This window comes from Crotalus tigris, unplaced genomic scaffold (genome assembly GCF_016545835.1).
Source record: "Crotalus tigris isolate CLP2741 ecotype Arizona unplaced genomic scaffold, ASM1654583v1 scf7180000024338.4412243, whole genome shotgun sequence".
NCBI classification, from domain to species: Eukaryota; Metazoa; Chordata; class Lepidosauria; order Squamata; family Viperidae; genus Crotalus; species Crotalus tigris.
In genome coordinates, this window is record NW_024100508.1 from 1,716,554 (window position 1) to 1,860,732 (window position 144,179).

A 144,179-nucleotide genomic window follows, 5' to 3' on the forward strand; every position below is an offset into this window, starting at 1 on the left:
AATCAGACTTTGACTCCTGCGCCAAGGTTGTGCATGTCATTGTCTAAAGGACCTCTATCCTCAAACCACTGCCAGTTCTTTTTAGCATTAGAATCAGTTTTATTAGAAATGTATGGAATCCAATCAATCTGGCTTAGCTAAACATCCTTTTCCTCTTAAATTATGTATTTCCAAAAATTAAAACAAAAACAAACCAGTTGGACCCAAAATAATGCTGAAGGACAGAAGAAGAGCTTTCTCTGCAAAATTAAAACATTCTGATTTAGGATTTTTGTACATCTTTCCACTGATTTGGATTGTAAATTTTAAAAAATATTATAACGAGAGCAGTCCCTATGAAATACAGAAAAACATCCCAGCAAAGCCAAGGTGCAAAAAAACAAACAAAAACAAAAAACAAACAAACAAAAAAACTCAACTCCACAAACCCAAAGGGTAAATCAATGCTTTGTCAACACAACAGATGAAATGAATCTTTTAAGGTATCTTCTGGATGCTGTTTTGGAGAATATCCTTCATCCCATTTTGTTGGCTTAACTTCTAACTCCAAATAAGCCAGAGATTTTTCAGAGAAAATGCTGACAAAAGAAAAACGCCAGGAGAACTTAGCTGGGACAGTCCAACCCCCCCCCCCCCAAAGAACATCCTCCAGCATCTCCCTTTTTTAGTTTTGCCAAATGGTAAGGCAAGACTTGACATCACACCCAGTAGGACTCCCTCCCAGTTCAGTGTTGCTTTAGCACACATTTTAAAGTGGGGATGGAGGAATAAAAAGATTCTCTAAAAACTTTAGAAATACCAAGTTATTGACAGGAGAAAGCTCAAGCTGTTTCCTTTGCTGAGAGTTTCTGCAGTGCATGACCAAGAAACCATCCTTGAGAGCAATACAAGAAAATAGGTAAATAACCCAGAGATACCTTTCACAAGCCTTCCTCATAATAGCAACAGAATTCAGAGCAGCTGTTAAACGCCCCTCATAACAGATCTTCTCTTTAAGATTCTAACCTGACCCGTGTCTCCTTTTAAATAAAAGCTTGGAAAGCACACCACTTCCCCCATTTTTAATACTATAAGCCTTCTAACTGTGACAGCCATGGTATAGGAGACAATCTGCTCTTCCACTAGATTAAATTGGATCATAGTGGATTACAATCCACTAGATTAATGGATCAAAGTACCCAACCTTCTGATATAAATTCATGCATATCTGCAATTGGAGATCCAGGTTGCTATGAGACATGGTTCATTCATTTTTAGTATTGCATTTCAATAATGTATTCTGGATGCTCAAAGGCCTTTTAATTTAATAAACAGAACACATTTTTTAACATACATTTTGCTAAGAGAGTGAACAAGTAGGGACTTGAACATGTATTGGTTCCTAGTCCCAATATTTTAATCATTGTATCATATTGGTTTGCATATCGTTTAACAGGAAGCAGTGGATAATTGATTCTGCATCCCAGTTAAACTTAGTCTACTTGGGAGACTTCGAGGTTTTAATACCCATCCTCAACTCAGGTTTTCGGAAACCTAAAATCTTCCTTTATCTAGGTAGTGGTTCTTCACAAATATCCATGATTCAATCCATCCAGCAACATGTTCGGACATACTGAACTATACGGGTTAGATCTCTATAATGTGCTAGGTTTGTTGAGGATCTGACAATTCAACAAAAGTCACATTTTCCAGCTATCCATGCTATTAATACATTATTAATCAGCATAGATTGTAAACATCCCCTGTGGGAACTGGTAGAACATCCAAGGCACAAGACATCACCATAATAAATCAGGGATTTATAAATGCACTAAAAGATGAAGATGAGACTGATTTTATCAAAAGCATCTAAGTCCCCAAAGCTTTCACTGCAATGAACTCATTAAACTTTGAGATGGCATTAAGATTGGAGTTGGCTTTTGCTACAGCCGATTATTCTGGCTATGTTTCAGGAAGAACATCACAATTAAGAACTTTGATGAAGTACAGCTCTGATTCTACTATTCTGATCTAGCATTTATTTGAGTAAAATTTGGAGAATGCGTCTGAAGAACAACAATTGCTCCCTCAACCATCTTGAAGGGGGTCCCACCTTACAAGCCCCACTTACCTGTTAGATGTACACCAGCCAACTCTAACCTGTTCTGCAAGATACAATACACTCAGCATGGCCTTTATACATTTATGAAGGAGGTGGGAGCAAAAGGGTCAGAGAACAGGACTGGATTTTCTGGCTTAAAAGCTGGATGGACCAGCAACCAAGATTGGTGTCCTCCTGTTTTTGCCTATTCAGTTATTCCTGCCCCATCCAGGAATAGTTGTCTGATTGACTCTCCACTATCATTTCCAGCATAGGGAGATTCAATAGAAAAGAAAGAATTAACTCCTAAAGATTTTTTTAGAGGTCTGCAAGGCAGATAGATAAGAAAAAGGGGGCTCATTTCATACATTGTATTAAGAATTTGCATGATTTGCTGTGTTGCAAACTAGCTAACTGCTGTTTAATCTATTATGAAAACCCATTGGGTGCATTTGATTTATGATTTGGTTTGCTGTGGAACTTTCCAAACTGGTTAATTAAAACATAGTTCAGTTAACCAAGAATAAATGAGTGATACTAAAATAAGTAGGTTTTTTTTAATTTAAAGGCAAATTTTGAGTCGGGGTATTGTGGTTTATGAAGCAATGTTATAATTTATGGTTTAGCAATATGTGTAAACCTAGTTTCTAAGGTTTGCTTAAAAATGGGATTAAACAATAGTTTAGCATAATGTGTGAACTCAGCAAATTTCAAAGGGTTGAGAGTCAAATTAAGAGCCTGAGCAAGAATTGTAAGAGGTAATAATAGTAATAGTAATAGTAATAGTAATAACAACAACAACAATAATGTTGGAAGGGACCTTGGAGGTCATCTAGTCCAACCCCCTGCTCAGGCAGGAAACCCTATACCATTTCAGACAAATGGCTGTCCAGTCTCTTCTTAAAAACTTCCAGTGTTGGAGCATTCACAGCTTCTGGAGGCAGGTTGTTCCACTGATTAATTGTTCTAACTGTCAGGAAATTTCTCCTTAGTTCTAGGTTGCTTCTCTCTTTTGTTAGTTTCCATCCATTGCTTCTTGTTCTTCAGATGCTTTGGAGAATAATTTGACTTCCTCTTCTTTGGGGCAGCCCCTGAGATATTGGAAGGCTGCTATCATGTCCCCCCTCATCCTTCTCTTCATTAAACTAGACATACCCAATTCCAGCAGCCTTTCCTTATATGCTTTAGCCTCCAGTCCCCTAATCATCTTTATTGCTCTTCTCTGTACTCTTTCTAGAGTCTCAACATCTTTTTTACATCATGGTGACCAAAACTGGATGCAGTATTCCAAGTGTGGCCTTACCAAGGCATTGTAAAGTGGTATTAATACTTGACGTGATCTTGATTCTATCCCTCTGTTAATGCAGCCCAGCACTGTGTTGGCCTTTTTGGCAGCTGCAGCACACTGCTGGCTCATATTTAATAATAATAGTAACAACAACAACAACAACAACAACAACAACAACAACAACAACAATAATAATAATAATAATAATAATAATAATAATAATAAATTGGAAGAGACCTTGGAGGTCATCGAGTCCAACCCCCTGCTCAGGCAGAAACCCTACACCATTTCAGACAAATGGCTGTCCAGTCTCTTCTTAAAAACTTCCAGTGTTGGAGCATTCACCACTTCTGGAGGCAGGTTGTTCCATTGGTTAATTGTTCTAACTGTCAGGAAGTTTCTCCTAAGTTGCTTCTCTCCTTGATCAGTTTCCATCCGTTGCTTCTCGTCCTGCCTTCAGGTGCCTTGGAAAATAGCTTGACTCCCTCTTCTTTGTGGCAGTCCCTGAGATATTGGAACACTGCTATCATGTCCCCCCTCATCCTTCTCTTCATTAAACTAGACATACCAAATTCCAGCAACCGTTCCTTATATGTTTTAGCCTCCAATCCCCTAATCATCTTTGTTGCTCTTCTCTGTACTCTTTCTAGAGTCTCAGCATCTTTTTTACATTGTGGTGACCAAAACTGGATGCAGTATTCCAAGTGTGGCCTTACTAAGGTGTTGTAAAGCGGTATTAATACTTCACGTGATCTTGATTCTATCCCTCTGTTAATGCAGCCCAGCACTGTGTTGGCTTTTTTGGCAGCTGCAGCACACTGCTGGCTCATATTTAAGTGATTGTCCACTAGGACTCTAAGATCCCTCTCACAGTTACTACTATTGAGCAAGGTACCCCCTATACTATACCTGTACATTTGGTTTTTCTTGCCAAAATGTTGAACCTTACTTTTTTCACCATTGAATTTCATTTTGTTAGATAGCGCCCAGTATTCAAGTCTGTCCAGATCCTCCTGTATCCTAAGCCTGTCTTCTGGAGTGTTGGCTATTCCTGCCAGCTTGGTGTCATCTGCAAATTTGATGATTTCCCCATCTATCCCCTCGTCCAAATCATTGATGATGTTGAAGAGCACTGGGCCCAGAACAGAGCCCTGGGGCACCCCACTACACACTTCCCTCCATATAGATGCAGTTCCATTGAGGACCACACACTGAGTATGGTCGGTCAGCCAGCTACGGATCCATCTGGTGGTGATGCTGTCTAACCCACATTTTTCTATCTTATCAAGTAGTAGGTTGTGATCTACTTTATCAAATGCCTTACTGAAGTCCAAGTAAATGATAGTTAATAGCTAGCTAGAAAATGGTTGACAAGAAATGCTAGCTAGCATTTCCTTATCTTTCTCTAGTTTGCATTATTCGCTTTCATACTGTCAGAGGAAAAGATCTCAAAAAGAGAATTTATTAACTTGTTTTCCATGCCCAGAAATCTTAGTTAGCATTTCTATTAGGAAGAAATTATGTAGGTTGTAGACCAACATCTGTACAGCTGTTGTTTTACTTCCTTAAAAAGTGAGGCAGTTAGTTATTTTTAATCAATATATAACTGTATTTGTCCATTTCATGTTTTGAATGTGTGACAATGAGAGATAACATGCTAATTTTTCCCATATTTGTTATAAGTTATCTCAAATTGTTTTTTTTAATGTGGAAAGACAGCTAAACATATGCTGTTAAAAATCCAAATGCATAGTTTTATTATGTACTGTATTAAAAGTATTTTTATACTCGTGAAAGGAAAAAAAACCTTAATAATTCTTTCTGAATAAATCAAACATATTTCTTTGATAGTCAATTAAAATAAAGACTGTTTCTGCTGGGACATTCTTAGTAAAAGGAAGAACTGTGACCTTTGCAGTAGATGGTGAAAGATTGTGGTTGGCACACATTTCTCCGCAGGAACAGAGTGCGGAACCAGGTAGCATAGGAATTGAGGAAATGAGACTTGTTCACGGGTACGATGACACGAGTAGAAATGGTAGTGAGGAAAGTAGTGGTCAGAGCAAGGACAAGGAAGAACAGAAAATTGGCCTGGTAACTAGGACAATGGAATAAGAATAAGGAACTAACACAGTGGTCAGTTCCAGGAATAGGGAGCTGATCCAGAGGTCAGTCCCGAGAAAGGGAAATGGGATGGCTATTGGGTGTCACCAGAATGCTAAAGATGGGCACAGTGTTAAGGTATAAAGCTTACTTCAAAGATTTAGGTGTTGCCACCTGGCCCAGCTGTCACACTTAATGATTGCTTGTCCATTTGGTCCTTATTGCAATAAGTTGTTGAAATGTAAGTACTAAATTCATGCGTCAAATTTAAATAAACCTCTGGATCCTAAAGTGAGAATTTTGTTGTGTGTTGTCTCTTGTTTCTCTTTAACAAGTTTTTCCCCTGACATACTGTATCATCAAGCTCTGGGCAATATACAAGACTTTGGAGTGGGAATTCTTCAAACATAATTTAATATTCATCAACTCAAAATTCTTTCCAGATTTTATTGGCAAACAGCTAAATTTTTACATTGAGATGGAACAATATATTGAAACTCTAACTGTGAAGATACTTCATAGCCAAATAATGTGCTCCCCTCATGAGATTAACATTTCATTTATTTACAGTATGTTTCCTGTCTTTTTGAAAGTGAAAATCAAAATAATAAAACTAAGATTCACTTTAAAGGTTGAATAGATTTATCGGGGGGGGGGGGAGGAATAAGGGACTCGTGTAAGAGGGGAAAATAGAGTCAATAACCTCTCTTTAATTTATTCAAGAATTAGAGCTAGTAAAATATAAAGAGTAGACCTATAGGAATCAAGACTTTAAAGCAGGAGTATCTAACCTTGGCAACTTTAAGACCTGTGAACTTCAACTCCCAGAAATCCCCATGCTGACCAGGGAATTCTGGGAGTTAGTCAACAAATCTTAAAGTTGCCTTGCCTCACTGAAGTGAACTTCTCAATGTTTCAACAATTTGGAAAACACTAGGTTGAAAAAGACTATCTTGGAGAAGCAGATCTTTCATAATTTTAGCTAATAGACCATCCTGGTTTCTCAGTGTATTGAATGTTTGCCTTCCCCCACAAACACATACAGAGTTTTGCCAGCCTTAGTGTGACATGTTTGTTCATACATACCCCAGTCACTTTTCTGCAAACAGGCTTTTCTTGCTTATGGATGAATCATCAGACATACAATGCAAAGGTTTGTATGCTCCCTATCATTTAGGAAAAATCCGTTTTTACAAATATTGGCAGGAATGACCTTTATAGATTGATACCTTGATATTATGATCTCAAGCTAGTAGATTGGCCTTGAAGAATCCTGGGTTCATGTCCACCTCATTATAAGTGATAGGACACTTGCTAAATTGTCTAAAATTGTAAAGGAATATCAAGCCAATGTTGCAAATGTGAAAAGAAGTGATTTATTTACTTATGTTTATCCTGTTTTTATTATTTATACAAATAACTGTCAAGGTTCCAATTGATGAACCCAACCAAGCAAACTACCTTCAAGACATTCTGATCTTTTAATGTAAAACTTTATTAAGTACATCACTTTGGCACTAATGAAAGCAAAACCAGCTCTGTCAAGACCCCTCCCAAACTCATATAGTAAAAGCGTTGAATTCTCTCTCCTCCCTCTGGGTCAGGTCACCTTGCTCAATCAAGTGGAAAAATATTGTGAAAGCATCTCTAGGTCTGGCCAGACATCTAGTGTAACGTCCTTGAGTCTTACGGTCTGGCTTCTTAATCTTTGAAGTCTGCATTCCGAACCTCTCTCCTCTCCCCAAGTTTGTTGGCAAGCTGAGAATCGCACCAGCAAAACTGTGCTTTGAAACTTGACAATAACTCAAGGTGGTGAACCTATTCAACACATCTCCCTCTTCCAATTTTTTGCATTACAAAAATCCCATGAGGTCAGTTGGGCTGAAAGAGAGTGACTGGCCCAAAGTCACCAGCAGGCTTTCATGGCTGAGGCAGGACTTGAACTCATGATCTCCTGCTTTCTAACTTGGAGCCTTAGCCACTAGACCAAACCGGCTTTTTAAAAATCACACGTGTGATTTTTATCACACAAGTGTACTTGAGAAAAAAAAAACACAAAAACGACTTGGGTACAAATGCATTCAGTAATGCAGAAGATACAGTAAACTAATCTGATGTTGAAAGCAGAATTATTCCTATTGGATTTTATGGACAAGGAATTAGAAAAGAAATACTGGAAATTAGTACTGTATAATATGGTAATTCCTTTGGTAGCCTATCCAAAAATCTTTCCTAAAAATGGCAGGAAAGAAATATTTTCTACTGGGCAACAGTTGAATTTCATTCCATAGACTGATGACTGTTTAGATGGTAATGAGGACTTACTCCAGATGTATGGAGCAATGCTGTGATTGTAGTTTTAGATCCTCTCTGCTCCTAGGTCTGAATGGGTCCCTGGATATCTCTTCTCAGTACCTATCCTTCTGGTGCCACTAATAGATGCTGATTCTGCCAAATACTTTATCTCAAATCTCTAGCATTTGAAGTGCCAACCATGTTTAACCATAAGGGCCATTGTTGTTATTTTGGAACAACAGCTACATTCCCCATGCTTTCTGGCATGGTATGGAGTCAATGTCTCGGGACGCCCTTTCGTATTTTCTCCAACCAAGCACTCTGTGCACAGCCAAGCAACTATGCCTAGCTGCCACTTGTTTCCACAATCTCTAAAGAGTAGGACTCTCAGATGAATTAAAATGGCAGACAGACTCAACTATTCAGGACTATCTACAGGGTTTTTTTCCCAGTGGACAAATGGCTCCAACAGAAGGGCTTGGGCTTAGCGGCAAACACCTATGATGAGTATGGCTCTGCGTTAATTGGTTAGACAGCAGGCAACTTTTAAGATGGGTGGGCTTCAACTCCCAGAATTCCCCAGCCAGCATGGAGTTGAAGCCCACCCATCTTAAAATATGCCAACGTTGAGAAACACTGTTCTATAGACTAAGTTGCCCATCACAACCTAAAGCTAAGGAAAGATATTGCGGGTCTCTGATTTAACCCCAATATCTAATGCCAATTTTTAGGTGGGAAAAAGCAACAATTTAGAACAAACCACATCTTTATTTGAAGAGCTGGACTTTTATAAGATCACCTATGTTTTGTTTACCTAGAACCCTCTCAAGAGATCTTGCACAGATGTGCCACATGGCTAGACTACGATCGCAACAAGCATCCCTTTCCTTGGAAAGGAACGTGTTCATTTTTCTGAGGTCCCTTTTGAGAAACACAGGGATTTGCTGTTTTTAAATGTTCAGCATTTGGAATTGAACATAGGACTTACCTTCATCAACTAGCATGTCCGATATGGTTTTGAAAGCACTAATTGTATGATACTTGATCAAGGATTGGTGAATCATATACCATGACTGGAGGTTAATGGTTTTAAAGCTCAAAGGTTGTTGAAGATAATGTCCAGAATATAATTTCACCGAGATATGCTGATTTCAATTTCAAGACTTTTCAGTCACCTGTTTAGAGATTGTCCCTCATTTCAGATTTGACCAAACCATGAATTGCCATGGGCTCCAAATTAGGTTTACACAAACTATGATTCAGTTGAAGCAATCAGAGTTTATACTAATGAATAAGGGAGAAAGGAAAAATAGAGAACCATGAAGCAGGCTAGACAAATAGAAATTTAAACGCTTAAAGAATAAGAGTGTTGTAAAACAGTTTTTCTCAAATTTTCCTTCGGCTGATGTACTGTATTCCTTTAAAAAGGCTTGAAAACCTGATAATCAATCAATGAAAAATGTGTGCTGCTTCATGTCCTTTCTCCAGATACACTCATTTTAAAAGCCTTTTTTCAAACATCCACACTTTTTGCTGCAAAATCACCCAAACAATTTTTTATCTGCCTGTTTTCTCTTAATAATGTATGCAGATTTTTCCTCAAAGAAGGGATCGTTACATCTGTACAGGAAACTAAATTGTGTAAAATGGTGCAAAAGCTTTAGATGGATTGGGTTTCTCTTCCATTTTCCTTAAAATCATGACAGCCACATATTGTTTAGGTAGAAAGAGAGCCCAAATGTTTTCCAGAAGTGAACTGGTCTTCTGAAGTTCTCCTCTGAACTTCTTCTGCATCCTAGACCAATAGACCAATCTCCCTCACCCCCCCCCAATTTACAGGCAGTCCTCGACTTACGACCACAACTGAGCCCTAAATTTATGTTGCTAAGTGAGACATTTGTTAAGTGAATTTTGCCCCATTTTACGACATTTCTTGCCACAGTTGCTAAGTGAATCATTGCAGTTGTTAAGTTAGTAACCTGGTTGTTAAGTGAGTCTAGCTTCCCCGTTGACTTTGCTCGTCAGAAGGTTGCAAAAGATGATCACATGATACAGGAATAGTGCAACCATCATAAATATGAACCGGTTGCCAAGCATCCAAATTTTGATCATGTGACCATGGGGATGCTACAACAATCGTGTGAAAAACGGTAATACGTCACTTTTCTCAGTGAACAGTCACTAAATGAACTGTTGTAAGTTGAGGACTATCTGTATTTCTGTTTCCCAGCCACCTCCAGCCCCCCAATTTTTCTTGTTTCATTGAAAAGTCCAGGTCCAGCACCATGCTTAGAGAAGTGACAATATTTTATTAGTTTGGTGGGAGGGCTGGCAGTTGAATTCCATCTCCTGCTTTGTCTTTCTGACGTTGCCTTTTGATTCCAAAAACCTCAGCTTAAAAACAAACAAGATCTAAAAGCTAAACAGGGCAGGGCACGACAAGGTGACTATGAAACATAGAAGAAGACATTCAAGGCAGAAATCCTGACATTCTTTTTTCCTCAAAGATGGAGTATGCCGGTGGTAAGGGGTGAGGGCCTCCCACACCTGCAGATTTTTGAGTCTGGAAATAACTTTCCTCAACTATGTGAAAATGAAAAAAAGAATGGATCCCTTTTATCTCTCCAATGTGATTCTTAGCCCAGTGATTTCTATGCCTGTCCATACAAATTATCCCAGCCTCACTAAAGAAGTGCTGTGTTTGCATTCACCGGATATACAAGTAAGTTAAGCATAGGTTTTATCACCATCTGTTAGGGATGCTTCAATGTGAGTTTCCACACACAGCAAGTTTGAATGGTCCCTTCCAAATTTTGATGGCTCTCCAATTTGGCCGTCCTCCAGTTGTGTGGATTTCAACTCCCAGAGTACTCAGCAATGTTGCCTACCCCAGGCTTAGGGGATTCTGGGGCACCCAGATAGGAGAAGGCTGGATTATGGCTTAAGGGGAACCAAGATAAAAGCATCTCTAAGGTTACCTCTTCTAAGTGATCTCAGGAATGTTGTTAGTAAAGGTATCTTCCTTGGTCCAACTCCCCCCCTCCCCAAAATAGCAAAATGGTTCAGTCCAAAGGCAGCAATAGGACAATTACTCCACACCAGTCTGTCTAGTAATTGCTAGGAATTACAGATCATTTGGCAGAGATGGCACCAGAGATGGTCCAATTGGTCTCCTACCTTCTCCCATTTGGGATTGCTGAGATGGTTGATCTCAGAAGGTACTTTTGCAAAGTGATCAAGACATGTGGCAAATTGCTACTGGAAGAAAAACTTCCCACTGTAAGAAACAAAACAACAACAAACAAGCATATATGCTTATGAGCTTAGCCCTATAATGGAACTTAACTTCCCAGCTTCAGAATTTCTGGGCCAGGGAAAGGATCAGCCTTATGGGCTGTGCTCACACAAGAAGCTTAATTTTGTTCCTGAATTAACCTGTTTTTTGGGCTTGCGCAAATTGCCGAACTGTAAAATGATGAGTCACACAACTTGTGACCAAAAACAAATCAACTAACAACTTAAAACAGCTTAGCATATTGTGTGAATTCAGCTGCTGTTAGGTTTGTAACTGGAGTAGTTAACTCAACAGTGTGAACGTAGCCAAAGTCTGTTTCAGCAAACCTGCTTTTATGCTTTACGTAGTGCGAGGAGGGAAGTAGAAGAAGATACATGTCTATGCAGAAAAAGAGCTTCAATCTTTGTATCTCCCCTCTCCAAACTAGTCAAGTAAAGTGCTGATGGATGTTAACCTATCCCAATCTACTCAGCCTTTAGCTGGCTTTCTAATAAATTAGGTGCAAGGAGTGAAGAGTTCAGTGTAGTAAGGAAGCAGAAGATAAACAGAGATAGAAAAAGGCAAGCAAGTGAAGGGGGAATCAGGTTTCTATGTCAGAGGCAAGCTAGGTTAGCAATGGGCAATTCTTCCGTGCAATGGTACCCCTTGTCTGACAGGTATGCTGGAAGTGTTCCATTTTCCAACAAAATCCTGAAAAGTGGAGTCACAAATGTGTGCCATGGAATATGTAGGGTCTGCTGCTTTGTGGAAAACCTTGTGATGAGTGTTTCTAGGGGCTTGGAAGTGATGTCTGGCTGTGGGGATATTGAGTTATGGGCTATCATTTTAACATAAGATTTGGCTCTAGGTGAGTTAGGAAGATGCACACATGAAAGACCCATGATCAATGAATACTGGTTACTGATTGGAACATACGAATTTTAAGAGTGTATGATGTGATGTTTAGTGCCCCTATAATTCCATGATGATTCTGTAGATTCAACTGTTTCTCTTCACAACATGCAGTTACCCATTGGGATGAGTTGGCTTAAAATACAAGGGAAGAAACCTGGCACTGGCTGTTTGGTGGGAATGCCTCGGTTCACACAACATGCTGAACTAGATGACTGAATTAACCAATGTGGTGGGTTTCCACAGCACATCAAATCAGAAAACTAACCAAATCGGATGTGTTTGCCCAACATGCTAAGCTATTAAAAAACACAATGCAAGATTAAAATGAACCCAGCTTAGTGCTTCAGCAAAGGTAGCCCCTAGGTTTGTAACAAAGCTGTTTAAGCATGTTGTGTGAACGCAACCATGGTGTGCATGTTGATATAGGCATTTAGACCTTGTGAAGTGAAATCGAAGAAGTGGGAGAAATGGCAAGTAGAAGGCTAGTAGCAGTAGCTAGAAAGCCCAGAAAGTGTGAAGCAGGATGGCAAATGGAAGAACAAAAACAAGGCGGATGAGATGGTAGGAGCAAAGCTCAGACGGGGCACAGAAAAAGAGAAGGGCTCTGAGTGAAAAAACACCCCTCTCCTGTTCTACATGCCAACCCCTCCATCCACATGGTCATGCCCACCACCCCAATCATGCCACAAGCCCCAACCCCAAGGAACTCAGTTCATCTCCTCAAAGAATTTGTACGTGGGGTTTTCATAGCCATGGTTTTGCATTTTGCTCAACTGCCGCTCCTCTGGGCTAACCATGGGATCCACCTGCCAGAGGGGGAACAGAAAAAAAGAAAAGAGTTAATTAAATTAAGCAATGGGGCTCCAGCAAGCTTCTACCAACATGCCTGTAACTCAGGATGCTGATCAGTAGAGCTCTTAAGGATATGAGTTGAATTGAATTGAAATGAAATGAATACATTCTTTGGCCAAGTGTGATTAGACACACAAAGTATTTCTCTCCGGGGCAGAAGTATGCATTCAAAGTAACAGAATAATGATAATCATAATGATATGCCAATATCATCTGCCAAGCAAAAACAACCAGATCGACATGCGTAGGCTTCAAGCTAATTACTTTGTTATATCCTGCCTATAATATAGAAATCTCCCCAGACTCTCAGCCTTTGCCTGGGAATGGATAGACAAAGCTCTATGCAGTTTAAGGGGAGATCATTTCTGGATCTCTTACACCTGTGCAAGGATTGGAAGCTAATTCCTCACTTGAGACCTCCGCACTGCCTGGCTGTGTATTTCCCAAAACCATTCCAGTCAATTTCCCTGATTCTTAGAAATGCTTTTCATTGGCTCCCTATCCAAGCTTGTGTTCCTTTCTTGCTGATATCATTTAATGCAGTGGTTCTCAACCTGTGGGTTGCGACCCTTTTGGGGTCATACGAGCCTTTCACAGGGGTCGCCTAAGACCATCGGAAAATACATATTTCCGATGGTCTTAGGCAGGGCTTGTCAACCACCTTCTCTCCCTCCCCCCCCTCCGCTCCACCTCACTTGTTTGTGGAAAATATGCTGCTTGGCGGCAGTCTGCACGAACTCTACCAACTGTGTCCCGCAGGGGGCGCATGAAGAGCGCAGGCGCAGAGCAAGGCCCCGCCCTCCCCAGAGACTCATTGTGCAGCAACCGGATTGACTTTTTCTCGTGCACGCAGATCAGCGAAGGGGAGGCTGCCGCAGCACCCAACTCCTGCGCCCGTCAGCCAGGAGGTCTGGCGACGGCTGCCAGTCTTCTTTGCCACCCCTCCCGTCCTCGACTCCTCCGCCCATTCATGTCGAGCCCGCTGGGGCTTGACAGGGAGAGAGGGAGGGAAGGAGGAAGGGACTCCTCCTCTCCTAAGCTTCAAAGCACGATCGGCTTCCCAAGGGTGCCACAATCCTCATGAAAACGGGGGGGGGAGGAGCAAAGGGGGCGAGAAAGCTCGTGACGGGCTCAAAGGAGCACCTGTCAGCGTTGGTGACAAGAAATTCCCCACAAACCCAGGGAAGGGGTGGAGAAAAGGAGCCCCCTTTGGGAGGAAACCACCACCTTCTTCTCCTTGGCTTTGCGTTCTTCTGTTTCTCGACAGCTGGGCTGCCGAGCCTCTGCTGGCTGGAACTTCCTTTCCTTCCCTCCCTCTTGGTCTCTTCTTCCTTCCCTCCCTCTCCCATTGTCCCTCCCTCCCTCCCTTCCTTTCCTTCGCCTCCCTCTTTGTCCCTCCTTCGCCTCCCTCTCTCCCCTTGTTCCTTCCTTCCTTCCTTTCCTTCGCCTCCCTCTTTGTCCCTCCTTCCCTCCCTCTTTCCCCTTGTCCCTTCCATCCTTCCTTCCTTCCCTCTTGTCCAGGATCGGGGCGAACCTCTACAGCTGATCTGCGCTTTTGCAGAGCAGCCAAGAAGCAGGTCAGCTATAACAACAGGCCGCTTGCTAATTTAGCAGAAGCGCAAATCAGCTGTAGCCCGGCGCTGATCCTGGGGCTTCTGCTAACTTAGCAAGCGGCTTGTTTTCTGGTGAAGCTGAGCAAGTGAGCTGGGCGGAGCTCTCCTCTGCCTCTGGCAGCCTGTCCCCTCCCCTTGTCCCTTCCTGGGCACGGAGGGGGGGAGGAAGGAAGGGACGAAGAGGGAGGGAAGTAAGGGACAATGAGAGAGGGAAGGAAGGAAGGAACAATGGAAGGAAGGTAAGGAAGGAAGGGACAAAGAAGGAAGGAAGGAAGGAAGGAACTAAGAGGGAGGGAAAGGAAGGAAAGAAGGAAGGGACAATGGGAAAGAGGAAGGGAAGGAGGAAGAGACTAAGGGAGGTGAAGGAAAGGAAGAAGGAAGGAAGGGACAATTGGAGAGAGGGAAGGAAGAAGGAAGAGACTAAGAAGGAGGTGAAGAAAAGGAAGGAAAGAAGGAAGGGATAATGGGAAAGAGGGAGGGAAGGAGGAAGAGACTAAGGGAGGTGAAGGAAAGGAAGGAAAGAAGGAAGGAAGGGACAATGGGAGAGGGAGGGAAGAAGAAACTAAGAACGAGGTGAAGGAAAGGAAGAAAAGAAGGAAGGGACAATGGGAGAGGGAGGGAAAGAGGAAGAGACTAAGAGGAAGGTGAAGGAAAGGAAGAAAAGAAGGAAGGAAGGGATAAGGGGAGAGAAGGGAGGGAAGGCAGGCAGGCAGGCACCCACCCTAGTCCCATCCCAGAGACCCACAGATTCCCCCCCACAGGCACTCTGCAACCTGAGTGATCAGCTGGCCACGCCCTCTGGCCATTGATCACGTGACCCTGGGACACTATGAACGTCGTAAGTATGAATCAGTTGTCAAGCATCTGAATGTAAATCACATGACCCTGGGGATGCTACAACAATCATAAGTGTGAAAAATAATCATAATTTGCTTTTTCAGTGCTGTTGTAACTTCAGTCACTAAGCGAATTGTTGTAAGTTGAGGACTACCTATACTTTCCCATTTTTTTTCCTTTTTTTTTGGTCAGGTTTTTGATACCCCACCCCCCCCGGCCAGCTGGATGGGGGGCTGGGGGTCACCACAACATGAGGAACTGTATTAAAGGGTCACGGCATTATGAAGGTTGAGAATCACTGATTTAATGGAATCTCTTCTCCTGGGTGTCTGCAGAACAATGCACCAAGGAAAAAGCTACAATAGCCCCAGTTCTAAGGAAGCCACCATGTGCAATGCATCAGGACAGCAGACTGTGCTCTCCTCCACATGATACTGCTCCCAGATAGATAAAGTGGAGAGTGGAGAAAACCTGATGTGAGCAAAAGGATTTAGAAGTTTTATATAATTTGAAATTCTTCTCAAAACCTGCAATCCCTGAAATTTGACTGCTCCCCAAGAGCAGATAGCTTCCCCCCCCCCAAAGGTACCTCAACAATGCCGTGACTGATGGTCCCATATGGCTTTCGTCGAACCATCAGGAGGCTGATGATAATCACCATGGCAACAGCCACTGCTACGATGAGGAGGCCAATCAGGGCCCCTCGGTTGATGGTTACCAAGGTGTCAGGCTCCTGTGGAAAAACAGTCAGTCTGATTTTAGGACAATCTTCATGTTTGCTAAAAAAGACACCTTGTTTCTACAGTGGTGTAGAATGATGGAAGAAAAGACTTCCTCCAGACTTTTGACAAAAGACACACATGCAGTAATTATAATTATTGCTTTTCCAACCTGCTGGAATGGATACTCCACCTGTTTAAACACCACCAGAGATATTAAGAAATGAAATCTGAGTTCAAATCCCAATGCAGAGATTAAAGAATTCTGCCCAATGATATTATACAGATTGTCTAAATCAGGGATGTCCAACCTTGGCAACTTTATTGTGGACTTCAACTCCCAGAATTCCCCAGCCAGCAGGTGTCTAAACATCTGCAACTAAATACATTTGGCAGATAATTCAGTTTTTTTTCCCCCAACGTTTGCCTTGGTAACAAAATATTGCTTCTGGAGCACAGGATGGGGGTGCAATGGGGTGGGGTGACCTGGTACTGTAATATTACGAGAAAATGTCTGGATCCCTTGAAAGAAATAAAAGAACAGATGTGTGCTTATGGCTAGAGTATTCAATCAACCGCAAAAGAGCCACACAGGCGGATTTACTGACAGATTGGGTTATCTGAAGCTGAAAGTGGTTACAAAATGAGGTTTAAGAGAAAAGCTATGTTAAAAAAATATATTTTTTCTTCTGGATGAAGAGCAAGTCTATTTCAATGGCTCTGCCATAATTTTTCTCCTTAAACCCAGAGTTTAGAATATCAAGACAGAACCATCTTTCTCCCATGCCAGTTTATTAATAACTGCTGGATGGAATTATTCATCACACCTTGCCAGTAATATAGATGTGATGAATAATTCCATTCATTTAGTGACCGCTTAAAGTTACAACTGCAGCCTTCGCTGCATGTTTGTGGGACTATCGGTAAAAAAAAAAAAAGTTCCATCAAACTTTCTAACTTCTCGCAAGATCTCATGAGAAATTAGAAAGTCTGATGAAACTTTTTTTTTTTACAGATAGTCCCACAAACACGTGGCGAAGGCAGAGAAGCGAACGGAGAAACGGAATGAACAGAGAAACGGAATGAACGGAGCTGAAAGGCAGGTTAGTAAAAAAAAACACTTGGGGGAGGTGGCATCTGGGCGGGGGTGAGCCCAGCAATCTTACCCTGCACGACTTCGGCAGGTGTCTGGAAGAGGGAGGGAAGCAACTGGTTTACTACCATGCTAGTGCTGCCGCGTTGCTTCTCTACTCCATGCACAGGCCCCGCCTCACCCCTTGCATGGAGTGCCCTGCTCCCGCTGTTCCCCCCACCCCCAAGTGGCACCTTCTTTCCAGCTCCTACGCATCACCTCCTCTGCTGTGTAGGACTAAAAATAAAGTTCAATCAATCAATTCCAACTTTTCAGATCCTTCCCCCCCCCCAAGAAGTTGAAATTGATTGATTGATTGAACTTTTTTTTTTTTTTTTTTTGCACATGGCAGTGGAGGTCTAAAGCGAAAAGGTTTTATAAAACCTAGCTTAAAAAGCCACTTGCCCAGGGAGATTTTGATGCAGGTTGCTCATGGACGGGACTTAAGGCCTTGGACTGGGGTGACGGCGCATGTGCCCACAGAGAGGGCTCTGCGTGCCACCTGTGGCATGTTCGCCACCACAGCCCTATTTTGTCAGCTTCTACCTGTTTGCTCATTTTTTTTTCATCTGGTGGTATTAAATTGCATGCATTTGAATTGTTATTACAAACTGCCTGGAGGAACTGAATGCAACTGTATACTGTGCTAAAATGAAAAAAAAAGAAAGAAACTGGTTTTATATTGGGTGGAGGCCACATGCTGAGATTGCACTTAATTTTTGGAGAAAGGGGATGTGGGAATTTCTTTCAAACTCCCAAGAGTTCTACAATTTCAGTTTTGGGTGGTCTGATTTGCTTCTACTACTTCTAAGTGTAGTAACAAGACTACCATGTGCATTAAGGCTAGAGAAGAAGAGAGGAAAAGTTATAAAGTGCGTTTCTTCAATCTGGTAACTTTCAGATATTCCAACCTCATAATGTCAGCCAACATGGTCACTGCCTGTGGGGACCAGGAGTCAAAGTCCAGGAAAATATGAGGTACAGAATGCTTTAGAGCAGGGGTCTTCAAACTTGGCCCTTTTATGACTTGTGGACTTCAACTCACAGAATTCCTCAGCCAGCATTCTGGGAGTTGAAATCCACAAGTCATAAAAGGGCCAAGTTTGAAGACCCCAGCTTTAGAGGCTTTGGAGAATCCATAAAGATTAATCACCAGGGAATAGAGTAAGTTATTCTAAACCAGTGTTTCTCAACCTTGGCAGGGGAATTCTGGGAGTTGAAGTCCACACATCTTCAAACTGCCAAGGTTTAGAAACACTGCTCTAAAATATAGAATGTCTTTTGTCTATAGTAGTGTTTCTCAACCTGGGCAACCTTAAGATGTGTGGACTTCAACTCCCAGAATTGAATTCTGGGACCTGAAGTCCACACACCTTAAAGTTGCTGAAGTTGAGAAATATTGATCTGTAGCAAAGGTAGGCACCCTGTTTAGGCCCTGGCCTGTCTGGACTGCAGGAACCCAACATCCATCTCCCCTTCTTAACCCCTTTGGAGTTTTCTTCCTCAAAATGATGCTGTGGACGTGTTAAAGTTCTCCAAAACCCAAGTTGAAGTCCATGAGTCATAAAAGAGCAAAGGTTGCCTATCCCTGCCCAAGGCACTAATTTTGCTCTGAAGATGCCAACCCCACAATAAATTAAACAGAAATGGGATATTTCAACCTTATTGAATCCTAGATTCAGCTGGCTTTATTCTATAATCCTTGTTTCAGTTTCAGATACAGTTCACTATGCTGTCTTACAAATATTTATCCTGGTATGTTTATTTATTTATTTATTTATTTATTTACGAGACTTATATACCGCTTTAAGTGCAAGCACTCTCTAAGCAGTGTACACCAGTAAGCAATATATATATATATATATATATATATATATATATATATATATATATATATATATATATATGTATATATATATTTACATTGCCCCCAACAATCTGGGTCCTCATTTTACCTACCCCGGAAGGATGGAAGGCTGAGTCAACCTTGAGCCGGTGAGATTTGAACCGCCGACCTGCTGAACACAGTCAGCTAAAGTGGCCTGCAGTACTGCACTCTAACTGCTCGCCACCTCGGCTCATGTTTCTATCAATATGGAGAAATTGCTACTTTACTTTACAGAAGCAGTTTGCCTCACTTTTAATCTGCTTCTCAACCATCTGAATTCTGAAATGACGACGGTTTGCTTGCTACCTCAGCTCTCACCTGTGACAGGAAGTTATGATTTATTCATAAAGCTGTGGTCGGGATAAAGCCTGAGGAATCTGTGCACAAAAGGCACTGCTTCTTTTTAAGGAGAAAGGGATTAGCAACTATTACGACAAGCATTGCCAAGTTCAGGAGTAATTGAAATAAGCTTTTGATCCCTGCAGCATTTGTTAAATATTCACAGCAGATAGAGAACTGGATTTCTTCTTACGCCCCAGGACACTGTTACAAACAATCTGCCTTCATCTGTTCAGTTGTGTATGATTTTCAGAGACTTTAGAGATTACAAATAATGCTTACGTTAATATTTCCACTTGGGGCATCTGTAATTCAGATGTAAAATGCTGCGTGGGTCTGAAGGAGCTCTAAAAACACTGTTTTTCATGCCGATTTGTTGTATTTGGCATTTTAGCTTGTTGAAAACAACTTCCAATCTCACAAACACTCAACCAAAGTACCAAAGCTTGCAGTTTGTTGCCTCTCTGGATTTTGCAGAGAACAAAGCTGTGATTATAGCTCCTAATGTTTGTTTTTCATAGAGAGAAGTGGTTTCTACCTCTTATTTCTTCTCCCAACTCCCTATTATTCTTATAGGTCCATAAATCAGAGAAAATACTTATTCTTCTGACACCGTTAAAAGAAAACCATAAGCAATGAAGTGGAATGGGATATGAAGCAGAGATGACCTCAGGCATGGAAAGAATGATGATTTAAAAAAAAAAAGATGAAATCTCCCTAGGATAAATTTTCTTTTGGAGGGAATTTTGAGATGCAAACCAGTCTCTTCTACTTCCTGTTGAATAATCCAATGCCAGTGATTATTGGGGAGAAAAGAAGCTGAATTAACAATCAACCACCAGAAGACGGAGGCCAAGTATAGTCAGTTTTATGTTACAACAGATGTATGCAGGGCACAGAGTCAACTGACACCAGTGGGGATCTGGAATTAAACATACAACTGAGGGAATAGTAAAGATATTAGACAAAACACACATAACAATTTGATGAGGTAAAGATCATCATTTTTTTTCACAGAGGAAGCCCTGTTTTGAATCCTAGAGAAGGAAAGATGATCTGTACAAAACATGATTTCAAGAATCAGTCCCTGATAAATGAGAGACAATAATGAAAAGGCTAATGGGCAGCAGTATGTACTTATTTCCTTGGGCTCAAATGAAGAACTCGACATCTATGGGAGAGATCCATGACTTTCTATAGGGATGGGCCATATTTTGTTACTGCTGTCAGGTCTACATGTATATGTATATAGTATGTCTAGTCTAGAGAAAAGAAGGACTAGGGGTGACATAATAGCAATGTTCCAATATTTGAGGGGCTGTCACAAAGAAGAGGGCGTCAACCTATTCTCCAAAGCACCAGAAGGCAAGACATGAAGCAATGGATGGAAACTAATTAAGGAGAGAACTAACCTAGAACTAAGGAAAAAAATCCTGACAATGAGAACAATAAACCAGTGAAACGGTTTGCCTTCAGAAGTTGTGGGTGCTCCATCACTGAAGGCTTTTAAGAAGAGACTGAACAGCCATTTGTCTGGAATGGTATAAGGTCTCTTGCTCAAGCAGGGGGCTGGACTAGACGATATCCAAGGTCCCTTCCCACTCTGATATTCTGTTATTCTATTTACTCTACATTTTCAGTATCGTAAGTTGGAAGGCCACCCACAACTATTAATGAAGGTCAAGACATCCATCAAAAATAAGATACAACTACTACTGATAGTATATTTAATCTGGTTTTAGAAGCAGTATCTTTTTCAATTTCAAAAAAAAAAACAGAACCATGCAATAATGCTTATATTTTTACTGGATAAAAATGACTTTCTTTTGAGTGCTGGCCATTATCAGAACAAGGATCTGATAATAAATAAGCATTTGATCAAATCCATCTCCTTTTCCTTAAGTTCTTTATTTTCAGGTTTTGCAGAAGCTGCTCCTGTAATTAATTCTCCATTTAAAACCGACTTTGTCACTTGATTGATTACAACCTCTCCAAATTTCATGCCCTCCAGGCATGTGGGTCTTCAGCTTCACAAAACCAAACTGGCTGGGAATTTCTAAGCTCTGGATGTTCAGCATTGCTGGAGGACACCAAAGCTGGGGAAGCCCAATTTAATATATTTATGAACTGCTTTGAGAAGGCTCCAAATATGCATATGGATATGAAAATCTATTTTCTCTGCATTTTGCAACTCAGCTTTGAATAGCCTTGAAGCTTTTCCTTTATCCTGGAGCTATTAATTCCCCACTTCTACTCTAGCTACACTTTCTATAATGGCTGAGCAAGCTGGATTTTGAAGCTTTATATATATTTACTAGATTTAAGCATCACCTTTCTACTGCAAGCACTCAAGATAATTAAAACTGATGGCTTCAAACTGGTCCTGTTTACTTCCAATTCAGCCAAATGTAGAGCTTGACATGAAAGTCACAAATATCTGTAGCTCCCAACACCTACAATTGTTGTTTAAATGTAAAATTATAAATCATCCATTAAGAAGAAATATGCTAAAAAAATGTCCACAAACCTAGCCACAACTTGACAAATTTGAGCTTGCCTACACTTCTTCAAAGACAGTTTCAAAGAAAACATTAGAGTGACTAAATAGAATTTAAAAAGTATGTCCCTTAGGAAAAGAAAATTAAAGCTATTGCCCATGTGGGGAAAAATCCTCAAAGAATTGAAATACTATCAGTTGAAACATAATAAAATGCCTAATAAGGTTGGGCCAAGAAAGAAAAAAGAAAATATAATCTAGATAGAGGTATAAAAGCCAAGGAGAAGAATGTTAAAAGGATTGCATTAGAAGCAGGAAGCTTGCCAGATATAATGGTTTGTGTCATTAGACCATCAAGATGTAAAAAGAGCACTTAGGGAAGACAGAAATATTATGGAGAATTTAAATGACTGCTTTGCATCTGCCCAAGACAAAGCCAAGGTTGGCAAAATAGATCCAATTTTTTTCCACTAAGGCAATAAATCTGAAGAAGTGACACAAACAGAATCATCTTTAGAAGACACTTTAGAACAAACAGATAGATTAAACTCATAAATCACTAGTAGCAGATGGAATTCTCCCAAGAGTCCCAAAATAACACATAATACAAGCTAGCTGTAACACCCAATTCAAGACAGGTGATTGTGCCTTGCTGTTGAGAAAAGGAAGAAGCAAAAAAACAAAACACTATACCTCAGAATTATTACACAGTTGAACAGCACCTGCCAAAGAGATGCTAGGCACTGCCATTCAATCTGCTTTTGTGAAGAGAGAGAGAAGAACATCTGAAATGAACTGAAGTAGTAACTTCCCAGTCAAAAGCTGGTGATGTCAAATATCTGCTTGGCCTGTAACTGTGCACAGTGCCAACTTTGAAAATGAGCATGATTGTGGCCATTTTCCCTATTCATTTTCAGTTGACACATTGAAGGGGGGAGAGGGGATTGCCAGGTGATTCGCTAGTCAAAATAATCTTTTGTCCCATGGGAACCAAGGTCATTGGCTACTCCTGAGACTGCTGGCTGGGCATTTTCGTGCAAAGCCCGCCAAGAAGATGTATTGGGGAATGTAGTTGGTTGCACAGTTTTAGAGATGGGATTTCTTAACTTTGTATTGGGGGAACTGTTACGTGTGTCTTCAAACTTGCTGATACTTTGTAACTAATAAATATGTTCTTTGAGGAATTTCCAAGCCTCAAAGTACTGCTTTATTTGTCTCTGTCTGTCGGAACCATGACAACAAGCTTGCTTAAATCCACCTTGCTCCAAAACAAAACAAAACAAATGCTAATTGGTGTATCTCTGAAAACCCCAGGCACCCGAAGCTGATTTCATTGATGAAGGCTGGCAGCAGTGGGACTTACTACGTGACCTCTCTTGTATGTATAGTATGCTACTATGAATATTCACACAGCCACAAACAAAAAGGAAATGATGCTTGGAATTAGTGGCTGAAGAGGGATTAAATTGAGGCATGTTGGTGATCTAAAATATACAGATGTAAGCAAAGCAGTCCCTTCAAGCCACTACACAGAAAGTTGTAGCCAAGTCTTTTTCAAGGCAAGCTGAATTCCTTCATGGTTGTGTCTGTATAGTTTTGTACAGTTCATCAACAGCACTGAGGAGGCTACCTAGTTTGGTAATGAAACATCTGCATGAAAACCCCACCAAGCTCAGAGAGCATCAAGAACCCCACAGTTCAATCCTGAGCTATAAATAGTCTCTTTATTCCCGTATAGTTCTCTTGACAACAATATGGAAACGGTTGGCACTGCCTTTTTCTACACTGTTTCCTCAATTCCCAGGTTATTCTACAGCGATGGCATTTTCTGGTGGACTTCCACCCAAGTGTGAACCAGATCCCATTCCAATTAGCTTCCTGAAATCAGCTAGGACTGCTTAGATGCTGCAGTCAAACTGGCATTTACATATGTTTGTTATGAAGTCTAATCAGATGTGAATGAATGCACAAGATATGTCTCCATACAGAAATATTCTTGCAATGGGGATTCTAAATCTAAACATCCTCTTTTTCCTCCATGTGAGGATACTATTTGTGTAGATCAGCCAACTATGCTGGCTGGGGAATTCTGAGAATTGAAATCCATAGGTCTTAAAGTTGCCAAGTTTGGGAAACCCTAATGTAGATGATACTGTATATTATTAAAAGTGACCAGAATGTATGAAACTGCCTTATAGAACTAGTGAAAGGAGCACTGCAGCCAACCTTATTGATTTTGTTCTTGCTGTTTTGATTATTAGTGCATTTTCAGGAATAAGGAGATTCATACGTGGTTGGAAAAGATGACTAAAATACAGATAGAATTTAAACCAGTATTGTTTCTGTTAGGAATACTAGGAGCCAAGTATGAGAAGGAGAATTCGTATTTAATATTGCATATACTGACAGCAGCGAGAATAGCATTTGCCCAATACTGGAAAAATGATAATTTACCAACTGAAGAGATCCTAGTTAAGAAAATTTTAAAATGTGCAGTAATGGATAGATTAACTTTAGAGATTAAAGAGAAAGAAGACTCAGTTTATTTCAAAACATGGGATAATTTTTACCAATGGTTAGCAAAACAAACTAGTGAGAAATGAATGTGATACGTTATCGTGAATACATACCAGTAAGATGAATGATACGTATTGACTAACTGATACTGTTTAGGATTATCATTTCTCATATTCATTATAGCTACTTATTATTATGTTAATTAGTGTTATTGAACATATGTATCTGGACATTAGTCTGTTTGCTAAAGTTTGAAGATTTATTTATTTATTTATTTATTTATGAGACTTATATACCGCTTTAAGTGCAAGCACTCTCTAAGCGGTGTACACCAGTAAGCAATGTATATATATATTTACATTGCCCCCAACAATCTGGGTCCTCATTTTACCTACCCCGGAAGGATGGAAGGCTGAGTCAACCTTGAGCCGGTGAGATTTGAACCGCTGACCTGCTGAACACAGTCAGCTAAAGTGGCCTGCAGTACTGCACCCTAACTGCTGCGCCACCTCGGCTCATGATGGAAGATGTTAATGGGGGCAACCCCATTGTTGTTCCCATCCCTCTCCCAATCCCAATCCTGATTCCCATCCCGAACCCCAACTCCCAGAATGACCCTATCCCTTCCCCAACCTTATAAAACTTAATAAAACTTTATAAAGAGGAATAAGGAGATGGCGCAATAACTTTTATAGAATTTGTCTTGTCCTTTTAGCTAGTTGTCCAGCTTGGGCCCAATAGATGAAGACAACCACATAGACAGGATAAGACAAACACAGAAGAGGTGACCTACTCAAGGATGGGGGTTCATTTTCAGGGTGGCTCATTCATTATTTAAATTCAAAAACCAAAAAAATAAAAACAAACCCAAACCTACCAAGTTTTTCCACACTTAAAGTTTCACTTCACTTTTACACACAATGAACTGGAGAGAACCTGAGAGAACCCGAGTTTTGCCTATTATCTTTTATGTTCTTATTTTTTTTTTAAATAAAGGTTTCTATATGAAGAACATTTCGCACAATTCTCTGGTCCGAGTTGGATGTAAATTTTTCCACGGTTAGATTAGGTTGGGGCTTTATACTAAAATCAATGCAAAAAGCCTTGTTGCATTTGGCCTTAGTTTTAACTATTTGTCTCCTGCTTCCAAAAGATTAAAGGCTTAAAAACCCCTTCCACTGCCAAAGTTGGATTCTAGTCTAGATTGGGCACCCCTGCCATCTACGTTGATGTAGTTTTTAAATGCTATGTACTAAATCAGGGATGAGCAATGTAAGCCCCACAGGCAGTGCATTCATAGTGAGATCCCCTGAGAAGCTGCTGCTGAAAGTGAGCAGGGAGCCATTGCCATATCTAGTCTGGTTCTTAGATTGAAGAAGCAGACTTTGGGTTATGAATGAATAACAGAGTTAGCAGGGACCTTGGGGGTCTTCTTGTCCAACCCCCTGCTCAAGCAGAAAACCCTCTACCATTTCAGACAAATGTTTGTTCAATCTCTTCTTAAAAGCCTCCAGTGTTGGAGCATTCACAACTTCTGGAGGCAGGTTGTTCCATTGATAAATTGTTCTAACTGTCAGGAATTTTCTCCTTAGTTCTAGGTTACTTCTTGCCTTGATTAGTTACTATCCATTGCTTCTTGTCCTGCCTTCAGGTGCTTTGGAGAATAGCTTGACTCCCTCTTCTTTGGGGCAGCCCCTCAAATGTTGGAAGACTGCTATCATGTACCCCCTCGTCCTTCTCTTCACTAAACTAGACATACCCAATTCCTGCAACCATTCTTCATATGTTTTAGCCTCCAGGCCCCTAATCATCTTTGTCGTCTTCTCTACAATCTTTCTAGAGTCTCATCAAAACTGGATGCAGTATTCCAAGGGTGGTCTTACCAGGGCATCATAAAGTAATATTAACACTTCACAGGATCTTGATTCTATCCCTCTATTAATGCAGTCTAGGACTGTGTTGTCTTTTTTTGACCAGGCAGACATGACTCACAAGGAAGATTAGGGGACCTGAAGCCTACTTGATAGGTGGAAGGGAATGTGCCTTGAAAGCTACTTACCAGTTCATCCCGTTGGATTTCTTGGGACTTGTATACCATGCCTTTGACATCTGAGGCAGACACATTGACCTGTAGGATGGATGGGGGATGGTTTTTGATTTAGGTTATACAATCAGGGGGATGCAAAGCTGGATGGGTAATCCAGCAACATTATCTTCCTCTTAGTGCAAAATCATTCCAGTCACAATTGCAATCTAATCCTTTACAGAGTGCGTAGCTCCTTTACTCCAATATGTAACCTAAATAGAGAAGCATTTTCCTCTTTCAAGTTGGAACATGGGGAAACATGGCCTGGTCCTCCACATAATGGGAAAATGGCAATGCATCAACCTTCACAAGACAGCAATTATTCATTTGAAAGCACACTCATCTCCATCATCTCCTTGAACATAGCAAAGTTAATTCATGGAAAACAGATGGGCTCAGGACATATCATTGCATATAAAAAAAAGGGCCAGGCTTTGAACTACCACCTCAGCAACGAACAATCCTGAACAGGATTTGCACCTCACACAGTGTCTGCCGGGACTCCATGTATAAATGCGGCATAGTATTCTCCCCTCACTATGACTGGGGTCCCATGTCAAACTGTAGATCACATTGTGACCAATTGTAAGCTGAGGGCATATACCTGTCCAGTATTTGTTTTATTTTTAATATAAACGATGCTGCACTTCAATAGTTAGATGGGCTAGACCAGTGGTGGCGAACCTATGGCACGGGTGCCAGAGGCGGCACTCGGAGTTCTCTGGGGGCATGCGCGCTGTTGCCCCAGTCCGAGGCCTTCAGCTGGGTTTTATAAAACCCTTTTCGCTTTAGGCCTCCGCTGCCATGTGCAAAAACAGTTGGCAGTTACCACCGCAGCAATGCCCACCCAATTGGCCATGCCCAGCCAATGGGCCACACCCAGCCGGCACTCAACGATGCATAAGTGGGTTTTGGGTTGCAGTTTGGGCACTTGGTCTCTAAAAGGTTTGCCATCACTGGCCTAGACACTGGTATTTGAACACTGATCTTTTAAAATGTCTGTGTCATCCAGGTCATAGTTATCCCAAAGGTGCTTTTTCACAAGGCAATTGGACTTTCTGGGTTTTCTTTGAAGACGTTTCTCTTCTCATCTAAGAAGCTTCTTCAGCTCTCACTGGAGGGTGGGATCCTTCCATTCCCCACCATCCAGTCAGAACTGAAGAAGCTTCTTGGATAAGAAGCGAAACGTCTTCAAAGAAAAACAAGGAAGTCCAGTTGCCTCCTGAAAAAGCACCTTTTGGGATTGATAATAATAATAATAACAACAACAGCAACAGTAACAACAACAATGTTGGAAGGAACCTTGGAGGTCATCTAGTCCAATCTCCTGCTCAGGCAGGAAACCTTATACCATTTCAGACAAATGGCTGTCCAGTCTCTTCTTAAAAACTTCCAGGTTGGATCATTCACAGCTCCTGGAGGCAGGTTGTTCCACTGGATAAACTGTTCTAACCATCAGAAATTTCTCCTTAGTTCTAGGTTGCTTCTCTCTTTGGTTAGTTTCCATCCGATGTTTCTTATCCTGCCTTCAGGTGCTTTGGAGAATAGCTTGACTCCCTCTTCCTTATGGCAACTCCTGAGATATTGGAACACTGCTATCAAGTCACCACTCATCCTTCTCTTCATCAGACATACCCAGTTCCAGCAACTGTTCCTTATATGTTTTAGTCTCCAGTCCCCTAATCATCATTGTTGCTCTTTGTACTCTTTCTAGAGTCTTTTTTCACCACTGAATTTCATTTTGTTAGATAGCACCCAATGTTCAAGTCTGTCAAGATCCTTCCATATTTTAAGCTTATCTTCTGGAGTGTTGGCTATTCCTGCCAGCTTGGTGTCGTTCGTAAATTTGATGAGTTCCCCATCTATCCCCTCATCCAAATCATTGATGAAGATATTGAAGAGCACTGGGCCCAGAACAGAGCCCTGGGGCACCCCACTACACACTTCCCTCCATGTAGATGCAGTTCCATTGAGGACCACATGCTGAGTATGGCTGGTCAGCCATTTACGAATCCATCTGGTGGTGATGCTGTCTAACCCACATTTTTCTATCTTATCAAGTAGTAGGTTGTGGTCTACTTTACCAAATGCCTTACTGAAGTCCAAGTAAATTATATCCACGGCATTCCTCTGGTCCACTAATTTTGTCATTTTACCATTTATATTTCATTGTATTCTACTGATCTAGATGAAATATTAATATGTATTGCTAGTCCATATATAATATGCCATATGCTAAATAAATAAATAAACTGCATATAAGAAATTTAGTTTTTCCACTAAGTGGCTTTAAGATGTGTGAGAATTCCCCAGCCAGCATGCTTCAGTCAGTTGAAGCCCATACATCTTAAAGCCACCAAGGTTAAGAAACAATGATCTAGAACATCAAATGATAAAGAGAGTCAGTATAGAATTTGGTCACTTGTCTCAAGCAAAATTGATGGAGCCATCTCTAATCTGACCTCTTAATCTGACCTCTTATGAGATTAACCCTTAATATTAAGTAATCAGTTTAAAAATCAAAACCTCTATTATTAATTTGATGTTACATAAACATCACTGCATTTAAATAATATACTGCATTCAAGATTCATAACAACATAATAAAAAAGAGGGAATAAACACCACTGGAGAGGGAAGCCACATATATTGCTCTGAATTACTTAGGACAAGGTAAGATTGAGAGATGACTCCATCAACTTTGCTTGAGTTTAGTGACCAAAGTTTATGCTGACTCTCTTTATTATCCAGAGGTTGCTGAACTCTAAGTCTAAATACTATTAGCCCTAGAAGGGTGGAAACTGTGGCCTACCAATTTCTACAGCAGTGCTTCTCCACCTTGGGAACTTGAAGATATCTATGTGGACTTTAACATCCAGAATCTCCCAGCTAGAATGGGTGGCTGGGGAATTCTGGGAGTTAAAGTCCATGCATCTTTAAGTTGCCAAGGTTGAGAAACGTCATAGAGGATCCCATATAATTCTCTCTCCATTTTGGAAGAAAGGGTTATGTAATTGTAACATTCAGCAATAGAAATAAAGGGCAAAAGATTTTCTCTGCACCTACCTTATGTTCATACTCATACAGCAGGGCTTTGTCACTAGTTGGGTAGTCGTATTCTGCCAGCCCTGAAGCTGCAGAGAAAAGAACCAGGTGAGGGTTAGAGGAACAGAGGCCTCGGATGGTAACAATCCACACGGCCCTTTCCTTTGGTCTCAGCCATTGCTACTAAACCCTACAGAGACGGGCTCCATGAAGATCTTGAGCCGAGAACTTACCTTTCTTGTCGACCGATTCAGAATCTGCCCATTCCCCACACAGCATCAGAAGGAGAGGAGGAGAGCACGGCAGAAAGGAAAAAGAGAACAGAAAAAGAAAAATAATTTTGAGAAGAAGAGGCAAGAGACACACAATATGCTGAGACAGGGGGAGACAAAGCCCCAGGAGCAGAAAGAAGGGGACTCTCTTCCCCAATTCTCCCCCAACAACAACAAGGGATAGGTTGGGTGGGAGAAAGAATGCTTGTGTTTAAAACAATTCCCTTAAGTAGTTACTGCATTAACTCATTTTCTAACTTTATGCAATACATTGAACCAAAATCTAATGCAGGTAGTCCTCATGGTTATGAAGGCATTTGGCATTGGAATTTCTATCATAAAGGAAATAATGCAGTCATAAAGCAGCACATCATGTACTCATATCACTTAGGGACAGCAATCCTGGCAGTCCCAGTTGGCATTGTAACCCAGGGGCAGGGGTCATTAAAAGAGGACCTCACGTGACTGAATCCTAGGCAAACGGGCTGGCGAGGGTCATGGGCGGACACTGAGTGGCTGGGGAATTCTGGGAATTGAAGGCCACACATCTTAAAATGGTTAAGGTTGAGAAATACGAATCTGGAGGAAACAAAAGGAAGTTCTGGCAAATTTGCTGGCTGGGGAATTCTGGGAATCAAAGTCTTAAAGTTACCAAGGTTGACAAACACCACTCTAGATCCCATTCCTACAATCAAGGAAAAGAGCTGGAGCAAGCAGCTCCATTTACCATACTTCTCATCTAAGGGGCTGGAACCAATATCAGTAGCCCTACAATTCAGCCCAAAATTTATGTTGCTGCAATATTTGTTAAGTGAATTTCACCCCATTTTATGACATTTCTTGCCATAGTTGTTAAGTGAATCACTGCAACTGTTAAGTTAGTAACACAGTTGTTAAGTGAATCTGCATTCCCCATTGACTTTGCTTGTCATAAGGCTGCAAAAGGTGATCACAGGACACCAGGACATTGCAACTGTCATAAATGTGAGTCAGTTGCCAAGCATCTGAATTTTGATCACAGCACCCTAGATCATAAGTCCCTTTTTTAAGTGCCATTGTAACTTCGAACAGTCACTAAATGAACAATTGTAAGTAGAGGACTATCTGTAAGTCTTTTGACTAAGCCAGCAAGGAAATGCTTATTTTCTCTTAAATTGCCAATTACGCAGACTGTTAAATCTTTCCAATCAGGGCTCTGTGGATTTTTTTTTTCAACAGATCTCAATATTTCATTTCATCAGAGCAAAAGAAAAAAGAAAAAGAAAGAAAGGAGTTTACAAGTCACTTTTATGAGCATATTATTTTTGTTCTCTGTCAGGAACCAAGATCAAAGCGAACAATGAGTTTCAGAGCACTGCCTATCCTTGAATTCTGCTGACTGTTTTCCTCCTTGCGCTGGAGGCAAAACTGTTGTATTACTATTGCCATACTATTGCCTTTGTGCTAGTGAGAAGCTATTGCTGGCATAACTTTGACATCAGCAGGATTATAAAAAATCAGAGAGGGAAACTGGAAAATGGTGGAGGCAAAGTGGAAGCTAGACTTTTGGGATGCTTAGATCCGCATTCTTCTAGTACCCAGTTTATCACGGCAAAAGAAATCGGATATACATTAACAGATTCTCTTTGGAAATACTGTAGTATCTTGCTGCACCCATTTGTATATAACACCTTACCCTATGATGGTAATCATATCCCATCCCTAATAGTGTGTTCAAAACCTTAAGCTTTTGTTTTAAACTTAAGTGTTCCCCCTATTTTTTAACATTTGCAGTATGCTGATTTCATGGAATTATTTTGTTACTCTGCCTACTAAAAGAAGGGATATCACTAGTATTGTTTACGCCAATATTTCTCAACCATGGCAGCTTTAAGATGTGTGGACTTCATGATCCCCAGCCAGCATCAAGAAAAGCATGCTCTTTCAATGCTGAATTTATAGTCCTCTCCTTCTTCATATGTAACAGAATTTCTATATTTTTTTTCCTGCATCTTTGGCTGTAAATAATTTTGCTAGCTGTCCTCCTCAACTTGCTTGCATGCTCATTATTATTTTCCTTTAGCAGACACAATCTATCACCCAAACCAGCCCATTTTTACAACAGGAATATATTTTTCTACATATCGATATTGTTGACACTTTGATATCTTTGAATGGTTCATCTAACTGCTTATCCTAACATTTTTTAAGATTACATTGTTCAACTACTCTCTAGATATAATAACAACAATTACTATTACAATTAATAGTAATAAGCACTTTGGGTGCAGTCACAAAACAACTGGGAGCATCTTGAACGCATCTGGGCATTCTTGAACACCCTCGGCATTGACAAAATCATGACCAGTCAAAAGACAAATTTTACTTGGAACAGCTTACATCCTGCAATGATACTTTAACACCATCTAACAATATCTGCTTAACCCAGCTCCTTGGGAAGGACTCAATAGGTGGATAAAAATGCCAAATCCAATCTAAAAATCTGGCTGACAATATGAAGAACCACAACAATCAGACACCATATGCAAACACATAGACAACAGAGGGTTCCAGAAACAAAAAATGAATCAACATATTGTTTTTCTTCTGCTGATTTTAAAAACCTTCCATTTCATTCCCCAAAGATTCTCATTATTTTCTGTCTCAAACCGGGACATGTTTTTCATAAACTGCGAACTAAGATCTAGTGCAGGGGTCTCCAAACTTGGCAACTTTAAGACTTGTGGACTTCAATTCCCAGAATTCCTCAGCCAGCCCTGGCTGGCTGAGGAATTCTGGGAATTGAAGTCCACAAGTTTTAAAATTGCCAAGTTTGAAGACCCCTGATCTAGTGAGATGTTTCAAAACTAGATAGCTTTTTTCCCCTACCTTTCTGACTTTTGGTCAGAAAGCAATGAGGAGCAATTTATCAGACTCACCTTCTCCATCACGGCTCTCAGCAGCTAGATCCTCACCACTGTCCATGGGTAGAAACTCTTCTGTGGTGCGGGTCTCGGAGATGGAGGTAGTAAGCAGATCGTTGGTGGACACCCGTTCAGATCGCAGCAGCTCCTCTAGAAGAATAGAGAAATGGGAAATATATTATTTGGAGCCCTATCTTAGAGTTTTGAGAATCTATCTTGTCTGCTACAACATATCCCAATTTTTTGCAAAGGTTTTCATTTCAAGACATGTTCAGATTCATTCATTCTTTGTAGGAGAACTTTCCTTCTGAGAAAAATCCAGCCCTTCACCCATAGGACAGATGTGCTTTGCAGATAGACAGCTGGGCAAGACCAAAATATTTTACAATTGAAGAAGAAATAGTAATTCCAGATGCCAAATTCAGCCTAAACATCTGGCTGACTGTGTGATCCACCTAGAATGTCCCTTTACATTGACCCCTTTTCTCATAATAGGTCATTCTAGAGCATGGGTGTCAAACTTGCCACGTCACATGACATGTCACGATGTATCATGACTTTTTTGGCATTGCCGGAGCTGGGGTGGGCGCAGCCTCCGTATGATGCAACCGGTCTGCGGGCTGGCAGTTTGACACCCCTGTTCTAGAGTGTCTATGGAGATTCTCCATCATGCAGATCATGGTTGTGTCAAAGGTGCTTTTCCAAAAGGCAACGGAACTTTCTTGGTTTTTTTCCTTGAAAACATTTTGCTTCTCATTCAAGAAGCTCCTTCAGTTCAGAACTGTAGAATTTGGGGCATTCTATAGTGCCTCTTCCTTCCTCTGGATAAATATAGAAGTATTTAGAAAATTACTCATCCTAGGTAGTAGAAATGATGCAATGAGATACAATGAGAATATCAAATTAAGTAACCAATCAAACTAATTACTGAGGTAGCCGTTGTTTTCATAGTACTTAAGAGCAGGCTGACCTTACAGTTGGGAAGGCATCCTAGTCTACAAGCAATAGGGTTGAACGGAAGATTTAATTTAAGAGCTGAGGAAGGATGATATTTGGGATAGGAAGGATCTGACGCGTGTACCTATGTCTCCTCGGAGCTCCTGAGTTAGCTGGGGATTCTTGTATAGTAACGCAAGGCTTTGGTTCATCCGTTCCTCAATGACATGGAGATGAGTATACACCTGGGAAAACACGCAATAATGGAAAATGATTCCTTCTAGAGAAGTTTTTCTCAGCCTTCGCCACTTGAAGATGTGTGGACTTCAACTTGCTGGCTGTGGAATTCTGGGAGCTGAAGTCCACACATCTTCAAATGGCCAAGGCTGAGAATCACTGTTCTACAGTAATTCTAAAGAACCAAGATGGCAGCACGAGGCAGAAGGAAATCATACCTGGAATTTCATTTGTTCAGCCTTTTCAGGATCAGCTGCTGCCACATGCTGATAATGGCGGAGAGTGTGGCGCTGATCTTTCTGTTCGGCCCGTACATATCTCTTCAGCGCTGCCAGGATGCGGTCAGGCTGTGACAAAAGAAGAGTGTGACATAAATTAGTTGAATCTTGGCTGATTGTCTGCCGTTCCTTGGCCAATTCTCAATAGTTCGCCTTTGAGCAAATGGGATTTACTACTTGCCTCTCTTGGTTTCCTCCATTTCAGGCACAGATAAGCACAAGTGGAAGCACAATCAAAAAGCCCTTGGCTGATTTTGAAAAAGCTAAACAGAATGAGACTTGGAAGGGCCATGCACTAGATTGGAAAACTGAAAAAGACTGGGAGTTAAGGCAGTGGTAAACCTCTGTGGTATTGGAATCCTGGAGACAACATGAATCGTAGGGGCCATCAGGAGCTGAACAAAAGGGATGGCAAACTTGACTTTGCATGATGTGTGCAGGAAGTGGAGCCACAGGAAAAATAAAAATTGTGAGGGCTTTCCATATGAAACCTGGCACACTTAACATGCTAAGATCCCCATTTTGGCATACTACATCATTAGGAAGGAAGTGCTGTGTCCAGCCCTACTAGGATAAGAAAATTAATAAAGGAGAATATTTGCAGCTTGGGGTTGAAATGAGGGGCCTTTGGTGCTCTCTGAGCTTGGTTTTCTTGCAGACATTTCATTACTCAAACTAGATAACACCATCGGTGCCATTGCTAGCACCAGCATTGGTGATATTACCTAGTTCGGGTAATGAAACATATGCAAGAAAACAACCAGACTCAAAGAAGACAAGAAAACTGTATTTTACCCAAGAGAATTTCACCGAAAAATTCTTTGGAAAAAAAATCACATTATTCTACCCCCAATTTTGAGTTAGGAGCACAGCAGAGAAGAAAGTGGGAGGAGGTAAACTCTGTTTTATGTCAGGATGTCATTGCCTAGATGTGACTTCTGGGATTTTAGCAGGAAACCAGTACCGAGAACGGGGGTGGAGAGGAGTAAATGAAGCTCCCCACTTGCCATTCTGCAGTTACCTTGTCTGCATCAGCGTTCTTCAACGCTGCTTTCCAGATGTGCTGCACGTCCTAAATCCTCATTTAGATATGGCTTGTGGCTATTCTGGCTGAGGATTTCAGGAGCTGGAATATAGCATACCTGGAAAGCAAGACACTTCGGAAAGCTGTCCGTCAGGGAATAGATAATTCCTAACTTCATTAATTAAAAGCACTACTAACACCATGTGCATGATGAGTTTTGTCTCACTTTCCTGCTCCATAATTCTTCTCTGTGCCAGTTTCAGGGCATCATATGTGCTGGCACCACTAACTGCTTTTCCGCCGCATGACTAGACTTTACATTAGGGATCCCCAACTCCAGTACATGGCCTGTTGGGAACTGGTGGGTGAGTGTGCAAGCACGCAAAGCTGCATTTGCACAATCGGCATGCACGTAAAACCACCCCCTCCCTCTTGCTGCTGCTGCTGACACTGGCAGTTCACGGAACTAGAAAGGTTGAGGATCACTGCTTTACATGGTCTTGAACTCTATTGATTAAATAATGTTTCTCTAGCATTGCTTGCGTACAAGAAGCAGAAACCTAGGGAAGAGCATCTTTCTCTTCTATGCGCTTGCTTCTGGAACAGGTGGCATTCCAAGCTCATGGTCTACTTTTGTTCGAAATCCACATGCAGAATCTGCTCCTTGTTCTCCCAGCTCACTTTACATACCAATCTCACATACAGTTCTCCAAGCTACCTGGGCATGGTCGTTCTGTACAGCAGTTAAGTAATTCTCCAGTGCTGCACGACGGTTATCATTAAGCAACGCTACTACACGGGCCAGATGAGTCTCCACCAACCGCTGGCGTTCTCCAGCCACCTGTTCTTCCAGTGTCTGCAGGACAGATTGGAAGTGCTAGAAAGCAAGAAGAAGGAAGCCATTCAGAATATTTCAGAACAACAGAGTTGGAAGGGACCTTGGAGCTCGTCTAGTTCAATCCCCAACTCAAGCAGACAAATGACTATCTAATTTGTTCACAAAAACCTTCAGTGATGGAGCACCCACAAATTCAGAAGGCAACCCATTCCACTGGTTAATTATTCTATCAGGAAAATTCTCTTCGGTTCTAGGTTGCTTCTCTCCTTGATTAATTTCCATCCATTGCTTCTTGTCCTGCCCTTCTGGTTCTTTGGAGAATAGGTTGACCCCCTCTTCTTCACCGCAGCCCCTCAAATATTGGAATACTGCTATTATATCAACCCTACTAGACAAGACACATCCAATTCCTACAACTGTTCTTCATATATTTTAGTCTCCACCCACCAATCTTCATCTTTGTTGCTCTTCTCTGCACTCTTTCCAGAATCTAAACATCTTTTTTATACTGTGGTGACAAAAACTGGATGCTGTATTCCAGGTGTGGTCTTACTATGGTTTTATAGAGCTGTACTAATACTTCACGTGATTTTGATTCTATGCCTCTGTTTATACAACCAAGGATTGTATTAGCCGTTTGGGCTGCTGTCGCATACTGCTAGCTCATGTGTAGACTTCAACTCCACACAACCTGGCTGGTGAATTCTGGGAGTTGTAGCCCACACATAAAGTTGCCAAAGTCGAGCAATAAAGGCTTCTCTTTTGTTGTATCAAGGCATTATAAAGCAATACTAACACTTCACATGATTTTGATGCACTAATACTGTATCATTAAAAGGGATGTGAACGTGGACCTGGCAAAAATTTGGGTGAAAGACCCTGGAAGCTTTATTACAGCAAAATATAAAATTATATTTCTGAACACACATCCAGACATATGCAGACTCCCTTTCCCACCCCCTAAGGTTCAGGATAGCTCAGTAGCAAAGCAACAATATCAAATTCCTTAAAACTCAATAAAATTAGCATTAAAAGCTTAAAATTACTCAAGCCACCTATAGAGACAATGAAATGCAAACACAACAAAGCATTCCATGCAGAGCTTATTCTCCTAGAAGCAGATGTTTAATTAATTACTTGAATGTGTTTAGAGAGTTTATATCCTGGCTGTCAAATAAAAACCCAGGATGGCTTATAATACTTCATCAAACAGACAATTAAATTATTGACACACATTTTAACAACTTTACTGTATGAAAAATGGTAGATTCTAAAAAAATTGAAATAGTACTAACTAGTAGCGTGAGCATCTCCGCTTTTTAAAATATCTAAATTAAAAAGTTGTTTTTTATGGAGAACCAAAAAATTGTCAGGGGAGGTTGCGAGACAAAAATCTAAAAGGGAGGTTAGTTCAAGATATTTGGAGGTTTATTATAAATTACTCTTTTTTGAAAAATCAATGTTTAGAAACTGGCAGCTATCAATGGATGTGCCCTAAAGACAAACTACAACATCTGCTCACAGACAGGCCAAAAGAAACAGATATGAGGCCATGTGATTGATTCAACTGTTGTTTTGTTTTTGGTAAAAACATGTTTGGGCCTTCTTTCAGAGTAGGAATCCATTTAAGCTGTTTTCCAATAAAAAAAAGAATGCAACTATTATAAACACAAAACAGAATCAAACAATAGAGAAAGAAAACAGAGGATCCTTGTAATCCCAGCTCAGCTAAACCATTTAAAACAATTTCCTGAAACTAACTTAAATTGTAAACAATGCAAAACGCAAAATGTCACCCATCAAAATTTAAATCTAATTTAACAGTTGAATGCAAAGGACAACTCTATTGCACTGGGTCAAGAAACCGGCAAGTGAGAGATCTGTCGGTCTATCTTACTGGTTCACCTAATCCTGGCATGGATTTATTTTTTAAATGTCTTTATCACATTTCAAAAACAAACATTAAAATACAAACTAACATAAAAAGGAAAAAGAGAGAGGAGTTCAGTGAGATTGTTGGCCAACCTCACCTCATTCAGTGCTTGCCGGTCTGTTTTAGGCAAGTTCTTGGCTTCGTTGTCTGCTTCAGCCCATTCCTTCATTACCTGTGAAATCACAACAAAAGGCCAGTGATGTGGTCAATACTGAGGGCCTTCTCCTCAGATTCTTACTTCCAATCTCTCAAAGCTAGAGAGAACTATCTGCCTGAGCAAGGAACAGGAAGCTGTTTTCCTGAGTCATGGAGTTATAGAATTGTGCATTTGATCACTTGTCCAACTCTCTATGATGTGCAGGAAAACCAAATCCACGCTCTTCTTAAAAACCTCCAGTGAACAGAAAACCAACATCAACTTCACTGCTGACACTGTTATCTTGTAACACTGATTCAACATTGATCTCTTTTGATATGAAGTTGAAGTTGAAAAATATCTGATGCCTGATCTGCAAAACCTGTACTATTTCCCCATGGAATAATTCTTTAGAAAACAACAGAAAAGAGAAAGAAAGAAAGAAAGAAAGAAAGAAAGAAAGAAAGAAAGAAAGAAAGAAAGAAAGAAAGAAAGAAAGAAAGAACAGAACGGAGGGAGGGAGGGAGGGAGGGAAAGGGCTTAGACATAGTCTTACAAATCTCTGTGATCTATATTGTTCATCCATCATTTCTAACTGAGTTAGATCCTCAGTTTAATCTGTCAAGAGAAATCCTTTGATGGTCCCATGGGTGTGTCTGAAGTCACCAAACTGAGCTAACCATACAATGAAAGCTTGCATATGTGCAAGCCAAGCAAATCCTCCTTCCTGGCTGTGCAGCATTACCTCATTGATCTGTTTCATACGACGCTCCTCCAGGTCCATCTTGGCTCTCAGGAAGTTCGCATGCTCATTCCCATCTCCAGGCATTTCAAAATAAACATCCACCCCATCTGTTGGGCGAGGAGTTGGGGTCACTGTAGAGACAGCAGTCATGTTACACAAGACCAGGCCTTCTTATTGGTCTTAAAAAAACAGAGATAAGGTAAGTTGTTGCCTTTGAAATATTTTGGACAACAACATTTTTGGTTCCAGCAAACATGGCCAAATGGAAAGTACTCTATGCCAGTTAGTGGGTGAATCCAGCCTAACAAGATGGACTTATCTAAAAGGGGGGGGGGGCATAGGAATGCAGAGAATGTAAACACTCCTCCATTATTAACAGAAATGATGAGGACTAGGTATAAGAGACAATCCAATTTCTCCTTAAGAGAAGGTAGCACTGCAAGAGTTTGTGAAAGGTTTGAGATCTGGCTCAGTGTGTAAATTCTTAATTGCCATAGGATTCTCCCTTGCTCAGAAATTCAACTGCAATCACTACTCTTCCTGGAATATAATAACAATTCAATTACTCTCCCTGTTGGATCCAATTCCTGTAGCAGCCTGACATCGAAAGATTTGCATTCCAAAGCACGCAAAGCACATGCAATTGCTTCTTCTGCTAAAAGAGCCTGACCCTGAAGAAGTCACCTATCTCAAATATTTAAAACCATTCATGCATACAAATCTGTTTGGGCACAGCCTCCTGCAGTGATTTGGTTCAGGACAGAAGGAAGCACACGAGCCCCCTCATTTCCCCCTCAAAAGGATGCTTTGCTTCTGAGCATCCTCTACCCCTTAGTGTCAGGGAGAGCCAGGTTCAGAGCTGTCTCCAAAACAGGCTCTCCATTGTGAAGAGGAGATGATGGGCACTCAGAGAAACAGCTGAACAGCTGAATGTTTCCTTCTTTCTCAACCTAGTAGTAGCTTGCATCTTGCCTCTCTACTTTCCGTGCCCCAGAGGCCCCTATTTTGCAGAGCCTATATCCCTCTCTCTTTTGATCTGTCCTTGAGAACTGATATTACCATGACTGCTGTTGGCTCAAAGTTCTGAGAAGCCCTTGAAGGAAAAAAAGGACTTCTTTCATCATTAACAGTTTTCATATGGTGGTCTTCCCCCCCCCCCATGCACAGGTTGTCCTCTACTTACAGCCACAAGGCAGCCTGAAATTTCTGTTCCTAAGCAAGACAGTTCAGTTGAGTTTTGCCACATGTTATGACATTTCTTGCCACAATTGTTAAGTGAATCACCGCAGCTGTTAAGTTAGCCACAGGGCCATTAAATGAATCTAGCTTTCCCATTGACTTTGCTTGTCAGAATGTCAGAAAAGGTGATAACATGATCCTGGGACACTACAACTATCATGAATTCATACCAGTCCTCAGTCCTTTGACCAGGTGACCATGGGGATGCTGCACTGGTCCTAAGTGTGAAAAATGTCATAAGTCATTTTCAGTCATAAGTTTTTTCAGTGCTGTTGTACCTTCAAATGGTCACTAAATAAATGGCTGTTAACTCAAGGACTACCACTTATTTGAAACCATCATTACCTATGGTCTTCCGATGCCCTGCCCCCTCAGGGCCTCTTTTGCAGTCCCAGAGCATCTAGCTTTTTGTTTTAGGGAGACAATTGAGGATAAATTAACCTCAAATCCATCAAAACAACCTCAAAGGCCAAACCTTTTGTTTACCTTGTGTATCTGGGGATTTCATGAAATCACCAGCACCGCCCTCTGTGGTTCTCAGAGGCCAAAAAGGTTTTACAAAGTGATGTTGTCCCTGTTTACACATTTAATCCAACTGTATGGTCATCCAGAGAAGCATTAGAGGCTGTCCTTCTCTCTCTTCATTGATATGGTCTCACTCCCTTGGGAGGTTGAGATAGTAAGGAAGAGCAAGAAAGAACATGGAATTTGGAAGGTGCTCCATGAGGTTGACTCTTAAGATGGGTCTTTCCCTCCACTGCTTACCTTTGACATCTTCTTCTGTGGTCTGAGTTGTAGTGGTGATGGTGGTCTGAGTGATGCTGTCATCGTAGTATTCTGGTTCCACAAAATAGTCATCCCTGGCAGTATGGAAGAGGTTAGAGTCAGGAATACTCTCTCCAGGAATCTCTTCTTCTTCCTCTTCCTCCTCCTCTTCTTCCTCTTCTTCTACCTCCTCTTCCTCTTCTCCATCCATATTCCTGTCTTCCTCCAATTCCAAGCTTTCTTCCTCTGTTGGAATACGTCCTGTTGGTACTTTGTTGCTGAAGAAAAAAGATCCATCAAGTTAATATCTCAAACAGGTTTATCAGGCAAAAGGATGCGTTTATAGGAGCAGAGCAAAGGAACCAGATAGACTTTTCCCCATGAAAAAAGGCAAATATTCAACTATATAATACTGTAGGAGCAGTATCTTCAATTTGCACTAATAAAGAGATAAATTGTATATGCATATATACATACATACATATATCTAAACATTTCCTTGCAGATTTTCCTTTAAGATCCAGATCCAGAAAATTCAAGATTAAATAAGCCTTGTAAAGATAAGTCGTGGGTCTCAATGCAGATTTTAACCACCTTCCTAAGCAGTTGGATCTGCCCCAACTCATTGGCTCACCTGCGCAGGGCTTCCTCCCTTAAATGGGCAACCACGGGGGGAGCCTCCGTAGATTGTTCTACCCTGATGGCTGGCGGGCGTGAGGGGCAGCACACATACTCCACACCTCGGAAACGGTCAGCTCCACAAGGTAGTAACATGCCGTAACTGTGTAGCTCAAGATGTTCACCACTGCAGGCCTGAAAGGTGGATATGAACAAGGTTAAAATGCTGCAATGTAACACCCCGAGACTGGTTCACACAACACCTTGAACCTACCTAGAGTGCCATGTAAACCTAGGCCATACAGTTGAGTTTTATCATGTGAACTCAGATAACTGACGTGAGCAACACCGTGTGTGCTTTGAAAACTTGTCAGCCTTACTAGGTAGACCAGACTGAGACATGACCATATGAGCTAATTCTACTTTACTGTAAAGCTATATTAGCAGTATCTTTCATGTCTGAAAATACAATTCTACTCCCATCTCCTTGGGGTTTTTTTCTATAATCTCTTGCATCGGCGTGAAATCAGGGTGACTGAATGAAGTTCAGAATTCACAGGCCAGATGCCCTTCCTGACGCCTATACAGAGTTCGCAGCAACTATTTTCTCTATACACCCCAAGAGAGAAATATCTGCCACTATCTTGGATCGAACTTACAGCCTCCTGATTGTGAGAAAAGAGCTCCACCTCTAGGCCACCAGGCCACTCCTACCCTCATCTCCTTTACAGACTGAGAAACGAGGGAGGGTCTCTGAGCCTCTTTATCTACCATTTATGCAGCTGTGGGCTATGCTGTATCTTATCTGGCTGTTCCCTAAGTAGCATCTTTGGGCCTGCTCTCCCAAGGTCTTTCCAACATACCATTACAAACTGGCTTGGATTAGGTAATCATCACAGCTATGTTTAACCACAACTAAAAATGATTTGATCTGAGTGAACGCTAATTTAGGAGAGGGCTTGATCCCGACAACCATTAGAAACAGTTATTGCATCTTCATGTGTCCTTTCCTTCAAAAAACAGTTTTGATGCAAGGATCTTAACATATTATGCCAGAGTTTTCCATTATACCTGAAATGTGGAATTCTGGGTTCATGCTAGTCAACAGGCCAGAAAAATACTACAGGAAACATGAAATTGGGGAAAAGCAGAAACACCCTCATGAAGTTCACTTTGGCTTCATAATCATGGTTAATCAAGCTATGTATAATAGCCCAAACTGGCCTTTCATTTGAGTTTGTCCACACTGAAAATGGAGTTGTACACATTAATGCATAGAGATCATGAATTGGGACAGCCACAGCACCAAGTCAAAGTTTAGCTCTATGTCAGAATGCAACCAGCTCACAAACCCCAACTTGGATGTGTTCTACATTAAAAAAGAGCAAATAAAGCTTTAAAAGCTTGTTTCACAATAATCCAGCATTCTATAAGCATTTGGTGAAATAAAGACACTTACACTATTTGTTTTTTCCATTGCATGGGATACCTTACATATTCCTCTGGAGTTGCTAGTACAGGAGAGGAACAGCCTGGGGCTTCCCATGGTCTTTAAATCCTGGTCTTACTTACTTCTATAAACCTTAAGACATATGAAGTTTGAGTAGTTCACCACATCTGTCCAACTTTCTCTTTTCAGACGTTCCCACTGTCTGGCTAATGTTCTATGGTTTCTCCTAGATTGCTTATCCCACGATGACATTTTCCTAAAGACTTTAGTAAGAAGGCAAAGAAGCAATCCCTTATCAACCTTGTTTGGAGGAAGGGCTCAACAATTCAGTATGGTCTTGATAAATATCCTTATCTCTTCAAATCCTTGCCAGCACTTTTAACTTCCATGGACTCAAGTGGAAATGCTGGAATGCACTTGATAAGAAGCCCACAGCAACTCACCTCTTTGGCCACACTATGCCAATATAAGTAGGTCTCACAGGAGTCCATTTTCTCTTGGTGTAGGAATCTGCACTTGTCTGGTACAAGAAGTGCTTCGCTCACAAACTCGCCCACTGGGGGAAGAGAACAGCAAGTAGGTACTGGTGTCAAGGGTTTATTATTTTATCCTAACAAGGAGCAATGATGAGGTATTTATTGTAGCTATGCCTGGCAGGATAGGCTACAATTACTAAGATTATAATGATTCCTCTGTTCTTCCATGTTTTGTGTCACTAATGGAGGGTTTTTATTGATTACAACTCTCAGCATCCTTGACCATGCTAACGCGGGATGATGGGATCTAGGATCCAACAGTTTAAGATCAGGAAAGATGCACGTTCCACTGCTCTGCCACTTTGATTCTTCACACAGAAAAAAGTAGCTTAACAATACTACACCATTTTTGAAGGCATGAAAGTTTGTCCTCAAATTTTCCTCGAGGTAGATCAGATTTGGTCTGATCGTGACTAACTCCCATAATACCCAGTCAAAATGGCCTGGAATTATGGGATCTGAAGTCTGACAAGCTTGGAAGGATGAAAGTTTAATTTGACAAAAGACAAGATTGCCATCAAAGCATGTGCAAAGCAGGCAAGAATGAAAGATTTATCTCTCTGGACAAGCAATAGATCTCATTTCTGTAAAAATTTCTGCCTGGAAAAGTAATAAGGTAAAGAATTATCTGCAACTCCAAGTTTGGAAAACTCTAAGAATTGCAAGATATATTCTGAGTTAATTACAGGGATAGACAATTTGGTGTCTTCTACAAGTTCTGGTTGCAACTCCCAATTCCTTGTCACTGGCCATTCTGCTGTGCCCCATGGATACTGAGTCTCTAAACTATTGACGGATTTCAAGTTGCTTACTTTGCTAATTATAATGCAATAACCATTTAGAAAAAAAGTACTACCACTGCACTTTTTCCTGGAAAGAATGACACACAGAAGCCTTGTGCACAATCAATTTCTGCACCAATAGCAGCTTCTTTATTTCTGCTCAAAAATAAAATCCCACTGAATTGGGCTAAGTGCATATAACTTCCAGTTCCACTGAATCAGAGCTAAATGTATATAACTTTGTAGCATGAGTCAACACCAGGGTTTCTGAACCTCGGCAGCTGGAGGATGGGTAGACTTCAACTTCAGCATGTTGGCTGGCTGGGGAATTCTGGGAGCTGAAGTCCATCCATCCTAAATCTGATGAGAGTGAGCAACACTGGCCTACACTACACATTTTAAATCTTTCTTGAGCCCCCTTTTGCCAAAAGGTTCCCGAGGAAGGGGGAGGCTTGCAATTATCATTAGCAAGATACTCCTTGCCTTCAAGCTGATGCTTTCAAAGGCACAACACCCAAGGGAACAGAAGGCGCAAGGCAAATAACAACAACACATGATTTCACTCCCAATTTTAAAGTCAGTCCTTATCATCCCAAACAGTTCAGGCAGTTTGATTCTGTGCTTACCAAGACACTGGTAGGGTACCACAATGTGCATCTGGCCTTTGCATAATGACCGGCCCTTCTTGCACCAATTGTCTATGGTAACTGGCTGCGTCCCTTCCACAGCATTAGTGATCTGCAGCTCTGGATATACCTGCAGGGCAAATGGCTGTTAGTAGGGCATCAAACAGAGAACAGAGAAAAGCAGGCCATTCTCCCTTGAGACACTTCAGAGAGTGCTGTATAGATGCATTCCATCTTGCTCCTCTGAATAGCACCTCTGGAGTTGCTGATCCCCCCTTTCCATCCATGTTTTCTACAGTTTTAGATTGGCTTAGCTTCAGAGATGTTCCGTCACCTCAGTAGTACAAAACCGTAAATAGACAGGAAAACAAACAAATGAATCATAGAATACATTAATCTACAGCCTCAATCAAGATAGTAATTATCAATTTCAAATTATCACATTTTGGATCAATCATGCATGTAGAAGGAAAGGGAAGGAGAGGCCAGTCAACAGCAAGATGGATATGCTTCATTATAGTGGTGGTAAGTGTACTATTGAAGGATCTGAAGGACCAGTCTTGGTGCAGATCATCTTACTCTAGCCATGCAAGGTTTTTCCAACTTTGCCAACTTTAAGACGTGTCGACTTCAACTTCCCAAATTCCCCAGCCAGCCATGCATCTAATATGAGTCAACCTCAAATGGATGGTAATTAAGTCCAGTATGTAGTTTGGTTCTTGTTGTGACTTGAGACTTGGTGATAGTTTTCTTTGCACTTGAACAATAAGTGTGAGATGTCACACTCAATGTTATTGAAGGAACAATCCAGATCCTTGAAGGAGGAAAAAGGGACCCAATAGAAATATAGATTGTAACCATTTGAAGTTATGATGGACCTAAGTAAGGCGGTTACATGTGACCTGGTTTTGAAGTTACAAGGGTTGGGCCACCCCCACAGTCATGTGATCACACTTCAGACATTCAATAACCAGGCCACATTTATGAGCATTTGCAGCATCTCATAGTCATGGGCAACATTTTATGACCATTTTATTGAAAACCAACATTTATTTTTGTGTGTGTATGTGGGGTTTTTTTTGGCAAAACTACTGGCTGTCATAAAAAGATCATAAAATCAGGTCAGTCATATGATCAGCCTGCTGTATGACCATCATGACTTACAACATGGAGCCTGCCCATTACGGTTGTAACTCAAGGACTACCTGTAGAACATTGACTTCTCTTTCCCTCCGTTAACCCCAGTTGGAGATTCTGTCAGAGAGTTTGAGAAAAATTTAAGAGGAACTGAAGGCTGTTTCCTAAGTTCCTAGGACTGTCAACAGAAGAGGTATTGGTTGGTTAGACAAAAGTAGGCCTGGTGGAAGCAAAGGGGTGCGGGAGTGGTGGTGGAGGGTTAATATTTTATTATTTTTATTTTATTTTATTTTATTTTTATATTGTGCTTTTATGTCCTGTAAGCCACCTTGGGTCGCGAGTAGGCGACAATATAAATTTTCTAAATAAAACAAATAAAATAAACCAAGAGGAGGCTGAAAATTAAAAAAAGATGGATTTGTAGGAATAACAAGATTGACAGCAGAAAGACTAGCTCAGAGGACTTGCGATGAAAGAGTGGGAAGGTGGTGATGACATCAGGAGAAGGAGTACAGGTAGTCCTTGACTTACAACCATTCATTTAGTGACTGTTCAAAGTTACAATAGCACAGTCCCAGAGTCATGTGATCACCATTTGAGATCTTCCCAGCTGACCTCAAGCAAGCAAAGTCAATGGGGAGGGGGGAAACCTGGATTTGCTTAGCAACGATGTTACCAACTTAACAATTGCAGTGATTCAACAACAGCTGGGGCAAAGAAGGTTGTAAAATGGCGTAAAAACTCGCTTAACAACTATCCTGTTCTAGCAATGGAAATTTTGGGCTCCGTTATGATTGCAAGTCAGGGCTGCCTGAAGTTGGGAACAGAAAAAAGTGAGCTTGGAAGGATGGGAAGAAGATGGGGGTTTGCACGTTTATGAGTGTGTGTGTGTGTGTGTGTGTGTGTGTGTGTGTGCATGTACACATGCCAGTTTGTGTACCTCCTGGCAGTAGCTCCGGATCTCCTCCGTGGTAAGAAAGCAGGTGCGAGTGTTGATGGCATCGGGCTCCCAGCGTCCTGTCTGGACGTTGAGATGGAGAACCAGTTTTCCACAAAACATGGCCACTTGGGGGGTCCCCAGGGTGGGCCCAAGGGATGCCCCTATTCCCTGAAAGCACAAAAAGAGGGGGAAAGATTAGTCGACATGTCTGGCAAAATGCCAAGCATATTGTGGCTGGGATAGGACCACAGCCAAGGTGACATCCATGGGGCATCATCTGTACGCAAGGTTCTTCCACTTCAGCAAACTTCCCCCCCCCCGCTCCCCTTATTTTATCTTTTTTTTTTTTTTTTACATCTACCTGCTCTTTCTCTCCTTGCTGTCTCTTTTCCTACCCCTCCCCATCTTTGTTTGCACCATCTTTCTTTCTGGCTTCTCCTCCTCCAGTAACCACCAGGATGTTGTTGCTGTGGTAACCGCTCCCAATGGAGTTGCCAGATCTTCTCTGTTGCCATGGAAACCAGCTCCCAGATGGAAATTAATACTGCACCACCAGCCCCTTCCCTCTGCTGTTTCTCTTCACAGGGTCCACCCCCACTTGCTGGCCCTTCCTCCTCCACCTCCTCTCCTTCTTTCTTCCTCACCTCACCTTTCTTTCCCTTCCTCTCTCTGCTCCCACTTCCACGAGACTCCCCATCCTATTATTCACCCCTCTAACAACAGCTGCTTGTAGCATTGCAGTAATGATGTTGGGAGCCATCTCTCAGAAGAAGGCCATAGCTGGCCAGTTTTGGTTGAATCTTTGCTCCTGTACCTGAGTAAGCAAGATGCAAGGGCTGCATTCCCACAATATGCTATTCCCAGGAATGTAGCATCCTAAAATATGCCAGATTATATCAAAACCCAATTGTGGGTTGCGCAAAATCAAGAGTAGCATAAGCTGGTGGGGTCCTTATCTTCTCAGTTCTGTCTGCCCTTCCTTCTCACAGGAGCCTCAGCTTGAGCAACAAACCTGCTTCCATAACTGCAGCCTTCCTACCCAAACAACAAACAAGCATCCATTCACACGGCCTCACTGGCTAGCCAAATCAGAAAAAAGCTTTGGGCCAAAATACTGGAAGCAGTGAAAGAGATGCTGGCTCTGGGTTGGAAAAGGCCATGAAATGCAGAGTCTTTGAAGAAGCAGGCAGAGCACGTTTTTTTTTAAAAAAGGATGGGTGCTTGTGAGAATTACTTGAGAAGACGCTTGAGGTCAATCCCCACAGAATGAGGATTTTGAGATCTGCAGATGACCCAGAAAGAAGCAGAGATGCAACTGCCAATTTCTCTTTCCCGCCCTGCCACTCCCACCTTGGGCTGAATTTCACCAAGCACATCGGTTTCACCAAGTACATCAACTTCTCTTTTCTGGAAAGAGACAATTTTAAAATCAGGAAATCCCCCACTCTCTGACATCTCATACCCAAAAGAGAAGTGGGAAGCACACAAGGGAGAGCAAGTGGGCTGCATTCAGGATACTATACCGGCTTTTTTTCCTGGGGAGGGGCAGGATGGAGGAGAAAAGAGGGCGGGGTCCACCTAATGGAGTTTTTTTTTAATGGAGGGGCAAAGGAGAAATCAGGCCTGGATTAAGCTGGATCTCATGGCTAAGCTGGTGCTTTAAGCGATTAAGCAGCTGCTGCAGTTTGATGGAAAGCTGACCACTGGACTGTACATCAAATGCAGGATTGGGGAAGGGAGGGAGGATGAGAAAGAGAAAAGAAAAGAGCGGAGTGGATTCCCAATTGAGGGTCCGTCTGCCTGGCTACCTCTGAAAATAACCCAGGGATGGCAGGAAGGTGGCAGTTGGGTAGGAAGCAGTTAATTGAGACAGGGTTAATAAATGAGCTTTAATCCCTGCTTCTTTTCCCCCTACCTGGCATTTAGTGAGCTGAGCTGGAAAGGGAGGAAGGATCAACCTGGTTCCCCCTTCTTTCTCCCAACCTTGTCTTGCCTTTTACAATAGGGCGAAAGATGGGGGAGGGGGGGAGGAAGAGGAAGCTTGCAAAAGGCATAAAAGCCTCTGAAAAGGCTTCTCTTATTCTTCTCCTCACGTGCCATTGGGAGCTGCTTTCTCTAGTTCTCCCATCCCTCTCTTCCCCTCTCCAGCTGATGGAAGGCCAGACTGGGGGCTGCTCCAGATGACCAGGCAAGATGGTTAAAGGCTGGGCTTCTGGCCAACTGAGCAGCAGGGCAGGGGCGCCAGGGGTGAGACAAAAGGAAGGTAGCCCTTCTGCAGGTCTGAAGAATTGGGAAGGGGGTGAGTGGAAGGCGAGGGAGGTTGCTTGTCCATTGCACACAGGAGGAGCAGAGTGGGGAAACGAGGGGACCCTGCGTGGATGACATCCCTTCTGGCAGTGGGAGAACTTTCCCAAGGCTATGGTCTTTAAGGGAGCCCCCCCCCCAGTTGGAAGTCAGGAGAAGCTGGGATGGAAAATAGCCAGGGCTGAAGGCTAAGGAAGAAGTGACCACAAGATGGACAGTGCCTTTGAACATCTATGTAGCAGGACCTTGTCCAGCCTCTTTTGGATAAGAATGAGATAAATTCCTCCCACTCTGTTAAGCCACATATGGGGAATGTTAGCATCATCCAGCTAGAAGATGCTTCAAAGGTCCTCTAGATGCTTTAAAGGTCATCTAGTCTCATCCCGTTGCTGCTGCACTAGAAATTGTCCCTCCTCCCCCCTTTTAAAGTACTTTAAACTACATTCCAATTGTGAAGACAAAATCATTTGATCACATTTATTTGGGGACCCTTTTATTGTCCTTTTTTAGGATTGAATGGACATGCAGTTTCAGCTGTTGTTTGTACCCACCTAAGGGAAACAAAGGTGAAGTCACAGGCTTCCCAAACACTAGTAAGTCAAGCAGGGACACATAAGGGTGGCACTGTGCGTGTAGTAGGTGCAACCTCGGTTGACTTTGCCTCCTACAAGAGGAAAAGGTTGGGTTGGAATCTCTTGGACATCTGCCCAATAAAAAAGGTGACAAGAATTGCATGGCTGAATATAGATCGAGGCCTTTGAAGATTGTGCCTGCATTCTCAACCAGCCCTGTGCCTTTGATGGTCGTGCACACAAAACACAGCCCTTTCACAAACAGGGTGCATGCATCATGGTCAGCTAAGCTTTCCTCAACCACAGTTTATTCACCAAGCTGCAACTGCCTGGGTTCACACATACCACGAAACTACAAAGCATAGCTTACAAAGATGGAGTTCCTATGACATGCAGCATTACACCAAAACAAAGCAAACTATCTTATGGCTAATCGTGGTATATAAACCTAGTCTAAGGGTCCCCATGCTCTGGAATCATTGACTCCATTGATGAAGAAGAGACAGAATGTGCTAACATTGAATGTTCTTCTTTAGGATTCTGTTCAGCCATGCCCTCTTTCAGCATACATCTCCCTAGACAGGCATTTTTGGCCATCCATCAAACCTCTTTACTCTTCACTAAGCTAGTTCAGTCATTTTCCTTAGTCTTCCTTCCTTCCTTCCCTCCTTCCTTCCTTCCTTCCTTCCTTCCTTCCTTCCTCCCTCCCTCCCTCCCTCTCCCTCCTTTTCATTCCTCCCTCCTTCTTTTCCTTCCTTCCTTTTCTTCCTTCCTTCTCTTCTTTCCTCACTCCCTTCCTCTTTTCCTTCCTTTTCTCTCCCTTCCTCACTGCCTCCTTCCCTCTCCTTCCTTCCTTCATTCCTCCCTCCACCTTTTCCTCTCTTTTGTCTTTTCCTTCCCTTCCTTTTCCTTCCTCTTGCCTGCCTACCTGCCACTATTCAGCTCTCTAGTGGTACTAGTTTCCTAGGAGTGGACCACATCATTTTGGATAGCTGAGGACAAGTCCATGTGCAACCGAATGCTTAGAACCTTGTTAATCTAGTGGCTTTTCCAATCAGCAGAATGCACTAACAACCTGCATTCTTGTGAGGTTGAAAGTAGCTGTGCAGGTGTCGCTAACCACAAAGGAAGCTACATTTAGTTCCAGAACACTGAGGCATAAGAAGTGGGAGGGGAAGAAGGCTCACTTATGCCTTGCTCAAGAAACATGTTTGCTACTCGCTCATCGTTCAACCCAGATTTTCTACGGTGTCATTTAGACAATTTTGCAGGAGAAATTCCACCCCACAGCCAGGTTCCCCCAGATTCCCCCCCCCCGTCATTTGCAAAAGAGCGAAGCCCCCTCCTCACAAAAGAGAATAAAATGTCTCCCAATCGACAAAATTCAAGTATACAAAACCTAGGCATGGCTTCACATCATGGGCCAGAGTCCTATCATGGGGTTTTCTAAAGAGAGGTAGCCTTGAACGTCTGGCAGCGCCTGTCATTCTGGCCTGAAGGCTCCCCACATTTCTGAATGAGGCCTTTTGATGACCCAGGCTTGGGGAAGATTGGCGGGTGTCCTATCACCCAGATCTGGGGGGGGGGGGAAGGAGCGAAGGGGCTGCATTATGACCAATGTCACATGCAGTCTGGAACATTTGTGATGAGACTTGCTGATGCCCACTGCCTCTTATTAAAACTGTAATATGTATCTGACGTCTCCAGATTTTGGATCTGAAGAGCTAAAGTGAGACACATTTAACTGATGATTCCAAACGGATTCTACCCAATAAGCTATCCATGATCAAATGCTGACAACGCCACGGAAGGAATAAATGATGGTTACGGGAGACCCTATACAAGCCCATTACCTCCCTGTGAACATCAAGCCAGGATTTTTTGGGTTGTTCCCCAATGAGGGTGACAGGTTGTGAGTGCCTTTGGCAGGATTTGGATACATCAGGCAGGGTAACCACTAGGCTGTTGGACAGTTGAGGTCATCTAGTCTTATTTCAAACCCATCTTCTGGATATTTGCCCCCTAGAAGTAGGACAGTATCTCCTTCATCTACAAGGCCTGTGGAAGCCATGGGTCTCTGGCCATGTTTGCTGAGTACATCAGTTTTTGGAAAGGGCCAGTCCACTCACGAGACAGAGCAAGATGGCCAAATATGATCCTCTGTGTTAAAATATCGTGGCCAGTGTTGGCTTCGTGCACTATCCCTATGTGAAGATGGGGCAATTATGCAAAAGATTTGTGGGTTTCCTCATCACTGCCTACCCAGCCAACACTAAGTCCATGGGGCTCATTTGCAGCAATAAGCCTCCAGCGGATGTGACTTGGAAACCTGCCACCAATTTATGAAATGAGAGGATGGCCATTGGCTCTGAAATGTTAATCATGGTCACCCAGTCTTGAAGAGAAGGTTGCAATGGCTTGGGGGGCGCAGAGGGGGCGGGGAAAGGAAGTGATTTGAATGAGGACAGGGCATCAGCCAGTGCCAGATTCATTTCCCACTTTGGAGCATCTGGCTGGATGGGTGAAGTGGATCTCCTTCACATACCACCAATCCCGGGCAGGAAGATCACACAAAGCCAATGCCAGCTTCTCCCAAGGCTTGGGGCACAGCTGGCAAGGAAAAGGCAGAGGGGCAAAGATTTAGCACCCTTCCCAGGGCCAAAAATCCCCTTGCCAGACCATCGTCTATGGGTGGCCTTCCCCTGCCGGGCGCCCTCCAGATTCGAGAGCAGGGGATGATAGAAGGTGGAGTCCCACCCAGCTGGAGGGCAGCGGGGCGTGGAAGGCAGACGTGCGCTTTCCTCTCCCCCTCCCCTCCCTTTCCCCCTCCTGGGATTTCCCGGCAAGCGTTTCCTTTCTTGCCCTTCCTTGGAAGGAACCGAGACGGGGAAGGGTCTCTTCCCCGCTCCGCCGTGACCTTGGGCACCCCCTTCTCCTTCTCCCAGCCCCAGCTTACCCATCGATCCCCACCCCCCCCCCACCCCCGGCGGACGCGCGCGGGGCTGCAGTCCAGGAGCCTCGCTGCTCAGCCCGCCCCTCCACCTCCACGCCGGGCTCACCTGGGTGTTGGCTGCGCCTCCGGGTCCGGGGAAAGAGGCCAGCAAGAGCAGGGGCGCCAGGAGCCACCGCGCCGCAGCCCAGCCAGTCGAGGCGCATTCCGTCGAGCCGGCCATGGCTCGCCCCGTCCCGTTCTCGCTCTCGCTCGGCCGGGGGCTCGCGCTTCCTCCTGCACGCCGCGATCGCTCGCTCGCTCGGGCGGCTCCTCCTTAGCGAGGCAAAACGGCCAGCAACGAGGCTACAAATGGAGTCGCCTCCCGGGCTGGGCTGCGCTAGCCTCAGGCGCTGCTGCTGCTGCTGCTGCTGCTGCTACGGCGGCTCCCAGCTGGGCTGTGACAGGAGGAGCTGGCCCCGCTGCCGCCGCCGATCGCCTTCCCCGCTGCTGCGGCTGCAGCCTCTGCCCGGCCCCTCCCCGCTTCGCCTGCCTCGCCCCGCCCGCTCTGCCCGCAGCGACGGAACGCCCAGGAGGGAGGGGCCGCAGGGGGCGGGGCGCAGCCGGAGATGCGGAGCCGCGGCTGCTTCTCCCGGTTCTGTAGGAGACGGCGGGGAGCCCTTTCAGACGTTCCTCTTCAGACGTTCCCCGGGCGGCGATGGAGCGACTCCGCCACAGGGATGGCGCCGCCTCTCTGCCGGCTGCCGGGCCAAGCCGTCTAGTCTTCGGGGATCCGAACTGGACCGCGCGTGCCTGGGAAGAGCCGAGTGGCGGGTTTGCTCGCCGCCCACGCGTGTTTTTGCTAGCAAAAGCCAAAGGAAGGTCGATAGATCAGCTCTGATCCCGGGGCTTGACCGGGCCAGCCACAGAGAGCCCTGGCTTTCGAGTTTTCCTCCCCCCCCCATATAACTTTATTTAAGATTTTAATAAAAAAGATTTTAAAATATGGCGGGAACTTATATTTAGAATAAAGGAAAGAAAGAAAAGAGGGGGAAAAACAAAGCCCAAAGTACAAGTAATTATAACAATCTAACATAAAATAATAAATATAATATATTGTATATTATATATATTGTATAATATATATAATATATACACACACACTGTAGAGTACATAAATATACTCTAATTACAGCATGACTTTCATTTTTTTTATAATCTGTTTTTGGTCATTAAAACCATATATCAAAAAGTTCATTTTTTTCTGTTTCATACAAAAGGTCTGTAAGGGGGTTTCCAGTCAGCAGTAAAGTTAGATAATGTCTCTTCTTTGATCAAAGATATCAATTTGGCCAAAACTAATGCAGAGAAGCAAACTAGGTGTGTGTGTGTGGAGGGAGAGGTTATGTTGAAAGGGGGAAGGATGCCTTTCCTAACAGCCTCCCATCAAAGTATTGCTTCCTTTGAACTAATATCTGCAAGGCTAAGGAAAAATTACTTCAATCACTAGTAAGTGGAAGGTGACTGCAAGGCTTTTAATCTTGTTTTTCCTCTGCCCTAAAGTGGATTATCCATTCCATCAGAATGGCATTTTCTAATGGGTCTTCCAATGGGATCTGGGCTGATCTCCCCTCTTCCTGGTTTTCCAATGGATTTTTGCCCATTGGTGCAGTCTGGCATCATCTTCCTTCCAAGTGAGGCACAATGTTTATCCTGCCCATATTCTTTCAACTAAAAAAAAAAGAGGAAAGAATAATCAAGATTCTGGTCCCAGTACAGGTCTTTACAACCATTCTATCAACGCTGCTAACATCGGATGTTCTGCATTGACAACAGATGGAAATGTAGCCATCTTTTTCCCTTTCACTTTTAGAGTTAGATGATGCGGGGAGGGGGGAGATGTGAATGAGAGTCTAGCTAGACATAACCTAGCATGAGAATCAAGGTTATTGAGCCCAGAGCTGATAAAGAATTGGCAGGCTGGAGAACTGGAGAGGAAGCCTGAGCTTCAAGCTAATTGGGGAATGTGGTTTATGACAGTTAATTGGAGGAGGGAATTGTGCTTTGATACTGTGTGCCCAGGGGAGGAGATTTCAGTCTTTGGCTTTGATTATGTAGTGCCAATATTATGCTACTCAAATAAAAATTCTTTAAGGTAAACAATGCCTCAAAGTTCTTTTGAAAAATTTCATCTGTTGGAACCATGACATATTCATTTAGTGACTGTTCAAAGTTACAGTAGCATTGAAAAATGTGACTTGCAACTGGTCCTCCCACTTAACAACCATCACAACATCCCCAGGTCACACAATCAAAATTCAGACACTTTGCGGCCTGCATATATTTACGATGGTTGCACCATCCCAGATTCATGTACAGTCATACCTCAGTATTTGACTGCTTCAAAACTCGTCAAATTTGGTACTCGACACATTTTGAAGCAAAAAACTTGTCCCGGTATTCATCTTTCTCTTGGTACTTGTTGTGCAAGGTAGAACTTGCTGGCGTCGGTCGTCTTGTGAGGTGCGACGCCTTCTGGCTGAAATAAAGGGTCACATGGTAAGGTCACATGGCTTGCTTGGTACCTGTGTTTTTTAGAACTTGTAAAAGTTGTAAAATCAGCCACGACACACTCAACTGCCTAGCTTAGCAATGGAAACTCGAGTCAATTATGGCCATTAATTCGAGGACTAGCTGTAGTTTAATTACAGTCTTGGGCTGTAATTAGTTTGCATCTAATTGGATATAAATCATATATGCTTGGAGCTTCTCTTGATGTCCAAACATCATGCAAGAAGACAGTCAGACATTGGGACCCATCAGAGAACAATGATGATTCTTTTTTCCAGAGAAGACAATAATCACACTTGCCAAATATTCCTGGTCCATAACTAAAAAATACAGATGTTTTAGTTAAATTTCAAGTACCACCTCTACTTCTAATAATGGTTCTAGTAGGCCCTACAGAGAAGGAAAGGCATTCTTGGAAAATAAAATGCTTTAGGTCAGGGGTCCCAAACCTTGGCAACTTTAAAACCGGTGGACTTGCTGATTGCTGACCATCTCTCTACAGTCTTAGTATGAGAAAAGGTATAAAAAGTTGGGACTGGACCTGATAGATTTGCCACTGGCCTATAGTTGTCCTTATTGGAACTGCTATGTCATTGGACCTCATTGCAATGGGTTTTTAAGGTAAATGGTGTTTATATTTGTGTTCCAAATTATTGCTGAAATAAACCTCTGAATCTTAAAGTAAGTAGTATTGCTTTGTGTTGCTGTCTCTTGTTTTTTTCATTGGTCTGTTCCATGGCAGGAGTATGAAAAAGTTAGGTTTAATTTTTAAAAAGACTGAAGAGCTAGGATATCTTCTGAGAGTCTCACATGAAGAAAGCTAGAGTATTGTGTTTATTTATTTTAATGCTGAACAAAGAGAAATGGATTTATGTTGCAGAGAAGGCAGAGGCTGGCTAGAAAAAAGTCTCCTAACAATGAGAACATTCATCAGTGGAATGAATGTTCTAAAGAAGTGATGGAATCTTCTTTCCTGGCTAGGGGAATTCTGGGAGTTGAAGTCCACACATCTTCACGTTGACAAGGCTGAGAAACACTGGTATATTATATATCCATGTAATATATTATCTAGCGATATTTGGTTTGGGACGGATATAGTAGTGGAAGAATAGGCAATTCCTATCTTCTTAGTCTTCTGGAAGGGGAGACCAAGATCTGCCTCAAGTGATGAGGAAGGATGGGAGCTGAGCTGAGCCCATCATAAGTTTGATGTGAGATGATTATGGAACTTTAGCTGTCGTGTACATTTTTTTACTCTTGTGGTATTCCTACTTTTATTTTTTTTTCATGTGTTCCCAATGGCTTGATGGTTGTTAGCCTCCCAGGCTTATATTATATAACAGGTCCCCAACCCCTGGTCCGTGGACCAGTACCGGGGCACGGCATGCCAGCAACCGGTCTGCACAAACAAGCAAAGCCCCAATTGCAAGATGCAGGCTACACAGAAAACCACACATCCTCCAGTCTGCGGAAAAACCTCTCTCCATGGAACCAGTCCCTGGTGCCCAAAGGGTTGGGGACTTCTGTTATATAAGATGGGTGGTCCTATATATCTTTTGGATGGATGGATGGATGATGGATGAATGAATGGATTTGCTGATACTAATTTGGGAGCATCTTGTTTTCATAGTGTAGTACTCACATTCACCCTTCCAGATTTGTTTATTCACCTTGGAATATGATTTGCTTGTGTGAATTACCCTTTCTCAGGCCTAACCACTGCAGGCAGAAGTGTCACACGGTTGATGTTTTGAGAAAAAAATCTGCACATTTATAACACATTTATAAAATAACAAACAAAATCAAGGGAATTGGGGCAGCCCATTTTTAATATAAACTATGTTAGATCTCTTGTTTCTAGCTCCATGCTGTGAGAAGCCTACTTCAGATTTAACCATCTGGGTCCAATAAATTATGGCTTATTAGATAAGAACAAGAGTTGAAAACTTGGTCTAGCGGTTAAGACACCAGGCTAGGAAGTGGGGGACTCCGAGTTCAAGCCCTGCCTTAGCCATGAAAGCTGGCAGTCACTGTCTCTTAGCCCAACCAACCCACCTCATGAGGTGATTATTGGGGGGGAAAATAGGAGGAAGATGTACTGAATATATTTGCCGCCTTGCGTTATTGATAAAAAAGATGTGATTAAAATAAAATTAAAAAATAAAATAAAATAATAAAATAAAAATTGTATAAATCTTCCCTTTATTGTTTCTCCTTTTTTTCTCATACACTGCTATGCAAAAATATTTTTTTGGATTGGCTAAACCAAAACTGTGTGTTATGGATGGCTGCAGCAAATTATACATGCTTTTCTCTCTGGAATGGATCCAGAAAGTTCAGCTGGTGGCACAGGACAGCAAAATTAAAGGATCACACATTGGAGCAGGACTTTCCAATCTGTCTTGGCTTCCAAAGTGGTTCCATCTTTATTTCAAAGTTTCTCCATTAGGCATCCGCTTGAACCTTAAAGTTGTTTTTCCTGGGTGCCATTGCTAATTGAGGGATGTGCATTTTTGAGGTTGGCTAGAGAGAAAGGCTTTTTTAAAAGGAGATATAATATTTCTGGTAAGAGTCGGTTGGTGTAGTGGTTAAGGCATCAGCATAGAAACCCTGAGACTATGTGAGTTCTAGTCTGTTTTAGCCACAAAGCCAGCTGGGTGAGCTTGGGCCAGTCACCTTTTCTCAGCCCTAGGAAGGAGGCAATGGCAAACCACTTCTGAAAAGTCTTGCTAAGAAAACCTTAGGAATGTTTTAATGAAAAACAAAAAACAAAAACTTAATCGTTGGAAGGCTGTGAAGACCTGGCTGTTTTCCAGGCATTGGCACTGGATAGGAATTGAATCTTGCACATGTGTAGCTTGGTATGAGATTATTATGGCACTTTGGCTGAGTCCGATGGTTCCAATTCTATTGAGGTTTGCTTAATTTTTCAAATATGTTTATAAAGGTTGATTGTTAGCTGCTCAAGGTGATATGGGCAGTCACATAAATCTTCTAAATAAAGAAATTTGCTTTTTGGCTTTCAAATTCATGATTGGGAAGGCTTCAGATGGGTTGCTGGGAATTTTATAGTTAGTTTCTAGCATATCTCCCATTGAGAGAAAGAGCAATTTTAGTGCTCTTTAGACTTTGGGCATCGCCATCTGCTTATTCTATTTTGCAGCTCTTGAACTCATTTAGCATGTTGGGCTCATTTTGTGTTTGTGTGTGTATTGCATTTTGTTTGCTGCAGAGGGCTCAGAGCAGAGAAAGTATTGTCAACTGGGCTGTTAACAAACAAACAAACAAACAAACAATAAATGGTGGCGTGATGTGTTTTGCAAATAAGGACATGAAAACCAACAGATTGAAGGTTGACTCAGAATACAATCCTCTTAAATAACCAAATTATCCAGCTTGTGGCTTAAATATCAACAGTACAGGAAATGTATATTCAGCAGCCAGCTAGCTTCATTCCTCCACTTTGTTGTTTTAGTTTAATACACCAATAATCCACCATATGAACAAACTATCATAAAGACAGGATGCAGCTGATGGAAGACAGCAAGAAAAGATGCTACCTGGCAGAAGCTAGGGTTTTCTTCCTTGCTGGACTACAATTCCGAGCAATCCTACCTCCGATGGTTAGGCAAGCCAGGGTTTCTAGGAGCCATAATTCAACATCTTCCAAAGCCCACAGCTTTCCTACCCATGGACAGCAACCAACATTATAGTGTTAGGATCAGACAAATTGGCTAGGTTGGATTCCCAAAATGTACTCTATTTTAAACCCAGGTTAAAAAAAGATATATTTGTGTTCACATCCATTAAGCCCAAACAAACCATCTGATGGCTTAATGTGGTGGTCTGGTTAATACATCATGCCAAGATAACTGAGGGGTCCCTATAAAAAGCAGGATCATTAACCATATCGACCTATTTTAGCTGAATGTAATGCAGGTAGTCCTCAAGCAGTGTGGTGGCCTAGTGGTGAACATGCTTCCCTCCCATTTGGAAGGTTGAGAATTCAATCATAGGTAGCTGCAGATGTTTCTCTCCTAGGACTGAAAGAAAAAACTTCTGCTGTGAACTCTGCATAGGCATCAGGAAGGGCATCTGGCCAGTAAATTCTCAGCTCCATCCAGTCATCTCGATTACCCCAAATTAAGGGATTACAGGGTCACAAAATGGGAGTTTTTAATGCAGATAGTTGTTTAGCATTTGTTTAGCAATCAAAGTTATTGAAAATAAGTGACTTACAACCGGTCCTCGGACTTACAACCATTGCAGCATGTCCATAGTCATGTGATCAAAATTTGGATACTTGGCAACTGGCATGTATTGTATTTATGATCGTTGCAGCAATCGGGGGGGGGGTTCCTGTGTCATTTGTGACCTTCCCAGTTGGCCTCTGATAAGCAAAGTTGGTGGGGGAAGCCAGATTCGCTTAACAACCTCATGATTCACTTAACAACTGCTTGGCTTAGCTATGGAAATTCTGGCCTCAATTATGGCCATAAGGCGAGGACTACCTGTATGTTTTTTTTTTACTCCAGGGAGATTTAATCATCTTTTTAAAAGGAAGAACAGCCTGCATGATTGGCTCAAAGCCTGTTTCAGGGCTTCAAACCATGGATCGCTTTTCTACCTTTTCCCTCTGGATGTGCAAGAATGTTTCCCTCCGTCTCTTAGCTTAGGTATGCCTGTCTCTTGGCTCCCCCAAATCTACATCTACAAATCAACTTATATTCCCAAGTTTCGGGCAAGTTACCAAGCAGCTGGTGAGAAGCTTCCGCTGAAATTAGTATTGATCATCTTTGGGAAATGGATGTTACAACTGAATCCAGGCAATTTATTCTCCCCATAAAGAGGTAATCCTGGTTACTAAAGCAATTTTTCCATCTGCAAGAATCTTAACCATCCATGGAGGATGCAGAGGTCGCAGAGTCTGCTTACTGCAAATATAGCACCTGCTATCTAGGGCTCCAGTGCCTGGCCCGTAAATCTGCAGACAACCACTAGGTGCCAGCAAAGAGAAGCCTTTATTGCTCAACTTTGGCAACTTTGTGTATGGGCTACAACTCCCAGAATTCACCAGCCAGGTTGTGTGGAGTTCAAGTCCACACATGAGCTAGCAGTATGCGACAGCAGCCCAAACGGCTAATATAATCCTTGGTTGTATAAACAGAGGCAAAGAATCAAAATCACGTGAAGTATTAGTGCCGCTTTATAAAACCTTAGTAAGACCACACCTGGAATACAGCATCGAGTTTTCATCACCACTTTACAAAAAAGATGTTGAGACTTTGGAAAAAGTGCAAAAAAGAGCAAAGGCCTGGAGACTAAAACCTATGAAGAACGGTTGCAGGAATTGGGTATGGCTAGTCTAGAGAAAGGAAGGACTATGGGTGACATGATAACGGTCTTCCAATATCTCAGGGGTTGCCACAAAGAAGAGGCATCAAGTTATTCTCCAAAGCACCTGAAGGCAGGACAAGAAGCAATGGATAGTAACTAATGAAGGAGAGAGCCAAGCTAGAACTAAGGAGAAATTTCCTGACAGTGAGAACAATTAACCAGTGGGACAGCTTGCCTTCAGAAATTTTGGGTGCTCCATCACTGGAGGTTTTTAAGAAGAGATTGGACAGCCATTGTCTGAAATTGTATAGGGTTTCCTGCCTGAGCAGGGAGTTGGACTAGAAGACCTCCAAAGTCCCTTCCAGCTCTATTCTGACTGATTGCCATCTTAAAAGGTGAGAAACAGTGCTATATAAAAAAAGCTAATTGTGTTGTTCAGACTGCGGAAGGGGAAAGGCTCCCAAAAATTGGATCGGGGTGTGGCATGCACGTATGCACATGATCCACAATTTGCTCATCCTAATTTTGCCCCTCCGAATTGCAAGCTGCAGTTGCTCTTAGATTTGCACCCTCCAAAGAGAAGACAGGGAAGACTGTTCTGCCATGGGTCTTATTTTAAGCCCTGGGCTGGTTAGAATGCTTAGTCCAGTCTTTGAATCGAATGAAAACCTGGCCAAATGGCTGACCTCACTCTCCAGTGGCTGCTGGTTTCTCCTGCAACCGTGATGATAGATTGATCTTTTTTATCAGTCCTCCTCATTGGTGATTCCCTATTGGCAATGACTTAATAATGCATGACGTGCTCCACTCGGTTGAATTAAGTCACCGTCTGCAGCTGTTGGGGAAGAAGTCCTGCAGGGCTGGAACTATTCAATCCATCATGCAGCATTTGTGGCAGCGTGGAGCAGGAAAACCTATTGTTTCCATCGCATGGATTCGAGTCCAGGGAAAGGAGCGGAGGCACCAAAGAGAAAGAATAAAAATGGTGGATTGCATTCAAGGAAGGAACGTGGTGCTCTTCACGGATTCCTCCCATATGGAAATTTAGGCATTCCTCCCCACGCCCAGTTTGGAGATATAAAAGTAAGAAAAGGCTGAATATAGGTAGTCCTTGATTTATGACAACAGAGCCCCAAATTTATGTTGCTAAGTGAGAAATTTGTTAAGTGGGTTTTGCCCCAATTTATGACTTTTCTTGCTACCTTTGTTAAGTTAATCACTGCAGTTGTTAAATTAGTAACATAGTTGTTAAGTGAATCTGGCTTCCCCTTTGACTTTGTCAGAATGTCGCTAAAGGTGATCACGTGACCCCAGGACACGGCAACCATCATAAATATGAATCAGTGGTGAAGCATCTGAATGTAAATCACATGACCATGGAGATGCAGCAACGGTCGTAAGTGTGAAAACTGGTCATCAGTCACTTTTTTCAGTGCCGTTGTAACTTTGAACAGTCACTAAATGAACTGTTGTAAGTTGAGGACGACCTGTAGCCATATCTGGATGTTCATGCTTCCACTTTGGGGGGCGGGGGAAACCTGGCTGTCAGTGGATAGGTAGGAGGACAAACAGTGGCCGTTTCAATAAAATAAATAAGTAAAATAAAATAAAATAAAAACTCAAAGAACTATCCACGATGGGAAAAAGGCTTCTGCTGTTTTTCAGGGTTAGGGTTAGGATGGGGGGGGGAGTGGGGGAGACAGGAAGGAAATTTGCTATTTTTAAAAGAAAAACAATATGAGTGCTGAGAACTCCTTGGTGGTCTCTGAACTTGGTGGCTTTCTTGCTAATACTGATGGATAATGAAACGTCTGCAAGAAAAGCACCAAGCTTAAAGACCAGCAAGGACCCCTCATTCGAACTCTTAGAACATAGAACACAGAATAACAGAGTTGGAAGGGACCTTGGAGGTCTTCTAGTCCAACCCCCTGTTCAAGCAGGAGACCCTATACCATTTTAGACAAGTGGCTGTCCAAACTCTTCTTAAAAACCTCCAGTGATGGAGCACCCACAACTTCTGAAGGCAAGCTGTTCCATTGATTGCTCTAGCCATTAGGACTCTATCACACTTTATGATAGCAATGGATGGAGTCTGAAGCAAAAGTGGGTGGAGACTTTCTTGCTCTTTCTGTCTTTCTTTCTTTTCTTTCTTTCCCTTCCTTTCCCTCTCCCTCCCTCCCTCCCTCCCTCCCTCCCTTTTTCTTCTCCTCTTTTCTTCCTCCCGTCTCCTTTTGATTCTCTTTCTTCTGCCCTTCAACTCACATTCCAGGAATAACTTGCTTTCTGATTGAGGATTGGCAGAGAGATTTGAAATGAGAGTGCAAGTCAACTGCCCCTTTTGTTTGTCAGTTGTGTGGCAACCCATTGTCATCTATCTCTTTGTCCCCAAGTGCATCATGGGAAGCATTCACAAGCTCTTGGTATGCAGCCGTGATGAAAAATAATATATTTGGCTAACAGCAACAATAACAAGATCACAACGAAACCATTGAGATCATCTAAGTATGGCTGATTAAGCTGGAGAGAAGCAGAGAGAGTCAGCAATACCTCATTCTCTCTCCCGTTTTCCCCCCAGGCATTAAGATAGTGTGACATCAGCCCCATCTGCTATTAAAAGCAGTGGTACATCAGATTTGCTGTAAAATATGTGCACATGTACATATGTGCTGAGAGGCCCTGAGAAGAATACAAACCTTGGAGCATGTGTATTGCTGAACGACATAATTTATTTCGCTTTCCTGCTATATATAATAGAAAAACCATTGTCTGCCTCGTATATTAAGGGTGCTCTCAGATGCGTTAGGACTTCACCTCCCAGGATTCTTAGGCCATGTTGGCTTGGAATGTTGGAACTGAGTCCTAAAACATCTAAAAACATTACAAAGGTCCACCTTTCTCCAAAAAAGATGAAACTCGAGAATGATATAACTTTTAAAGAGATCAGATCACCCGTGCCCCAAATGGGCCATTGTTTCAGAGGTATTTCCCTATGTAAAAAGAGAAAGAGCATGACCAAGGACAGGCAGAAAAGCAGCAGGAGCAGGACAGATTTCCAACTTTCCGTCAGGTTCCCACCTTGAGAAGCTATTTGGGGAAAATACAGCCTTTGTAAGTGGCAAGTACAGACGTGGCAGCAGTTTCTCTGAAATTAAACAATTTCAGAATCAGGATTGGTTGGAAGACATTCTAAGTGAAGACCACGGATTCCTCTGCCCTCTGTTGCTAGATATACTTCCTAACAAATCATGTGCTCAACCTTTGCTTTGCTGAACAAGCCGCAGAGCCCTGCAGTTTCCCATCTAGGAGCCATAAAGGTAATTGAGGAACTGCGGAGGTCACACATCAAGCTGAGCAATATACTGTATGCAAAATGCATCACATTGCAGTTCATCAGGACTTGGATCCATCACAACCTGCCACTGAGATCTTAAGGTGCGGATGTTGTCGCTACTCTGCAATTTTAAGCAAACGCAAAACCTGTGACCCCGTGAGCACCAATCTCTGGCCAAAGGAAATTCCTGCCAATCAGCAAGAGAGCCTAGTTATGCCCAAAGGGAGGGAAGGTCAAAAATATTCTTTTTTTTGCTTATGAAAAGAAAATTTACACATTAGAAGTAATGTTTTTTGTTCTAGAAATTCAAGCTGTATAAGACTGCCCTCTTGTGTAAGACCATGGGTATAATGTTAATATTTCTGGGCTGGGCTGGGGTTTGAGAATGCAAAAATAGAGCAATGTATGTATAGTAGTATCCAAAGATCTGCCTTTCATTTTAAAAGTTAAGATGCTAGTCCTCATGCATTGCAAAGATGATTCTGAAACGTACAGGTAGTCCTTGATTTACAGCTGTTTGTTTTAAGGCAATTCTAAATTACGATGGTCTCAGAAAAAGTAACTTATAACCCATTTGAACTTACAACTGTTGCTCACGATCATAATCCAGGCATTAGGCAACCGGTTTACATTTATGATGGTTGCCACCTCTGTGATCACGAGATTGCGATTTGTAAACTTCCCAGCTGGCTTCTGACAAGCAAACTCAGTTGGGGAAACTGGATTTGCTTAATGACTGTGTGATTCACTTAATGACTTTGTGATCTGCTTAACAGCCATAGTAAAAATGGTTGTAAATTTGGATCCAGACTCACTTTTATGATTGCATCATTAGCAACTAAAATTCTGGTTCAAAGTCAATTGGGAAAACTGGATTTGCTTAATGACTGTGTGATCCACTTAACAAAGTGACTCATATGACTCAAATGATTGTAAAATTGGGTGCTTAACAACCACATCACTTAGCGACCCAAATTCCGGTACCAATTATGATCGTAAGTCGAGGACTACCTGAAATGGATAATAAATGTGAGAGCATAAGCTACCAGTAATTTTAAATGCTTTGTCCTTTACATCAGAAATGGCTGGGGAGAAAATGTAAAACTGTCTCCACAATTCATATAATTTAAACCTATTTAAAAATTCAGTTCTTGGTGCAGAATCCAAATATGAAGGTTTTCATTTTTTCTTTCTCTTCTAATAGCATAGGGTACCTGTTAGTTTTCTATTGCCATCTAGGCTATAACGGGAGAGCATTGTGTGATACCTGTGTAAAACATCGCACCAAGGAGGTGGAGGACAAACAGCACTAGAACAGACCATTTGTCATCGTGAAAGGCAGTTTACAGTTTTCTAAAATTACCCTTTTTAAGTATTTGTCATTTCCTTTGCTGCTGCTGAATGAACAAAGAGAAATAATCCAGCCTCACTCGTCTCACGTTTTTTAAAATTAAAAATAAATATTTCAAGTGTCCGTACATGTCTCCCTCTTTGAAGCACCATGGGCTCAATCAAGCAGGCACGGCTGAAAACGGCCTCTGAGAGATCTTGTTTGAAAAATGCAAACAACGGAACAAAAAAAGTAAACCAACTCCATTGGTTCCGAAGACAAGAAAGCAACAATGTCCTCCCCTTGTAAATGTCCTACAGGAGCATACAAATACACTTAAGGCAAAAAGAAAAAAAAGGAAACAGGGAACAGGAAGAATAACTTAACTCTAAAGAAAACCAACAGCCTTCTCCATCCCCCATAGATGCACAAACAAGATCAACAGATCTTGCCTGTTTTTGACTTCTTGCACTCTTCCATGCTCTGCTTTTCTTTCCCCCACTTAAATTAGATTTTATTCCATCAGTCCCTTTCTGTTCAAGTTATTGTCAGTTCTTTTCAGGTTTTCTCTTGGCATTCTGATTAAACACCACTGCCACCTGCTGGCGAGTCTCAGGTGCAGCAAGCGCTTGGAAGCAGCACACCTTTTTTCCCTAAAACATGGCATTGCCATTGCCTAATAAAGGGGGAGGAATTTAATTGCCTTTATGTCCATCCAGGGTGCCCACCCTCTGCTTGCTAAAGAGAGGGAAGATAGGAGTTATTTAAACCGGTGTTTCTTAACCTCAGACACTTTTAAGGCCTATGGACTTCAACTCCCAGAGTTCCCCCAACCAGCATGTTAGTGGGAGAATTCTGGGAATTGAAGTCCATGCCCCCCTTAAAGTCGCTGAGGTTCAGAAACATGGATGTAAACCACAGCATCTAGCCAGGAAAATGAAAATACAAGCACTAGTGCCCATGCGTAAAGATTTCCCAGAATCATGCGACTGCAGGAAGGGGTGGGAGGCAAGGCGGCGCATCAGTCAGTCCCACTGCTGAAGCAGCTTGATCACCACTGGATTTGTAAGCTACACTTATGGCTGATCTCCCATGAAAGCTTGGCCATCATGTGAAATCTGGATTCTTACAGACTGAGTCACCCTATAAGTCAGGTCCAGACCAAAAGGGGAACACCTTGCATTCTGGGTCCGCTTTCGTGTCCTGACACAAAGAAAGTCTATCTTATCAATTGCTTCACAGTTCTAGATTCCACGCGGAAGAAGGCAAGCAAAATGCCGGCCATCTTGGTTGCCGGAGTGGCCCCCTAGGCCAGCTCCCATGTTGGGGTCCCCAGAGGGTGAGACTGATGGGGTCCTCAGGAAGAGATTGAGGTCCTCAAGACTGTCGCTTCTGAAATCAGTTCCCCAAAGCGAGTGTCCACTTCCGTTTCTTTCTCACTGAAGATGGAAGGAGTCCGGAAGGGGTGCAACTCTGTCATACGTGGGTCTGCATACGCTGTTGAGCAGGGCGCCCATAGTCAGACTGCTGAGACAAGGAAGTGTAGGAGAAACGGGAGCAGCCCGAAGCTTTGCTGGCTTGATCGGACTGCTCGTAGCCGCTCTCGGCCTTCTCATAGCTGCTCGGCTTGACGTAGCTAGTGAAAGCCCGGCTATAGGGAGCCGTGAGGTAAGTCGCCCCACTGTATATGTTCTCTGGAGGGAAAAGCCGCTCGTGGGTGGTGTCATATGCAGAACGGGAACTGGGAGTGCCTAAGGTGTAGCGGTGGGTGTAGTCAAAGAGTTTGGGTTGCACCGGCCCCGTGGAGGGGTACAAGGAAGTTGGCCCAAACAAAGGTCGGGGGGCTGGCGTGTATTCTGAAAAGCTGCTTCCCAAGCAGGGCTCCTCATGGGCACGCACCTTGTAGTAGCCATTGGTGGGGTCCTATGGAGAAAAGAGAGTCGTGAAATTGAGAGATGGGGTCTCTGCTTGATCCTTGGGTTGCCAGCCAGGAGCTGTGCCTTTTTTAAGATACAGTATTGCAGAATAGTTTTCCATGGATCAGAATTGTTGGTGGCAGGTGAATCTAAATCTCATCTATCGTAGGAATCTTCTCCCCCACAATTTCCTTTTCCCTCATTTGTTTATTCATTGGAGACATCTCCAACCCCTCTTTTCTCCAAGAGCAAAAGCCTACAGTACTGGTGAAGATCGTCTCCCGTTCATCTCCACCACCACAACTCTTGGAAGGAAGGTGGCTTGAAAGAGAGCGAGAGGTCTACAATTCCCCCAGGTAGACCCAGAACCAAGGGGGGACCTGAATGCAGATAAATTCCTCTGCAACCGCACTGGCTCGGTCAGATATGCAGGAAATCCCGTACAGCCCCAGCTGAGCTCACCTTCAGCTCCTGACTCCCTTCGTCATCCTCCAGGATTTCACTGTGTTCAGTGTGGGACGTGGCTGGAGACTCGCTGCTTGTAGCCTGGAAGCAGAGAGAAAGGTGAGCATTGCTATCCAAGAGGCTTTGCGCAGCTTCAGGCCCAGAACTGAAACTGCCACCTGGCTAGGACCTTAAAACAGAAGGGAGCAATAATGCCAGTGTCTTGTGGGGGGCGGAGGAGTAGAAGAAGGAAAGAATAAAGCCAAATTTAAAACAATCACTCTTCACTTGACAGTTACCAGACCATTGGGAACCGCCCCTCAAAACAGTGGGCCCAAATATGAGCCAATCATGAACACGGAAATTCAAATATCACAAAACAAGAACTTGGAAGCTATGTAGGTCTTCCTGGTGGCCCATTCTATGTTCTAGGGCAGGGGTAGGCAACCTTGGCTCTTTTATGACTTGTGGACTTCAACTCCCAGAATTCCTGAGCCAGCATAGCTGGCTCAGGAATTCTGGGAGTTAAAGTCCACAAGTCATAAAAGAGCCAAGGTTGTCTACCCCGTTCTAGGGTGTCAGCCCCCCCCCCCCCAATCCAAGAAAGACATGTGGAGTTTCTTCTGAGTAGTTTTCTGTATTGTTCCTCACTTATAGATAGAAACTTTTGCCAAACTAAACTATTTGCATCATTATATACACCAGGGGTGGGTAATTAAGGAGCTACATGCGAAACTGGAACTGTTGCGGAGAGCTGAACCAATAGGGCAGCCGCGGTGGGCCAAACAGGTTTGGCCAAAGGGCTCGATGTGGCCCGCGGGCCCTAGAATGTCCAGGTCTGATATACAGGCAGTACTCCCGGAATCGTTAGTGAGGAACCCTTTTAACTGTCTTCCTCCCAACCAAATTTTCCATGCTTTGTTGCCCCTTTGCCCTCTGGAAGGCAGCTCCTCCCTCCTGGGAATCCAGACTCCATTCCACCACAGAGGCCAAGTGAGATATGACACCTGTGCTTTTTTTGCCATGCCGTCATCCAAATCAGTTATGCCTGGAGTGGCTGCATTTTTACAACATGCTAGGCTTGACTAGTTTTAATCTAAACTAGATTTTGTTTTGGGGGACGGGAGATAATGCGTTGTGTGAATTCAGGCCATTTAACCAGTGTGTAGTAGGGTGAAAAGACTTCAAGAGATTTATTCAGGAACCAGGCTGAGTGGGCTGTATGAACACAGCCAATAAAGATTTAGGATTAGGCGGCCTGTGTGACATTCATGAACCAATGCCAGGGTTTAGGTGGTTAAAACAATGCCACCTATGGCAAAAAAAGCAATGAGATGAACATGCTTGTTGAACCTGAAGATTTGCAGGGATAACCCCCCCAAATCTTACCATTTTTAATTGGTGCAGAGGGATTTCCCCAATACCCACTGAGGACGTGGGGACTCCATCAGTGGAGGAGGCAGCAGGGACTGGGGAATCTGAGAAACAAAGGAAGGGCATGATTTCCTGGTGGCTAGATCAGTGTTTCTCAACTTTGGCTACTTTAAGAAGTATGGACTTCAACTCCCAGAATTCCCCAGCAAGCCATGCTGGCTGGGGAATTCTGGGAGTTGAAGTCCATACTACTTAAAATTGAGAAACACTAGGCCAGGTCCAGGGGGAATGAATTAAGAGTATCCTAGAAAAACGTAAACAGGCTGGCTGGAACTCTGCAGAGCAGACGAGGAAAGAGTATTATTGATTGGGGGGAAAAAAAAAACCCACTGGAAGCGATGTCCCTAGCAAATTATACAACTTTTTGCCTCAAGCATTCAGACAACTGCACTCTATTCTACAACCTTTAGCTGCAGCTCTGCCCCCTACCACACACAGTGTGTAATTTTGAATTCTGCATATGCCTCATTTGTTTGTGGCTACAATGAAAAAAGAAGTACTTTCTCTCTCCCCCCCCCCAAAAAAAGAGCAGGCCAGCTCAGCTAGCTGGGACTGGATGCTGCAGAAACAGGGACTTGGCAGAAATAGAGGATCCCGTGAGTGCCCATCTCTGCATACCATCGGTTCCTTGGCGTCATCTTCAACCTCACTGGGCCTGCTGGGGCTGCTCTCGCTTGTGGTGATCTGCACGAGGATATCGGCCTTAGACAGCTGCGTTCCCCGCTTGGCTATGCAAGAGACAGATGGACAGAGGCGGATGTCAGATCATGCTCCCCATCACCTAGGAAGTTACTCTTAAGGACAAAGGTTGATGACGCTTGCAGGAACCCCACATCTGGGGCCATCTGTGGTTTGTTGATGGATGTGTAAACAAAGGGACAGAGAGAAGGGGCTGTTTATGACTGTAATTGAGCAGACCCATTCACAACATTTTTTTGCACCTGTTATTAAGTGAACGCTGCAGTTGTTAAGTGAATACATTCTTCCCAACGGGTGTTTTTGCCAGGAACCAAAAGTAAACCCTGGAAACCAGAGAAAAATGTGGGAAAAAAAATAAGATCACAAGACTATAGGACGCCGCAAGTGGCTGTGAAGTTAAGTGAGTCGCCAAGCGTCCAAAATGTGGTCATGTGATGGGGGAGGTTTTGCGGCTGTTGTAACTTCAAAGTTGGATTGTAAATCATTTATGGGGTGAATCTGTCATCACTTGGAACGGTTACTAAGTGGCCAGTTGTAAGCCGAGGACTAACTGTATGATGGGATATTGAGAAAAAGGAAGAGGGGCCTTGAGGTGGTGGCACAATGGTTAGAATGCAGTATTGCAAGCTAACTCTGGCCACAGCCAGCAGTTCGATCCTGACTGGCTCAAGATTGACAGCCTTCCATCCTTCCCAGGTCAGTAAAATGAGGACTTGGATTGTTGAAAGTAATAGGCTCAATAGGCTGACTCTGTAAACTGCTCACAGAGCGCAGTAAAGCACTATAGGGTGCTATATAAGTGCTACTTCTATTGCTAGAGTATTTGAGGCTGTGATATATATGGCTAAAAGAGGAGAATGACGATGGGGGGGTGGTGGTGTTCATTATCTGAAGTGTCCATTAAATCATAGTGTCTGTCGTCCCAATGATTTACATTGTTTGCATGATGATGCTTCTATGCAAACAATGCCCATTATGTCAGCTGTGTAATGAGATCATTGCCCCAATAATGGAAATAAGATCATTTGCTCAATGGCATCAGCAGGCCAATGACAAAGATGATGTCATTATGCACAGGACACAAACTGCTTCAGGAAGTGGGCTTGCTGCACACAAGATGAAGTTGTATCAAGGACTGATAAACTGAGATTTTTCCTTCCTCGGTGAAGCCAGAAAGGGCCCTACTTGGGGTTCTACTCCATGCCTCATTATATCACTGGGCTACTCAAGGTGGCCCTGAGAACTACTGTGGTATCCTATCCTGTTCCTACAGAGGGTCCGGACTTTCCTTGGCCCCATGTTTCTCCATGTTCCTGCAATGATAGCAGTTTTGGGAGTTGAAGTCCACACATCTTAAAAGTTGCTAAGGTTGAGAAACTCTGGCTTAGTAAGGCCACCCATGGAATGCTGCATCCAGTTTTGGTTACCAGGATGTAAAAAAGATGTTGAGACTCTAGAAAGAGTACAGAGAAGAGCAACAAAGATGATCAGGGGACTGGAGGCTAAAACATATAAGGAATGGTTGCTGGAATTGGGTATGTCTAGTTTAATGAAGAGAAGGACGAGGGAGGACATGATAGCAGTCTTCCAATATCTCAGGGGATGCCCCAAAGAAGAGGGAGTCAAGTTATTCTCCAAAGGATCTGTAGGCAGGACAAGGAAACTAACAAAAGAGAGAAGCAACCTAGAACTAAGAAGAAATTTCCTGACAGTTAGAACAATTAATCTGTGGAACCACCTGCCTTTAGAAGCTGTGAATGCTCCAGCACTGGAAGTTTTTAAGAAGAGACTGGATAGCCATTTGTCTGAAGTGGTATAGGGCCGTGGTGGCGAACCTATGGCACAGGTGCCCTAGGCGGCATGCGGAGCTGTCTCTGATGGCACATGAGCCATTGCTGGGCCGAGCTGCTCCCTCCTCCTCTCTGCACATGCACAGTCTGGGAATAGGCGAGATGCTATAAAAGGAGCAACTTTCTGCGGAAACAACATTTGCTGCAGACAGCAAGTGAGCGAGCATGAGTCAGAGCAGACAGCGAGCGAGCGAGAACAAGCTGACAGCTTGGTGGCCACGCCCACTTGGTGGCCACGCCCACCCGGCACCTGGCGATGCATAAGTGGGTTTTGGGTTGCAGTTTGGGCACTCTCTAAAAGGTTCGCCACCACTGGTATAGGGTTTCCTGCCTGAGCAGGGGGTTGGACTAGATGACCTCCAAGGTCCCTTCCATCTTTATTACTATTATTACTATTATTGTTGTTGTTGTTGTTGCCTTGCAGCTGGGCTTTAACTCAAGAAAGGACTGCAAAGTCCAGGGAGAGAGGAAGGAGAAGGAGCGAGAGAAAGTTGCAGAAATCCTCACCTTTTCCGCAGCGCTTGCGGCGATAGCAGAGAGACACAAAGACCACTAAGAGCAAGAGAGCCACAACGCCCGAGGCAGCCAAAGCACCCAACATCAGGACAGACAGGACCTCTTGGTAGAAAAAAAAAACATGGTTTGGATTAGTTTCATCTCTGCACTACTAGGGTCTTCTCCCACTTGGAGACTCTAAGCTGGAGAAAGCTACTAACTTCTTAGCAAGCTTCCTCATTTTTCTCCTACTTCCAAAGACTTCAGACAAACCAGCAAAAATTCATCTCTTTGGAATACAGTAATGAATTGACAGCATTTGGTTTGTGGGGTAAAATACTTGCATCAAAGTTTTAATCTGGTTGCTGAATTAACTCTTTTTTTTTTGGCCAAAGGGCAAGATACCAAACTAGCCAAATGGTCTGGGTTTGCAGAAGAAGCTACTCAAGATGAATGCTGCATCTGGCAGATGTTTATCTAAACCAGGGGTGTCAAACTGCTGGCCCGCAGGCCGGATGCATCATAGCGAAACTGTGCCCACCCCATTGCCGGCAATGGCAAAAAAGTCACAATATGTCAGGACAGGTCACATGACGTTGCAAGTTTGACATCCCTGATCTAAACTAATGGAGTCTTTCAGGGGGAGGAGAGTCAAATTAGGAAGTGGAGATCACCTGCATTTGATGAAGAGAACCACTGTTCACTTATCCTTCCTTTTAATAAAATTTATGAGTCTCAAAAGGTGCTAACTATCAGACTCCTTTTGAAATTTGACTACCGTAATTTCCGGCGTATAAGACGACTCGGCGTTTAAGACGACCCCCGACTTTGGTGCTGATTTCTGCGCTTTAGAAAGTCATCTTATACACCGGAAAATATGGTACATGCTAAGATATTAGTATCTAAATGCGCTAATCTTACAGCTATTGGTATTCTATAACACACTGAACTGCAAATGAGTCCTTCCTTCCTTCCTTCCTTCCTTCCTTCCTTCCTTCCTTCCTTCCTTCCTTCCTTCCTTCCTCCCTCCCTCCCTCCCTCCCTCCCTTCCTTCCTTTCCTTTCTTCCTCCCATCCATCCATCCATCCATCCATCCATCCATCCATCCATCCATCCATCCAACCATCCATCTATCCACAACTCTGGTTGATTAACATCAAGTTAAAATAAATAATAACAAATAACCCCAAACAAAAACAACAATAATCAAAGTACAGCTGAGGCCAAACACCGTCTCAATCCTTTCAGATGGGGGCTCATCTCCAACATCCTGGCTCAGCGCCTGGGAGAAAAGCCAGGTTTTCACGGTCTTCCAAAAGGCCAGAAGAACCGGGCTCCTCTGAACCTCAGGAGGAATGCTGATCCCATGCAGCAACAAGGAAGGCATCCTTCCTGGGTCCCATCAAAGGTCACGTTCTAGAAAGGGATCTTGGAGAATGCCATCTTTTTGGATCTTTTGAGAGAACTGATGGGCGATACGTGGTCCTGCGAATAATCATGTTCTGTGCCATGAGGACTGATTGCGTGTGGCGTGAACCCAGCTAATTAGCTACAACAGGCCGCTGAGTCCAGGCAGCCATGACCAAACTTGGTCTAGCAAAAAGAGGAGACGCACCTTGGCGGCGTAAGCTGACTGCAACGGAGCGGGCGCCAAAGCGGTTCCAAGCCGTGCAGTTGTAGGGAAGGGCGAAGTCATCATCGTGGGTTGGGTCGATCAGCAGGGCTGAGAGCACCCCTTGCTCGGTCACTACGGTGTCCACTGTGAAACGATCCAGTGAGCCAGCATCCAGCATCCGTTCGCCCCATGCCCAGGCCTGGAGCAGAAGAGAAAGGTGAAACAAAGGGGCACTGGGGAAAAACTACAGGAAATCCTCGACTTTCAACAGTTTGCTTAGTGACTGAAGTTACAACAGCACCAAAAAAGTGACTTATGACCATTTTTCACCCTTAGGACTGCTGCATCCCTATAATAATAATGGTGATGTTGATGCTTGAAGGGACTTTGGAGGTCATCTAGTCCAACCCCCTGCTCAGGCAGGAAACCCTATACCATTTCAGACAAATGGCTGTCCAGTCTCTTCTTAAAAACTTCCAGTGTTGGAGCATTCACGGCTTCTGGAGGCAGGTTGTTCCACTGGTTAATTGTTCTGTCAGGAAGTTTCTCCTTAGTTCTAGGTTGCTTCTCTCCTTGGTTAGTTTCCATCCGTTGCTTCTTGTCCTGCCTTCAGATGCTTTGGAGAATAGCTTGACTCCCTCTTCTTTGGTGCGTCCCCTGAGATATTGGAAGACTGCTATCATGTCCTCCCTCGTCCTTCTCTTCATTAAACTAGACATACCCAATTCCAGCAACCGTTCCTTATATGTTTTAGCCTCCAGTCCCCTAATCATCTTTGTTGCTCTTCTCTGTACCCTTTCTAGAGTCTCAACCTCTTTTTTACATTGTGGTGACCAAAACTGGATGCATGACCCTGTTTGGTCATGTGATCAAATTTTGGACGCTTGGCAACTGGTTCATATTTATGACTTTTTGCAGTGTCCTGGGGTCATGTTATCCCCTTTTGCAACCTTCTGGTGAGCAAAGTCAATGGGGAAGTCAGATTCACTTAACAACTAATTTAACTAATTTAACAACTGCAGTGATTCACTTAACAACCCATGGAAGAAAGGTCATAAAATGGGGCAAAAGACCTCACTTAACAAATCTGTCACTTAGCAACATAAATTTTGGGCTCAATTGTGGTTGTCAGCTGAGAACTACCTGTACACAGGTAGCATCTAGATAGCTGTCCTATGGAAGTTCTTTTTACAAAATAAACCTCTGGAGTGACTTTTTGCACTCGTGACTAATACTGAGTTGGGCATCACTAGCTCAGAAAAACTGTTTATTCCAGTATACATTTCAAATCTCATTTGTCTTTTCTTTTTGCAGGCTAATTGGAGGGGGGGGGGAAATGAAGCCACCTGGGAAAGTAATTTGCAGCTGCAGGTTTTGTGTTGGTTTGTTCTTGGCTATTTGGCAGGGTGGGAGCAAAATTAGCTACCCCCCTCCTCCCCTGGGCAGGGATTCCACTTCTGTTTTAAAATTATTTTTAGCCTAGCATTGTATTCGTGGTTGGTTGGTGATGCTTGTTTTTACAGAAGAAAAAAAAAAGAAAAGAAAACGCCCAGAGAGAAAAATGTAAACTGCAGAGGAGAGCTGTGTTATCGCAGGCTACATCAAGGACTTCGGGTTGCACTGTGGCTACTTGGAAAACCATGCACACACGAGGCAGGAGTGCCAGTCACCAATATGCTGTCTCATCTACTTGTTCAGGGAGAAATCAAAGGCAGAAGCCTGAGTCCCCTGCAGTTAAGAGCATTGGGCGTTCTGGGCCACAAGAATCTGGATTCAGTGACCTCTACGCGATCTGCAAATAAAGCAGATTTGCCCAGACAGCAAGCTTTTGCACAATTCATCCTGCTTTGGTTTGGCAGCCAAAGAAAATGCTGACTCTTCAGCTCCTGCACTGAGACCATCCACTCCCTAGAAACAGGGAAGCACTTAAGCCATTTTAAATTCCACACCTAACATTTTATAAGGCCCCCTCCCACAGGCTTCAAGCCCCCTTGTGTTCATTGGGCTGGAAGCTCTGTCCCCAAAGTCCTGGAGCCTCAAATTTCTGTGGCTAAGCAAGACAGTTGCTAAGTCAGCTTTGCCCCATTTTACGACCTTTCTGGACACAGTTGTTAAGTGAATCTGACTTCCCCACTGAAGGTTGCAAAAGGATATCCCATGACCTCTGGGATGCTGCGATCGTCGTAAACATGAAACAGTGGCCAAGCATCCCAATTTTGGTCACGGGACCATGGGGATGCTGCAATAGTTGTTAAGTGTGAAAAACAGTCATGTCACTGTTTTCAGTGCTGTTGTAATTTCAAATGGTCACTAAATGAGTGGTTATAAGTTGAGGACTCTCTGTAATGGGCTGGGAGAGTAACTTTGAGGAACAAGAGGAAGAGCAGCTGCAGCAGCCAAGGCGATGGTCAGATAAGAGGACTCTGAATCCAAAGCAGGAATGTAATTTGAAAAAGCATCTCAGACCTTCCCTAGTTCTCTTTCAGCTGAAGGGAAGGAGGATGGGAGGAGACCCATTCAGAGTTGCAAGATTCTGTGCCTTAACCCTCTAATAAAAATAAGTTTAGTATTTATAACTTGGGTGTTCAACTTCTGAAGGGCTGAATAATTCTGGCCAATTAAGATAGGCATTGGAGCCCAGCTGGGATTCATTGGGCTTATGAAAGCCGCCCCCAATCTGATGCATCTCTGGCTGGAGAATGCTGGTTTGCATCTTCAAATGCAGCCCTGCTTGCTCTAATTGTGGTCTGTGGTGTTGATTCTCTTGGCACCAAGGCCCTTCCCTACAGTAATTTAATGGTCTTGCAGAACTTTGATTTTGGAGAAGAGCGATAACAGCAGTGCACATCTCTGCACATCTACCCAGAGAGAAGTCTCCACGGAGACAAGCAGGTAAGCCTGGATATTTCTGCCACCTAAGCCTGCTGAGCTTTGGGGGAAGATGAGAAATTGGATTTGAGACTTATTGTTTCATTAATAATTCCACTCCAGCCTTCTTGCTGTTTTTAACTGTTTGTACACCCATCAATTACACTTTTTTTAAAAAAAGGTGGTGCTTCATTGTTTGCTGGAGGCTCTCTGAAGCACATGACAAGGATATGAATGGGCAGAAATAAAGCAGTTGCCGTAGTTTTCCTGGTCAGCAAGGCAGAAGCTGGAGCAGCCAAGCAAATGAACTCACTGCCTATATATAATGGACCCTCCTCTTATAAATCCCTGTGGGCTAAATGTCCTTTCATCTATTTTAGCTGAAGATCTGCCCATGTTGTCCCAATCCATCAGTTCAGGCTGATACGTTATGAAGATTCAAACCATTGCTGGCATTAATGTCAGGACCTTTTTGGGGTTGGCCCCGCATTTTTGTAGAAATGTACTGTACTGATGGCCCCCAACCAATGTTGGCCATCCTGAGGCTTTTGAGATTACAGGTAATCCTAAAACAAAATTAAAACACAACATTCTGTATTTTAACTTTGTTTTGAATAAAATAAAAACCTATAATTAAAAAGAGATTACAGGTAGTCCTTGACTTATGAGCACAATTTTCTGCTGCCGTGGTGGCGCAGTGGTTTTAGTGCAATACTGCAGGTTACTTCTGCTGACTGCCGGCTGTCAAGGCTCAAGGTTGACTCAGCCTTCCATTCTTCCGAAGTCAGTAAAATGAGGATCCAGATTATTGGGGGCAATAGGCTGACTCTGTAAACTCCTTAGAGAGGCTGTAAAGAGGTATATAAGTCTAAGTGCTATTGCTATTGCTAAGCAAGGTAGTTGTTACGAGTTGTGCCTGATTTTATGATCTTTTTTGCCCGGGTTGTTAAGCGAATCATTGCAGTTGTGAAAAGAATTACACGGTCATTAAGCAAATCCTGTTCCTCCATTGACTTTGCTTGTTAGACACTGACTGGGAAGGTTGCAAAATGGTGATCACATGATCGCAGGATGCTGCAACGGTCATAAATACGTGACAGTTTGCGATGTCAGTTGCCATGCGCCCAAATTTTGATCACATGATCATTCTGGACCATACTGCAATGGTGATAAGTCACTTTTTTCAGTGCCACTGTAACTTGGAACCTGTCATTTAGCAACTGTTCAAAGTCAAGAACTATCTACATCTTATTTATGATATCACTGACTTGTTTATTTTGGAGCTGATTTTGCTTTAACTTAATCCCTTCTTTTAAATGGCTAATTAACTCGAGCTTCCTTTTTGAAATAGATATTGGTCATTCAAATTTTAAAATTGTTTGGTATTACTGAAACAACTTTTTTTTCCCCACTGGCTCTCAAATGCTACCAGGGAAATTCCTTCAAGGCAGTTAATCCATCAAATAACTGTGTTAAGAGATATACTGTATACATTTTGCCTTTAGGCTTGCCTTTTATATTTTAAAACACTTTAAGACGACTTTAACCTTAGCTAAGAAATTAAGCTAATGAGGGATACAGGATGTCTTGGGAACTAGAAACTTGCATACAATTAAAGAACTGCCATTTCCAGTTCTGATGGATTCTAAGCGAAGATCTAATAAAGGCAAGCGGAAGACCACTAAAAAATTGAAATACTTACGATTCTATCCGGGCGGGGCACGCTTTCCACCTTGCATTCCAGCCGGGCTTTGGCCCCCACTGCTGTCTGCTGGCTTGGTTCAGCACTAATAATGGGCGGACCTGGAAACAAAGGCACAACTTGAGCAAATGAGAGGCTTTGGAGTTCCTTGGTGCTCTCTGAGCTTGGTTGCTTGCATGCAGACATTTCATTATGGAACTACTGTAGATAATATGGTCAGTATTTGTGAGTGTAGGGCTTGCTCCCTCTTTATATACTATAGTTTGCCCTGCCAATGTTGCTGGGAGCGTGGCTTTATCCTCGGTACTTTTTAGGAAGAGACTGGACAACCATTTGTCCGAAATGGTATACGGTTTCCTGCCTGAGCAGGGGGTTGGACTAGAAGACCTCCAAGGTCCCTTCCAACTCCATATTATTATTATTATTGTTGTTGTTGCTGTTAATCATTGCAGTCAGCCAGATGTTCAGACTCGATTTGACATTTTTGTCTACCTATCGAGATAGGCAGATGTGGATGTTTGATGGTATTACAGATATTGTTGCAGGATGGAAGCAGTTCCTAGTAAGGCTGCCTTTTCCAATTGACTAATGGCGAATTTGTCAATGCCAATGATGTTCAAGTGGTGCTCCAGTTTTGGGACTGCACCTAAGGCACCCATTACTATTGGTACTACCCTTGCTTGTCTTTACCTTATTATTATTGTTTGCATCATCATCATCATCATCGTTTCCCTGATTAGGGTATTGTTTTCTTCTTGACTTTTGTGTGGTGTTAATCCCTGCTTATCTTATCCCTGCTGGACAGAATCGGGCCTTTTTGTTTCATTGGTAACTTTTTTATTGTCTCGTTTGAATGGTGTATAAATATGGTATATCTCTATGTGTCTATTGATGTCTGAATGCTAAGCTATTCCCTGATGTTTTTGGATTTAGTTTGGTCTAGAATGCCCAGTTGAAACTATGGTTGAGTCTATCCCTGTGTTGTGAAATTCAGGAGTTTTCATCGTGTCTTCTAATTGCTACTTGGTGTTCATGAATGCGTTCTGCGAGTCTTCTGTCTGTCTGTCCTACATGGTGACTGTTACAATTCTTAACACTGTTATCTTGCACGTACAGTGCTCAGAGTTGTAGCTGTATGTGTGCTATAGACATACCTATGTTTTAGATGAACGTTTAGTATGTTGTAGATCAGTGGTCTGCAACCTTGACAACTTCAAGACTTGTGGACTTCTGCTCCCAGAATTCCTCAGCCAGCTTTTGCTGGCTGAGGAATTCTGGGAGCTGAAGTCCACAAGTCTTGAAGTTGTCAAGGTTGCAGACCCCTGCTGTAGATGTGCTATCAATTGTTGTATGTTGTAGACACAAGCTCAAAGAACACTAAAAATTGAGCTGCATATATTCTCTTCCATTGAAAATTAGAACTTGTCAGGTGACCTCTTAGCTTCTCATTGAAAAGCTCCTTAAGACTTGGCTGGGGTCTTAGGGCCAGAAGTTCCCAGGCAACTGGAGTGGGGCTCAGAGAGCTCCATTGACAAGGCTGCCATTTTTATCCTCCCTCACTTGGGGGAATTATATTTCCAGCCTTTATGATGTTTCATAATATGTATTCATAGTTTAAAACAGAGGTCTCCAGCCTTTCTAGTTGGGGGCCAGGGGAAAAGGGAGGGGGAAGCATTTCACACATGCGCGCATGTGCACAAACGGGTCTGCGAGCACACACAATGCAAATGGGGTGGTGCTAGCACCCAAATGACACTTGCTAGCACTGCCTCATTTTTGCTGTGCGGGTGCTAACACCACCCTGTTTTCTAGCAGGCCACGGCCCGGTAGTGAGCCACAGCCCACAGGTTGGAGACCCCTGCTTTAAATTTTTGCTTAATTTCTTATTTATAATTTGATTGCTATTCATTGCCCAGAGTCTCTATCGTGAGATGGAAGGCTATATAAACTTGAATGAATGAATGAATTGAATTTGATAGGGAGTCATGATTTGATCACAATAGGATGGTTTTAATAAATGAGGATGGGAAAGTCCTACTTTCCTCACAGGAATTTCTCCCTCCCCCCAATTGGAAAATGGTTTGAGCCATCTCCCCTTTGCCAAATTCGCCCTTCCGAGTCTTGAACTCTCACCATTTACAGCCAGGGTCACCTCTTTCTCAGCCACTCCAATGCGAGGCACGATGGCTTTGCACACATACATGCCGGCGTCCTCTTGTGTCACTGCCTTGAGATGCAATGTGTTGCCATTACTCAGCACCTGTGGATATAAGTTGGCTCAGTTGACCTTGTCTTCCTTAATGGCCAAGGGTAATGTCCTTTTCCTGAGATTCTAAAAATACCAGGGAGTCCACGTGTTGGCCATCCCCAATTGAAAGGAACGAGTTGAAAGGAGTCTGGTAGCATCTTTCTCCACTTTTTACTAAAAGGTGTAAGTTTTTGTGAGCTGCAGCCTCCCTTCATCTATTGCATGGCATCTTTTGATTAAATTTGTTAAGTTGGAAGAGGTGCACCACACCACTCTTGGTTTGGGGTTACTGCTGATTAACATGGCATTTCTCCTACAATGTCCCCTATGAAGGCAGTGAGGGATTAATGGGAACAGACTTTTTGTTAGTGGTGGGCCCAGCTTTGATATTGTTTACCAGTTGCAAAGATAGAAATTTGGCAGGGCCAAGTTTAGACCTGGGGAGGCCCTAATATATGGGAAGAGAGAGAGCAGTATTTCATAATCTTGGTCACTTTAAGATGCATGGACTTCAACTCCCAGAATCACAGTTGGCTGTGGGATTCTGGGAGTTGAAGTCCATGCATCTTAAAGTGGCAAAATTGAAAAAAACAGCTGTAGAGCAATATTTGGCAATTGCTAACAAAAAAGGCAGCTGTGGAACAGTTGGACTTGGCTAGAATGTCATCAAGATGTATAACTGATCTGTGATGGGCTGGGGATAAGCTTTCTTTGTAACGCAGGGCGAATGCTGCAGAACATACTGTATTTTAATCCTCAGTGATGAGGAACAGGTGAGCCACAGCGGAGACCTCGCTTAATTTATGATGCCAAGAAATCAGGAGTCTGGTAGCATCCTTTCTGATGAACACATGTGATTGGAAAGCATCAACCTTCTCATCTCATCAGACACAACTCATGAAAGCTGATGCATTTTAATCAAATATGTTTGTCAGAAAAAATGCTACCAGATTCTTCATATTAAAATTGTAACTGTAATAAATGGAAAAAAAAATCTTTAGGCTGTGAATATCCCTGTTATTTGGCTGATGTCTGAGTCTGGTTAAGACTTTGGTGAAAATCTCCCATTCTGATGTCTTGTCTACTTGCTGATATTGAGCTTGTGGTAACTATCGAAATTGTAAGCAGGGGTCTTTAACCTTGGCCCTTTTATGACTTGTGGACTTCAACTCCCAGAATTCCTCAGCCAGCATGCCTGGCTGAGGAATTCTGGGAGTTGAAGTCCACAAGTCATAAAAGGGCCAAGGTTGAAGACCCCTGTTGTAGAGAAAATGGAAATTGACTGTCAAAGCTGAACTCACCACAGTGGATCCTTTCTTTGTCCAAGCCAAGGTAAGAGGTGGGTTCCCTGTCCAGGTGCAGGTAAAAGAGGCATCTGAGCCGATGTCCACTGTTAGGGGCTTGGGCTGGGAGACAAGGTGAGGTCCAACTATAGGAGCAAAAAAGAGGAAAGAGTTAGTTGAGCATCAATCACAGCAGCCAGGATGCTAGAGGCATCAGGACCCCACTACACTTTGTAGTTTATCTCTTATCTCTTTGTCTGTCTCTGAGTATCTACGGAGATTCTCAGTCATCCAGGTCATAGTTGTCCCACAGGTGCTTTTTCAAGAGGCAACTGGACTTTATTTTTCCTTGAAGACATTTTGTTTCTCATCTAAGAAGCTTCTTCAGAACTGACTGAAGTTCTTCAGTTCAGGTAGATCTGAAGAAGCTTCTTGGGTGAGAAGTGGATGCCTTCAAGGCAAAGCAAAGAAAGACCAGTTGCCTCTTGAAAAAGCACCTTTGAGTCTATCTCTGAGTGTTTCTCAATCTCAGCAACTTTAAGATGTGTTGACTTCAACCCCCCAAATGCCCCAGCCAATTATTGTTTCTGTATCCCTATAGACATTACAGGTTCAGTCCCCGGGGAAATGCTAGAAAAAAATGGTTGCTGAAACCCCCAACCCCTTCCCTAATTCCTTCTTGAAAGTTTTGACTCACAATGGACGTCCACCAGAGTGCTAACATTGGTGCTGCCCACAGCGTTGGACACCTCACACGACACAGGCTCTGTGAAGAAAGACTGGTCAACTGTGGCTTCGTAGCTGTCACCATTGGCCTCTGGGATGGGGACGCCGCCTTTAGCCCACCTGTCAAGGCAGATACGGTCTTAGGAGACCTTGACTCAACATGTTAAGCTCTAAAACTGGGTTCATGTCATGGGCAATGCAATGAGTTGTGAGAATAACTTGGGAGTAGGAGGAAGAGCTACAGAGCCTGACAAGAGATGTCTCGTTCCACAAAAGAGGGTCAAGAAAGCATCTCGCAGGGGATCCTCTTTTGTTCTCTGGAAAGTAAAGGTAAGGGAGGGGAGAAGTATTTTCAGACTTGCAAGTTTGGTTACTGTAACCCAGGGGTCTTCAAACTTGGCCCTTTTATGACTTGTGGACTTCAGCTCCCAGAATTCCTCAGCCAGGCATGCTGGCTGAGGAATTCTGGGAGTTGAAGTCCACAAGTCATAAAAAAGCCAAACTTGAAGACCCCTGGGTTACAGTAACCAAACTTGCAAGTCTGAAAATAAAGTTTATTGTAAAGTTACAGCTTTACAATAAAGGCAGTTTTGATACTCAAGATTTTGGTTCCCTGTCTGGACTACCACAAAGAGCTGACAAAAGTGTCCAAATAAATAAATTACAACCTGGCTTAACGTGGTGACTTGACTCATCCTCTGTGCTACAACAGTGGCTGAGTAGATTCTGGCAAGCACAACCCAAGCACGCACCTAATTTTACTCTACTTTTGCATTTTATAGGAACTCGGTTGCTTGGTTGTTATTGCCCCTCAGTAGAATCTGTCACCCTTCCACCAAAAAAGTTAATGTGCTTTCTGGCCATTGAAAGTGTGCCCATGCTTGTCTTAGAAGAAAAAGTTGTGATATTGGGGCCTTTTTAATTTACTCAAGACATCAATAAAGGCATAAGAGCAAGGAATTACTCCTTTTCTGTTAAGATACTAGAAGCCAAAATCCATAATGAAGCTGACTGGTAGAGACTTAGAACAGACAAATAGAGAATTTTTTATGCAATGCAAAATTGTCCTGGGGAACTTCCTGCCACAAGAATGGATGGTGGCTACCAAATTAAAATTGGATCAAAGAAATCAATGGAGAATATCATTGATTACTATCAATTGGATTGGAACCATCACTAGATTTAGCAATCATACACTTCTGAAAACTAGGGAATACAAGTGGGAAGTAGTGTAACTTTGAGCTGATCCATGCTAGCTAATTCTTACATATCAGCTGGCCAGCATAATCCTTGCTTAATAACTGCTTGCTCAGCGATTTACAACTGGTCCTTGAAATTGCAGCCATTGCAACATGTCAGTAGTCGTGTGATTGTGATTTAGGCGCTTGGCAACCAGCGGGCATTTATGACAGTTGCATTTTCACATGATCACCATTCATGACCTTCACAGCCAACTTCTGACAAATACATTCATTCCGTGGGGAAGCCAGTAGGAAGTCACAAATCACAGTCAATGACTGTGGGCAATTTTCTTGTTGACCGTAGCTGGAATCAATGACCCTAAGTCTGGTGATGTCACATGGCATTTCATTTTACAACTGCACCGCTTAGCGATGTAGAGTTGCCGATTCCAATTGTGGTCAGTAAGCAAGGACTAGCTGTATAAGTGAGCATGCAAATCCTCCATGCTGCCATTAGAGGGCATCTCAACCACACAGTTGCTCTACTTGAACTCTAGAGTAGTCCGCAGCTTCTTCATATTCAAATTCTTACCGATAACCTGTCACTTCAGGATTGGAGGTTGCGGTGCAGAGGAAACTCACTTTGCCACCCTCAGGCACAGTTTGTGGTTGTACTGCCAGGATCACAACTGGTGGATCTGTACGGTGGAGAAGAGGGATGGGAAAAATCCCAATTCTTTTACTTTTCCATAGTACAATATAGTGACCCCAGAGATCATTAAAGTCACCGTTCTTTTGCACCCTAATCTTCACCCAACAACTCTTTGAAACACATTTTGCAAAGTGGGAGAATTATTATGGGATGCATTGTCTGATTTTCCAACAGCGACTTGGCTCCCTTACAGTCTTGTTTGCAGATCTAGTTGGATCCCTAGTGCAGGGGTCCCCACCCCCTGGTCTGTGGACCAGTACCAGGCCAAGGCATGCCAGCAACTGGTCTGCACAAGCAAGCAAAGCCCCATCTGTGGGATGCAGGCAGCACACAAAACCACGCCCCCTCCAGTCCGCAGAAAAACCTCTCTCCATGTAACCAGTCCCTGGTGCCCAAAAGGTTGGGGACCTCTGTCCTAGTGGAACTGCCAATAGCTGCTCCGTCTAAACAGAGTAAGACCTTTTTGGAGGCTACACCAAAACCAGGAAGCTACATTCCCAGTTGCTTGTCCCTTCAGTTTTCCTGGGCTTCTCTCAAGGATCAGGTATCTGATTTTCAGGACCAGCTGCAGTAAATATTTGTCTCCAACTTCATGGTTTGACTGTGCTTCCTCGTGATCAGGGCGTCTAATAACAGTCTTAGAATGCTGGTCAGCTCCTACGATACAGGCAGCTCATACGTACAAAACAGTATAGAATCCTAAAATTGGAAGAAGTTACTTTTAGCCATCATGTCCAACCCACAGTTCAGTGGAGGAATCCAAACTAAAGCATTCAGTCCGAGGGGTGTCTTCTTCTGCTTGGACACTTCTGATGAAGGTCAACCTACTCCACCCCCAGATCACTAGTTCCATTACTGAATGGCTCTTGGAGTTCAGAACCTTTTCCTAACTTTCAGACAAAGAATCTGCCATCCCATAATTCAAATTATTATTTTTGCCTTGCATCTGGAAACAAAAGACAACATCTCAGGCATTCTTTCTGCTATCTGAAGAATGCTATTGTATGTGTCCTCTCTTCTCAAGGTTAAACATCCTCAACACCTTTTTCATTTCTAGTGATAAAAGAATTTCCCCCTTCACAAAGCAAATTACAGTCTGGGAATCCTAGATGACCTTAGCCCAGATCTTGGATTGACACCCTTGAATCTTTTGTTGTTGTTGGTGGGGACGATACTCCATGAGGATTTCCTGCACTTACTGGAGGAGGGTGGGCAGGACCCAAATGTAATAAATACATCTGTGGCTAGGGATGAGCTCAGGAACTGTTGCTGGAATTGGGTATGTCCAGTTCAATGAAGAGACGGACAAGGGGAGACATGATAGCAGTGTTCCAATGTCTCAGGGGCTGTCCCAAAGAAGAGGGAGTCAAGCTATTCTCCAAAGCACCTGAAGGCAGGACAAGAAGCAATGGATGGAAACTAACCAAAGAGAAAAGCAACCTAGAACTAAGGAGAAATTTCCTGACAGAACAATTAATCAGTGGAACAACCTGCCTCCAGAAGCTGTGAATGCTTCAACACTGGAAGTTTTTAAGAAGAGACTGGACAGCCATTTGTCCGAAATGGTATAGGGTTTCCTGCTTGAGCAGGGGGTTGGACCAGATGACCTCCAAGGTCCCTTCCAACATTATTATTATTATTATCGATCATCGCACAGTCAGCCAGATGTTCAGACTGGATTTGGCATTTTGTCTACCTATCGAGTCCTTACCCAGGACCTGGGATAGGCAGATGTGGATGTTTGATGGTATTACAGATATCGTCGCAGGATGGAAGCAGTTCCTAATAAGGGCGCCTTTTGCAATTGACTAATAGCGAATTTGTCAATGCCAATGTGTTCAAGTGGTGCTCCAGTTGTTTTGGGATTGCACCCAAGGAGCCTATGACTATTGGTACTACCCTTGCTTGCTTTTGCCACAGTCTTTCTATTTCTATTTGTAGGTCTTTGTATTTTGTTATCTTCTCCAGTTCTTTCTCTTCTATTCTGCTATCTCCAGGCACTGCCACGTCCACTATCCAGACTTTTTTGTCTTTCTTATCGACAATTGTTAAGTCTGGGGTGTTATGTTGCAGGTGCTTGTCTGTTTGTCCCAGAGCAGTTTAATTTTATCATTTTCTATGACTTTCTCTATTTTATGATCCCACCAGTTTTTGCTTACAGGCAAATGATATTTTTTGCAGATCTTCCAATGCACCATTGTTGCTATTTTGTCATGCCGCTGCTTGTAATCAGTTTGTGCAATCTTCTTGCAACAGGTTACCAAGTGGTCCAGTGTTTCTTCAGCTTCTTTGCATAGGAGGCACTTACTGTCTGTTGCTGTCTTCTCAATTTTGACTTTGTATGCATTTGTCCTTAAGGCTTGGTCTTGTGCAGCCAGAATTAGTCCCTCGGTCTCTTTCTTCAATTTTCCTGCTCTTAGCCATTGCCAGGTTTTATTATTATCTGCTTTCCCAGCTATTTTTTTAATGTATTGGCCAATCATTGTAGTCAGCCAGATGTTCAGACTGGATTTGGCATTTTTGTCTACCTATTGAATCCTTACCAAGGACCTGGGATAGGCAGATGTGGATGTTTGATGGTATTACAGATACAGATATTACAGGATGGAAGCAGTTGTTGTTGCTGTTGTTATTATTATCCCTTCCAAACTCAGTGGTCTACCTGGCCATTCCTTGACCACAATCCCAAGCGCAGGTATCCCCAACTCATCCCTCCTTCATCCAGTTCTCCTTCTGAACATGTCCTTGCCTTGGATACTCACACTGAACATTAATGGTGACTGAGGTCTGCTTGCCAGCAGGGGCTGCAGGGTTGCTGACGCGGCAGGTGAAGGTGCTGCCCATATCTCGGCTGCTTGGCATTAAGAGGAGGGTGCTGACAGCCACTTCCCGCTTGCCATCATCCATCAGGGACTGCAAGAGAACAAAGGAGAAGCATTTATATCCAAACTTCTAGCAACTCTAGGAAGACAGAGCCGTGTGTTATAGACCTAGAATGCCATGGATTGCTCACAATTGATTTGGAGATGAGTCTTTTCCCGTTCCCCTCTTCCTTACTCGCTGGCCCACATTTTGAGACTTCACCTTAACTTGCCCATTTCTCAATATCATAGAGTTGGAAGAGACCTCGGAGGTCTTCTAGTCTAAGTCCCTGTCGAAGACAAGGGTCCTCATATCATCCCTGGTGGCGCAGTTGTTAGAATGCAGTACTGCAGGCTTATTCTGCTGACTGCCGGCTGCCAGCAGTTTGGCAATTCAAGTCTTACCGGCTCAAGGTTGACTCAGCCTTCCACCCTTCCGAGGTTGGTGAACTGAGGACCCAGATTGTTGGGGGCAATATGTGGACTCTGTAAACTGCTTAGAGAGGGCTGTAAAGCATCGTGAAGTGGTATATAAGTCTGCTATTGCTATTGCTATCCCCCCCGAAATAGTTGTCCTAACTGGTCTTGAAAAACTCCAGTGATGGAGCATCTACAATTCCAGTAGATAAAACTCTTCCATTGCTTGTCTGTGAAGATTCCCAATCATCCAAGTCATGGTCCCAAAGGTGCTTTTTCCAAAAGGCAGCTGGGCTTTCTTGTTTTTCTCCTTTGAAAACATTTCGCTTCTCATTCAACAAGCTTCTTCAAGATCTCTGAATGAGAGGATGAGAAGTGAAACGTTTTCAAAGGAAAAAAAAACCAAGACAAGTCCAGTTGCTTTTTGGAAAAAGCACCTTTGGGTTTCCACTATTTAATAATTCTCAATACTATGAAATCCCTCCGTATTTCCAGATTGAGTCTCCCTCTGACAATTGCACAATGTGCAATTCTGACAACTAGTGATTGAAAACCGCCAGGCTGAGTTTACCCCCCCAAAGCACAAATTCTCAGGTTGGCCCCATACTCTCTTTGGGGACCGAAGCTGAACACTCACTGACTCACCTTGGAGTAAACAGCTGACTCTTGCCTTTGCCCATCACGATACCAGGTGATTTCAGCTGCTGGCTTAGCTCCAGCTGCACGGCATGAAAGGTTATAGGGGATGTTGGAGATGACATGGACAATGGGGCCACTGTGAATCTCAGGGTCATTGGGGGGGACTGCAAGAAGAGAGGCAGAAAGGTATGATTAGTTGCCTTGACTTGGAACGAGTCTATTGACAAGCAGGCCTGGGAATGACCAACTGTTGGCTAACTGGAGTACAATTCATTCACTAGCATAAGAGAATATTTGTAGCTTGGAGTCCTTGATATTCTCTGAACTTGGTTGTTTTCTTGCAGATGTTTCATTATACAACTAGGCAACATCTTCATTGCACTGAAAATTAACACCAACCACTTTGATGAGGTTACCTGACAGGAAACAATCAAAGTCGGACAGCACCAAGATCTCCACAATTCATTGACTTTTGCTCATTCTGTCTCTTGGTCTGATTTCTGAACAATTGGAAATATAATCAGCAAAGAGCAGTGATGCAAGCTCTCCAACATCCCCGCTGGCTTATAATTCAATCTACGCTGCCAGGAAAAATATGGAGAAAACAAGGCTTATGCTAGACCGGAATAGGTAAGCTTGATTCATATGTAGCCCATTGCAATGAACCATATCTGAGGGTGAAATGATTATCTTTCTGCAACAATGCTTTAAAAATATGGCTGGAGGAGAAATGGGAACAAGAAGCCCTCAGAGACAAACTGGTCCATTTCTACTCTTGCCATAATGGAGAATATGTATGTAGCCCAGGATTGAATTCTGGAGCTCTGAGCTGTTTCTCTTCCTGCAAATATTTTGTTACCGGGTTAAATATCATCATCAATGCAGGATAGTTTGCCAGCTCCATTTTCTTATGCATCGATGAGTCAGCAAACTCTGTTTCCCCCCCTCCCCCAGCACTAATGGTATTACCTAGTTGAGTAATGGAATGTTTGTAAGATCAGAAAGAAGCTCAAAAAATGCCCAAAATTCAAACTTTAAATGTTTAAGATCATTCCCCCCCCCACCCCAACTAATCCAAAAGCATACCACTGAAATTGGCAGTCATTTTTGTATATTTTGACCGTATAATTTGGAACTTGGCAGAGGATTTAAGGAGGGGAGGATGGAAAAATTGAACTTAAAATGTGTTGCCTGAACATATGTGGACATGCAACAAGATCTCTAATATGCAATCTTGTAAGAAATAAACAATGATGTAGGTTAGTCCTCGTTTAGTCATTGCTTTGTTTAATGACCATTCACAGTTATGATGGCGATAAAAAGGTAACTTCACAATCCATCCTCGCACTTATGACTTGCAGCCTTCACAGGTCCATAAAGCAAAGGAAAGCTGTAGGAAGATTGTAAACACAGTCACTTAATGACTGCTTTGCTTAATCGCCAAGTTGTTGGTCCCAATTGTGGCCACTAAACAAGGACTATCTGTAATGAGAAGAGTTATATTGTTTTAAATTTCAGCAAATATCTTTAATACCTGGCAAATAATTTTTATTTCATGGACCTCTGAGAGAAGGGATTCTCAGATCACACTTTCTGTCCAAATTATCTTCATCAGTGGAAATGACTTCAAGATTTAACATGGGCACAGCCCAGCTTTCTCCAGAAGCCATCATGAGTTTGCACAACAAGCCATATCCCTTTTCTCCTAGCTCAGTTTAGGCTTTCACGATACTCTCGTGGAAAGATCAACCAGAAGGGTCAGCAAGAGACCCTGGCAGACCATATTAGATGTTTGAGTTTCTCTTGTGGTGTATTAGCTGGGGCTGCTTTTCAGGGGGCCACAAATTGGGAATTCTGAGACCCTGGGATCGTCTCACCAACCAAAACAGGAAGATAGGAGAGAACTCACTAAGTACAGTAAGTTTGGCTCGCTGGGAGCGCAATGCTGCTTGTGTGGCTTGACACTCATAGACAGCATCATCGTCTAGTTCAGCATAGTCAATGCGTAGGTTGTGTTGACCGGCAGAGGCGTCTCCTACAATAGAATAGCGGGACCAGCCTGTGGAAAAGCGATGGGGTAAGAGGTCAGCCTTACTAGATAGACCAGATAGGAAATAAGCTAACTCTGCAGGTAGTCCTCGACTTACAACAGTTCATTTAGTGACCGTTCCAAGTTACAACGGCACTGAAAAAAGCATTAGTGACCATTTTTCACACTTAATGACCGTTGCAGCATCCCCAAGGTCACATGATCAAAATTCGACCGCTTGGCAACTGGTTAGTATGTATGAGAGTTGCAGGGTCCTGGGGTCATGTGATCCCCTTTTGCAACCTTCTGACAAGCAAAGTCAAAGGGGGAAGCCAGACTCACTTAATGCCAATTTACTGACATAATTGCAGTGGTTCACTTAACAACTGTGGCAAGCAAGGTCATAAAAGAGGGCAAAATTCACTTAACAACTGTCTTGCTGAACAAGAGAAATGTGGGGTTCAGTTATGGTCGCAAACCGAGGACTACCTGTACTTTACTGTAAAGTTACATTAATAGAATCTTGCAAGTCTGAAAATAGACATCTCCCATCCTCCCCTTTACAGCCCAAGAACTTTGGGGTGGTTTCTTCCTGGGCCCACTCTGCAGCTGTGGGCTATGCTCCCTCTTCTCTGATCATCCCCGAGGCAGCCTCTCTTTGCCCCAGTGGTCTCCCCAGGTCTTTCCCACACACCATTACAAGGATGAAACCAGGAGTGAAAAATTCACTTCTGTGTGACTCAGGATAAGGTTGAGTTATGATCAACACATACTGCCGTTTGGGGTAACCCAGTATTTTTGCCAATAAAGGTTCAGGGTGTCCTTTCTCCAATCATCAACATTGTCTCTCTCAATAGGTCGCGATATACATACATACCGGGTAAGTCTCTCTCTCCCCCTAAGGCCAGTCCATCTTTGGTCCACTGAACCATGCCACGGTAGCCCATGATCACACACGCTAATGTCACTGACTGACCAGACACAATCACTTGATCCATGGGCTGTTGAAAGAAATAAGCTGCCAGCCCTGCCAAAACAAAACAAAGATTTAAAGTCAGACTGTTTAGTGATCCTAATAAAGAAATCAGGACTTTTTGGCTGGAGCTTCAGAGGAGATACGCTCGAACCGATTTCCTGAATTCAGACTGGTTGTCTGCCAAGACCGGCATTTTGCTTCTGCCAGTGGCCCATTTATCTTGGAAGGTTTACAGGAGTGAAGGAAACACAAGCTTCTCCAATATTGTCTTCAGGCTCTGCTACTAGTGGTATACTACTTCTATACATGGAGGATCAACATCACTGTTTTATCTGAAAGCAGTTTTTCTACCTGGAGGATGTTTTTTTTTGTGATTGGCAGTTCTGAATTAGTCCATCTTTTTTTTTTTAAAGGTAAAATTATGCCACCTGTAACATGAATCAGGGCAACCCACCCTATCTGAAAACCTGCCGTGTGGTTAGCAGACATCAATATGAAGAAAAGTTCTATGCTCCTATCAATATGCTAATTAAATATTTGCTTTGCATGCAAAACATTTCAGGTTAGCTCCACCCCCTTCCCTCCAGTCAGACTAAGAATTATCTTCATTTGAAATTTAACAGGGGCATTCCAGAGCATGGGAGGGGTGGATGATAACCACTGCCAAGGACTTGTCAGACAACATTTTGAATTTCATGGAGATCTCTCACACTTGCTTAGTTGTGAGGAGAGCAGGGGAATGTGCTGAATGAGTGGGGATTATCTATGGCACAATCAACTTCTCAGCAGTCTCATGCCACCTGGTTTTCCATTACACTCCAAGGGAAGGTATCAAAAGGAGAATTTTACCAGTGGGCCTTTTTGCTATTGCAAGTTGCTCCCTCACCTTGCAACTTGGAGCAAGGCTCACAAACACCGCCCAAACAACCAGAACAATGCCAAGAGATCTGTGTCCTGCCCCCACCAACACCCATTCATGATCAGAATGTGTTTCTTGCCTATTCCCAGCCTATTTCTCTTCCTGTGGCCCAGCCATTTCCCACTGCAGTTCAAAGCCTGCCTACTCAGAAACAATTCCTACTGAATTAATTCAATGGGACTTACTCTTTAAAGTAAGGACTGCATTCTTCCTCTCTTTTCTGAGAGCTGAGAAAGGCAAAAATGTGGAGAAGAACAAAAGGTAGATAGAGTGTGCTTTATTATTTTTAGAGATGACACCATTGCCCTCAGGTTCCTGGCACAGCCTTATCTCTCCACACAGATGCTCAGGTGCAGCTCCGTGGGCTGTGAATTTGCTCTTCGGCCAAGTAAGGTTCTGCTGGGCTCCCCAGTGCTCCTACGAAACTACTTTCTTTCCTGCTTTCCTCTGTCGCTCTTGGCATATGCATTTAAAGGCAGCTCAGAGTTGGCAGGCATCCAGGATTCTAGGTGGACAGGTGTGTGCATACCAATGTGCTATCGGATGACTAGAATCCTAGACCTCAGACTTTTCTTTCTCCTTAAATGAAGGCAGGAGCAGATAGTCCAAATGATTGTGATGACACGCATGTGCATAGATTGGTAGATCCTGTAACACTGATTTTATTACATTAGTTTATGGAGGGTGCATTGTACTTTTGAATTCCATTCTTTAGTGAAATAGTGGAACAGATTTACAAAGGAACAAAAAAGAGACTCTAGAAAGAGTACAGAGAAGAGCAACTAAGATAGTTAGGGTGCTAGAGGATAAAACATAGGAACTGGGTTTGTCTAGTCTAATGAAGGGAAGGACTGGGCTGACATGATAACAGTCTTCCCAATATTTGAGAGATTGTCACCAAGAAGAGGGGGACAATTTATTCTCCAAACACCTGAGAGCAGGACAAGACGTAATGGATGGAAAAAGAGAGAAGCAACCTAGAACTAAGGAGAAATTTCCTGACAGTGAGAACAATTAATAGTGAAATGGCTTACCTTCATAAGTTGTGGGTGCTCCATCACTGGAGGTTTTAAACAAGAGACTGGACAATGATTTGTCCAGAATGATATAGGGTCTCCTGCTTGAGCAGGGAGTTGGACTAGAAGACCTCCAACTTCCAACTCTGTTATGCTTTTATTCTGTTAACTGTTGCTTGTCATGTAGGCAGACTCCAAAATGAGCGCTATCACCATTCAAGAGGTCTCTTACACAAACGAATGTCATGGTTTTTCCATATTGATTGCTGATTGGACCCAGCATAGGGTGCTGGGTCCAATCAAAACTACCTAAATGTTCATAAATGACAACTCAGATCCATGGAGCTATTTCAAATGTAGGTTCCTTGATAACTTGAGGGTAAATAATGTTCACAGGCAGGCATCCTCCAGGGACATAGGTCTGCAAATCCCATTAGGTTGACATATGTTAGGGAAAATGGGAATTGTAGTCCAATGCACCCAGAAGATTTAAGTTAGGGTATTAATTCCTACCTAAAGTAAATCCAGTTACCCATGCAAAGCGGTTTGCCCTTGCCAAATCTACTCTCCACCTCTTTTGACCACTGGGAAGTTGTTAAGATTCAAGGAGCTGAACCGAGACTGTCTTAACGCACAGATCCCTCCAATGTAAAAGCCTGCTTAACTGCAATCCAATAAGGGTTAGCCTTCTGTTCTATTGTTGAGAAGTTTACTCCCTCCATGAGGTTCTGAATCATGGGATAATCCTCTCAAGAGGGTCAAGAAGACTGAGACACAGAATCAGCTAAAGACAAAGGCTTAAATGGGAGTCAGAAAGGCAGACTAGCCCATCTCTCTTGGGCTTTAGTTACCCCAGAGAGGCAGGACCAAATCCAGCTGATCAACCTTCTGAGAAAAACTGAAATGAATCCCTAGGGCTATCATGAACATCAAGAAACATAGAACCCGTTTGGTTATTGCAAGTGGTGTTAAGAACCTCTTCGCATCTCCAAACTGTTGATGCAATTTGACTGGGGGACAATGAAAGCTTTAGAGCAGGAGTAGCCAATTGTAGCCATGAGGGCTGCAATGTGGCCTTCAGAATGCTTTGGATGGTACCTGGTTCCAGTGGTTAATGCAATCCATAATGATTAAGAAAACATACTAATGTAATTGCTTCATTTTAATTCACTGTACATTGAATCAAGTCAAACTTAGCTTCTATGCCAAGTCACCCACTCCCAGAGTGTGACTCTCACAACACCAGTCCAAAAAGAAGCATGGTTTCAGCTCATATTATGCATCCTTGACTAACAGCGATGGCACTTGGCTACTCCGAGTAGGAAGAACTCCTGAGTTTCAAGGGCCTCTGATCTTTCCTGATTCTGTCTGGGGTCACCTGTTCTCTTGAAGCTTTGACCTAGTGACAAAAACCAAGAGATGGATCAGCAGTCCCATCTTCCTTGATGTTTCCTCTAGACAAGGATGTCCTTCGAGGACCAAATAGAGACGGGAAGAAAGCAGCAGTGGCAGACACGGTTCCTTTGAGAGCATTTTGTCAAAGATCTCCTAAAATGTGAGTCCACAATATTCCTAGCAAATTTGTTCACAACTTCTCTTTCTCTTATTTACAGATACATCCACAGACACATTCTTATGACCAACCAAAGGAACTATCCATCTGGGTTTTCACCTGGAGACTTTCAAGAGCCTTCTACTATTCACAAGAGCATCATATGCGGCAGTGTTACTTAAAAGCTATAGGTCAGCTCACTGCCTACCTATGACCCTGGAAGCCCCTCTTTGCTCCAGCTATAGCTGGTTGCTATAGAGAAGTTACTATCTTCCAATTCAGGCCTATGCAATTTCGATGTATGAGATCACAAATACTATGCCAGTAAAAGCCACTAGCAGAAGACCAATGGACGGTGCATGGCCATGGAAGTGGACTGGACTGGGAGCTCTGGAAAAGTAGGGGTGCTGAAAGACCAGGCAGCAGGGTGGTGGAAAGAGAGATAATTGAACTCTTTCTTTCTAACCACGGTACATTTGTTTCCTCTCTCTTTGGAGCTGAAATGGACAAGGAAAAGCAGAGTCTTTCAAGTGACTCCAAGCCTTTGAAAGACACTCCACTGTTCCATCTCAAAAATAATGATGACAGCCTGTCACTCACAGAATGAATAGCTGAGTAATTATGTGAACTTGGGATGGGTGGCGGGGTGTGCACGTGTGTATGTGTCACATTCTCCAAAGCTGTGTCTGCTCTATTTTGTGAACTGAGGAAAGAGAGATGTTTTGATGTTTCAATTACTGTATGTTTCACCTTCTCCTAGGAACCATTGGGAACAAATCTGACTAGTGCTTAGTTTTAAATCATGGAATTAACATCCCACAAAGGACGTCCAGTCCTGAGCACAAAGCCATATTTGGACCTACATCTCTGAGGCTGGTGAGAAGTTAGCAGGTCTGGGGTCTGTTGACAGCTTGGGAGGGCAGGGCTCAGAAAAAGTGTCTGAATGTAATGACTTATCGGTAGAACAGGAATAGACTGTGAGAAAAGGCAGAATCTGTTATCATCTATCTTGAGCAAGTTCTTTTGGCATGAGAACCAGCTGCCTCCACAAGACAAGTTAAGATTAGAAACAAAGGAGTCTCAGATTAACTCAAGAGATGAGCAGTCCCAACACATCTGAAATAGATGAACGGCTTTGATCAATGAACAGAGATTAACGTGAGGCATGAGGAATGCAGATATCAAGACAGATGTAAGAGGCAGCTAGGTTCTCCAGGGTTGTATTCATGTAACAAAAACTTAATCTAGTTTTTGAATTAACTTTTTGGGTGATTTGTGCATTGTATTGGTTGTAAATTGATGGTCTGGGCTCAGGCAACATGGCAAGCCATATGAAACCTAACCAAGATTGGAATCAACCCGGCTTAGCATTTGGGGTGAATGGAGCCACCAGATACGGACGTGGGTAAACCATGTTGCGTGAAACCACACAATGGGAATAGGAAGGTCCTCTCTTTGTATGGTATACAGTATTGCAAGAGTTGTTATTTTAAACCACGACAGGCAGAGTCTCTTGCCACTGGCCACACTGCCTGAAGTTGATAGGGATATAAATCCAAAAACATCTGGAAGGCATTTGGTGCCTTTGCAAAGAAAGAAGCAATGGCCTAATGGTTACTGCAATGGAGGCTTGCTGTGAACCAAGTACTCCCCATTCCAAAACACTTATACTCTCCCCACTGGTTCCCTCCCTCCCCACATTACATCCCTCAGGCTCTAGGATGTCCTTGCCTCATATTTCCATGCTTCACAGCAAATCCTTTTTGAAGCGGCAAAGAGGCTGAAACGAACTGCTGAATTTCTGCCTGGTAATAGGCATGAAATCTGCAGTCCATTGTGCCAAAACTGCAGGGAAAAAAAGGGGGGGGGGGAATGAAAGCACACATAACTCTTGTCCACCCCACAGAACTAGAGTGGCATCCAAGGGGAGGTGGGGTCGCTTCTCCACCGGGCAAAAAGTTAGCCCAGAGGGTTCAGGAAGAAATTCACCTTTGGGAATTAATTAGAACCCAGAGAGAAAGACATTGTGGCCTGCCAAAGGCAGTGAATTCTCCACCTCAGCCATTTCTGGATAGTCCCTTGTTCCTCAACTCTGAAAAAATGTGAATGCACAAAAAAAGTCCACCAGGATCTTTTAGGAGGCTGGTATACACATTTCTCTTTCTGTCCTGCCCTTCTCCCCCCCTCCATCTCTGCTATGGCTCTGCAGTCACAAAACTGATTCCCTGCCAGGCAACCTAATTAAGGAAAAAATTTCCTATGATGAAGATCTGGGGGGGGGAAGGGGTTTGAGGCTGAGCAGCTTTTTCTAAAAAAGTGGCTAAAAAAAGAAAAGAAAAGAAAAGGAAGAACAATAGGAGCAGTCCATCAATGGCAAAAAAAAAAAGTGGGTGTGGATGCAGTGATGATACGTCAATGCTTATCATCAGATCTCAATCTTCCTGAATTGTTACGAGACCAGTAGAAATAGTGGAATAAAGTGGCTTCTGACATTCATTCAAGGAAAATGTCAGCTAGCGCTGTTTTAGATGTTTCATGAAAATCTTTTAGGGAATTGGACTCTTGATGGTGGGGATCTTCTTAGTCAGAAGGACCAGTTCTTCCAGCATGGACAGGCAAAGTAAAGATCTCAGCATCCATTCAAATGCATCATCCATTTGAGCGATTCTGGGAAAAGCCATCACTTGATTTGGTGTTGAACAGCGCCTTTTCTCTGCTGGATGAGAAGTTGGCAAGTCGGACTTCTGGGCTTTGTAGTATTGAGGTGTGGCTGAATGTCCAAACTGGTTTTGATTCTCTTTTGCTGAGAAAACCTTCCAGAAGTGAGCCAGGAAGGAGAGAAAGTTGACGAGGGAGCCATGAGAGAGAGTGTGTGTGGCCATATTGTCACTTTGTAAGCGGGGAGGGAGAATTGCCAGAGCTGGCAGCTTGAGAGGGCCTGAGTTGGGGGCTGGACAATAGACCCTTTGTATCAAGGGCTCATTCAATTGCCATCAGTTCCACCAGCCCTCCTGTCTGGTTGACATACCTCTCCCACTCAGTATCTCTGCCACTACTTCTGACCCACACATGCCCCCTTGCCTGGGCAACCCACCCCCCTGGATCTTTGGTTTCCACCCATAAATTGGAAATGTTCCATCAAGCTACAGAGAAGGGAATCTGGGCTTTGGTGAATATTCTGGAGGAACTCCAGATCCCGCTGCCACTTTGCAAATAATATTTTAATAGTGAAAAGCTCCTATATAAAGATGCTGTTTATAAGTTTCAGAATACATGCATACAGATAGTCTTTGACGCATGTCCATAATCGAGACCAGAGCTTCCATCATTAATTAAGCAATGGGGTCATTAAGTGAGTCTTGCTTGACACTGTGGTCAAGCAAATCACCATGGCTCTTAAGCGAATCATTAAGCACATTTGGCTTCTCTCCTATTGATTCTGCTTGTTTGGACGCCCCCTGGGAAGGTTGAAAATGGTGATTGTGTGATTTGGGTCTCTGCCAACCGTTATAAATACAAGCTGGTTGCCAAACTTTGATCACGTGATCCTGGGGATGCCGCTACAGTCGTAAGCACGAGGATTGGTCATAAATCACCTTTTTCAGTGCTGTCATAACTTCAAACAATGCTGTCATTGTTAAATGATTTTAAGTTGAGGATTATTTTATATCCAATACAGTGTAAATTTGAAGTTGTCCTGGTGGAACCCATTCGTGCAAAACAACGCCTATTTTATGAAAGTATCGGTTATCACCTATATCACCTCTATGGGATGGTGCTGGGCTCGGATAGGGACCACCCAGTTCACAATTATTCCATCTATCTTGTCACCCATAGACAAGCTTGCTCAATAATGTCCTGACAAAAACTTGCATGACCTAGAACAGGGGTAGGCAACCTTGGCTCTTTTATGTCTCGTAGACTTCAACTCCCAGAATTCCTGAGCCAGCATAGCTGGCTCAGGAATTTTGGGAGTTGAAGTCCACGAGTCAAAAAAGAGCCAAGGTTGCCTACCCCTAACCTAGAAGCTGGACTTTTCTATGGCTGGCAGAATAACAGAATTGGAAGGGACCTTGGAGGTCTTCTACTCCGCCATGCTATCCCCAACAGACATCACGCTTGGCCTCTTCACTCCAGGCATTCAAGAACGTAAAGCTTTTATTTTTAAACAGGCCTGGATTCCTTCGATGTCTCAGTTGGTGGGGATCAGGCAATTGCCTGATTATTGATGATGGTGTCTGGCTGTTTGATGGGTGGGTTGGGAGATGTGTCCTAAGGAATTGTTTTTATGTTGATATGTACACCACCTGGAGTCTGACTGGAACGGGAGAATATTTGGAGGAATAAATAATAAAGAACAAAAATAAAATGTCCCTGCTGGGGACTACCGTAGTACCTAATAGTTGGCAACACTGCAGTTGTGTTGTGAGATATCTGCTCTGTAAATTACCCACAGTGGCCCTATCTTAGCATATTCTGGGGCAATATAGGAAATTATAGACTCACCCCATTGACCCAGTTTTCTGACATGTAGACAGCCTTAGAGCCTTCAAAATAAAAAAGGAGTTGGTGCACCATTATCCTTGATACTACCATGTTTCCCTGAAAATAATATTGAGTCTTACATTAATTTTTGCTCGAAAAGGCCCATCGTATTTTCGGGGAAATACAGTACTAAATGCGTCCGTCTTGCTGACAATCTTAACTGGGGCTTATTTTGGGGATGGGGCTTATTTTTGGGGAAACATGGTAGAGCAATTATCCTCAACTCGACACAGAATGGAACTGTAATGATCCAAATTCTTAGCTGAAGAATCCCAACCTATTAGAAGATGTTAGTCCAGTGATGGCAAACCTTTTAGAGACCGAGTGCCCAAACTGCAACCCAAAACCCACTTATGCATCGTCGAGTGCCGGGTGGGTGTGGCCCATTGGGTGGGCATGGCTGCGATGGTAACGGCAGTCTGGGTGGGACTAAAAAGTTCAATCAATCAATTCCAACTTTGCAAGATCTTTTTTTTTCCCCGCAAGAAGTTGAAATTGACTGAATGAACCTTTTTTTTTTTTTGCACATGGCAGCAGAGGCCTAAAGCGAAAAGGTTTTATAAAACCCAGCTGAAGGCCTAGGACCCGTGCCATAGGTTCGCCACCACTATGCTAGTCTTATTGTTGAGTAATGGCTCTCTCTATAAGTTTGGCCCTATAGCGATGTCTTCCATAAGTACAGGTAGTCCTCGACTTATGACCACAATTGAGCCCAAAATTCCTGTTGCTAAGTGAAACACTTGTTAAGTGAAATTTGACCCATTTTACGACCTTGCTTGCCGTAGTTATTAAATTTGAAATGTGGTTGTTAAGTGAACCTGGCTTCCCCATTGATTTTGCTTGTCAGAAGGTCGCAAAAGGTGATCACATGATCTCAGGACACTGCAACCATCGTAAGTATGAGTCAGTTGCCAAATGTTTGGATTTTAATCACATGACCATGGGGATGCTGCAGCGGTCGTAAGTGTGCAAAATGGTCGTAACTCACTTTTTTCAGTGCTGTTGTAACTTTGAACGGTCACTAAACGAAGTAAGTTGAGGACCACCAGTATATTTAAAATTGAGAAGAGGGATAAAGATGCCCAAAGACATTCCTCATAGTTATATAAACTGACCATCCCAGGGGTGGGAAGTAGTTAGGACTGTTCCCCCTTCCCCCAAGCTGCTTTCTACTCTTATGGAAGATCAGTTGGATCCCCTCCAAGTCCTTCACCACCTGATTTGGTGGGAAAAGCCGACATGGCTTTTTCGCTATGGCACTGATATGTACCAAACCTGGTCAGAGGGACACACCTTTGCTATTTATGAGTCCTTTGTACTGACAGGCTTTGCAGACCCCTGCAGTATATGTTGCCATAGCTTCCTGGCATCAGCTCAGACCTGAAATTAGGTCATTCCCAGAAGCCAACAGATGTTAATTTTGTGCATTTGTCCCCGTAAAGCTGGCTACTCCTTTTCCTCCTTCCCCTCTGCCCTGAATTACATGGCCTATGAAAATCCTCTAAGCACTTATGTCCAGCCCCGTTGTCCAGCTGTTAGACAAAGTGTGGTTTTTATCAAAATATTAACAATATATTAGTTTATACCTCCAAAATGGAGTGAAGCAGATATCTACAGTATATCCTGGCATTCTTCTAGATGAGTTGATACTGCAGCTCTAGATATGTCAGCCAACACGATATTGGAATTGTGAAAGGGAATATAATCTACTTGCTCTTTCTATTGTATGGAGTTCCATTCACTACTGAATACAACTTCTGGTCATCTACTGGACATGTAGTACTGGTATTGCAAGATTCTGCAAAAATTCTGCTTTGGCAGTACAGCTAGCTACTCCTGGCAAGACAGCAAACCCATATTTCTGGAGTGGTACCCAAACTCTGGAATCATTTGTGCCATGCACAAGGTGGCAACTGTGCCATAACACATGACCTATCTTTAAAAATGACAACCATTTATTTAGTGGCCATTCAAAGTTACAAGACACTGAAAAGGTGACTTACAATGGGTCTTCACACTTGCAATGATTACAGCATCTCTACAGTTACATGATCAAAATGCAGGTGCTTGGAGCTGACCTGTATTTAAAATAGCTGCAGTGCTTTGGGGGTGACTTCCAAAAGGTCAATGGCAGAAGCCATATTCAATGAACAACTATGTGATTTACTTAACATCTATGGCAAAAAAGGTCATAAAATCATTTAACAACTGCCTTGCTTAGCACTGGAGATCCTGATTTTGGCCATAAGTCAAGGACTATCTGTAAATGCAACTGGGTTTTGTCCTAACTAAAATATCCTTTTCTTTGTCCTGGCCCTGCCTATTTTTTTTTTGAAGCTCTAAAATGACATTTCTCAATCTTGTCTACTTTAAGATGTTGACAACTCCCAGAATTCTCTAGCCAGCTCTGGGAGTTGAAGTCCATACGTCTTAACGTTGGCAAGGTTGAGAAACACTGCTTTAAAATAACAGATTGCCCCGGGATAAATCATGGCTTGAGAACAACAGTCTTCCCTTATGTCAAATGTTGTCATTAGCCCAGCTTGTGTTACTGGGCTGGGCTTTTGGCCATCAAACAGGTTCGGAGGCTTGTATCGGTATGTCTAATCAAGTCTCTGGATCTGGAAAAAGAGGAGCTATGAGGTGAGACCCCAACCTTTCAAAATCCTTCACTCCCCATGAAATATGTTCAGCAATCATCCAATCTTTTGGGCTTCTGCCAATCGATCAAGCGGCCATTAAGCATATAATAATTGCAGTTTTTGAAGTCTTCGGTATCTCCTCCCCCTCCTCTTGGGAAAATTCAATCTTTCTGTTTCCTGCAACAATTTTACTTGGTAATAATCAATGGCTATCTTAAAGCATCTCACTAGACGTGTTTAAAAATCAATCCAAATGTTTACCGCCGCAGGAAATTAAGAGGGCAGACAATTACTTTGTGACAGAGAATGAGGCTTGGAAAACACACATGCACACACATCTGAAATAAAAGGCTTTATTTTGTCTAGCAGAAACATCTGCTGTATATAGTGTAAATGCACTTAGAATGGCTCCACATTTCCAGAGAGGAGACAGGTGCTCTATATTTTCACCCCAAAACTCAACAGTTCATTAGCTTGGGCATCAGCTCCTCTCTGCTGTAATGCTGCACTTCCCATGCCAGCTGCTGCGATGAAACGAGAACTGAGTATACACACCCAGCTCCACAACCCGTCACCTAAAAAGGCCCCAATGTTTGAGAAGGGCATGACAGCAAAATGTTGGGGTTAAGTGGGAGAAAGTCCAATCAGCTACACTTTTGCCTGCACCCTAAGATGACCAGTACAGCGAGGACCAGTTCGTCAGTTTCTATAGTCATTGCAAATTGTGTTCTCAGATTAACCTGTTTATACGGGGACAAATTCTCTTCAAAACACTTATATACCAATAGTAGCAAGCATCTGTAGCTCGGGTGAAGGATGAGAGTGGAGGTTTGTCCTCTGTGCTGGTGGGCTGGTTTTGTTACCAGGCTAGGTAACGTCTTCAGTGGAATTTAGGGGATGTCCGTGTTCTTCTGTTTATAAGGGCTTCAGATGTGGGTGTGTCTTGTGATGGGTCAGGTGTCACAAGACCTATCACAGGACCCTCACCTGACACACCCACACCTGAAGCCCTTATAAACAGAAGAACGTGGACACTGACATCCACTAAACACCTCTGAAGATGTTACCTAGCTTGGTAACGAAACGTTCGGAAACCAATCCACAAACTCGGAGAACGAACCTTCACCCTCACTTAGAGACCAACATGGAAAGAATGATTGATTCTTTTTTTTTTAAAGCCAATGATTACAAGTAGCCCTCAACTTAAAACCATTCGTTTAACAACCGTTCAAAGTTACAGTAGCACTGAAACCTAAACCCAATCCTCGCACTTATAACCGTTGTAGCATCCCCGGCATGTATTTACGATGGTTGTAGCATTCTGGGTCATGTGATCACCATTTGCAACCTTCGCAGCTGGTTGGAAACCAGCAAAGTCAACGGGCAAAGCTGGATTTTACTTAATGACTGCATGATTCACTTAACAACCATGAGCAATAAAGGTCATAAAATCAGATCTGATTCACTCAGCAACTGCCTGCCTCAGCGACCAAAATTCTGGTCCTAATTATGGTTTTAAATTGAGGACCACCTTATTCCAATTCACATTTGGAAGTCAAAGCACTATCAGCTAATATGCAATTGGGTGATTTCTAGTTTATTTGTAAGAAACAAACAGCTGCTCTAGCACAGGGATCTTCAAACTTGGCCCTTTTATGACTTGTGGACTTCAACTCCTCAGCCAGGAATTCTGGGAGTTGAAGTCCACAAGTCCTAAAAGGGCCAAGTTTGAAAACCCTTGCTCTAGCAGGCTGTGTGAACTAGCTGACTTGTTTCAGGCATAATGTGATTTGTTTGGGTATAGCATGTTATATCAATACAGTAGTTATACAATGTTGGTCCAGATTTAGAGTTAAGCACGTTCTAAAGCCTACCTCTACTGCCAAATTCTGGATTACCACTAGAAAGTCACAATTCTATTTTTTTTCCTGCCATTTAACCCAGCCATTCACTCTCAGTTTCTCTTATTTCACAAGCCTGCCAATAATAGAGGGAGACAAATCTGTGGGCTCTAGTTTGGATAGCTATTATCTTGAAGTCCCTAACCAGAGCTAGTTTCAAAGAAGGCCTTGGAAATGACAAAAACACAAGACGCAATAGGGAACAAGGTTATCTCAGAGGACACCCTTAATTCAAGAAGTTGCTATCAGTGCAAGAATCGAAAGTCAGTGCCATGTAATGGATAGAGTATCAAGGTAATTTCCATACCACAGATTTAGAGCATCTTTAGAGATTTCCCTGGTATTACTCTGCCAAAGCAGCAGTAATGTGGACAGCTTCTATATCATTTCAACAATGGTTGGGTGATGCAATGAAATCAGTACTATAGAAGTGACCTAGGACTGGGGGACAATGGGGAAATGTTAATTTAGCCTTGGGAGCATTGAACCAGCCACCATTTTTCTGCCTAATGAGTCTCATCAGATTGTGGTGACCACCATCTAGGTGGAGAAAAGATAAGACCTCAAATTTAAAGATACATAAACCAATCCACTTTTGAACTCCTACTCTTTCTTTCTAGCTTACTTTCATCTCTACTGTCTAATTTAGAGGGGGGCACGCTCTCTGTTGTGACAGTTGTTAAAACAGCTGGGAGTAAAAATCCCCTGATGATCTGTTCTGCAAGTCACATGGAGGTCTAACAATAGAGCTTGGTCTACCTTCTGGCCATCCCTGGTGAACACAATCTTGAACTCCCTGGAGAAAGGCAGGGACATAGAATGTAATTAATAAGTACTCTGGTTTCAGGAAAAACAGGAGGTGGATAAGATGAAGCTAATTTGTTCTGGTCCAGCAGGGGCTTTTCTGAGGTTTCTCCATTGATTGCTAACTTGATTCATTAGAAATAACTCTTGTAATAGGATTCCAATACTTCTGGCAGGGTGTCTTAAAGGACGACCTATGGAGCCCTCTCACTAAATCTTCCCCAGATGTTTGGAGATCACAACTCCCAGAACGTCCGGGAACTCGGGAAGAGGTCGCCCCAAGCCATCTCCTTAGTGAAGTCAAAGAGACCTAGGGACCTTCCAGGAAGCCTCCCTCAACATCCCTCTGCAATGGCTGTGCCAGCTTGGGAGGCTGGGAATTGATGCAGTGCCACATCCGGAAAGCATGAATTTCCCATTCTCAAAGCTGAGGCTGGCCAAGCTTGTTGAATAGCTTCTCTCTGCCATTCAATAATTTGTTATTTGGTTCAGATGAAATGATGTGCATGCGTATGTGTATGTGTGTGTGTGTGCGCGCACGTGCATGCATGGGAAACGACGCACCATTCATCCCAATGTCAGCTTCCAGAGAAGTGTTCAAAAGATCACCTTGAGTTACTGCAACGCTTATTGCTTATTTTTAGTTCATCGGTGCACCGATGTTCATTTTTGTCAGCTTCCTACAAGGAGCCTTTGCGGGCGCCCCTCTCCTTTCTCCATCATTCCTGGAGTTGCTGGCCAGCCCTCTCCTCCCCTCCCCCCCAGCCTGTGTCAGCGATAGGCAACGGGGAAGAGTCATTTGCATAGCTTAATACAGGCAAGGCAGGGCATTAGTATTCAGATAAATGCACTCCTTGCAACTTTGCCAACTTGAGATCACTGCAAATTTGAGTGGATTTCCACCGAGACAACAGAAGGCGCATCCCTTAGGCCAGCTTTTGCTCCTGCCAAATTTCAGTCACACAGCTTCTCAATGAGATGGCTGCATTTAAAATTATTTTTATATATATGTATCTACAGAGAGAGAGAGAGATAGATAGAAAATAATCCTTTTCTATCATTTGCAGAGCCAGTTGGATTTTACCGGGAAAAGTGTGGGGGGGGGGTGGGTGGAAGGTTGTTTTGCTTTGCTTTATTTATCTATCTATCTACATTGAGCAAACTGAAGCAAAGGGGGAGGTCAGCCTAGACGATGGGGGGAGAAATGGTAATGGTTTGACAACAAAACACCCAGTGTATCTATTTTTGCATTTATACCACATGAACAGATTTGGGGGGAATCATAGGCGTAAGCCCAGGGGTGTCCATGGGGAGAAGGAAAAATGCCAAGACCCAACCGTGCGACCAAAGCACCATTTCTTTTTTAATGTGAACCGTAACACATGGTAACAAGGGGTAAAGCTTTGATCACATGGTTGTGTGGCTGCCATTTGGCTTTTTTCTGGGCCCCTTTCCTGCGACACCCCTGGACAAGGTCTTTTACAAGGCTTCTTTGCTCAGTGGGGAATTGAGAAGAGCTTGAAGACATTGGGTGGGGTGGGGCGGGGTGGGGTGGGGGTATGGATATAGGGAAAATAAAACAGAACAGGGGATATAAAATAAAAATAAAACAGGCACCCACGTGCCTTATTCTAGGTTACCAAAAGAGTAGGGCGTGAAATAAAAGCTTTGCGTTCCATGCTGCAGATTTCACTCGGTCAGGTGAAGATCTAGCAGATGCAATTATACAACAGGCAAAGCTTGATTAGGGTTTATCTTGATCCGTTGGGAGGTGGTGGCGGCGGCTTGTGTACTGTGGAAGCCCAAACCCACTAATTTCTTCAGCATTTTACTTTATTGTGGGTAAATCCAAATAATCAACTTGTGTACCAGAGCAGCCACTAGCGTTTTCAGAACATCTTGCAAGAAACTCCACAGCTGCATAACAGTGGATGGGTGAGTTTTGCTCCACTCAAAGGAAATGTATTATAGGCCTCCCTTGAAAAGCATGCAGATGTCCTACGACGTCATTATTCTCTATCTTGGCACTGTGAGAGATGATACTTCAATTCTGACCAACTCCATTTCAATGGCCAAATCAACCCTAAGCCTGCAGTTCTGCAGATTGACCTTCCCTGACCTGATTTCTCCAATCCCTGATATGCCAAGACTAGAATCGTGAGAATTCCCAAGTTTTGGAATTGCAATCCCAGCATTTCTGGAGGGCAGCAGGGAAATTGCTGGGACACGCCCTACCACCTTATTGAAACCTATTCAAACTTCTGAGCAAACAAGCATAAAGAACATTGGGATGCGATAGGGGAAATATAGCTTATCATATGGCTAAATTAAAACCATTACACTAAATTACAGATCATTTTAATTAAGGCTTTTTTCAGACAAAACTGGCTGAGTCTACTTATAATGCATTAAGTCATGAACTGTGGTTTGGTTCACACCACATGCAAAGGCAAGACCAAGCAAATGGTTTAATTACTAATTGTTGAGGCAGATCCTTCTATATATGTGGAGCTAAGAATATCACTGTAGATCCACCAAGAATAACCTACTAGATCATAGGCTTCCTTTGACCAATCCCTGCTTTAGAATATTTTCAGAATCTTTGCCAAACAGGAAAATTCAGAGAACCAAGTACTGTACACCAGTACCATGTTCACACCATAGGATAACCCAGATAAATGAAAAACTGGGGTGCTGTATTTGCACAATGCCCCAAACTTAGGTTTGTTTGCTTGTTGGTGTTGATTAGTGTGATATACGAATGCAGCCTGTTTAGAGTGATGAAGATCGTTCAACGTATTGTGCAAATTCAGAAAACGGATTAATCCAGTAATTAGATTTAATGTGTTATGTGAACACAGTGCGTTCCTTAGGGAACTAGCTGCTGTGTGTCATGCTTGCAAGAAGTCTGAAGAACATCACTAGAGAAGACACAACAGTAATAAAGTAGATCTTACAGCACAGATCCAATTGGCAGGTGATCCCAGCTACCAAAGTAGTAGACCACTTCCTTCATTAGTGGCCTTTTCAGTCTCCTGCCAAACCTGAAATTAATTCTGGAAAATGCGTAAGGGAAACACATAACAGCAAGTGTTTAACAATCAAATGAGGTGCCGTAATTATGCAAGCTTTTGGATGACACAGAGGTCTTCAGGGGTCCAAAAAGCACACATCTAACTGTGTAATAATTCACTTTGTAATTGCAGCTCAGAGCAAAATCAGAAGAGGTGAAATCCTTTGGAAATTAACCTCCCCCCCATCTTGTTCCCCCCTCCCCACCGGTGCCTTGATAGGCTCCCATGCTCTGGATGCTGCCTCTAGCTGCTGCTCAAGAGATATTATCATTAAAGAATCAGTCCCCTTTGCTGCTTCTCCTCCTCCCCCCTCCCCTCGTTCCAGCAGGCACAGGCACCCCAGGATAAGAGCACCACGGCCACTCAGCAACCATTAGTGTTACTGCAAAGGAACTTGTAGCCATAGGGCACCCGAAGCAAGCCAGGCATATAAGTGTGAACTCTGTCCTCCTCTCCCCACACATCCTGACCCCCTTAACTCTTCCCAGGGGCCATCTTTCTACACTCCCATCTCTGTCACTAAGGCATCTGACAGCAGAGTTACAGGGACACCCAGCCTAGGGAACAGGAAAACAGGGATCAGCTTTTTTTTTTCTTTTTTGCTGCTGCTGCTGCTTTCTCTGTCCCGCTTAAAAGGGCTGCTGTACCTTTAAGAGTTGCAGTCCGCATGACAGGGATAAGTTTAGCAGGTGCACCTTTGGTGGTGGCTGCACTGCGACTGGACAAACCCCTTTTGGAGCTCTTTCTTAGAGGAGGCATCTCTCCCCACCCACCGGCTCCTCCCTGTGTTCCTCTGCCAGGCTGACCCTGCCCAGGGGCAGCCTTGGCACGCTGCGGACAATGGGAGAAGGCAGCGTTGTCTGCATAGGAGTAAGAAGGCAGCTCTCTGACCTCCCTCCCACCCACCCACCCACCCACCCACCAGGCCCCTCGGCTGCAGTTCAGAGTCACTATTGTTCTCTCTAACCCAGTTGCAATTCTTCCCATCAAGGGGAGAGGCAGAGGTTTGCAACAGAGCTTCCCAAAATGAGCACATTGTGGGTCAGTAGCCAAAAAGGGCCGAACCTATTTGCATTCTCCTCTACAGCCAGGACAGCAACTCAGGCAGGATGCGCTCTTACAGTTGCACAGGGATCCAGCCCATCTGTGGGAATCATCCCAAGTCAAGGCAGACAAATTATACTGGAATTGGCAAACTGAGGGAGGCCAGCTGCCCCCTTCCCCCATGGCTCTGTTTTGGATCAGCTGAAGAATATAAAAAGTATGGCATCTGGACATGTGCAGAGTGCATTTCAGCCAGGGATGGTGCAATGGCAAACAAAGGGCTAATTTTTCAAAGGGTCGACGAAAGGGGAGGCTGACAGAATTGCTAAGAACATTGGCCCCCTACTGACCCGCAGGGATTCCCAGCCTGAAGGCAACAGTGAGTGGAGAGGGAGGTTGGGGGTCTGTATCCCAACACATCTGGAGGGCACTAGGTTGGAGAAGGCTCCTCTACACCTTTATGCCCTGGATAATATGAAAGGGGGGAGGAAAGGCCTTTCAAGTGCTGGGGGGGGGAAGAGAAAGAGTTATGGGACACGTACCCCAATGTCAAAAATCTTCCCTCAAAAGAAAGGGGGAAGATTTCACCGGCTCTCTCAGCGGCGCCCCCCCTCCCCGCCCCATCTCCAGATTTCTAAGGGAAAGCCAGTGGCAAACGATTAAAACGGCCCTCTGAATGACAACGCGGTGGGAAACCACAGATGGGGTGGGGGCTGGCAGAGGCGGCTGGAGAAGGGCGCGCCGGAGCTGCCACTGCCTCCGAGGTAGCGTCTCAAGGTTAACCGCGAGGGGGAGTCCGTCCGAGGAAGGCCACGAAATCAACCCCGACCCACGCACGCCCCCACCCCCACACTTTTTACGGCGACCTGAGTGGGACCCCCGCCTCTCCTCTCCTCTCACCTGCAGATCTTGCAGAAGGCTAATTCTGCCCCCCCCCATCCCAAGGCCCTCTTCTGCAGAGATGAAACTCAACCTATGGAATGGGGAGTGGTGGGGGAGGAGAAGAAGGGAGAAGCCCCCCCCTTCCTCTCCGGGGCACGGGAGAAAAGCTCCTCTCTTGCGGTGGTTTGCGCCGAAGCCCATTTGCCCACCGCGTTCCCTCTCTCCCTCCTTCCACGCTCGCGAGGGAGGGACGCCGTACCTCGAGCGAGTTTTCCTCAAGGTCATACGTACAGTACATGCATGCTCAAGGCTCGCAGGCGTAATTTGGATGAAACCTCCCCCCCCATCACCCTTCTACCCAATCCCCACCCCTCAATCGGTCCAGCCCTCCCTCCAGCCTCACACGAAGGATGACAGGAGCTCCTGCCTCCCCGCTGCCTCCTTTGCTCTAACCACTGAACCGCACGTTCTCCACCAGTCTTAGACAGCATTTTCCTTCAAGGAAGCTCTCGCGCCCCCTCCCTTGCGGCGGACCCTCCCCTATGAACCTCCCTCCCTCCCTCCCACCCCCCTTTAAAGTCCTTGCAACCTATCCGATAAAACACAAAAAACAATTCCTTTCCTAGAAGAACTTGCACTGGGCTAGGCAGGTACTTGCAGGTAATCAGCCGGAGCCAGGGGACGAGTTGCCGCGGAAGGATGGGAGGGGAGGGGAGGGGAGGGAAGGGGGGGTTCTCTGCCATCGCTGCCAACCCACTGAAGGGGGTCCCCACCCACTCTTCCCGCCTGCCTCCCCATCAAGGGGAACTTCGCCGAAAGCAACAAGAATCCAGCAACAAAGTACCTGTGTGCGCGCAGCAGCTCAGGGCAACGGTCCAAGACAGCCAAACCGCCGGCTTCATGATGGGAAGGAAGATCGGGAGGCAGGAAGGCAGGGCGCCGGTCGGAGAGGGCGTGCAGCTCGGGCTGGGACGGGGCTCGCTGCGGGAGCCTGCGTTTCCCCGGCCGCCTCGCCCTTCTCCTCCTGGCTTGGCCTCGAATTCTTCTGCCCGGCGGGGAGACGGGAGGGGGGATTCCAGCACTCTTTTATCCCCTTCTTCTCTTGACCTTGATTCCTGTCACGGGCTGGTGGGAAGCAAAAGTGAAGTGCAGCTACGGAGACAGCCGAAGACCACCCCGGCGGGGGGGGGGCTCGCAAGTGGCCCACTTCGATGCTCGGGACCCTCCAAGTCGCTCCCCAGCTACTTGGCACTGTCGCCGTCCACCTCCAGGGAGCTCGTGCTCATTCAGCAGGGCAGAGGCTGACCACGCCCATCCCGGCTCCGGATTGGCTGCTTGGGAGGCTGCACTCATTGCGGGGGGAGGGAGGGGGGCCGGCGCGGAATCGCACGCTCGCCCTGAAAGCCGCTGGCGAGCAGGGCGACCCGCGCCCCCCTGCCCTCCCCTCTCCCCGGCTTCGCTGAGGCTCGAAAGCGCGATCCGCGGGAGTCCTTTCCGGGGAGGGGCGGAGAAAGAAGCACCCGTTGCTTGCCGAAGAAGAGCCTGCGTGGCCTGGGTATGCTCTGGCAAGGCGATGGGGGGGGCGGGGGCAGGCGATGGGGGGGCAAACCACCTGCAGAAGGGGTGGGGTGGGGTGGGGTGGTCGTCGTATCCCCTCGCCCTGCCCAATTCGCTTCCTAACGGTCCGATTTGCCAAACATCAAACTTATGTCTAATGTGAGGGTGTGGGTGTGGGTGTATTGCTGCTTGCCCTCAGCCTGTTGGATCTCTCGGGGTGGGCCAACTCCTAATGCCCCGTTTTGACCGGAGGATCCGCCTTTCCACCTCGCTACCTTTCGACTTGCTTCTGCCTCAGTGGCTCTTTTGTTGAAACCTGCTGTGTGTGTGTGTGTGTGTCTCCTCCCCCCTCCAAGGCTTCCGCTCCTACAGTAGTTCTAGCGCCGGACTCTGCGCTGCAAAATGTGGAAGTTGCATTATTTATTTGGGGCACTGGGAGCTGGGAGACTCTTCTGACCCTCTTCGCAGGGAAAGAAGAGCAAGAAATGAATATATTCAGTAAGCTGGGGGGTGGGGTGGGGAGAATCAGGCTACACAACAACCTGATGCAACAACCCCACTCAGCAAGGCGCTTTCCTGACCATGGGATGGGCTGCTTTCCCCATTTGCATGCATCTGATTTCACCCCTCCTTTACTTAAGATGGCCTGTAAAAAAAGCCCAGGCTAAATTACCTGCAGAGCCAGTTCACATTGCTACCTTGATTGCTAATTAATACAAATATGCACATCTCCTCTTTGAATCGCCTAAGGATGGAGAAGTCTATGCCAAGAAGGAGGTGTTGCCTTCTGATGGAATGTTTTTTGAACTCTTCTGTCTAATGGACAGCTGTTGGATCTCCTGGTGGCCCCCCTTTGAAGTATTAGATTTGATTTTTCCTTGACTTTTCAAGATCAGTCAAGGTCAGGGCTGAGATTTAACTCAAGGCTGCTTTCCCACCTGTGGTTTTATTTATCAAGTGAATTTATCCAGTAACTGCAATCTATTCCTGATCTCTGGGGATTTGAGAAAGGAGCATTCTGGGAGGAGAGATGTGATATCTAAGCCAGATATATTTAGGGCTTACCTAGGGCTTTAAAGTGTTCAGAGCAGTTAATACATCTTATTCTAATCATCCTTGGGGATACTACAAGTTTAGACCCATATTATAGGCAAGGATGAGGAAAAATTGAGGCCGGGAACTCCATTCATATGTGGAACTACAGATGTGCTCTGGCGATGAAAGGATTCTATTATTATTCCTGGACTTGATCTGAGGTTGGACATTGGGACTTGACTGCTCATTCCTGGTAAGCTGTATGAAATATTTTCTATAATGAAAATGCAGTGAAGCGAACAGTGGCTAGGAAAGAGTAGAAAGTCATACTTTCTTTTTTAAAATGACAGTTACTCTTTTTTTGGCATTTCCTGTGCCTGGAATTTGAACAGAAAGCCTATCTAATGATCATATTTCTTCATTCTTAAAATAGCATTCTTCTGCTTTTTGCCTGCGCTAGAAGCATTCACACATGCACGGATGCAAACCACGTGGGACATTTTTCAGACCTTGCTTCGGTTGCAGCCTGAGAATGAATGGACCTACATCTGTTGAGGGTTTGCCCTGATTTGTGGGAGCCTTTGCTTGGACAGGGGTCCTGTGTACACAAAAGGGAGCAGGTAGTTCAATTCATTTGAGCCCCAGGGAGATGCTTTGCAAGGCCAGTCCTATTGCCTTGGTCCAAATTGACAACTTCTTTCAACAATTCCCTTCTTTGGGAAGGAAGGTTATTCCTTGCTATCTGCTCCCTGATCCTATTTCTTTATTCCCTCAGTTGCTTTCCTGGTTAGGCACAGCTTAGTGTTTGGCATGCAAGAATGTGGAAAGTACAATTTGCATCCTGCATATATCTCTGATTCCAAATTAGGTTCACATTGTGTCTGGGATTGGATCTACCAGATTCCCCCAATTGATTACTTGCATTCCAGGAAAGATAAAAGTGGCAGTTTTAATGGCTAGGAAAATGGCAGAGTGTGCCAGCTAGGCTGTTGAGTGAATTTTCTTTTTCTTATCAGAAAACCTTAAAGGATGTAGATAAACAGCAGAAAGTGGTCTGGGGATTCGCTGGAGTGTTTTAGGCCCGGGCTGCCCCCACTTGTCCTCCCCTTTCTGTTTTCAATACTTTTCTGTTTTAACAGGACCAAATTGAGGCTGTCCCTCAGCTGACCTCCTTCCTGGTTCCCGGGTGACAGAGCCTTCTGAAACACTGAGCTGAAATGCCTCTGGGCTCCAGAGCTGCCCCCCTCACCTTTTCTTACCATACGCCTTTCCCACTAGCATCTGTTCCCAATTATCTCTTGGAAGTGTGTGTAATAAGCAACTGGGGGGGGGGGGAGAGTCTGAGGCTGGTGTAGGAAGACTCTCCCCCTCCAGCTTGTTAAAATAATTGCATTAAGTCCTGTGCACCTCAACTTTTTTGGGTCTCTTCAGGCTGACCCAGCAGACTTCCATAGACTTCCAGATCCAGAGATGTCACTGTCTTAACAGCTTGCATAAATGGGACCCAGCTCTTTTATCTCTAGTCCATAATCAAAATGATTGAGTCTTTAGTCCTCTGTTTCTCAACCTTGGCTACTTGAAGGTGTGTGATCTTCAACTCCCAGAATTCCCCAGCCAGCATGGCCTTCCAAGTCCACATGTCTTCAAATGGCCAAACCAGAATGCAGAAGAGTTTTTATGTCCTCTTTGTTGGCAAATGCAGATGTGCTAGAAAGAGCCAGTTTGGTATAAAGGTTAATGTGCTGGTCTAAAAACCAAGTGACTGAGTTCTAATCTGTGAGTTCTAAGTTCCTTAGATATGAAAGCCAGTTGGGTGACTGAGTTAATCACCACGAAATTGTGAGTTCTACTTGCAGTTTAGGAATGAAAGCTGGCCAAGTGACTTTGGGTCAGTCGCTCTTTTGTCAGCTCAACCCACTTCTCAAAGTTGTTGTGGGGAAAAAGAGGAGGATGAAGGAGTACTTCGTATGTTCACCACTTTGAGTTTCAATCAATCAAAAGAGACTTGGAAGGGACCTTGAGGTCTTCTAGTCCAACCAACTGCTCAAGCCAGAGACCCTATACCACTCCGGACAAGTGGCTGTCCAGTCTCTTCTTAAAAACCTCCAGTGATGGAGCACCCACAACTTCTGAAGAAAAGTCATTCCACGGGTTAATTGTTCTAACTGTGAGGAAGTTTCTCCTTAATTCCAGGTTTCTTCTCTCCTTGATTAGTTTCCATCCATTACTTCTTTTCCTGCCTTCAGCTGCTTTGGAGGATAGATCAACCCCCTCCTCTTTGTGGCAGCCCATCAGATACTGAAAGACTGCTATCATGTCTCCCCTAATCCTTCTTTTCTCTGGACTAGCCAAACGCAATTCCTGCAACGGTTCTTCACTCAGTCTCCAGGATTTTAATCCCCTTAGTTGCTCTTCTCTGCACTTTACCCCCACCCCAAAGTCTCAACATCTTTTCTACAATGTGGTGACTAAAACTGGACGCAGGTATTCCAGGGATGGCCTTACTAAGGTTTTATAAAGCAGTACTAATACTTCATGTGATTTTGATTCTTACAAAGTAATAAAGACACAATAAAAAATAAATAAAATTTCTTCTTGCCAAGGGCCACTGGGAACCTGATGCTGTGGAAATCAGTCCATGCCACAAGTCCTCTAGATTGTAGATTGCTGATGGGAGGAAGAAATTTAAAGAGATTGCTGCCACTTTGTTTTCCTTCTGTGCAGTGGAGATTAAACTGACTGGGAATATTGGCTGAAAGCTTCAGCATCTTTACCTCTTAAATCACCCACATGTGTTGGTAAGCCTGTCTCTGACTGAGCAGTATTTACATACAAGCCATTGGCAGATGGCAGGTAAAGAAGACCACACGCCCTGCAGGTCCTATGTTTATAAATGTGTGTGTTTGTAAATGCAGGATTTTTTTTGTTACGTATGTAAGTAAAGAATTCAAAGTGAGCATTGCAGCTGGCTGGGGAGTGGCAGTAGTGAGGAAGCTTTAAGACATGAAACAAAACAGACACTAGATTGCAGGGGTTCTCAACCTTGGCAACTTTAAGACTTGTGGACTTCAACTCCCAGAATTCCTCAGCCAGCTTCAATTCTGGGAGTTGAAGTCCACAAGTCTTAAAGTTGCCAAGGTTGAGAACCCCTGCCTAGAGATCCAGCCCAAGAGGATTTGAAAAGAATATTCTGAAGATTTAGAGATTACAGTGTGTGTGCAGGAGGGGACTGGCCTGTGTATTGAGCAGGCAGGGTTATACTCTGTCAGACCTAGCGGATAAATGACAGGCAAGGAATGAAATCCTGAATTCAAGCCTTTATTGAAGATGCTACCGTATTTCTCATCTGGCAACTTCCAGATATGAAGACTTCAATTCCCAGAATTCTTAGCAACAGCCAGGCTGGTTGGTAAATTCTTTGAGTTTACAAATGCATCTGGAAATTATCAAGGTTGGGAAACATAGGCTTATAGTTTATATAAGTCGTTCTTGATTTACAACGGTTTATCAACTATTGGAAAGTACAATGGCTCTGAAAGTTCTGAAGCAGTGCTAGTAACATGTTGAGCCATATGCAGGTATACCAGCAACATGGTTTTTCTAGTTTCTAATATTGCTCCAACAGACAAGTGAAAATAAATGTGGTATATGAAAATAAACAAAAGATGTGATTTATAGCAACAACACTTAGATTTATATACCACTTCACAGTGCTTTACAGTCTTCTCTAAGCGGTTTGCAGAGTCAGCATATTGCCCCCAACAATCTGGGTCCTCATTTTACCGACCTTGGAAAGATGGAAGGCTGAGTCAACCTTGCATTGGTCAGGATCGAACTCCTGGCAGTGGACAGAGTCATCCTGCAGTACTGCATTCTAACTACTGCATCACCACATCTCCTATATTTGTAGACTTCTAGCAAAGAGGTAGATCATATTTCGGGGGGGGGGGCTGGTCTGGTCATTTTGATAGCATGTGGAGGATGTGCTTACCAAATGGTGAGCATCAGAAAATACCTCTTCTCAGAAGGTAAAAAGATGGAGTTTCTCCCTATCATTTCTGCGACCCATTCGGGATGCTCTTGCAAACATTCATACATCCAATCTCATAGGGCAAGATGCTAGGTGCTAAGATGTTGTCCATAAACACATCAATCCATCACGCTGTTTATTTCTGACTAGTATTTGAAGAAGTGACATTAGGCATTTTTGTGCCCTAACTTCGTGATGGATGACGGTTGAAAAATATAAACATCCAATTATGAAATACTCTTTTTCAGTGCCTATTTTGCCACTCCAAGTCACTTCTTTCCAGGAATACAGGTAATCCTCAACGTATGACATTAAGACTGGAATTATAGTTGTAAGTCATTACAGCTATAAGTCAAGGCATTACTTGACTGTACCCAATTTTTTTGACATTTTTTGCTGCGTGGTCATTAAATGAATCAATTTCCCCAATGGGTAGTTTTTTGCCAGAAACAGAGTAAATGCTGGAAATGGGCAGTCATATGGCAGAGTTGCTGTGAATGGCCAGAAAGGTGAGCCAGTTGCCAAGTGTGCAAAATGCAATCGCATGACTGGATGGGTATGTGTGCAGCTATCCTAACTTTGAAAATAAATCGTGAGTAGCTTTTGGGGATCCATTATAACTTGAGGGATTGGCCGTAAGTCAAGGATTACTTGTAATATAAACAAGAACAGTTGGCTTCTGAATCTGCTTTGATAAAGAATACAGTCTTCTATGGGTTCATACCCACCTAATTTTCCTGGCCACAGTATGGAAACAGATGTCCAGTATTTCATGCTTGAAAAAAATAAAATAAAAATTATATTTGCCTTTGTCTATTGAGCTTATTTTCAAGCCAAGCATCAGACTGACCTTTCCTCTTTCTGTCTCTTTGTATTGACTGCATGTTGCATTTATTTAAATCAGTGGTTCTCAAACCTGGACATTTTAAGATGTGTGGACTTCAGCATCCAGGGATTCCCCAGCCAGCATGATGGCTGGGGGATTCTGGGAGTTGAAGTCCACACATCTTAAAAGTTGCCAAGTTTGAGGAACGCTGATTTTAAATGCCGCAGTACTCTGTAAACCTGTCCTGCATTGCTTTTGGGGGCAGTGTGTGTTAATAAGTGTATCTGTTTCCCCTGAAAAGAAAACCAGCCACAGAAGCCTTCCAAGACTCTCTAAACGAGTGATTCTGTTCACACAATGCACTTCACCAGGTCAGTTACTAATCTGGCAGCTGCATTTATGCACAATGTCAAGTTTAGTCTTGTAATAGATGTAGCTATATTCATAGTGACAGCCTGAGCCATGCATCAATGTTCAGCTTCTGGAGAGGTAGCTGTGTGCATAGCTGTGTGCATCCAAGCAAGGTGTATTTGCAGGTGCCCATCCACCAAAGGGCATAAACTAAAGCCAGAAATGTAATCTCTATAAACTCCCCAAAGGCAGGACCGAATCCAAATGAATGGCAATGCATCTGGGTACATATTGATATTTTAGCAAAGCATGGCCCATTTTGTTTTCCCAAGGCTCTTTTGCTTTCAAGGGGAAGTCATTTGATTCCCTTCACTTTTGATCTCTTGACTTGTGAAGGTGCTGAGAAGCACAGCAGCTGTGCAAATCTCTGCTGTGGTCCCCCTTTAGCAGGGACAAAAGTCTTGGCTTGTCCCTTTGCTCACATCTAAAGAAACTCTGAGTGTTACCCACCCCTTGCTTTTTTTTTTTTTTTTGAACAGGACCATAAGAGAAGATCTTGCACCTGGTCAATGGAGACAGTTGGGGCCTCCCTTCCCCAGGTGCTGGGATTCTCAAGCCTCCCCCAGAACTTTCTGCCTGCAGGACCACCTCCCACCTCCCCATGCCTTTGATGTCCCAATTCCAGAAGCCAGTCTGATGGCTGTAGCGGCTGTTTGATGGCAGCTGGGCTGCGGAGCATCAGCCTGGGTTCTGGTGGGAGAGCAGCCACATGTTGCCAAGGCTAGCTGGCAGCAGGATACAGCTCCCAGCCTCCTTTCCTCCTCCTCCTCTGATGGGTTGCAAAAGAGATGCTTTGAAGCAAAGTTGGCAGGGAGGGTGGAGTCTGGGCCTTTTCATGCATCCCTTTCTGGTTTTGTCTCCTTCCCCCCCCCCTTCCCCCCTCCTGCATTCTTTCAATAGAGGCCCAGCAGGAAAGAGCTGGGCCTGGGAATTCCAACAGCTTTTTCAGATGGCCTTTTTATTGCTGGGCTCTCTCCTTACCAAACGGTGTGACAAGAGCAGAACAGGGTGCAGCAAGGGTGGGTGGTTTTGGGGATAGATTTTTTTTTTGTCAAGATCAAGGTTGATGGGAACGAACGGGTGGAAGAGAAATCCAAATCTAGCTTCACTAGGAACACTTGGACTTAACTCAGGTTGGTGCTGTGGCCTTTGCACAGGACAGCCTGCCCTTGACATCCCCCCAATTTGGCTTCTCCAAATAACCATAGCAAGAAAGAGCGGAGGGAGGAACAGTCTGGGAAAAGGAACAGCCTTTTTGCCTATTCCCCTGGGGACTGAGATGAGTGTGTGGTCTGCAGAGGAGCGGCTCAGAATATTATTATGAATATGATTAATTATTTATTTCCCAGGGACTCGTCCTCCTTGCAAAGCCCTGAGGGGTTTACAAGCGAACAAGCAAAACTTCCAGAAATCAAGAGATTTACGATCCAGAGACGATTGTTCTCAACCACTCCCATATTAACCAGTTGCTGTGTTTTCCCCCAAAGGATGCATCAAACCCGGTCCAGCCAGCCGGAATGTTTTTTTTTACATAGCCACTTGATGGTTTTTCAGATGGGAAAGTGAAAGGCTAGGCTGGACACAGCATGTGGTCATGTCTTTCTCTCTTTTGCCAATTCCATCTGGCCCAGAAACATACCTGAGGGGACCTGGTCTTAAGCTTAGATGCCATGGGATCTCTTTGCTGTTGAACTTAAGCTGGCTGTGGTTACCCAGGATAGGAGTAGACACCCATGCATGTGTGTTATATCAGGAATAAGTATCCTGATGTGCTGGACATTAGTCCATCCCATGTGCATAATTGCGAGGGACTGTAGGGATTGTAGTCCCAAACATCTGGAGATGTTAATTAGCTTTCTATATACATTGAATTATATTTTCAAAGCCATACGCTCAATAAATAAATTGGATTGGATCCTGCAATAAATATATTTTCAAAGTATCTCAGTAATGGTGAACCTTTGGGGCTTGGCAGGTTAAACATTTGGAAAATGTCCAACTTGATTCTATTGGCGTGTTTCCCCCCTCCACCCCCGAACAAAAGAGAATTCTCTGTCTTCCCCACATCTGGGTCGCCCAAGCAACTGCATTTGGTGGCAGTGCCAAGGGTGCCTGAAATAGAGGCCCAGGCCTTGCCTTCGGCCCTAGTGCCACCACTGCTACTCAAAAGGGCCATCTCATGCCATTCCCCCAAGCTGCATGAGCCTTGGGGAATGGCATGATTGTCTCCAAGGCTTAGCGCTCCCCAGGACGTGCCCGTGGTGGGATTCAAATATGTGAACAACCAGTTCTCTGTGTGGATGCTGCTTCCAGAAGTCCATTCTGGGCCCGGGCAACAAAAAATTAGCTACCAGTTCTGCTGAAGTGGTGCAAACTGGCTGAATCCCACCATTCTGTCTGTCTGTCTGTCTATCCAGTGGTGAGATTCAAATATGTGAACAACCAGTTCTCTGTGTGGATGCCGCTTCTGGAAGTCCATTCTGGGCCTGGGCAACAAAAAATTAGCTACCGGTTCTGCTGAAGTGGTGCGAACTGGCTGAATCCCACCACTCTGTCTGTCTGTCCATCTGTCTGTCCATCCATCCATCATCCAGTGGTGAGATTCAAATATGTGAACAACCAGTTCTCTGTATGGATGCCGCTTCCAGAAGTCCATTCTGGGCTTGGGCAACAAAAAATTAGCTACCAGTTCTACCAAACTGGTGTGAAACCGGCTAAATCCGATCACTGGATGTGCCCTATACGACTTATTTTAAGGTAGTTTCTCTTTTTGTGGACAGGCCCCTGTGTCCACCCCAAGGGGTTCCTGGTTGCAACGAGGCCTTCGTTCTTGAAGCAGCTTCAGATAATGCTTTTCCATCACCTGCAGCCTCTGATTATTGCACATCACATAACCAGAACTGATTTTTCGACTTTTTTTTTGTAGTGGTCATTAAACAAATACCAGAGTTGCTAAGCAAATAAATTTTCTCCAATAGCCGCATTTTGGCTAGAAACCGGAAGTAAACAATGGAAGGTGGCAAAGAAACCATTGTAAATTGTGGTCACATGACTGCAGGGCACTGCAAACGGCTGTAAAGCTGAGATGGTTGCTAAGCATCCAAAATGGGATCATATGACCATGGGGGTGGGGTTTGTAGCCGTTGTAACTTCAAAAACAGGTCATAAGTAGCTTTTGTGGGTTCGCTGTAACTTCAGATGGTCACTAGGGAACCCGTTGTAAATTGAGGACTACCTGCACATGATTAATCTAGCTAATGCATTTACTAATTTGGGAGATTCACACAACACGTTGAACCATCCCCTAACCAAATGGGATGATTTTTTCCTATCTACTAAGCCAGAAACCAAAGCAAAGCACCTTAATGAAGATTAAAATAAATGAAACTAAGCATGGTTAGACTGCTGTGTGGACGCGGTGACAGTCTCTTCTTCATATCATCACAATAACTTGCTGGATTAAGTTAAGATAGACTGTTAGTGGTTGTCCTAACCTAGACCAGAGAGGTTTTGGGCTGTGGGGAGAAAACAAACCTAAATCTTGGCTATGTTCAGTCTGATGCTCAACTGCCATAGCACAAAAATGATGTCGCGGTCTGGGCTGAGCCTTTGTAAAAGTTATTCCGAGGTTTTAAGGCATGCTGAGCCCTGGCAGATGTACAAATGATCTTCCTAAATTGGATTTGAAGCCTCTCTAGCCATCATTAACACACATAATCAATCACATCTTTTTTTAAAAAAAAACCAGTGCATTTTTAAATTTTTTTTTTTTTAAATACACGTACAACTCTTTCAACACTCTTGAGGGACTGTGATGGAATCCTGCTTTAAGAGTCCAAACGGAGAGATGGGGAGAAAGATATATCCTGGAGAAAGGATGCCATCTTTTATGCCAATAGCCAAAAACTATATTTATATATTTACTTAATAAAAAAATAGTTGTATCCGATTCGCTTAGCTTGCTGGGCATTCTACAGGTAGTCCTTGACTTACAACAGTTAATTTAGTGACTGTTCAAAGTTACAACCACACTGAAAAAAGGCGCTTATGACCATTTTTCACACTTGTGACCATTGCAGCATCTCCATGATCATGTGATCAAAATTCAGACGCTGGGCAACTGACTCATATTTATGACGGTTGTAGTGTCCTGGGGGGTTCATGTGATCCCATTTTGTGACCTGCTAACCAGCAAAGTCAATGGGGAGGCCAGAATCACGTAATAACTGTGTTACTAACTTAACTGCAGTCCTTCCCTTACAACTGTGGCAAGAAAAGTCGTAAAATGGTGCACAACTCACTTAACAACTGTCTTGCTGAGCAACAGAAATTGGGGGCTCAGTTGTGGTTCTAAGTCAAGGATATCTGTATTGATGTCACTGGTGATATTGTGTGGGTGTCTCCCATCAGTACTGCAGCCAACAGACCAAGCAGTTCCCAGGTTCTCCTTAACAGACCCTAAGAGTTCCTGACCGATGTCTCATCTCCTGGGCAATGTTCACAATCTCAGCTGACACTACAGTTGTGTTTAACTGTTATAAGAAAACAGGAGCCCAGCTGGTTTTGCAAGGAAAGCTATCCAAAGTTTTCAGAAAACAGCCCCGTTTCTGCTTTAAGCTAATCTTGTTTGCTTTGCTTTGAAGCCTGGAAATTCCAACCCACCATCTCTGACCTTTATCACTTGCCTCTCACTTCTCACAAGCCCCTGCAACCGCCTCCTTCCAGTAAACCAATTGTTTGAAGTTTGATAATCAACCCCCACCTATCTTCAGAATGTGTCCAAACGTCTACAGTGGTGGAATTCTTCCTCTGCTTTCCTTCAGTTTTGATCTGAGGGAGCTGGAATCTGCTGCAGACAAGATTCCCCCTAGTCGTCTTGTTGACCTTGAGAAAACTCAAGGTAATAATTCCAGAAGGCAATACTTTATATTGTGGGTTTTTTTTTTTTTTAAAAAAAGGCTGAACGTTTTGGGGCTTTATAAAAAGTCTCTTTGTCAGGCTCCATAGTTGAAAACAGAAAAGAAGGCGAGGTGTGTGTGTGTGTGTTTGATTTTGCAGCTTTTTTGCTGATTGCTCTGTTGCGTGTAGTGAGAGAGATCCTAAGGCATCTTTTCTCCTTTGCCAAATCTTTGAAGCTGGAACTCTCTGTACAATTATTAAAAAGATGCCCCCTTGAACAGAGTGTGACAAACGTTGCACTTCCACTGAAGCAAAGCCTGTCCCATCCGCTGCCCCCAGCAACCGCCTCACATTTTTTTAGGCCAATTCAAAAGTAGGTGAATGTCAGCCACGAAGTGGAAGCAACGCAACGTAAAACCAGTGTAAGAGGTAATTATACACCGTGCATATATTTAGCAGGGAAGGCATGCAAAGTGACAGCATGAATAGGGGAATTCACACATTGCCAAATTAATATGCACAGCTTTCGCTTTTTAAGTGATGTTGGAAGAGGCACAAGCAAATAATGACAACGTCAATCATGGATTTGTAAGCTGACTGGTCTACATGTTCTTCATTTCGAAGAAGTAGGTCTTTGGCCTGGTAACTCATGAAATGTATGTGTCAGCAAGCAAGATCACAGCATGTGTGCCAGATAAAACTGTAGAGAACATCCAATTATATTCTGGAATGTCATCTAGTGATTGTCCAAATTTACTGGGTGGAATTACCATCATTTGTTATTGTTAATTGGTTATAGTTGCACCATCTGTTTTCATGCTTTTATTCTAGATTTTTACTCTGCAATGTTAAATTGTTCATGGCATATGTTTGATTATTGAAGATTATTGCAAAGTGGTTGTGAGATTGCATTTTGGCTAAGTACTAAAGACGAAGGAATGGAGGGAGGGAAAGGGGAAGGGATGGGAGCAAGCAAGAAAGAGAGGGAAGGAGGAAGGAAGGAAGGAAGGAAGGAAGGAAGGAAGGAAGGAAAAGAAAGGAGGGCAGAATGGAACGTCAATTCTATCCTAAATTCCTGGTAATTTCGGCACATTCTCCACATTTTGGTGTGAAAGTCAACATTTATTTTTCACAACACAAAAAAAGCAATGTGGTATAGAAGGTGTTCATCTGGAGTGCAATGAGCCGGTGATAATTTTGCCTTGCATGAGAACAACCATTGGACAGTAACATTATCCAAAGTTTGAACATTGGGTAGGGTGCAGGGGGATCACCGGATCAGATGATGTACAGAACAAGTAAATGAGCTGATTAACAAATGGGTTCTCTGTGACTTCAGTGGAGTGCAGATGTTAAGTTGCCACTGCCCACCTTCACCTCCCTGTATTTGTGCCAGCTTTGTACAAAGCTCAGTGGAATTGTAGGGTGAGCTCATGGAAGGAAGCAGGTAGAGCCAAAGCAATAATTATCTCCGGTGGGATATAATCTTAGTGCCATGAATGAAGTTGAAGTTCTGGGCCGGACGGCAGCTGTAGAAGGAACAGAAAAGCACGGGCAATGGAAAAATAAACAGCATGTTAACGAATTGCTAATTAAAGCTCAATTTTCCAGACAATAATAACTTGCACATCTCATGGGATAGAAGATTTTCCATTGCAAAGGAGGATACCATGCTTCTTGCGGGCATGTTGAACAGACTGGCTGCTCAAACACACACAACTACAGGATCCTCGGATGTGACTACAGGTAGTCCTCAACTTACGACTGCAATTGAGCCCAAGTTTTCTGCTGCTAAGCGGAACGTTTGCCAGGCGAATTTTGCCCCATTTTATAACCTTTCTTGTCACAATTGTTAAGTGAACGACTGCAGTTGTTAAATTAGTAAGATGAATCTGGCTTCCCTGTTGCCTTTGCTTGTCAAAAGGTCACAAAAGGTGATGAAATGACCCTGGGACACTGCAGCCGTCATAAGTATGAACTAGTTGCCAAGCGTCTGAATTTCCATCAGGTAACCATGGGGATGCTGCAACGTTTGTTAAGTGTGAAAAACGGTCATAAGTCATTTTTTTCAGTGTTATTGTAACTTCAAAGAGTCACTAAACGAACAGTTGTTAAGTTGAGGACTTCTTCTAGTTTGGCCACCAATACTTTCTAAGTAGTCAAGCCCCTAGATATGTAAAATTTTCAAGTGTCATTTGTTCATTCATTTCTTTAATCTTTTAATTAGCAGGAATCTTGATTGAATATTTGAAAAGGTATCAGAGAAGAGACGGGGAAGCTGGTCTAATTAAATGAGGATAAAGAACATACCAACGATAAGCTGTTTCAGTGACAGATGTATGTGTGTGTTAAATGGCTAAAAAGTGGTAAGGAACATTAATCAAAGGCGCTCCTGTGATTGAATGATCATAAATGATTTATATTGTCAAATGCTTGACATCTCCCATCATTTCTGGCATGGGTAAAGATCATTCCGCTTGTGTTGAGGATTTAAACCACAGTGAGCAAATCTGCAGCAATGGCAATAGCAAGTGGTAAACTTCTACCGCAACATGACGATTTTTCTTTTTCAGCAGCATGATTTTTGGTTAGCTTTGCCAAAATAAGTTTGGAATGGAAACGAGAGACAAATGGTTGTCAGCCTTCAAATTTCACAGAATCCCTCTCAGAAGTGTGAAAAAAGAATCTCAGTGGAACTTTACTTGTGCCCACTTTACTTCAGGATTTTGGTGTGGTGTGATTTTAACCATCTGGGGGTTGGTGAAAAATCTTCCTACGTCCATTCCCAGCCTTAAAAAAACAACAACCATATGTATATATATACTTGATTTGTATAAAATAAAACCAAACAAAAATGGTCTAAAAATGATCTGGCCTTTTTCTGGGGCTCCTTTCTCCTGGGTTAATTCCAGTGGTGAGATTCAAATAGGTGAACGACCAGTTCTTTGCGTGGATGCCACTTCTGGAAGTCCATTCTGGGCCTGGGCAACAAAAAATTAGCTACCGGTTCTGCTGAACTGGTGCAAACTGACTGAATCCCACCACTGGTTAGTTCCAGTCAGTCTGGGTAGGGGAAAGAGGTCAAGCCCGAACCTGCTGATGGTATGGTGCTTTATGTTGAGGATTGTTGTTTTTACGAGGGCATCTTGAGTGGTGTGTGGTTCACATGCTGCCCAGAGACATCAATGTGAGATGGACGGTTCTGTAAATCATTGTGATAACTCTCGACTGGGACTAGAGACTATATCTTTCCACTTGTTTTTGTGGCAGAGTGTTTGCATCAACTTGTAGCCCTCAACTTACAACAGTTTGTTTAATGACCGTTTGAAGTTACAAGGGCAATGAAAAGTGACCTTGTAACTTATGATCTTTTTTTCACATTTACGACCATTGCAGCATCCCCAGGGTCACGTGATCAAAATTCAGATGCTTGGCAACTGACTCATATTTGTGACTGTTGCGTTGTCCCTGGGTCATGTGATCCCCTTCTGTGACCTTCTAGCGAGCAAAGTAAGTGGGGAAGCCACATTCACTTAATGACAATGTTACTAACTTAACAACTGCAGCGATTCACTTGAGAACTGTAGCAGGAAAGTTCGTAAAATGGGGCAAAACAAATTTCTCACTCAACAACAGAAATTTGGGCTCAGTTGTGGTTGTAAGTCAAGGGCTACCTGTAATGCCATACACAAGGCTGGCCAAGGCGTTTGGTTGCCTGATAAAGTCTTGTGTCTTCCTCAAATGACCAGCTGAGAAGATCAGTAGGTCAGGGCCAGGCTCTGTCCTCTCTCTCAACCTGGCCCTTGCCTGAAGATTTGGCTTTGCAGTCTATGAAGGGTCCTCCGAACAAGGCATTGTGAGCAAAGTGGCACTACAATTCAAAATAAGGATTGGATAGCAATGGCTGCTCCATCTTGGATAGCTATCTCTTTTGGGTAGCTTGATAATTATCCAAGATGCAGTAAATCCCAAATTGGGCAAGGTATTATGGAATATCACACACACGCACACACACACACACACACACACACACACCCCTCTATCAGGACTTTTCTAATGCTTCCCAACCTGCAATAAGAACAAGAAATAACCAATATAGCTGGCCTACTGGGAGGACTGATCCTGCTCACACATTAGAGGACATTTTTAAAAGTGAGGAAAGGGCATAGATTGATGAGGTTACTTCAGTGTAGGGCACTCTGTTGCCAGATCCATTTCTGAAAGGATTGTTCAGGGGTAAAACAACTGACAGTGATTTGGACAAGCCATGTATTTTATATATCCCAGCATACTTTCTGTTCATGCTAGGTGGGATCATTCTCTTGCTTCCCCCCCCCCCCAATGTTTTCATGTGAAGAAAGCAAATAGCTTTCCAATTTTTTTTTTTAAAGATAGGGGATAGAATATGGTGCTTACATATAAGCAGGTGGCTCAAGAGTGTGTGGAAATATCCTGCTTTTTTTTCACAGCGTCCTCATTTTCTTCCTATACTTCTGTTAGATCACAGAGGAAGAATCCTGAGGGATCTTTTTTCTTTGGAGACTTTTTCTGATCACTAACTGTGAGCAACTCAGGAGGTTTAGAACAGCATCTCTCAATTTTGGCAACTTTAAGAGGTATGGATTTCCATTCCCAGAATTCTTCAGTCAGCAGTACTAGCTGGGGAATTCTGGGAGTTGAAGTCTTTACATCTTAAAGTTGCTGAAGTTGAGAAGCACTGTTCTAGATTGTGGGATGTTGAGGATGTGTTCTAACTCCTTAATGATGACTTTGCTCTGGGTCACATGACCAGAACATGGGAAGGATATGTAAGATGGAGTTGTGAGCATCATTCTGGGTGGTTGTCCAAGGGGATCCTCTGTAGGGATCCAAGGGGATCCTCTGTAGGAATGCATTGAGAACATTTGGGCTATGAAAAACCCTTAGCCTGTTCTGGCTTATTTTCCAATTCTGTCGCTGGTTTCTCCCTGCACACCACATTCTGTTCTATTCAGTCTGTAGAACTGTAGCCTTCTGATGGATAGGTGAGACAACAGATAAATGGACAGGCCTTGGTCCTTCAGTATCATTTCATTCCAAGTTTCAATTGACTTAAGAAAAAAAGGAGAAGGAGAAGAGGAGAAGGAGTGTAGAAAGAGAAGCAGGAGAAAAAAAAGGAGAAGGAGAAGATAAGGAAGGAGTACTGTAGAAGGAGAAGCAGGAGGAGGAGTAGGAGGGGGAGGAGAAGGAGACATAAATGTTACCATAATGCAGAATATGAATTTTACCTCACTTGCTTTAATTTAATATTAATTATGTACAACCAAAGCATAATTACTGTCCCCTAACCAGTTCCAGGTTCTTAGATAATTCAATTAAATAAGATTACATGTAAAAAAAAATGGAATCTGCTAGGTTTCAGATAAAGTGGGATCAAAAACACGGCTCAGAGAATAGAAATTCTCAATCCTTCTGAGAAGAATAGACAAAGGAATGCTTTTCTCGAAGAGAAAGAAACCCTTTGAAAAACCGTAGGGCACACACCAGGCTCCCCTTTTCTTCTCTCCTTTGCCCTGCTCTGGCATCCAGGTGGCTTATTCCCTCCTCGTCCACTTTGCTGGTGGCCTGCTCCCTCTGTAGAATGCCTCCATAGAAGGATGACAGCCAGCGTGATGGACGGTGTGCCCTCCTGGTCCCTCCATCTGCTTCCCATGCAGGAACAGCATGCTCGAGAACTGTCCTCTGTGGGGATGACAGGGAACAGGACTGCTCCAGATGGGGTGTCCCCTCCATAGGCCTTGCAGCCATTGCTGCTGGTGATACATGGTGGGGGGTGGGTGGGTGGGGGGAGAAGCAGGGAAAATTAAAAAGAAAAAGAGGGAATCCTGATTTTTGTGCGTGAATGGAGCTATCTTATTGGGGTTGGACGGAAGATGCCTTTCTGAAAAATAGAATAGAAATTAGAATAGAAATTAGAATAAATTAGAATAGAATAGAATAGAATAGAATAGAATAGAATAGAATAACAGAGTTGGAAGGGACCTTTTAAGTCATCTAGTCCAATCACCCCACCCAAACAGGAGACCCTACGCCATTTCTGACAGATGGCAGTCCAGTCTCTTCTTGAAAGCTTCCAGGGATGAAGCTTCCACAACTTCTGAAGGCAATCTGTTCCATTGCTTGATTGTTCTCACTGTCAGAAAATTCCTCCTTATTTCTAGGTTGAATCTCTCCTTGATGAATTTCCATCCATTATTCCTTGTCTGGCCTTCCGGTGCTTTGGAAAATAGGTTGACCCCCTGCTCTCTGTGACCGCCCCTCAAAGATTGTAGAGGGCTGAAGCCAAGAATTGGAATACGGGACTGATTGGTGTTCGGGCAAGAATTTTCAGGATGATTCTCCTTCTGTCGTGGAAGGACCAGAAGAGATAACCAGGGAAAGTTTCTGACATGCCAACGAAAGGCAGCTCCACCCTGTGACGGATGACTCTTTAGCCGAATCAGCCCTGCTATGGGGCTCTAAGAGTGAGCCGGGATGATTTTTTATCTCTTTCCCCAACTTTCCTTTTCTTTTCAATTTACAACCCAACCTTTTGGTTCAAGTGGGCCCCGAGGGCAGCTTTGCAATCATCTTTACGGTTATTGTTATAGCTGCACATAATGCAGCACAGGACGCTGTGGGATACAAAAGTGACAGGCGCTTGCTTATGGTTTACCATCCGGAGAGAAGGCAAGACCCCCCCCCCCGACACTCACACCCAATCAAGACCAGCAGAGGGGAAGGCCTGTCTATCATAAAATGATGTAAAAATGATGGTAATATATTGCCAGCTATTAAAACGAGGAGAGCTGGGAGAAAAATAGATATTGCACAATGGACCGAGCAAGAATCACAGCAAAGGTGTCCTGGCAGAGTTCTAGTCCTCATGACACTTTTGCTGTGCCCCAGCCAGCAGGCTCCTTCTCTGCAGGAAACTTCATCATTTCTTGTTTTCCTGGTGTTTTCAAGGATTCAGAACTTGCATGTCTCGGTTGAGAAACACTGGTCTGATGATTAAAGAACTGGACTAGAAATCAGGAAATGGTGGGCTCTGATCCTTTCTTAGGATGGAAACTGGCTGGGTGACTCTGGGCCAATCCTTCTGTCTCAGTCCAGACCACCTCACAGAGTTGTTTTTGGGAAAATACAAAGCAGGAGCTACCTAAGGTTGTACAAAGTAAAGTTGGGATAATAATAAAACAAATACACTAAGTTACTTCAAGCGTCTATCACGAGACTAATAAGTTTGTTGTCCATAACATGTTTAACCAGCACCCTTACAAACCTGGTGCTTATGTTCACACAATGTGCTACGCTTGGTTAATTTTAACCTTAGGGTTTTTTTTTAATTGTATGAATGTTGGCCATGCAATTAGCTTAAAGTATCATGTCTGGTTCAACCCAGAAAATGGAGTGCCACAAGCTAGGGGTATTAAGGGAGAAATATTTCATAAACTGAGTTTCATACAAAAAATGACATTCAATATGCTCTGAAGAATCTGTGGACTCTTCTTGTTTAAACTAAAATCAGGTCGTGGCATGAAACATGAAATTAAATCATATCTCTTGCACCCTTTTTTCTATTAAAAAAACCTCCCCCTTAACCAAAATTTCTGTTTTCCCCTGAAATTACAACTTATTTCACTAAGGAATCTTTGAATACACTTAGAATTTGAGGACAAAATTTAACCATGTACTTACTACCTTGCCTTCATTCTGTGGTTTTTATATGGTAATTTGACAATTTCACTATGTTTTTCATTTTTAAGAATATGCCAAATCCAATTTGTCAAACCTGAGTATTTTTTTTTAAAGTTCTTATTAAAATGTGCATGTATTTCGCTGCCCAATGCAAAATTTGCTTGCAGCTTTGTGGAAGATTTATTTTTTGCAAACAGTTCTTTCTAGTATAACAAACATTACATTATTTTCATAAATATATGCATTTCTGTACCGATCTTTTCCTATTAAACTTTTCAAGTAATTTTTGGCTAACTGCATTCCAACGTTTGGAAAAGTATGAATTTCAAATGACAGCTGAGCTGATATTCATGTATTTGTTAAAAAAAATGGGAAATTAACTTTGCATTCAAATGCAAACTCCTTTGGCCTTTGTATAAATTGACTACTAATCCTGATGCTGAGTGGTGCTGATCCAAAGAGGAGTGCTTGATAGGATTAGTGCAGGAGAAGCAAGGTCCAATTCACTTTTCTTTCTTTCTTTTTCTTTCTTTCTTTCTTTCTTTCTTTCTTTCTTTCTTTCTTTCTTTCTTTCTTTCTTTCCTCTCTCCCCCCTCTCTCCTTCTCTCTCTTTCTCTCTCTCTCTTCCCTTCTCCTCCTTCTCTCCAGTTTTGGACTGCAGCCCTACATCAGCCAGGTAGGGTGCTGCATTAACTGGGACCGCTTGAGAAAAGGTGAGCTTTGAAGATACTTTACACCCTAGAAAATGCACAGCTGGAAAATAAAAGCAGAGGAAAGTGGGCAGATTCAGTCTAAAAAGGCAAGCAAAAAGGAGGGGAAGCTTGGTTGGCAGTTTTGCAATATTTTAAAGGAATGTCTGAAAGAAAGGAGAGAAATAGCTACCTTTATTTAGGACAGTTCACCATTTATGGCTAGGGATGTACATAACTAAGCACATACAGCATTTTTGAATGGCTGCTGGTGGGGGGGGGTGCTCCCCAAAATGGGTAGGTGCAATATGAAGAAGTTGTCAGGAGCAAGGCAAAAGCAGAACTGGGTTTTAATTGAGTTTTAATTAAATTCAACCACATGGATGAAGAAAGTGAACATCACAAACCCTCATATATTTTACTCTCCACTCCTCCTTTTTAAAAACTGCAATTGGATGGTAAGTTCTGAAGTGTTATAGAAAGCTTTAGTAGTCCCCACGGCCTCAGATTGTGAAAGCCTGATTGATACTACAGAAAGGTTTAGAAATCATAAGTATGGATCTTCTTTGTTTTTGATTGATGTCAGCTTTAGTCAAGGACAGGGAGGCAGCCCATGGTTGATCTTTGGTGGATTTGCAATAGATATTCAAGGATATCTAATCCGCAAGTACATAGCAACAGCAACAAAACCATGAGTGGCGCCTTCCTTTACTGAAACAATGGAAACTCGTGATCATCAGGAATGGACTTTTAGTTGCTATCATCAGGATGAGCTTCTAGTATATTAAAAAAAAACTAAACATGTGATTTGAGAATTCTCTAATCATATGTTCTTTTGCACCAGAGCTCTTTGAAAGATTGAGAGGAGGGGGATGAAGAGGAAGACAAGGGATGCATTTTGGAGGCACAGTGATTAATGGAATGTCCTTGGAACTGTTCCAAGTTATTAGCAGAGATAGCTTGAGATTAATCTTTTTCCAAGCAGTTACAAGGAGTTGAGCCTGACTTGATGTCACTTAACTAAATAAACTTCTCGTGAAACTTGCAATTTTACTAATGACTGACTAGATAAAAAGAATAAATAACCGAAATCTGAAGAACGACCATTTTTGGGACAAGGGACTTATCTTGAGGGATGGACTTTTCCAGCATGGGTGCTTTTCAGATGTGGAATTCCCTAGTTGGCAACTGCTGAGGATTTGGGGAACTGAAATTCACATATCTAGAGGACACCAAATTGAGGAAGATGTAGAATGCCCAAGGGTGATGGAAGAGTAGAAGGGACTGGGATTGTAAACTAGGTTGCTGAGACCCAAGAGAGAAAATATTACGTAACTACTACGAAACATTTGTGCAAAATAAGTTATGAAAATTCTTGATGAGCGTGAGGGAAGGGAAAAAAATCAGTTGGAGTCTTAAATAGAGAAGAATTGGAGATATATGCATTGTATTGATTATAGATAGAATAAATTTCAGGAAAGGAAGGAAAGAGAGAAAGAAAAAGAAAGAAAGAAAGAAAGAAACGCAGTTTGTATTATTGACTCTTATTTATCTCTCTCTTTCATTGTCATCCACAGAACTGTTGTGAAGATAAAATGGATTGTAAGAAACTCCTGCCACCACCATAAGGAGGCATGCATATTTAATAACGTTTAATAGCTAATGAGCAAAGGGAGGTTATGGAAATTCAAACAAGGAATAATATATAGTGGTGGAAGGAAAAATATTTGTTTACTTTCCCCTCCATTACATCCTTCAAGATTCAAATGACTCTCCCCTCAACTTTTGTAATATTTTTTAAAAATTAGACCTCTAGTCAATATTTCCTCCAGGATTTACGACCATTTCCTAAAGTTCCCCCCTTTTTAACCCTTTGGTGAAAAACAAAGCACTCATCTCAGAGGTCAGAGCCAAACTCACACGTTGCCACCAGGGCATTTCCATTGGTTTAGAATGGTTTATAAAGTAATATTCAACATATACTTTTTAAAGAATTGTGTAGAATGAGGGTTATAAGCTAGTGCAGGCTTTCCTTTATGCATTGTGATAAGACTGCAACCAAAAGCCCATCTTTTTCACATCAGTTGAAGAACGAGGAATCTTGTTCTGGCCTCCACTGCCTCTCATTCTTCACATCTGTACATAACCTTAACCTTACTGAATCTTTGTTTCTTTCAGGTGCTTATGCTCTACTTGTTCAGAATAGCCTATACCTTAGGGATGTTTTTTCCTTGCTCAGGAGACTGTGAAGCAACAGAAAACTGGAGCTTCCATAGGGAGAAGATTTGTGTTTTCAGTTTTTTTTCAGCCTGTTTTGGAATGCATCTGTTCAAAAAAACCTTTGCGTTTCTGCAGATATGCACACCGTTTGCATTTTACGCATGATACTTTATTTGCTTCCTTTGCCAAATGTTAGAGGAGAACTGGACTCCTTTGGAATATTGATTTTGGTCAGGCTCAAATCCTCATCACCCAAGTGGCGATATTCACACAACACATGGAACCTGATTTTCAAATAAACTCATGTTTGGGTTTGCATAATACACTGAACAACAAACAAGCCAACTATGCTTAATGTGCTGGGCAAACATGCTAACATGGACAACAAGGGTGGAGAAGGAAACCACTGGCTCTGAATGCTAAATAGCAGCTTTATAATTACCAGGTTATCTGAGACCTGGTAAAATATAGCTTTGGGTATTGCTAGCCTGGGAAGCTGTAATGCTGACTGGGAGAAGCTGTAAATTGCCCGAAGGATGATTCCAGATTCCATTCCCTGGCATACATGAACTTGAGATTAGGGAGGAGGAGGAGGAGGAGGAGAAGGGAGACAGGGAGGAGAGAGGAGTAAAATGCAAATGTAAAATCAAGCTGGTCCCTGGTGACTTCACAGGCCCATCATACTGTTTTGTTACCAATATAGATAGTCCTCAACTTACAACCATTCATTTAGCGACTATATGAAGTTGCAATGGTGCTAAAAAAGTGGCTTATGACCAGTACTTGCACGTAAAACTATTGCAGCATCTCCACGGCCACATGATCAAAACCTGGGCATGTATATAGGCATGTATTTACGACAGTTGCAGCATCCTGGAGTTATGTGGTCGCCATTTACGATCTTCCCAGCTGGTTTCCGATAAGCAAAGTCAACGGGATAAGCCAGACTGGCTTAATTACGGTGTGATTCACTTAGCAACTGTAGTGGTTTGCTTAACAGCTGTGGCAAAAAAGATTGAAAAATCAGATGCAATTCATTTAACAACCACCTTGCTTCAAATTCTGTTCCCAACTGTGATTGCAAATCAAGGACTGCCTGTAGTATGGATGTGGTTTTTCCTTTGTTTTCTTTCAGTTTTTTTTTTTCCTTTTTCAATCTCTCAATCCAGCCTGCTGTCCTGAGATTTTTTAATAGCTTCCCATATTCAATCAGTTACCTGGTCCAACCTTGTCTTTTCCAGATCAGTCAAGGTTCTGAGAGTTACTAGTCACTGGCAGCTAAAATCCCCCTTGAGGTGAGCTCGCCTCTTAGTGGTCAAGTCAACACATCAATATAGTTTTCTGTATGGTACAATGATTTATCACTGTCTTGTCACAGAATGTGGTTTTGAATTCCCAGTCTTGCTTACAGCTCTGCCAGAGTGGATCCCACTTCGCTTTTTGAGGCAGCGTAATTTATTAATAGGAGATTCAAACTGTGGTGAGCCCAAAGCGGAATCGGAGCCATCATTTTGTACAAAATGAGTTGATGTTTTTAAACACAAATTCTAGGCCTGGCTGCATCATGACATCTCTAGGGAAGTAAAGTCACCGTCACACATCTGCGAGCAGATGCATATTTTCTCACATGTAAATTTAAGTATGTTCAAAGAAGCTTATTCCCAGGTAAGTGTGACTGTAGAATGAGTTAATCAATGCAGAATAACTGACACTATCTCCTAATTCCACATGTACAGCTCCGGATGCAAATGAGCATCCCAAGTGATTTTTGCTTGTACATTTGCCTCCACCGGGCAGGACAGAAATACTGTATTACTGGATGGTTCAGCCAGATCCTCTTTCCAAATCCTAGGGATAAAGGGGTGAATTCACAGCAGGTAGATTTAAATCCATGACCTTTCCTCTTGAAACACAGCTTTCCCTATTTGAAGGCAGGCTGCGCCAGCTGTTGAGTTATACTGTACAGCACTTTTGATCAGGTCATTAAAACCAAAGCAAATCAAACCGAGGCATAGTTTTGATAGCTTTAAAAATTGACTATGGATCATTCCTTTTATCTGATGGGACTCTGCAAGGATTCATCCTGCTCCAACAGGTAATTCTGAAATCAGTTTGGATTATGCACTGATTTAACTATTCCCGAAGACTTTATAGCATGGATCAGTCTTCCTTCCTTCCTTCCTTCCTTCCTTCCTTCCTTCCTTCCTTCCTTCCTTCCTTCCTTCCTTCCTTCCTTCCTTCCTTCCTTCCTTCCTTCCTCTCTCTTACCAAAAAGGAGGAAAAAACAAGGGCAGTTTTTCACTATTTCTATTTCTCTACAGTATTTGAGAGCCATTTTCTTCCACACGCAACCCCTCCTCCCTTTTCTCTCCAAATCTCTGGCAGTTGGTTTAATCTATAACCAAGTATGGGGCCTTCCCTTCAGGCTTTGTGTATCTCTACTCAGGCGGGAGGGTGCGCCTTTCTCCATGGAGACCCACTTCCCCCCCCTTGAGGTCAGGGACCCATATTGTCGCTCTGTGTTTTGCTTCATTAAATCTTTATCGGAGTTCATTAAAAGTGTGGTTTGGACATTCCTGCATAGTCTATTAATCCTGCCTGATGCTCTTCCCCTCCCCCGCTCTCCCAGTGGCCCCCACCGGTGGGCACAAAAGAACCATCTGTTTCTGCCGTGTTTATTCCCTCCTGACATGCTGGCAGGACAGGGGGAAGCGATGGCAGCTCACCCCACCTTCCCCTTGGTCTTCATCAGACTCTACCTCTCCGGGAAAGCCGGCTTTCATTCACTGGGATCATCCCTGCATGGAAAAAAAAAATCAGAAACGGTATGCAGGAATATGCCCACCTGCCTGGCCTTTCCATTTTGCTTGTTCAGTTCCAGCCCCTTTTTTCTCCCTCCGGTCAGAAACGTAGGGTTACAGCTAGAGCGACTGACCAAATTTTCCTGGAAAAAAAGAAAGGACCTACCTGAAAAAGGGATAAATTTGAAAGAAGTTCATAAGGATTTTTTTTTTAAAAAAATATAACTTCATAGTCCTTGACATACACTCATTTATTTAGCGCCTGATCGAAGTTACAGTGGTACTGAAAAAAGTGGTTAACAACCAGGTCCTCACACTTACAACCACTGCAGGATCCCCAAGGTCACGTGATCAAAGTTTGGGCATTTGGCATTTATCTACGACGTGTATTTATGGTGGATGCAGCATCCCCAAGTCATGTGATCGCCATTTCCCACCTTCGCAGCTGGCGTCCGACAAGCAAAATCCATTGGGGAAGCTGGATTTGTTTAACAACTATGTGATTCACTTAACAACAGTGGCAAAAAGGTGATAAAATTGGGCACAACTCACTTAACGAGTGCCTTGCTTAGCAATAGGAATTCTGGTCCCCATTGAGGCTGCTAGTCAAGTGCTACCTATATAACATGTACATTTATTTGTAAAGCAAAATTCAAGAGCAAAACCCACACAATAAGTAATTAAATTAAATGAATCCAAAGCACTGGATTATTTGAAAGAAAGGACTCTGACCTTGGTTATAAGGTGATGAGGTGGTCACTATAGCCATAGCCATCCTCTTCATTCCCACATTTTTAGATGTCTTTGTGCTTTGCCAGTTTGAGGGAGTGCATTAATTTGGAGATGAATTCATTTGACCTGCTAAGCTTGGTTCATGTTAAGCACAGTTTTTGTGGCTCAGCCAGTCAGCTTGAAATATTCACTTGGTGAACTTGTGGCTTATTACTATCATTATTATATTTTCACCCCACCTTTTTACATATGGCTGCCTTTTATGCCTCTTCTTTTCATTTCTTTTTAACACCTTCCTCTTCTGCCTCCTCTTTTCCCCTCAACAACCACCCTGCGAGGTGGACTGGACTGAGAGAGAGGGAGTGGCCCCAAGTTCTCCAGTCAGATTTTATGCCCAAGGAAGGCCCAGAAATCACTGTCTCCTGGTTTCTAGCCAGCACCTTCACCATTACACAAAATGATCTCAGTTTAATGGGCTATTCAAAACCAGAAAATCAGCTAATTTGATAACGTAGAAATGAGTGTTGTGTGAATGCACCTGTTGTCCTGTTATTGGTGCAGGTGACCTCTGTCAAAGGCTGTGGATAAAGCAATTTGTTAGGTCTTCTAAAGAAAAAAATTGATTTTAATGCCCTCTTTTTTTCTTTCTTTTCCTTTTTTTTGGCTTTTTCCTGACCATTTTGAAGCTAGTTTTTTAAATTTTCTTTTGTTTTACTCCCTTATTCTACCTAGAAAAAGCATTAAATGTCGCCATTCTGCTATAATATTGTGATTTAAAACTGGCTTCTGTTTTATACATGCTGTCAAGAAATCAGAGTTACATAAATATTGCTTTGATTCTATTCCAGTAAATTACTTCCCACTGAAATCAATGAGGCTTAAATTAAGTCATGATTGCCTTAGTTTCAGTGAGATCTTAGTTCAGCTGACATAGTTTGGATTTGACTTGAGGTAAATAAAAACAAGAATGCAATTTATATTAGTATCATTATTAGATTCTTTTCCCCTGTTCTGGTTTGTTTTGACTGCATCATTTTTAGTCTTTTGTGTGCATTGACGAGATGGTGGGATTAGCTTCTTGAGCAGTGGTTCTCAACCTGTGGGTCGGGACCCCATTTGGGGTCGAACGACCATTTCACGGGGGTCGCCAAACAATGCAGTCTGCCATTTTTTCCCCTTTTTCCTTAGCTGTGCTACTCCCTTTTATTCTATTGGCTTTTGAAAGCCAATAGAATAGACTCTCTTGAATAGAGTCTAATTCTATTGGCTTTCAAAAGCCAATAGGAATTGTCCAGGCTGTCTCTGCCCTGCTGAGCCCGCCAAAAGTCCCATTCTGCAAACGGTGCTGCACCAGTTGAGTAGTCCTTGACTTACGACCGGTTGAGTAGTCCTCAACTTACGACCGGTTGGGGGTCGCGGCATTAAAAAGGTTGAGAACCACTGTTCTTGAGGATGTACATAAAAATAAGAAGGTGACTTTATTTGGGCATGAGGAAAAACAAATCACATGGGGATTGAAAAATAGGCAAGGAACATGGGTGAAGATTCTTTTCTCTTCACGTGGTGCCTGCAAACTGGATCTGGAATTTGGGAAACCTAGAACAGTGCAGTGATTATGATGTCGGATAAAGAGTAGGGAAACATGGCTTCAAATCCTACTCCCAGCCATGGAAACTCAGTAAATAACTTTGGGCCAGCCTTCTCTCTCAGCCCATCCTACATCACAAGGTTCTGAGGAAAAAACGGAAGAGAAAGTGCTGTGTATACAAGTAGTCCTCAACTTATGACTGCAATGAAGCTTGCCCATTGCTGTTGCAAGTTGTGGTGGTCATAAAGTGGGTCACCTACATGGCCGACCTGATTTTCTGATGTTTTGTCAGTGATCATCAAGTAGACACAACAGTCGTTCAGTGAACTAATTGCTCGCTATCAGCTGCTTTTGCCCAAAATCAAAAGGTTTTTGTCAAAATCCCGTAAAACATGTCACTGTGACTGTGGGATGCTGGAGACAACTGTAAATACAGGTAGTCCTCAAACCTACAACCAGAATTAAGCCCAAAATTTATGTTTTTAAGTGAGAAATGTGTTAAGTGAGTTTTGCCCCATTTTGTGACTTTTCATGTCACATTTCTTAAGCGAATCACTGTAGTTGTTAAATTAGTAACACGGATGTTAAGTGAAACTGGTTTCTCCATTGATTTTGCTTGTCAGAAGGTCGCAAAAGAGGATCACACGACCCTGGGACACTGCAACCCTCATAAACATGAGTCAGTTATCCAGCATCCAAATATAAATCACCTGACCTTGGGGCAGCTGCAATGGTCAGAAGTGTGAAAAATGGCCATAAGTCACTATCTTCAGTGCCGTTCTAATTTTGAACAGTCACTAAATGATCTGTTATAAGTCAAGGACTTACATATGCATAAAAACTGAACAGAATCAACATGATCAGGCCCGCCATGAATGATTTTAGAGGACAGCTGTAGTTTGCTAGCAGAACATTCGTTCTCTGGGCTAAAATACAAGTTTTGCCCTTTGCTGTCTCCCCTCAAAACAGCGGGATACCTCTTACAGTATCTCCTATTTCTCTCCCTCTCCCCAAAGCTTTAGGAGAGATGCAAAAATCCTTCCTGAAATGGTTGCAGTTTTAATGTGACAGAAGGAGAAACGATTAAATATATCCATATGCAATTAATTTAATTCTAATTAAATTTAAATGAAAAGAAATCAAATTAGATCCTTACCCGGGCCCTTCAGCTCCAATCAAAAGTGGGTCTTTGCACAAAGCCATATGCAGCAAATTGTGCAAGCTCAGCTGTTGTGCTTTCAAACCATAGTTTAGGGCTTAGCATACTTTGCATACCCAGGAGGCGGTGGCTTCTTCAACAAACTGTGATTTAACATGTTGTGGGAATCCAACGGTAATCTTAAGCCTGACATCCTTGCTTGTTTCTCTTCAATGTAAAATCAGAGCTAGCTGGTTTTTAAAAATCTGGCTTTGTCCCATTTTTTATTTTCCCATCCTTATATTCATTTCAGCCTGCTTTAAGCTAGCATTTTTTTTAACCCAAACTGTGCCTAACGTAATGCAGATTGGGTATCCCCCCCTATACAGATAGTCCTTGACCTATGACCACAACAAAGCAACAGAGCAACAAAGATGATTAGGGGGCTGGAGGTGAAAACATATGAAGAACGGTTGCAGGAATTGTATATGTCTAGTTTAATGAAGAGAAGGACTAGGGTGACATGATAAAAGTGTTCTAACATTTGAGGGGCTTCCACAAAGAAGAGGGAGTCAACTTATTTTCCAAAGCACCAGAAGGCAGGACAAGAAGCAATGGATGGAAATTAATCAAGGAGAGAAGCAACCTTAAGGAGAAATTAAGGAGAAATTTCCTGACAGAAAGAACAATCAACCAGTAGAACGTCTTGCCTCCAGAAACTGCGGGTGTTCCACCACTGGAGGTTTTTAAGAAGAGATCGGACAACCATTTGTCTGAAGTGATATAGGGTCTCCTGCTTAAGCCGAGGGTTGGACTAGAAGACCTCCAAGGTCCCTTCCAACTTTTTTTATTCTGGTTACAATTGAGTCCAATTGCTTCTGTTGCTAAACAAGACATTTGTTAAGTGAGTTTTGCCCCGTTTTATGACTTTTCTTGCCAACTTGTTAAATAAAACACTGTAGCGGTTAAGTTAGTATCACAGTTGTTAAGTGAATCTGGCTTCCCCATTGACTTTGCTTGTCAGAAGGCTGCAAAAGGATACTGAAACCATCATAAATAGGAGTCAGTTGCCAAGCATCTGAATTTTGATCACGTGACCATGGGGATGCTGCAATGGTCGTAAGTGTGAAAAACCGTCATAAGTCTCTTTTTACAGTGCTGTTGTAACTTTGAACAGTCACTAAACACACTAATTGTAGAAACAGGAACCAATTCTTTGTGCAGCTATCTGCTTGGCTAGTTTTGCCAAATTTAGAACCATGCAAAAGGGCACGGGGAATCTTAACCAACATCGTGGCCTGCGGTTTCCTCCTTGTCCCATAGCCCTGAGAGGTAGAAGGCTTTGCAAAACATGGCCAGTGGCTTTCTTGAGCTACAAGTCCTGTTGCAGAGCCAACATTTTTGGCACGGTGTCTCTTGCCTAGTTGGGGCCAGCTCTTTGGCTGCAGACAGCAGGAAAACGCCACAGGGCTCCTTCAGTCATTCATTGACTATATCCTGAATCCAGGAAGTCTTTAATGCTGATCTTAGGGAATAGCTAATCCCCTAGAATTGACTGAAAGTAAAAGACAACACATTTTATTGCTCCTTACATAAGACTGGCTCTTTGGAGATATTTTTTTCTGGCTCAAATAACACCACCATTTCTCCTGGGGAGAGAAGGGGGAGAAAAATGGGCTCAGCCTTGAATTGTGGGACTCCTAAGCTCATCTAGGGATTATCTGGCAGTGTTTCTCAAAGTCAGCAACTTTAAGATGGGTGGACTCTTAACTTCCAGAATTCTCCAGCATGTTGACTAGGGAATTCTGGGGGTTGGAATCCACTCGTCTTATAATTGCTGACGTTGAGAAATTCTGATCTAGAGCTTCAGGGCAATGTTGATTCATATATGTTGGCTGTCACCCTGTTTCTCAACCGTGGCAATTTTAAGATGTATAGAGTTCAACTCCCAGAATTCCCCAGCCAGCATGCTGGCTAGGAGATTGTGGGAGTTGGAGTCCACAAATCTTAAACTTGCCAAGATTAAGAAACACTGGGCCAGATGAAAACATTGTTATCTACAGTATATTCATCCATCAGTTGTAGCATAAAGGAAAAAACATTCTGAAATATGGCCTTTAGTCAAAACATTTGTCTGTTCTTCAATAGGGAATCAAGCCCAGATGCAGCCGATCACTCAATGTGAGAAATTGTAATGCAAGCTTTGCTGAGATGGGTAATGAGTTCAAAAGTACAGCAGCTTTCCATCCATTAAAAAGTAAGGAAAAAATCTGGAGAAAAGGAACGAATGAAATCTGACTCTACCTCAGATTCAAATCTATGCATTATTTCTCCTCCTCCTTTGCCATTATTGCTGCATTTTTTTGGCCTAAGCACTCAGGACAATCTGTACAGAGTTTCTTGCTCCCAGCTCCCACATTCCTAGCAGTAGTTTCAAAACAGTCATTGAGGCTGATTATTGCTTTCAAAAGAAACATGTGATCCATTTTATTGCTCAGAATAGACTTAGCCCTTTATACGTGAAAACAAGTACAGTCTTTGCATGGACGCCAAAAATCTAAACATAAAATTCAAAGAATGCAGTTGAAAAGACGGATTCGAAAATAGCACCATCACCAACAAACTAAATTAATTCAGAAGAAATCTAATTTTCCTCAGTGTTCTAGATTAGATATGTCCATCCGATGTTCTAGATTACGGATCCCATCGACTCTAGCCAGAGCAGGGAGTAAGAGCTATAGACCAACTTATCTGAAAATGGTTGAAGGTTTCTTTATTGGGGATCCACTTTGGCAGGTTTAATTCACAGATCTCTTTTTGTTTTAATCATGGTTCACTGAGCTGTCACAATAGGATGGTTCATCTGTGCTTCTCATTCACAATGGGATATTTTCATGCTGTGTAATTGTAGATAACCATGGCGTACTTAATAACTTCTCCCTAAAGCTTTTCTTAACAGGAGGACAGAAACTTCTACCTGCCCCAATGTTTTTCAAGTACTTAGTGCAGTTTTTTCAATTGACTTCAATTCCCACAATTCTTAGCCAGCTCTGAATCTGTTAGGTTCATTGCTTGTTAGCAAGTCTACATACCACTGGGAATAATCCTTCTGCTTTGAGAATGTACAATTAACAACTTTCCATAACACTCCAGATTAACCTCAGGAGTATTGTGGGAAATTAAGAGGGCAGTGAGACTCAGCCTTCTATTGCATGTCAAGTAAGGCTGAGAAAGTGGGCAATTAAAGGGAATCTCTATGTAGATCAGGTGTGTCCAACCCGCGGTCCATGGGTTGCATGCAGCCCTGGAGAACCAGTAAGGCAGCCCCACAAAATCATATACTTTTAACATTACGTATACATATACATGTGCATATAAAAACACAAACTACAGTATATTATATATATTTATATGCTGCCCAAAACAATTCCTCTTCACTCAATGCAGCCCAGGTGAGTTCAAAGATTGGACGTGCCTGATATAGGTAGTAGAAGGAGACTCAGATGCTTTTGGGAGCTCAAGAATTGTGCAAGCCATTTTGAGACTCAGTACTCAGGGAGAGCTGAAACAAATTGATTCAGATCACCATTTGGGATATGATACAGGTTGTTCTTGACCTACGGCTGCTTCCTTAGCGGTTATTTGAAGTTATGACAGATGGCTCCCAAAGGTAATTTAGAACCCAGTTCCAAACAGCCGCCCCCTACCTCCTGCGGCCATACAATTGCATGTCAGGACCTTGGCAACCAGACTGCACTTACGGTCATTTGCAGCTTCCTGTGGTCACATAACTTGCACTTTATGATGTTTTTGCCAAAACCCAGTATTTACTTCCGGGATTTGGCAAAAACAGCCCATAGCGAATAATAGGTTTGCTTTGTGAACCATGGGTTCATTTTATGACTACTGCAAAAAAAAAAGGGTCATTAAACTGAGTCTGGGCACATGATGACCCACTTTATGTCCCTCATGACTTATCATAAATCATAGCCAGTGTGTAAAAGTGTAAAATCTTTTCTTTGGAAGTATTATTCTGTGCTATAGAATTCCACCCTTCCTGAAAGCTTATCTGCTTTGTTTGGATTGAAGGGAAAGACTTTCAAAGGGACTTTCCTGTATTATTGCTGAAAAGATATGCCTGGCTGGAATCTTAAAGGGTCCTTATTAAAAGCAGGTCCAGGAATGCAAGGATGAAATCTTGAGGGGTTCTGGCCTTAATTAACTCTGGGATGGGAAATTTGAGGGTCATATGAAACCCCTTAGAGCTTTTGTTTGGTCCCCCAGGGCATCTCCTAACTTGCTGCCCACTTTTTTTTTTTTGCGTGTGTGGGGGTTATTGTTTCGCACAAGCTGCTCTGTTCCTATTGTCGCTGCAGATTTCTCGTAAGCTTTACACTTACTTATTCCCCAATGAGAAAAAAAAAACTTGTTCTCAGTCCAACAGGAAGAGCACAATGGAGATCATGTGTGTGTGGGAAGGCCGATCATTTGCTCTTGTAGTCCCATCTTGGCCAAGATCCCAGCAAATTTGAGACTGGAACCCTTTTGCTGTTTTTGCCCCAATCTTGGCAGATGCAAACTGTTGGCCCAGTTTTTGCCAAGGGTTGCTGAGAAGAGGGTATGTTCTCCCCAGTTAATCCTGTTATCTCATTAAGAGCCCTTTAATGGACAAACTCCCCTTCCATTAATTTGAAAAGGAGTAGAAGAACAGGAGCAGTGTGTGCAAAGAAGAAAGGACAATGTTAAATCAACATAGACTGAAGCATTGTTTGAAGGGCCTGTTGGTGAGGGAGGGAGCGTGGGTGGTGGTG

The 144,179-nt window shown here is 43.2% G+C and overlaps 2 protein-coding genes across 4 annotated transcripts; both read right to left on the bottom strand.

Moving 5' to 3' along the window:
• Positions 1-10,054: 10,054 nt before the first annotated feature.
• On the bottom strand, positions 10,055-53,224 carry APLP1 (amyloid beta precursor like protein 1). 2 transcript variants are annotated; one of them, XM_039325579.1, is made up of 17 exons: positions 52,811-53,224; positions 46,876-47,043; positions 44,799-44,928; positions 43,298-43,410; positions 41,421-41,599; positions 40,787-41,064; positions 38,783-38,913; positions 37,999-38,073; positions 35,849-36,007; positions 34,047-34,175; positions 33,737-33,836; positions 32,671-32,805; positions 29,714-29,737; positions 29,502-29,569; positions 26,409-26,477; positions 15,847-15,990; positions 10,055-12,761 (listed from the first exon to the last, which is right to left on the bottom strand). In XM_039325579.1, the coding sequence occupies exons 1-17, from the start codon at positions 52,922-52,924 to the stop codon at positions 12,663-12,665; spliced, it is 2,115 nt and encodes a 704-aa protein (XP_039181513.1). In that variant the 5' UTR covers positions 52,925-53,224; the 3' UTR covers positions 10,055-12,662. The 2 variants fall into 2 exon arrangements, with proteins under 2 accessions (XP_039181513.1, XP_039181514.1); XM_039325580.1 differs by lacking the exon at positions 29,714-29,737.
• Positions 53,225-63,294: 10,070 nt separating this feature from the next.
• On the bottom strand, positions 63,295-110,971 carry KIRREL2 (kirre like nephrin family adhesion molecule 2). 2 transcript variants are annotated; one of them, XM_039325637.1, is made up of 15 exons: positions 110,568-110,971; positions 91,246-91,395; positions 90,249-90,398; positions 88,346-88,503; positions 87,185-87,335; positions 84,303-84,408; positions 82,501-82,649; positions 81,822-81,949; positions 80,406-80,532; positions 78,273-78,373; positions 73,703-73,901; positions 72,100-72,210; positions 69,662-69,771; positions 67,628-67,711; positions 63,295-67,172 (listed from the first exon to the last, which is right to left on the bottom strand). In XM_039325637.1, the coding sequence occupies exons 1-15, from the start codon at positions 110,623-110,625 to the stop codon at positions 66,726-66,728; spliced, it is 2,229 nt and encodes a 742-aa protein (XP_039181571.1). In that variant the 5' UTR covers positions 110,626-110,971; the 3' UTR covers positions 63,295-66,725. The 2 variants fall into 2 exon arrangements, with proteins under 2 accessions (XP_039181571.1, XP_039181570.1); XM_039325636.1 differs by lacking the exon at positions 110,568-110,971 and adding an exon at positions 108,445-108,571.
• Positions 110,972-144,179: the final 33,208 nt, after the last annotated feature.

Coding starts and splice junctions, on each gene's coding strand:
- APLP1 (XM_039325579.1), bottom strand. CDS start 52,924: ATGGCCGGCTCGACGGAATGCGCCTCGACTGGCTGGGCTGCGGCGCGG. Junction 15,991..26,408: donor AAATCCAACGGGATGAACTG/GTAAGTAGCTTT, acceptor GTTTTTCCACAG/GAGCCTGACACCTTGGTAAC. Junction 12,762..15,846: donor TCAGTCACGGCATTGTTGAG/GTACCTTTGGGG, acceptor CCCCTCTGGCAG/GTGGATCCCATGGTTAGCCC.
- KIRREL2 (XM_039325636.1), bottom strand. CDS start 108,556: ATGCCTCCTCTAAGAAAGAGCTCCAAAAGGGGTTTGTCCAGTCGCAGT. Junction 91,396..108,444: donor GCGGACTGCAACTCTTAAAG/GTACAGCAGCCC, acceptor TTGTTTTGGCAG/GGCTGGCAGCTTATTTCTTT. Junction 81,950..82,500: donor CACTCTGGTGGACGTCCATT/GTGAGTCAAAAC, acceptor TTGCTCCTATAG/TTGGACCTCACCTTGTCTCC.